Source organism: Lithobates pipiens, unplaced genomic scaffold, assembly GCF_037356315.1.
Source record: "Lithobates pipiens isolate NorthernLeopardFrog02 unplaced genomic scaffold, aLitPip1_a1.2 Scaffold_8, whole genome shotgun sequence".
NCBI lineage: Eukaryota > Metazoa > Chordata > Amphibia > Anura > Ranidae > Lithobates > Lithobates pipiens.
Genome location: NW_027507903.1, coordinates 680,481,718 through 680,622,087, shown reverse-complemented (window position 1 = coordinate 680,622,087; position 140,370 = coordinate 680,481,718). Strand labels below are relative to the sequence as shown.

Below are 140,370 nucleotides of genomic sequence, written 5' to 3'. Positions count from 1 at the left end.
ATGATGCCATTGAGACGAGGGAAGAGGCCACGTTGGCAGATGCTTTGCTAGTACCCTGAGCCTGGGTGAGAGAGGATGAGGAGGATGAAGAGGGCTTGGTCATCCACTCTACCAAGTCTTCAGCATGATGTGGCTCAACACGTCCAGCTGCCGAAAATAAGGACAAGCGTGTCCCATGGCCACGTGCTGATGACGATGCACCGTGTCCACGACCAGCACTGTTGTCTCTAGACACAGAGCCTGCTTGTTATCTTTTATTGGCTCGTGACTGTCTGCCTCTCCTTGCTGGCCTTCCAGACATAGTAATGGCCTGCAGGGAGATGGGAAAACCAGCAATTGGGTAGTGTATATTGTGCTGGAGGCACACAGCACCCATTAACTACTGCAGATGCCTGTATGAGAGAAAACCAGCAATAAAGGGTATATACAGGTGTATACTGTGCTGTGCTGGAGGCACACAACACCAACTAACTCCTGCAGATGGCTCTATTAGAGAACAACAGCAATAAAGGGTAGATACAGGTGTATACTGCTCTGGAGGCACACAACACCCACTAACTCCTACAGATGGCTCTATTAGAGAACAACAGCAATAAAGGGTAGATACAGGTGTATACTGCTCTGGAGGCACACAACACCCACTAACTCCTACAGATGGCTCTATTAGAGAACAACAGCAATAAAGGGTAGATACGGGTGTATGGTGGCTTCTGTTGGAGTGGTTCCCTATGCTCAGCAAGGCTGTTGCAAACAGAAATCTGTCTACTTGGAACAAGAAAATCCAAGCCTTACATTATCCAAGGTATCTGGCCCCAAAGGTACGCCAGAGTCTCAGTTGGAGGTTGGTAACCAAAAAATTTGCAGAAGAGAAGATCCTTCATACCGGTTACCTGGAAGGTAGTGACAACGGAGGCCAGCCTCTTGGGCTGAGGAGCAGTCCTGGAAGAGACCACTGACGAGGGCAAGGTCCGTGAAAACTGTGTCCAACATCCTAGAGATTCGGGTGGCACATCTGGCTCTAATAGCCTGGATGTTCAGGTTATAGGATTGTCCTGTCAGAATACAATCCGACAATACCACAGCAGTGGCTACATCAATCACCTAGGGGGTACCAGAAGTCACGCAGCCAGAGGGAGGTGAACCATGTTCTGACTTAGTTAGAGAAGCATGTATCTTGCCTATCTGCAGTCTTTATACCGGGATGTGAAGAATTGGAAGGTGGATTTCTTGAGCTGCCAACAATTGTTCAATTGTTTTCCCGGGAGAATATTCTCTACGTCCCAAAATTTTTCTGGCCATATGCCAGAAATGGGGTACTTCGGTCATAGATCTATTGACATCCAGTTTAACACAAAGTTGGACAACTTTGTGTTAAGTGCAACGGATCCACTCGCATACAGGATATGCGTTAGTATCCCCGCAGGTTCAGTTTTTACCGATTTATGGGTTCCCTCCCCAGTGCCGCTTCTACCAGGATCCTGTACCAGTACCTGCTTCTATGCAGGATCAAAAAGGGAACAAAAGCTGGTAATCCTAGTAGCTCTGGCATGACCCAGACGATCCTATTAGGTAAAGATTGTGAGGGTGGCATTAGGGGATCCATGGGACTCTTCCAAACCTACTTTTGCAGTATTCTATCCTGCCTTGCAAATGCTGAATTTAGAGGTTTGGCTGTGTATCAGTACCCCCGTAAGGGCTGCGGGTGTGGTTGTAGCAATCCGCCAATCACCCTGCTGCCAACCCCTCATCAATCACTCAGAAAAGACAATAATCAATCAGTTGCTCCGTTTTCTTGCCTTTTTTTTGTGGGATAAACTTGGAGATATACGAGGGATGTATGAGATGCCCATAAAGATTTCAAAAGGATCGGTTATCATCCATGGCCTTGGCCTTGTTTATGCATTTTCCCTGTAGAATCCTTACTGCAGACTATTGCCTCTTCTGTTATCTGACTGAAGATTTACTTCTCACGGCTTCCAGTTAAACAAGATGAATAATTCCCTCGTATTAGACTGATGTGGTATTTCGGCTACAAACAGAGAGCCAAAGGCCTATACCGCCTGTCTTCCATGGCTCAATGAACCAACAGCTCCAGTCTCTGGAAGTTGTTGCAAACATGAACTTGGTACATGATAAATGAGACTATTGCTCCAGCCTGTCCACTTCTGTTCATACTGTGCTCCCCGGCCACACAGTATGCTACGCTACTCTCTCCAGTACTTCTGCTTCTTAAACGTTACACTGGCCTTCTCCTTGTTTCAAAATCCTGTGTTCCCCGGACACAGAAATATGATAGTTGGTCTACTTCTGCCTCTTTACTCCTACTGCCTTCACTCGATCCTCTCTACAGTCAAGCACTGTGTTCTCCTGTCACAGAAACCTGATGCACTCCGCAGAGATGAAGATCCTCAACTTTAGCTTCTTCGCCACGGCTCCTCCATCCCTCCTCTGCGCACAGGGCACATCCCCACATGGGGATGCCCGGCATAGCACCTCAGCATGCCATGCTGTCTTTGCTGTGCTCCACAACTCCTCCCTGGAAGCATGCGACCCCTGCTTATATGGGAGGCCTGCCCCCTGCCAATGCAAATTAATGTCCAGCCTCCCTTCCAGAACAATTCCACTGAAAGCAGGAGAGGATCTCTGAGCCAGAGTGTAGGTGGCCACATCCCCCCACTATACTGACACTCCCATTCCCAGATCTAAACAACCAGGCCTAGAATGAAAAACACAGGCCTGGCTAAATTTACCTATATCTAGTCCTGCAACTAGAAAAATACTAATCTAGCACCTACCTAAAAGTACAGGGTGCTACAGCTATTAAGCCCACATTCTAAAATAATCGGGGGCTTGTAGGGTCAGTAGTAGGTACCCCGATTAATGCAGGAAAACCAGCCTGTAGGACCATTTATTATAGGGTCTGGAGGGCCTAGGTTCCTGGTGGAAACCAAGGATGGCACCCTCGGAAGTATGTCATAGGTAGAGTTCTTGCCTTCCTACAATTAGGAATGGAAATTAAGCTAGCCTTAAGTTCCATCAAGGGTCAAATCTCGGCCTTGTCAGTGTTTTTTTTTTTTTTTTTTTTACAAAGTCCGCTTGCTTGGCACTCTTTGATCTGGGCCTATATACAAGGGGTAAGATGTATAAATTACGCCAGTTAGGTCACCCTTCACCCCTCGGGATTTTGATCTGGTTTTGTCGGCGTTACAAAGACAACCCTAGAAACCAATGCACCTTATTCCCTTGTTTCTTCTGACAAGAAAATTGGTGTTCTTGATTGCGGCAACCTCCACAAGAGAGTTTTCAGAGTTTGCCAGCTTTCATTTGTAAAGAGCCATCCTTAAAGAGGAAGTAAACTCTCCCACTCTGATGCTTCTCTTCATTTAGTCCATTATAATAAGTAATTATCAGACTATAGCCACTGTAATCCAGCCCAAATCGCATATTACTTACTGTTTAAAGAAACTTTAAAAAACTTGTTTCCAGGGGTTAGGCAGCACCATCTTAAGTATTGATTTCTGAGTCCACAGTGGAGTGTATTTCCGCCCTTACATTGAGCACTTCCTGTACTGTTAACCAAGCCTCCTTCTCAATCCAACGTTTCAATGGCAACCCTGCTTCCCTGTTCATAGCAGACTTGTTTTATTTCATAGTATTTACTTGTGCCGATGTCTAATAATTCCCTTTGTCAGACTTATCAGCTTCAGCTGATAAGACTGCAGTAATGGCCAGGTTTACACTGCATGTCATGTCACATGGTCACGTTGTGTGTAGGAGGAAGCTCTGAATGAGTCTGACGTCTCCTGGGAGTTCAGTGTTGTGCTGTAGGAAGTCCTGATAACAGATAGATAAGACATAGTGAGTTTTCCCGTAAATCAGGGGAGATCTGGGCATGCTCAGTGACTTCATTCCAAAGAACAAAAAGGATTGCAACAATACTAAGCAAGTAAGAAGATACATACAAGCAGTGTTCATTAGGGGTTTTTATGCTGATTTACATGGGACAAAGTTGTGGGGGAGGGTTTACAACCACTTTAAGTATTCATAACAATAAGGTGATGTTGAGTCCTCACCCATCCTTTTTTGCCTAAGTTATCAAATTCCATCTGAATCAACATGTTCCCCTACGTTTTTTTTTTTTTTTTTTCCCCAGAATCTTGTTTCGTAGAAGGAAGGTTATTACATTCTCCTTCTAGTAGGCGCAGTTAAGGTCTATCTGAAGGGTTTAGATACAGAAAACTGATGCCCTGTTGGGCTGCCAGAAAGTCCTAGGAAAGGACAGGCAGCATTGGAATCAACTATTTCAAATGGATTCGGCAGGTTGTTATTCAGGCTTACGGTTGAAAAGAAGGGTTCCGCTTTTTCAAATTAGAGTGCACTCTACCAGGGCAGCAAGTGCATCACCAAGCCTCTATGACCCAGATTTGCAAGGCCACAACTTGGTCGTCAGTGCATACATTCACTAGATCTATCACTCTATCAGGTGGATGTAAGATGGCAAAAGGATACTGCCTTTGGGTGCAGCATCAGACGAAAAACAAACTCTGGACTGCCGCACTCTTCAGAAAACCACATCACAGCTCAACAAACACGGAAAAATTGCTGACGTGTCGCACTAGCTGTAGTGCTTAATCATGGGTGCAGTGTACTGCAGACAGCAGTATAGGTCCTCGCGTCTGATGTCGGCCTGCTTTTATTTGTGTCTCCCTCCCCTCAGAAGGCATTACTTTGGGACATCCCACATAGTAATTACTATGGCTGTTCTGTGTCCTGTGATGTACAATAAAAAATAGGATTTTTATAACAGCTTACCTGTAAAATGCTTTTCTTGGAGTACATCACGGGACACAGAGGTCCCTCCCCTCTTGTTGGGATACTTATTGCTTTGCTACAAAAACACTGAGGTACATATAGAAGGGGACTTCCTGTCTTTGATTACACCAGTGTGCATCACCTGAAGGTGGCCTATAACCCACATAGTAATTACTATGGCTGCTCTGTGTCCTGTGATGTACTCCAAGAAAATGATTTTACAGGTAAGCAGTTATAAAAATCCTATTTTGAACTGTTTAGGGCAGGGGTGTCCCAACTTTTTTCAAAGAGGGCCAGATTTGATGAAGTGAACATGCGCGAGGGCCGACCATTTTGCCTGACATTCTTTGAACCATTAAAATTCCGTCTAAGTGTGTTTGTTCGAGCACTAATACACTGCCCAACAAGAATTCTCCTGCCTTTGTGGCTGTGTGCGAGTAAAGAGATGAGCTCAGGCGTATTATTTGGATATACCGTATTTATTGGTGTAGAACACGCACCTTCACTTTAAGAGGGAAGTTTCAGGGAAAAAAAAATAATTTAAATTTTAAATAAAGAAGTGTGAAGCAAAATAAGGGTCAGTGCCCATCTGCAGACCCCCAATTGCCATGAATGCAAAACCCACCATTGCAAGAAATGCAGCCCCATCATTGCCAGGAATGCACTCACCATTACAATAAATGCAGCCCCATCATTGCCAGGAATGGACTCACCATTGCAAGAAATGCAGCCCCACCATTAGCCAGGAATGCCCTCACCATTGCAAGAAATGCAGCCCCACCATTAGCCAGGAATGCACTCAACATTGCAAGAAATGCAGCCCCACCATTAGCCAGGAATGCACTCAACATTGCAAGAAATGCAGCCCCACCATTAGCCAGGAATGCACTCAACATTGCAAGAAATGCAGCCCCACCATTGCCAGGAATGCACTCACCATTGCAAGAAATGCATGCCCACCATTGCCAGAAATGCACTCACCATTTAACATCAGTGCAGCCATGGAGGGGGCAGAGCGAGCGCCAAAGATATCCTACAGGAGAAACTCCTTTTTACACAGCGGCCTCCTTAAGTGAAAGTCCCGCCTCCTTTGAGCGACAGAACAGTCGTCCAATGGCAGCACCAGAGACGGGACTGCCTCTTACAGAGGCTGCTGTGTAAACAGGAAATACTCCTCCTGTGTGCACGGCGCTCATCCCGCCTCCTCCTTCGGAGGCAGCCAGACTATATATCTGTTGTGGCCCCCGGCACTGGGAGATTGTCGGGGGCCCCAAAAGATATACATGTTTAGATAACCAGGCGGGCCTGGTGTAGCAGCCATTGCAGGGCGGCCTTGACTTATTGGGCTTACCAGTTACCTTCTCTTGGCCTGCTCTTACATGTCTAGGGGTTCCCAGGGTTGATACCCAACGACTTGAACGCTGACACAGATGAAGTTCTTTAACAAAAGGTTTTATTTTGCAGTAGTAACATCCAATAGCACAGTCTCTTGTGGAAACAGAGGGCACAGGTGAAGAACTCAGGCACCTTGAACTGCAGGTCTAGCAAAGTCTCTACTTCCACCCAGAGAGTAGCCACTCGCAGCTGGGTACTTCAAGGCTGAACAGATCTCTAGCCAGAGATCATGGCAGTCAGCACGTTGACTCAAAACTTGAAACAATCCTATGAACGTGTACAAGTTGCAACTCAGGGTGAACAGGAATCTTTTCCTCAGTACCCGGAATGTTTCCAGTCTCCTCAATGGTACTGGAAAAGCGTGGATTCGTCAATGTCCTTCCCAACTCAGTAACCAGGCATTTTCCAGGATGCCACTTGCCGGCCCTCCTCCGAAGAGTCCTCCCCCGGTTACTTCCACGAGCTGTGGTGCCCCTCCAAGCCGAGAGCACACCCGCACACCTTGAATCCTCCCTCAGATACTGTGCCTTGGACCAGCAGGTTCCGAGACTCGGGAACAGACGGATCCCTACCCCAGACCAGACGGGTCAACCAGGGGCCACTGACAGGAACATGTTTCGGGATGTCGAACACCCCGTGACCGGGACCCCTCGCGGGAACTCCCCCGGTCCTGTAACCAGGACAGACCCCACGGGTCTCACAAACTCCTCTCCCTGAACACGTGGCCCACACCTCTTAAGTGCCCCTTCCCAGACTCCTCAGCGGGGCCCGGCACTCCCACCGATTAGATATCAGCCTTCTCGGAACCAAACATCCACCCAGACCTGGTTCTGGCCTGTCAAGTGCACCTCACCGTTCACATGACCAGGCAGAACTTCCAAACACAGCCCGGCCAGACTGGTGTTAGGCCAACCTATGTAATTAACCCTCAGAACCCCTACTGTTCTGAGGCAAAAACTAAATTTACATGCGTGTGATATTTTGTCCAAAATGTCATCCGCTACACTGGTTTAGGGAATTGAACCACTCCAGGAAGAGACAAAATTCCCAAGCACAGCACCGTCCATCTTTGCAAGTCCTAGCCCTCTGCACATAGGGAGTGTCTTATTATTGTCTGTGATGACCCAGCTCCTTCACAGCTCACTCTCCTACAGTAATGCAGCTGCTGGTGGGGGGGGGGGGGGATGATGAAAGAGAAACATTATAGATTATCACTTGAGTGACGGCTCTGAGTCTGTTGGGACTGCTGATATCACATCCAAGCTGGTGGCGGGGAGCAGAAGTTTCAGGGCTTTTGGATGGCTACACAAGAGAGGCTTGTACAGGTAAATCACATGAATATAATATGTTATATGGACATCATCTCTTACCTGAAGTGTCACCTCAGCACTGCATCTCCAGATCTCTCTCAACAGATTGCTGTGCTCTCTGGTGTCTCCCCTTATTGCACTGCAACAGAAAAGATAACAAATAAATAGAATGTTACTTTGTATCTCTCAGTCTCCCATCTGATCAATATTTATAAACAATGATACTTTGTATCTCTATCTCCTTTCTTTAAGAGGTGTTCTGGCCAAAAAAAATAAAACTAAATACAAGCAGCTACACATACTGCAGCCACTGGCTTTTATTAATAGGACACTTACCTGTCCTAGAGTCCCTCAATGTCGGCACCGCAGCTGATGTATATTTAACCACTTGCCGACCGCCGCACGCCGATGTACGTCGGCAGAATGGCACGGGCAGGCATAAGGGCTTACATGTACGTCCTTGCCTGCCCGCCTGCGGCGGTCGGTATTCGTTCGGGAGCGATCCCGGACGAGGGGACGGCCATTCATTCATGGCCACCCCCTCGCGATCGCTCCCGGCGAATGAAAATGTCCGGTGACATCACTTCCTCTCCTGTAATGTAAACACAGGAGAGGAAGTGATGTATTCTCTCCTCCGTGTCGGTAGTTTTCGTTCCGGCACCGAGGAGAGAGCATCGGTGAGTTGCACAAGCACTACACTACACAGTAGAACATGCCAGGCACACTCACACCCCCCCTTTACCCCCCGATCACCCCCCAATTACCCCTGCCCCCCCAGTCACAGTGACACCAATTGCTTTTTTTTTTTTTTTTTTTGCGCATTGGTGTCATTTGTGACTGTAATAACTGTTAGGGCAGTTAGGGTTAGCCCCCTTTAGTTCTAATGTGCCCCCCTAACCCCCCCAATAAAGGTTTAACCCCGTGATCACCCCCCGTCGCCAGTGTCACTAAGGCTGGGTTCACATTGCAGCGGTTTATGAGAACGAATGTGATTCGCACCGCACACCCGCCGCAAATTCGCACTGGACCCTTTTTTTGGCCCGCAGCAGAATCGGATCGCATGGGTGTTCACACCATGCGATCCGAGTTTGCAGATCGCACTGCGATATGCGAACTGATCTGGGGGTGTCATTAACATTTCACTGACACTCCCAGCAGTTCGCATAGGGCAGTGTGAACTGCCGCCGGGAGGCATGCGATGCGGGAACCCGCCGCGGATTCGTGGCGTTTCCGCATCGCTCCAGTGTGAACCCAGCCTAATAAGCGATAATTTTTCTGATCGCCGTATTAGTGTCACAGGTGACGCTAGTTAGGCAGGTAGGTATTTAGGTTCGCCGCAGCTTTTTATAGCGCCAGGGACCCCCATATACTACCGCATAAAGCCCCCTGATTGCCCCCTAGTTAACCCTTTCACCAGTGATCACCATATAACTGTTACAGGTGACGCTGGTTGGTTAGTTATTTTTTTATAGTTTCAGGGCACCCGCCATTTATTACCTAATAAAGGTTTAACCCCCTGATCACCCGGCGGGTGTCATTTGTGACTGTAATAACTGTTAGGGCAGTTAGGGTTAGCCCCCTTTAGTTCTAAGGTACCCCCCTAACCCCCCCAATAAAGGTTTAACCCCGTGATCACCCCCCGTCGCCAGTGTCACTAAGGCTGGGTTCACATTGCAGCGGTTTATGAGAACGGATGTGATTCGCACCGCACTGCAGTGAAAATCACATCCGATCTCTGTGCGATTCGAGTTCAGCCATACAGATAGTATGGCTGAATTCGTGTCGCACCCGCCGCACCCGCCGCAAACTCGCACGGGACCCTTTTTTTGGTCCGCAGCAGAATCGGATCGCATGGGTGTTCACACCATGCGATCCGAGTTTGCAGATCGCACTGCGATATGCGAACTGATCTGGGGGTGTCATTAACATTTCACTGACACTCCCAGCAGTTCGCATAGGGCAGTGTGAACTGCCGCCGGGAGGCATGCGATGCGGGAACCCGCCGCGGATTCGTGGCGTTCCCGCATCGCTCCAGTGTGAACCCAGCCTAATAAGCGATCGTTTTTCTGATCGCTGTATTAGTGTCACAGGTGACGCTAGTTAGGCAGGTAGGTATTTAGGTTCGCCGCAGCTTTTTATAGCGCCAGGGACCCCCATATACTACCGCATAAAGCCCCCTGATTGCCCCCTAGTTAACCCTTTCACCAGTGATCACCATATAACTGTTACAGGTGACGCTGGTTGGTTAGTTATTTTTTTTATAGTTTCAGGGCACCCGCCATTTATTACCTAGTCTCACTAGTGTACCCCTAAATTTAGGGGTGTCTACTTTCCAAAATGGGGTCATTTGGGGGGGGGTTGTGCCATCTTGGCATTTTATGGCCTTCAAAACTGTAACGCCCTTAGAAATCCTGAAGGCAGTGCTTGGTTTTCGGGGCCCCGTACGCGGCTAGGCTCCCAAAAAGTCCCACATATGTGGTATCCCCGTACTCAGGAGAAGCAGCAGAATTTATTTTGGGGTGTCATTTCACATATGCCCATGGCATGCGTGAGCAATATATCATTTAGTGACAACTTTGTGAAAAAAAAAAAAAAAAAGTTTGTAATTTTCCCGCAACTTGTGGCAAAATATAAAATATTCCATGGACTCAACATGCCTCTCAGCAAATAGCTTGGGGTGTCTACTTTCTAAAATGGGGTCATTTAGTGACAACATTGTGTCATTATTCAATCGCTTGAGGCAAAAAAATAAAATATTCAATGGGCTCAACATGCCACTTATCAATTTCCTCAGGGTGTCTACTTTCCAAAATGGGGTCATTTGGGGGGGTTTTGTACTGCCCTGCCATTTTAGCACCTCAAGAAATGAGATAGGCAGTCATAAACTAAAAGCTGCGTAAATTCCAGAAAACGTACCTTAGTTTGTAGATGTGACAACTTTTGCGCAAACCAATAAATATACAATTATTGACTTTTTTTTTACCAAAGACATGTGGCTGAATACATTTTGGCTTAAATGTATGACTAAAATTGAGTTTATTGGATTTTTCTAATAACAAAAAGTAGAAAATATCATTTTTTTTCTAAATTTGCGGTCTTTTTACGTTTATATCGCAAAAAATAAAAATCGCAGAGGCAATCAAATACCATCAAAAGAAAGCTCTATTTGTGGGAAGAAAAGGACGCAAATTTTGTTTGGGTACAACATTGCATGACCGCGCAATTACCAGTTAAAGCAGCGCAGTGTCAAAGTGTAAAAAGACCTCTGGTCATTTACCAACAAAATGGTCCGGTCTGAAAGTGGTTAACCAGCTACCACTTTGGCCCCATCGGTGGAACATGTTGCTTTTTCAGATCATATCATCTAGAGGTGTGGGCAGGGGCGTAACTATAGGGGGTGCAGCAGTCGCGACCGCAACTGGGCCCTGTGATGCAGGGGGCCCATGCAGCCCCCTCTACATATGGCCGGCAGCAGCATAGGCAGCTAGGGGTACCAGTGCACCATGCACATGGGTGGCTGGAGGTGGAGGGTGACTAGCAGAGCTCAATGCTCGACTGTCGCACTGGCTGCTCTTTAGTTGTGCATTCCCCACATGACCTGTGTCCTCGGCTGACTCCTCAGAGTACCCCTCTCCTGCTCCATGCATTGCCGCTCAGTCTGATGTCTGTTCTTCCCAGCCATACACTCAGCAATTTCCTCTAATGATAGTAATTAAGAAATGGTGTTGCGCTCCAGCTAAATAGATCTAATTAAACTAAGATAAACTAACATGTACTCAAGTACCAACCAAAAATAAAATAAAATAAAATGTGGAACTGTATGTTTAAATAAGCTCAGACAATGTGCATAAATTCCAAAGTGCAATACAACAGGTCAGATTGTGCACTTAACATAAAAAACTTGGTATAAGAGTTCTTCTATTGATGATAGTGAAATAGTGTTGGGTGCACACATATGTATAAATGATATGGCACAAAGAACAATATATAATAATAAAAAAAAAAAAAGTGTCGTTATACAAGTGCAATACAAATCAAAAAATGCACAAAATGCTAGTAGTCCATGTGCAGTGTACCATGTGTATGAACAAAATACTAATAGTCCATAAACAGTGAGATGTGTGTTTGAACAAAAGCTCCAAAAAAACATAAGGTGAACTACAGTTATACAAAAAGCATGTCCATTTGGTGGTAAAATATGTCCATTTAGTGATAAACAAAGCAGTATCCTGCGTGCTCCAAAAACAAGAGGTGAATTCCACCAGTGCTCCTATGCGTATTGTATCCTCACACTAGGTGCAGTAATTACCTTACCTTACTGCTGTAAGGTAAACAGCATTTCCAAAGTAACGCTTGTTGTCCAGTAATGCAGGTACAATAGGTGATGTGATCCTAGACTCTCATTCACCGTGGACACGTTGTAGCATGCAGGAAAAACAAGGGGAACACTCCAATGGTGAAGTACGTATTCACAATTTATTGGATATAAAACGAAGATATAGGTACTCACATTTAAAACAATAATAAAAAGCACAACTAAACGAACGCGTGTCACGCTCGTGCTTCCGGACGTCACTTCCGGTGTCCTTACGCGTATCGTCAAATGACTTCATCAGGGAAACTAAATGGACATGCTTTTTGTATAACTGTAGTTCACCTTATATTTTTTTTTTGTTTTTTTTGGAGCTTTTGTTCAAACACACATCTCACTGTTTATGGACTATTAGTATTTTGTTCATACACATGGTACACTGCACATGGACTACTAGCATTTTGTGCATTTTTTGATTTGTATTGCACTTGTATAACGACACTTTTTTTTTATTTTTTATTATATATTGTTCTTTGTGCCATATCATTTATACATATGTGTGCACCCAACACTATTTCACTATCATCAATAGAAGATCTCTTATACCAAGTTTTTTATGTTAAGTGCACAATCTGACCTGTTGTATTGCACTTTGGAATTTATGCACATTGTCTGAGCTTATTTAAACATACAGTTCCACATTTTATTTTATTTTATTTTTGTTTGGTTGGTACTTGAGTACATGTTAGTTTATCTTAGTTTAATTAGATCTATTTAGCTGGAGCGCAACACCATTTCTTAATTACTATCACTTAACTTGGGGAGGGTTTACACCCCTGCCGGTGTTTTGCTGCAACCACACTAGTTCTAGGACACATTGATAGGCGCGAGAATACTTTCACTCTCAATTTCCTCTAATGCCGCGTACACACGATCGGAAATGCCGCTAGCAAAAAAGCCGATGTGAGCTTTTGGTCGGATAACGTGACCGCGTGTATATGCTCCATCGGACTTTTGCTGGCGGTATTTCTGCCAGCAAAAGATTGAGAGCAGGTTCTCTATTTTTCGGTTGGAAAAAGTTCTGATTGGAATTTCCAATCGTCTGTACCAATTCCGAAGCGCAAAATTCCTACGCATGCTTGGAAACAATTCGACACATGCTCGGATGCATTGAACTTGCATTTTCTCTGCTCGTCGTAGTGTTGTACGTCACCCAACATTTTTCAGACGGAAATTCCGCTCGTGTGTACGCGGCATCACTTTCATCCAATGTCAAGCAGTATGGATGGTAAAAATTACAAAATTTAATCAAATGTGACCCCCTTCCCCCCCCCCCAAATATTTTTTTTTAGAACCATGGAATGATCTAACATGTTTGTAATGGGTCTCTTTGAGTTGAATTTACCAAAGAAACCCCGGAGGAATGACAATTTGCTGTATTAATGTAACTTGTATGGGGAACATTACAGCCAGGTGGACCCAGGAGCAGCGGGAGGATTTCCAACAAATGGGGGGGGGGGAATACAGGGTTATGTTTTCAGGGGCCCTCAAGCCTGTCTGAGGTACATCTGAGCTGATTAATTTACATAATGAACATTTACCAAAAATATACCCATTTTACAGCAAATCCTTTCTAAAAATTTATATATATATATATATATATATATATATATATATATATACACACATACATATACATACATATATACACACACACACACACAATGTAGACACACACACACACACACCTTTGCCTGTACCTAAATGAACATAACAGTGTTACAAATCTTTCCCAGAAGATATCAAGACTTCAGTCAAGTTTTACTGTCTAGGGCTCCCTTAAGGCCGGATTCACACTATTGTGAATTGGATGCGGAATCTCTGCATCCAATTGGCAATAGCAGGAGAATGCGACCAGCTCTCTATGGAGCCGGTTCACATATCTCCAATGCGGCTCCATTGCGAATTTGCACAGGAGCCTTGTGCGTCTTTTGGTCCATTTCAGAGTTTCAGGCTGAATTCGGACCAGAAACTATGAACCAGGACGTGCAGGACCCCTGCTGGGAGCCGCATCGGCATCCAGTGTGAGTCAAGCCTAAAAAGAGATTTCCCCTCACATCCTGTCCTGCTGACAACAGTTTCTCCAACAGGAAGTGAAGTAAAATCTCCAACAGGGACACGGTTTATAACTCTATTATAGAAACCTATTTATTTTCTGTGTTGCTGCCAAAGAGTTCCTCTCACTTTCTGTTTGGCAAAATGTTGTCACCGAGACAGGAAGTGAGAGAAAACCTCCAATGGAGTCACAGGTAGCAGTAAAATGTGACATGGGAGGAAATCCTTTCACACTCCATCCAGAACTAGAAAAAAAAGTTTTAGCTGGACATACACTTTATGCATATTTCCCAACTGTCCTTTATTTGGTGGGATTGGAACCAAGTCCCTCTGTTCCCATCTTCTTAGTTGACCCTCTTGTTGGTCTGAAGCGTAGACCTCTATATACACAATGTACTATTTACCTATCAAACATGTTATATAGCCGCCAAGTCACCACCACCATCCACCATCCACCATCCATCCATCATTCAATATCACACATCTCCTGACCAGCAGAGGTCCATCTATTGGAGATATTTCCAGGTTATATACAGATGGTGTACAGAGCTACAGAAATAACCAGATCCAACCTTCCAACCAAACCTCTAGCCGTGTCCCATCACTAACTACCCAATAGCAGTCCTAGTTCACCAGCTGCACAGTCCTAACACTTGTCATCTTCACAATACAAACTCTTCCCAGGATCACCAACCTCAGCTCCAGCAGATCCCTCCTGTCTGCTCCCCAGACTACAGAGCTCTGCCCGGGTGTCCCAGGTGACCCTAACCTGTCCAAAAGGGAGAGAGCAAAACCCGGAGTGTACAGAGGATCAAAGGGCTGGAAATGGGGAATAAAGGAGCCTGGGAGATGTGTAAATCCTGAACAGGACCTTCCCAGGCTCCCTGCCAGACCCTCTACAGAGCTCAAGAAAACAGACAAGTCAGTTGGGATGGGCTTGGGCACAGATTAGGAAATGTCTCACTGCCTGTGATTAGCCGTGTGCAGTATCGGTTTCCTGGCGGGATCGGGAACGTGGGATTTCAAACATGCCCAAGCCCATCTCTACCAGTCATTTATGTCCCATAAAAGCCTGAGGGCTCATTCACACCAGAACGCAGTGCAGGAAGCCAACGTTCCATGCGCGATTCCCACACCACACTCAGAACACACTGCACTTGTGATCTGCAGCAGGAGTCACTGTTACCTTAACAATACCCCAAACGCAGGTCATAAATGCAGTGTATTTGCCTTCACCGGATCATGGTACCATGAGATCCAGTTTCAGTGCATTTATTAATGAGACCACACCACTGTTTTTGGTGTGGTCTAATGTGATTCAGCCTATTCAAAATGAATGGGTTTCAACTTGCACCGCACTGAACTACATGTGAATTGTACAGGAACACACAAAGCATTTCTGTGCGATTCCTGGTGTGAACCGGCCCTGAAAGTGTTCCTTGAATTTGGATCCCTCTATGTATCTACAGTGCCTTGCAAAAGTATTCACCTCCCCTTGGCATTTTTCGTGTTTTGTTGCCTCACAACCTGGAATTAACATGGATTGTTTGAGGATTTGCATCATTTAATTTACAGAACATGCCCACAACTTTCTGATTACTAGCAGTTCAAGCTGCCTGAGCTTCTTCACAATTGCCATATGAGACTGTGTTTGTTGGATGTCACCCCTGCAAATAAAAACCTTTCTAAAGGACTTTTATGGTGTCAGCGTCCAAAGTTGTAGGGTACTAACCCCGGGAACCCCTAGACATGGAAGAACAAGCCAAGCGGAGGAAACCGTAAGCCCAAAGGTCAAGGCCGCCCCATCGAGGGTTATGGTAGCTACATACATATTTTTGGTAAAAGAAATCGCAATAAGCGATTATAGAGTTTACAAAATAGGGAATAGTTTTATGGCATTTTTATTAATATTTTTTTCTAGTAATGGTGGCAATCAGCGATTTTTATTGTGACTGCAACATTATGGCAGACACATCGGACATTTTTGGGACCATTGTCATATATACAGCAATCAGTGCTATACAAATGCACTGATTCCTGTGTAAATGACACTGGCAGTGAAGGGGTTAACCACTAGGTGGCAGTGTAGGGGTTAAGTGTGTCCTAGGGGTGTGTTGCTAACTGTAGGGGGCGTGGCTGTGTTGTACACATCACTGATCTCTGCTCCAATCACAGGGAGCAGAGATCAGTGACACTGTTGCTAGGCAGAACGGGGAGATGCTTGTTTACTTTAGCATCTCCTCGTTCTTCCTCCCCGTGAGATGATCGTGGGTATCCCCGCAGCGATCGAGTCCACGGGATCCACGATCATACTCACGGAGGTCCCGATCGGCGCACATGCGATGGCATGGCAGCAAATTTAAAGGGACATACCTGTACACCCTTTTGCCTGTCCGTGCCATTCTGCCGACGTATATGTGTATGCGCCGGTCAAGAAGCAGTTAATTGGGGAAGCACTTATATTTAAATCCTCTATAGGTTCAAATTAAAACAAACCTAAAGTGAATGCTGTGTATGACTGAGCAGACTGTGTAACTGTATGCTCTGTAATAAGTTTGTGATGCATATGAGAAATAGAAATGTATGAATTGTGATTATTACCTTTGTATGGGACCAAGACACATGTCCCCATAAGTGTTATAATATTTTTTTAGTAATGGTTTTGTTTTGAAGTTGCCTTTGAAAATGGCTGCAGCATATTCAAGTGGCCATGTGGCTGAGAGGGGGAAGGGTGACTATGCAGGTTTCTAGGCAAATAGCATGGGGAAGCTCTTTTGTATTGAGATGAAAAGATCAAGCATGCAACCATCACTGTTTGTATTTCTCTTGTTGTCTTGTTCTTGTGGAAACTGATGCCAGAGTTAAGTATATGACCCTTCTTTGGGAACAAGAGTGTAAGTTTTAATTCATGTTATTTTGTGTTTTATGTAGCCTAGGGCTAAATGTTCATTCTCAATTGTGTAGTCAGTTTTTGTGGAGAAAGTTTTGGTTTTCTAGTGAAGAAATCTCGATTTGTGCCGGTTTTGGGAGGGCCAGAAACTTCATTTCATGTTAATATCACCATGTGGTCCTATTGTCATCGGCCATTTTGCTATCTACCGTGTGGTCCGATTGTCGACGGCCATTTTGCTATCTACCGTGTGGTCCTATTGTCATCGCCCATTTTGCTATCTACCGTGTGGTCCGATTGTCGTCGGCCATTTCCTTGTAGTCACCATGTGGCCCAGCTTTCGTCTGCCATTTTCTTGTAGTCACCATGTGGCCGTGGCTTGGTTTTCATTTGTTGCAACTGCCATTTCGTGTGTGCTGTGTTTTGGGTGGAATTGCTCTGCTTTTGGGACAGGTTTCTAAGTTTAGTGTGAGTAGTACGTTTTGTTCTGTGTTAAAAAGGTGACTTTGGTTTGTAGAGGCGCCGTTTTGGTCTTGTTATATGGGAGAAACCGCATTTGAAGGATTTTATACTGTTTAGCCTGTAAATCATCTCAGAGTGGAAATTGCTCAGATTTTAGGGGTGAGACACCGGAAACTGAGAAACTGTTTTGTTTAAATGTTAAACTCACTGATTTAAATAGCTTTCTCACTGTTGGATTTCGAAGACACCGTTTTGTCATTGCAAATGGTGTAGGCACCATTTCCTTTTAAGTGAATTCAATCTTTTCAGGTTTAGCTATTTTTGTACTTTTCACATACTTTTCAGTAAAACTATTGCGTTTTTTTTGTATTGAATTTTGGTTTTAAGTGGAATCACTACTTTGCACTAAATTTCAATAGATAGTAAGACTAACTTTAACTGAGTTTTTGTACTTTTAGTGGTATGTATTTTTTTTTTTGAATTGTTTGAGCATTTTCTTTGAGTTTCTCAGAGGGCAATTCATGTCCCCGCACCCCCCCCCCCCCCCATTGTTTTGGGTTTTATCGCTTTAGCAGAGTTTTGTATTGTATAGCCTGCAGTAGTAAAGAAATGCTTTGGTTGACCTCCTTCAGTCATCTTTTTGCAGGAGTTTCAGTAGTCTGACTGCCTGGGGAGATATGGGAGTCGAGGGGGATTCCGTGGGATTCCCTCCCATTTGCAATATGGGGGGTTTATTCCACCCTTTCCTGGACAAAAGGTTTTTAAAATGGTTGAAGTCTCCTATATGATGTTAGCCATAGATTTTTTTTAATGTCTTGACTAGTAATGGACGAACTTCCGACGGGACGTTTCGTGAACGCGGACCGTGAACGCGGCCGATAGTTCACGAACCGGAACGTTCGCGGCGGGCCCCATTGACTTCAATGGGAGGCGAACTTCGCAAACCTATAGGTCAAATTTGCAGCCACAAAATAATTATTAGCTGTGCAAACATAGTCCCACCACATGGCCAATGGCATAACACATGTATGAGGTGAATCTGGGATCGACAACTACAAGCATTCTTTTTTTATATGGGAAATTGTTGTGACAATTCAGGACTGTGGAGCGCATGAAGGCAATGGAGGAGAGGGAAGGTCAGGGACCAGGGTAGGCAAAGAAGAGGGTGCAGGAGATGATCGCCAGCAGCATGACATACAGCAATAACACCTGAACCGTGATAGAGTCATCTGACAGCAGCACCGTGATACAGAGCACTGACATCAGCAGCGTGACATACAGCAATGACACCTGCACCGTGATAGAGTCATCTGACAACAGCACCGTGATAGAGAGCACTGTCATCAGCAGCGTGACATAAAGCACTCACACCAGCACCGTGATATACAGCACTGACAGCAGCACCGTGATAGAGAGCACTGACATCAGCACCGTGACATAAAGCACTCACACCAGCACCGTGATGTACAGCACTGACAGCAGCACCATGACAGAGAGCGCTGACATCAGCACCGTGATATAAAGCACTGACACCTGCACCGTAAGCAGCCCCAGAAGGAAGTCAGCACAGCACAGGGATGGTGGGAGCCCCTCATAATATGCACAGCAGAGGTACAGCCCCAGGAGGATGTCAGTACAGCACAGGGATGGCAGGAGCCCCTCATAATAAGCAGCCCCAGTAGAAATATGACACCGCTCAACCTCTTCAAAGAGGAGGGTACGGGCATATAGTACGGTGTGCTTTTTTTGGACAAGGAAGTGAGCCAAATGAAGAAAGAAGGTCTGTGTGTTTGATAAAAAAAAAATTGTTTATAGACATATACATGGTCTACTGGTCACATGTGTTGAATTCCTCCGAGATCCATGCCTCAATCATTTTTAGAAATGTGAGGTAGTTAACACTGTCGTGAGCTAGGCAAGTACGCTTATCGGTCACGATCCCCCCTGCTGCGCTGAACGTCCTTTCGGACAGGACACTGGATAAGGGGCAAGCCAACAGTTCCATTGCAAATTGGGCAAGCTCTGGCCAGAGGTCAAGCCTGCCCACCCAGTAGTCCAGGGGTTCATCACTCCTCAGAGCGTCCACATCGGCCGTTAACCCGATGTAGTCGTACACCTGACGGTCTAGGCGTTCCCTGATGCTGGATCCGGATGACACCTGTCGATGGGTCAGCTGAAAGAATGACCTCATATCCGAAGTCACCAACAGATCTTCAAACCGGACTCTTCTTGCAGGCGCTGTTGGATTGGTACCCGCAACTCCTTCTCTGGGAGTGGGAATTGCTCCTCTGCCAGCGCACGCAAAAGCAGAATGCAGCATTTCTCAAAGCAAGGCCTGGAAGTGCTGCATTCTGACAGCCCTCTGCGACGGTGGTAACATTTCCACCATTTTGTGTTTGTACCGGGGGTCTAAGTACGTTGCCACCCAGTACTGGTCCTTGACCCTTATGCTTTTTATACGGGGGTCCCTATTAAAACACTGGAGCATGAAGTCCCCCATTTGCACTAAAGTGGAAGCGGTGTGGTGGCCTGGCTCCTGCTCATCATCCAGGATAATGTCGTCCTCTTCATTCTCCTCTCCCCATCCACGCACAACAGGGATCCCAGAAAGGTTTAAAGCATGCTCTTCTTGCTCCTCCTCATCTGCCCCGGCACCATCCTCCTCTGACTCCTCTTCAGACTCCTGTTGTTGACTTGTCTCAGATAGAGTAGCCCCCCCTGGGAATTTATCCAGCATTGCGACTTCCTCATCTTCCCGCTCCTGCTCCTCCACAGCTTGATCAATGACACGACGCAATGCACGCTCCATAAAGAAGGCATAAGGTACCATGTCACTGATGGCGCCATGGCTGCGACTGACCAGTTTGGTGATCTCCTCAAATGGCCGCATAAGTCTGCATGCGTCGCGCATGAGCAGCCACTGGCGCGGTGAAAAAAAAACAGCTCCCCAGAACCTGTTCTGCCGCAGAATTCATACAGGTAGACGTTAACTGCACGTTTCTGCTGGAGCAGCCTATCAAGCATATAGAAGGTTGAGTTCCATCGCGTCGGGCAATCGCAAATAAGACGTCTGACCGGCAGATTGTGTCGCCGCTGAATGTCAGCAAGGCGAGCTATGGCCGTGTAAGATCATCTGAAATGGGCCGAGATTTTCCTTGCCTGCCGCAAAATGTCCTGGACCCCAGGGTATTTGACAACGAATCGCTGCACGACCAAGTTTAAGATGTGTGCCATGCATGGCATGTGCGTTATTTTGCCCTGTTTCAATGCGCTAAGCAGATTGGCACCATTGTCACACACCACTTTACCAACTGTCAAATTGAGTGGTGTTAGCCACTGATCTGCCTGTGAACGCAAAGCTGAAAGGAGTGCCAGGCCAGTGTGGCTCTTGGCTTCCAGGCACAACAGACGCAGCACGGCATGGCAATGTCTCACCTGGCATGTGGAATAGGTTCTGGGGAGCTTGGGCGGTGCATCGGAAGAGACGCTAGCAGCGGAAAAGGAGGAGTCAGCTGAGGAGGAGAGGGAGGAGGATGGAGTAGGAGGAGGAGGAGAAGAAGAGTCAGGCCTGCATGCAATCCGTGGCGGTAAAACCAAATCTACACAGGTGCCACGGGTTACATGCTTGACGGCCGTCAGAAGCTTCACCCAGTGGGCAGTAAAAGTGATATACCTTCCCTGCCCGTGTTTGCTAGACCACGTGTCTGTGGTCAGATGTATCTTGGCACCGACACTGTGTGCCAGAGATACATTCACTTGCCGCTGAGCATGGCCATATAGCTCTGGGATGCCCTTCTGTGAGAAATACTTCCTTCCTGGGACCTTCCATTGTGGTGTTCCAATGGCCACAAATTTGCGAAAGGCCGAGTCCACCAGTTTATATGGCAGTAGTTGGCGGGCTATCAGTTCTGACAAGCCAGCCATCAACCGTTGGGCAAGAGGGTTATCCGGCGTCATCATTTTTTTACGCTCGAACATTAGGCCCACGGAAGCCTGCCTTTTTGCAGAAAAACGTGAGCTTGGCGTGATGGAAGGTGGAGTGGAGGACAATTGTGAGGAGAGAGGAGAAGGAGAAGTAGAAGACGAGGCTGGACGGTGAGAGCCTGCAGTGTGGCTTTGTGTGTTCCGTTGCTCCCACGGGGCTCGGTGATGGCTGCCCATGTGCCTTCTTAAGGCGGTCGTCCCTAGGTGAGTGTTGGGCTTACCGCGACTAATGCGTTGACTGCAAAGATTGCAGATGGCAACGCTATTGTCAGCAGCGGACACGTTAAAAAAAGCCCACACTATGGAGCCATGTGCCGGTGTCCTGGGAGCGCGAGATGTGACCGTACATGGTTGATGACTTGCTCCTGATACATTTGCAGTCTGCTTTGTCCCTCCTGTGCAATCTAAGTTATTCCTGCTTCTCCTCCCTATCTGCTGGTCCATATCTCCCTCTGAACTCCCCTCCTCTTCCTCTCTTGTGGGCACCCACATGACATCACTAGACACGTCATCATCAACGTCACCTTCCCCACCACTATAAGTAGAGATATCGGAGTAGGCAGCAACACCGGGGACCAACCTCCTCCTTGGGCTGGTCTGGGTACTGTCGTCAGACTGCTGAGTAGCGGTTGTTGCTACCTCCTCTTCCTGATCCAATACCAAGAGTGGCTGCGCATCAGAAATGTCCTCTTGATATGGATCGGAAAATAATTCCTGTGACTCAAGCGGAAGGTATGTGGTGGTGGTGGTGGTGGTGTTGTTGGTGGTAGTGTCTTTGGGGGTGCACATAGCAGAGAGTGAAGAAGAGGGTGCAGATCGAGAGGATGAGGAGGGTGCAGAAGAGTAAGGCTGAGCGAGCCATTCAACCAAGTCTGGTGCGTCCTTTAAAGTAATTGAACGCACCTTCTGCAACTTCCCACTTTGGCTCAAGCCTGTTGCTCCTGCCCTACCCCTACCACCCCTGCGGAAGGGCCTGCCTCTTCCTCTGCCTGTCATTTTTTAAATGACCCTGTGACAAAGCTCTCAGTCCCTATACCGATGAAGGACTGCTGCAGTATAGGGCAGCGGTCAGCAATAGTGCACCTCAACCCTATGTATTGTGGACCGATACCAGTCCTTATAGAATAGCAGACTGTACCTCACTCAACCCTATGTACTGTAGCACCCTAGACAGACCAAGTTACCAGTCCTGATAAAGAGCTTTGTGGAACAAGTGAGTTGTGAATGATTAGCAGACTGCAGCAGAAGGGCAGCAGTCAAGTATAATATTCTTTCTATATTTGGAAGAAAGAATATTATACGTGTACAAGCCTATTACCATACCACTGATACCAGTCCTGAAAAGAACCTTTGTGGAACTAATAGTAACAGCTACTGTTTAAACTGACCCTCACTGCCTGACACACTGCTTCCTGCCTGTCCCTATATAAACTGGCAAAACAGAGGCTGCTGGAACAATAACTGGTTACTGGAATAGCACTTTTGTGGACCTGATAGTAACAGCTAATGATGATGACTAATCTGGCTGTCCCTACAGCAGCAGCACACACCGTCCTGTCCCTTTCTCTAAACTGACAAAAGACGCTCAGGCTGCTGCAACAATCAGTAGCACAGCAAACCTATATACACCTAACACCTATACCAGTCCTAAAAAGAACTTTTGTGTACCAAATAGCTAGCGATTTATCTCTCCCTGCTCCACACAGCAACCTCTCCCTATAGTGACAGAAGAAAGAATGTAAAATGGCTGCCGGATTGGGTGTATTTATAAGTTAGAGGGAATGTCCAAGTGTCCATGTGCTGTAATGTCTCAATTGGCTGTCCTGTACCCCATGATGGATGTGTCATCAGGTCAAAGTTCTTTTACACAGTAAAAACACGGAAGTCCGCCGGGCGAACTGCGCCAATAGTCCGCCGAACGGGCGGACCGCGAACAGCCGAAATTCGCTGCGAAACGACCGCCGGGCGAACTGTTCAGCCATCCCTAGTCTTGACAGACATAATATGAAGTTCAGGGGAGATGAAGCTAGGCTTCCCCTCCCCCTCCCTCTTCCTGCCCATTGATATGTAAATAAACCAGATGAGTTTTTAGAGCTGAGCAGACAACAGGAAGTTCTTTGCAGGTATGTAACAGGAAGTTCTTTACAAGATGTGATGTATCAACAGAGAGATGGTGGGAGGAGCTTTGGGGTCTTTTGAATCAAACATGTGGACAAAGGGACTTGTGTTTGGAAGGACAAAATCATTTTGGTTTTTAAATTTAATTCCAGTTGTTTTGTGAAGTTTTATACTGTAATACAGTTTTGGGTAGAGAGTAAACGTTGTTGTTGTAACATCTAGGTACAGATAGAAGCCATAATATTCTTTTGAATAGTGGAGGATTTCCGGTATGCGATTGTATTAGCATAAACGTGAGGAGTAGTTCTCTAGCAGCCCCGGTCAGGCCGTGTATAATAATCGGAATTTCGGGGGTCGGTTATAGTGATAAAGGCGCAAACAATAACCACTCTGAAAATAAAGTGCAGGGTTCTCTGGACGCAGAGTTCGCCAAAAAAGCGCTCAAAACTTATGGGCAATGGGCCATGGATGGGAAACCAGGCACCCTGTCAGACAACTGCATAGGAAATCTGGGTATGGGGCTAAGGCCATTAGACCCCTTAAAGATTGCCATGTATGGTCAGAGGGTACAGTAAGGTGTATTCCTTTGGAAGGTACTTTTGATGTCTGGAGGTACAAGACCCCATAATTAAAATACCTTGAATGTAGATCGGCTGTGGCTTCAGAAATCTGTAATGATGAGTGGGTTGATGGATGTGTAGTACACGCTTGTGTGTGTGATTAAATTCCCATGCAAGGTTTGGAGCTGCTCTTGTGTTTTTCCCATTGTATTGTTTTTCTATAGAGAGTCCCGGAGCAATAGGCTCAAAGACTTAAGAATAAGGACGGTATCAGAAAAGTACTTACCGAGGCCGAGATGCCGGGAGCGTTTCACCCTTGCGACTAAGTGCAGTTCGCCCCCTGGAGTTTATACAGGGAGCAAATGGCACAAAGAGGCACAGGCGACCCAGATGGCAGGGGAAGCCTGGCGTGAAGGTCTTGTAGAGGGGGGAATGCCCGGCTAGGGATCAAACACTGGCAGTCCCACCGGTGTGCATGTGCGTGCGCCTGAGCACCGAGTCACTAATGCGCATGCGCCGGAACGCCGTTCTGCCGCGCATGCGCGCAGGGACACGGCTGCGGCGCCTGGATGACCTGAATCCCTGACAGTGCCCCCTCCCCAGGGGTGGCCTCAGGACACCCTAACTGGACATCAACTCTGGATGAGCTTGGTGGAACGCCTGGACCAGGCGTGGGGCATGTAGATTCCTAGAGGGTTCCCAAAAGTTATTCTCTGCGGGATACCCCTTTCATTTAATCAGATACTGGAGTTGCCTGCCCACCTTCCTGCAACTCAGGATCTTCTCCACTTCAAACTCAGTTTCACCATCAATAAGAACTGGCAGAGGAGGTGGTTTTTCCCTGTCCGGAAAAGGGCTAGGCACAACAGGTTTCAGAAGGGATGCATGAAAGACCGGGTGTATTTTATAGGATTTGGGTAGATCAAGTTCAAAAGCCACGTGGTTAACCATCCTCTTGATTCTGAAAGGACCAATGAATTTAGGACATAATTCTCGTGACGGAACAGGCAATTTAAGGTTCGTGGACGACAGCCAGACCTCTTCATCAATTTTGAAAGCTGGATTTTCCTTCCTATCTTTATTGTAGTACTTGCTGTACCCATCCTGAGCCTTTTGCATAGTCTCCTGTATTCTTAGAAAGTTTGTCTGTACAGAAGCAATGCGGTCTTGCACCGCAGGAACGGAGACCTCAGGAAGAGATCCTGGAAGAAATGAAGCTGAAATTAGCCCAAAAGGGTGTTTGTTTGGTAGCAGTATGAATTGAGTTGTTATATGCGAATTCAGCATATGACAAAAGAGTGGACCAATCATCCTGGGACTCGGAGCAAAGGCAGCGGAGATATTGCTCTAAGGTTTGGTTGGTCCTCTCCGTCTGTCCGTTACTTTGAGGATGATATGCAGAAGAAAGACAAACTTTAATTTCCAAGGATTTACATAGCTCTCTCCAAAACTTAGAAGTGAACTAGACCCCTCTGTCCGAGGTGATGCTCTTGGGAACACCATGGAGTCTAATAACTTCCTTGAGAAAAACATCGGCAGTAGTTGAAGCTGAGGGAGTTCCCACCATGGGTATGAAATGTGCCATCTTGGAGAGTCGGTCAATGATGACAAGGATGGTAGTGTATCCCCTCGATGGGGGCAAGTCTACAATAAAATCCACGGAGACCTCTGCCCAAGGCCTTTCAGGAATAGACAAGGGTTTAAGCAGACCCCATGATTTGGCATTGGATCCTTTGCTGCGTTGGCATGAGATACAGGAAGAAACATACTCCCTACAATCCTGCTTCCAGCCTGGCCACCAAAAAGAATGGGAGATAAGTTCCCCAGTTTTCAGAGACCCGAAGTGACCGGCTAGCTTATGGTCATGAAAAGTCCTGAGGATCAGGGGCCTTACTTCAGATGGGACAAAGATTTTATTTCCAGCCCAGAGTAAGTCATCTCGTCTAACCAAAGACAGTTTTTCAGGGTTGGAATAGTGGTTGGAGGCTGCTTTGATGGTGGTTACGAGATCGGCCTGGGTAATTAGACAGAAGTTTTGTGGAGATAGGATAGTACAGGGTTCGGTCTCCTGGGTGGTCTCCTTAAACATCCGGGAGAGTGCATCCGCTTTACTGTTCTTTGAGCCGGGTCTATAGGCAATGTGAAAATTAAATCTAGAAAAGAAGAGGGCCCATCGGGCTTGCCTGTGTTTCAAATGTTTGGCCGTCCGAAGATATTCCAAATTCTTGTAATCGGTCCATATCATGACAGGATGAGTTGCCCCTTCCAGCAAATACCTCCACTCCTCAAGAGTGAATTTGATGGCTAGCAGTTCCCTATCGTCCACATCATAATTCCTCTCTGGAGGACTTAGTTTTAGGGAAGTGAAGGCTACTGGATGCAAGAGGGCCTTGGGCCCCTGTCTCTGGGAAAGAATGGCCCCGGTGGCTGTTTCGGAGGCATCCACTTCAAGTATGAAAGGCAAAGCAGGATCTGGATGCCGTAGGATTGGAGCAGACGAAAACAAGGACTTAAGCTTGAGGAAGGCTTTTTGGGCTTCCGGGGGCCAATGAAAACGACAGTTCTGTCCTGTCAGCTGGGTAATGAGGGCCACGATAGACGATAATCCGGCAATAAATCTCCGATAGAAGTTTAAGAAACCGATGAATCGTTGGACCCCTTTTTTGTCCACGGGAGCTGGTTATTCCTGGATGGCTTTGACCTTTTGGGGATCCATTGCGACCCCATTGGTGGAAAGGACGAACCCCAAAAACTGCACTGTTGTTTTCTCAAACTCGCATTTCTCTGCTTTAAGGTAAAGTTTGTGCTGTCTGAGGATTGCGAGAACCTGTTTAACGTGCACTCAATGGAGTTCCAGGGTAGTGGAAAAGATGAGGATGTTATCCACGTATACAACTAAGAAGTCGTCGAGATATTCCCAGAAAATGTTGTTTACCAGGTGTTGAAAGGTTGCTGGGGCATTACAAAGCCCAAAAGGCATCACCAAATACTCATAATGTCTGAATCTGGATCTGAAGGCGGTTTTCCATTCGTCTCCAGGCCCGGATCCGAATGAGATTGTAAGCCCCACGAAGATATAATTTAGAAAAGATTCGGGCAGATCGAAATTGCTGGAACAATTCTGGGATGAGCGGAAGCGGGTACCTGTTTTTTATGGTGATTTTGTTCAACTCTCTATAGTCAGTACAGGGTCTTAATGAACCATCCTTTTTTTCTACAAAGAAAATACCGGCTCCAACCAGTGAAGAGGATGGATGAATAAACCCCTTTTTCAGGATTTCGTCGATATATGCTTTGAGAGCTTTGAGTTCAGTTTCTGATAGCGGGAAGATACGCCCAAAGGGAATTTCAGAGCCGGGCAAGAGATCAATGGGACAATCGTAGGACCGGTGGGGTGGTAGATGGTCAGCCTGCTGTTTATCAAAGACGTCCCTGAACTCTAGGTAAGTAGGGGGCACATGTTTCAGATTGTCGAGTATAGGTGTCATCATGGAGCAAGAAGCTGGAGCAGGTCGGAAGCAGTGTTGGAAACAAAACTGTGATGGGAAGGAAACATCTTTGCTTTTCCAACAGATTTGTGGTTTGTGTGCCTGTAACCAGGGAAGTCCTAAGATGATAGGGAACATAGGAGAAGGGTTAATATCAAGGCGTAGGTACTCCTGGTGGCCGGAGTCTGTGTACAGGAAGATGGGTCTGGTTTGCTGCGTAACAAGTCCAGAGCGGGGAATGGAACCATCCACAAGGTGTACCTGGAAACTTTGAGTCTTAAGAACCAGTGGGATGTGTAGTCTGGTAACGAGTGAGGCATCTAGAAAGGAGCTACACGCTCCAGAATCAATTATGGCCGGCAGGCGAATTTCCTTTCCCATCAACTGCAGACAAACAAAGAGGGTGATCTAAGTTTGAGAAAAAAACAGAGACTTGATAGTTCATAATAAACTGAGAAGAGGGCTTACTGGGTCTCACAGGGCAAGCGCAGAGAAAATGTCCTGAGCCCCCACAGTAAAGGCACAGGTTGGCCTGTCGCCTGCGTAATCGTTCTTCTGGGGTGAGGGGAGCTCACAGTAGTCCTAGTTGCATGGGCTCAGCCTCAGAAGTGGAAGCAGGTGGAGCCGTGTATGAAGGATGGACAGCAACTGGTTTAGGCAACATCCAGCTGGGACGAGACGCCTGGACGTGTTCAGAGCGGCGTTCTCGCATGCGTCTGTCTAGTTTGGTGGCTGCTTGTATTAAGTCTTCTAAAGTAGTGGGAGTGTCCATCCGAACCAGCTCGTCCTTGAGGGCTTCCGACAATCCCTGACGGAACTGATATTTGAGGGCAGGTTCATTCCAGTCGGTATCGGCCAACCACTTTCAGAATTCCACAATATAATCTTCCACCGGCCTCTGCCCTTGGAATAGATTATGCAGGGTGGCTTCTGCTGTAGATACCCTTTGGGGATCATCATACAGTTGTGCCATACTTTCGAAAAAGGTATCCACAGAGTTTAGTATGGAACGCCTCTGTTCCATTAGACCATGGGCCCAGGCTTGTGGTTCTTCAGCCAGGAGAGAAATGATGAACCCGACTTTTACCACCTCAGAGGAGAAGGTTCTAGTCTGGAGAGCCAGGTACAGAGAGCAGGCATTCTTAAAAGCTCTGAATCTTTTGCAGTCGCCAGAGAACCGTTCCGGAGTAGGGACCCTGGGTTCTGGAGTGGCCATGATCACCATGGGGCTGGTAGAGGCTGCGGAGGGGGAGGCCCCACTGGAGGAAGCGGAAGTTGCGGTGACTGGCGTGGGCGGCCCGGTAAGCTGCTGGAGACGGCTGTCAATTTGAGTGTAGCCTGTTTGCAGTTTCTGAACCGCTTCGGTGAGAGCAGACACTTGTTGACAAAGGATTTCTAAAGGGGAACACGCTCCACCTGCCTCCGACATGGCTGGTTTGTACTATCAGAAAAGTACTTACCGAGGCCGAGATGCCGAGAGCAGTTCACCCTTGAGACTAAGCGTAGTTCTCCCCCTGGAGTTTATACAGGGAGCAAATGGCACAAAGAGGCACATGCGACCCAGATGGCAGGGGAAGCCTGGCGTGAAGGTCCAGTAGAAACGGATTCCTGATGTAGCAACTGGTTGATGGCTTGCAGAGGGCGGAATGCCCGGCTAGGGGTCAAACACTGGCAGTCCCAGATACAGGCACAGGTTCAGGTGAGTTGTCTTGGGGAGACACAAGCAAGTCCAAGTCACAGGCCGAGGGTCAGGGCAGGAGACGAGAGGCAAGTCCGGGTCACAAGCAGAGGGTCAAACACTGGAGAGAAGCGGAGTCCATATAACAAAGCCAAGGGTCAAATCCAGGAGAGAAGTAGCAGCGTCAAAGAACAATCTGGGTCACAACGGGCTTTTATAGGCGCCAGGGGGATGCTAAATGTGCGCCAATGTACACAGGCGTGCGCTGGTGCGCATGTACATGCACCTGAGCGCCAAACCGTGAATGCGCATGCACCAGAACACCGTTCCACGGCGCATGCGGGCAGGGACACGGCTGCCGCGCCTGGATGACTTGAATCCCTGACGGACGGCATGACAGTGCTGGACTGCACAGTCGCCGATTTAAGCAGGGTTAAGTTGGAGCTTTAAGAGAAGGGGAGTGGTCATAGGGGCTGGGCGGCACTCAGGCAAAAGAACCTAGGAGGAAGGGGGAAGTGACGTCAGTCTCATGCAGCGGAGGAATCGTTTCCCACCCAACTGGTATTTGTTAGAGTTGGTTTACAATGGGTTCCCAGGACAAGGCAGTCTTTTGGGTCACTGGAAGAGGAGAAGGAAAAGTACATGTATGGAACATGCAGTACCCATCCATTGGATGGGAGTGGTTTGTGTACTTCCGGGTTAAGAGGGGTTTAACCTGGAAGGGTAAAAAGGGTAGGTCACTGTTGACAGGTTGGGTACTGCCTCCGAGTCCGGGGTTTTCCGACTGGAGGCAAGAGTACAAAGTTCAAGTTAGTTGTCACAGTGACCAGTGGTTTGTGGTTTCCCCTAGTAATGACCCAGTTAAAAGGAGTTTGAATTGACGGTTGAAAAAGTTAAAAGAGTTATTTATTAAAACGTTATATTTTATTAACTACTTCCCACCCGGCCAATGCATATATACGGCCGGGTGGGAGCCGTCTACTCCTGATAGGACGTTCAGGAACGTCCTTCAGGAGTAGCGGGATCGCCCGCGCAGCGGCGCGATCCCGATGTGCTTGTGTCACCCGGACACGGCACATCTCAGATCGGCAGGAGGGCTCTGTGATTGGCCCTCCTGATCACATGACGGCCGTGTCCAATCACGGCCGTCATGTGATGTAAACAAACAGCCGGTTGCTAGGCAATCGGCTCTCCTCTCCTCACACGGAAGTCACCGCTGAGGAGAGGAGAGCAGAACGCTGCAGCCGGCTGATGATCAGTGAGTATGAGCTGCTTTTTACAGCTTTTTACTCACTGATCATCAGTGTAGTGTAAACACACAACACACCACACAGTACAAACACAGTCCCCACATATGTCCCCAAAACAAACATGTCCCCAAAACATACATGTCCCCAAATAATAAAAACACATGTCCCTAATAATAAAAACATGTCCCCCACATATGTCCCACTAAAATCACATGTCCCAATGATTATCTGCACACATATGTACGTGATCACCTGCACACATATGTACATGATCATTTGCGTACATATGTCCGTGATCACACAAACCAATTATTATACACTTAACAGAATTTTTTTTACCAAAAACATGTAGCAGAATACATTTTGGCTTAAATTTATGACGAAATTTGATTTTATTGGATTTCTTTTCAAATAGAAAAAAGAAAATATTGTTTTTTTTCCAAATTTCCGCTATTTTTGCGCTTATATCGCAAAAAAAAAAAAACGGAGTCGTGAATAAATAACACCAAAATAAAGCTCTATTTGTGCGAACAAAATGATAACAATTTCATTTGGGTAGAGTGTAGCATGACCGCGCAAATGTCACTGAAAGCGCTAGAGCGCTGAAAGCTGAAAATTGGGCTGGGAAGGAAGGGGGTGAAAGTGCCCTGTATTGTAGTGGTTAATAAAAGGCCAGCTGGCCATTTACTCCACACCTTGTCGAGTCTTTTGTTTATAGGGGCTGGGCCCAGGTAGTAGGATAAGGTTATCTGGGATCTGGGCTTAAGTCCTACATATGTCATGCTAAAGGAATGAAGGTAGCATTAGGTCTGGTTGTTTTTTTTTTTTAATTTTTGTTTTAGGAACTATGAAATATCTCCCCCACATTTGTATCTAAACGTTTGTCTCATGTTTTAGCATCCTCATTGTATGTAGTAACAGGAATATGTTTGAACCTACCGTGGCGGTCCTCCTACGTGTTGCGTCTGTTTTATTTTTGTAGAAACATGAAAGTAAGGGATTAGTTGTTGTCGTTTTTGAGGAATGTCAGTGACGATTTACCAACATACATTAATGTTGTATTGTTTACCATTCTTTGCAGGTTAAATTTGAAGTATAGAATAATACCTTTTGTTTATAAGTATCTTTTGAGGTCCAAGGAGTTTCTGAAAGCGTATGTACATAGAAAGCAGGCGTTTGTAGATAGCTGTACACATGCATAAATACACACGCCTAAGAAGGTAAAAGTATCATAGATTATTTCACTGGTTCATTGTTTTTTTTTTTTTTTTTCTGCACCATTCTAAGCCCTGCGTGTCTTCCTCCAGTTTGTAATGAGGAAGAAAATGGGGAGAATAATGGTAAGAATGACAATTTTCAAACCAATAATACTAACCGCTCTAATTCTAGCCAAGTTTGTGACCTAGTAGGATGACATGTTCCACCACTGTCTTTGTTTGACGGAATTTGAATCAGCAAGCAGCAGTCTGGTGAAGGAGGCTCCCATCCCAGATGTTAAGAACATTTTGGTTCCAGGTATTACACCCCAGATGGTAAGCCATACACAGGTTATACAGTGGCCACAGTCATTGAGTTAGGTTTGTTTCGAGGGCATCCAGAAACAGGGATATACTTTCCTCAGCAGCTGTTAACATTCTTAGCTGATGGGGTGGGTGCAGTCACTGTAACATGAACTTCAAAAGGTCCACCACAGGGTTTGTGAGTCCATTCTGGACCCTGACACACTAACCTAAGTATACTGTAGGTTAGTGTGGGGCTTGCATTTTTTGTACCCCACATTGCTTTTGTGACTAATTGTATACCTTGTGATCACTTGCTGTTTTTTATGTCATTTTTTATGACTTTTCAATAAACCTATTGGTTGCTCTCTGACCTGCACCATTTGGAGCCCCCTCTTTTTTCTTTCTTTTTTATAATTTACCATATCCTGGATATTATCTAAACGTGAGTGCCCGACTTCTTGGACTTTGGAGTTTTTGGAGACGCACTTTCCATATTATGAGTTCCAGCTGACCATGGAGTGACGACCCACCATCAGGAACACCAGGATTTACTCAAATGTACAACATCTGATTGAGACCAGTTAGGTCTTCAAGCGCTTACGACACACTGTCATATGACAGGTGTGTCCAACTTTTCTAGTAAGAGTAGATAACCCTTTCAGAAATTGTTACAACTACAGACAAGCTGTTTTTTTCCTGGTTTTTGATCTGTGTGGCCGTCCATACCATTGCTGGGAAGATTTTCATTGAAATTTCACCATCTAATATATGTGGATTAAAGATTAGGACAATTTTTACGATTCCTCCCGTATATATTGGGATTTATGTATCTCTGTTTTTTCAGTGTGTCTTTGAGCTTGATTTGCTGTTTTCCTTATCTCACCATAGCTTTTTTTTCACACTGTTTTATTCACAAGCGCTACACTATTTATGTATATTAAGTATACTGTGGTGAAGCACAAAGAGAAATGTTAAATTCTCAATAAAGCGTTGCCACCATCCCAATATTAATTGTAGAAGGACCTTAAAAAAAGGGACACAAGTCCCCCCGGTACAGTGGGACTTTAGAGGCCAACAAGCAATAACCTATATCATAAAAAATATTATTTATTTAGAAAAGTGCTTAAAAAGCATGTATAAAAACATGATGATAATATATACAAAACATTTTGTGCAAAACAAAAAAGGGGATTTACACATAATACATTCTTTAAGGATTCGAAAATTAATACAGTTTCCTCCATTAGCCCGACATGTTTCAGGAGAGTTTCCCTTCATAAGCCCACGTCGGAGATTTTTGCCAACCAAATCCGTCAGATTTTGTCCGTCGGATTTAGTCCGACGGATCTTGTCCGAAACTGTTGCATACACACGGTCGGGCCAAGTTGGTGAAAAATCCGATCTTTCAGAACGTGATGACGTAATTTCGTTACGATGGGACTACATTCAGGCTAGTAGCCAATAGCTTTGATGTAGGAATTTGATCTGAGCATGCGTGGCACTTTGTCCGATGAAAATGCTCTACAAATGATCGGATTAGGTCCGACCGGTCCAGTTGGTCGGGAAATATTTCCAACATGTTGGAAAATTGGGTCCGACGGAGATTCGGACGGAATCAGTCCGATGCAGACCACACACAGTCGTATTATCTGACGACACGGTCCGATAAGACGCATTCCGACGGATTCTCCAACCGTGTGTGTACTGGGCATAAGAGGCGTTTTTTAGGAGAGGATATAGATATATTCTGAAAAAAAAAGTAAGAACGGTCTAAACAAAAACATTTTTTCAAGGCAAAGTCAAAATTATAATATCTGAGCATATCCAATATACATACCAATATTGAATTGTATACATATTTCTTTATACAATTTAATATTGGCATGTATATTGGACATGCTCAGATATTATGATGTGGACTTTGCCTTGAAAAAATGTTTTTGTTAAGACTGTTCTTATGTCAGGCTAATGGAGGAAACTGTATTCATTTTTGAATCTCTAAAGAATGTATTATGTGTAAATCCCCTTTTTTGTTTTGCACACAATGTTTTGTATAGATTATCATCATATTTTTATACATGCTTTTTAAGCACTTTTCTAAAGAAATAATATTTTTATGATATAGGTTTTTGTTTGTTCGCCTCTAAAGTCCCACTGTACCGGGGAGGAACATGTGTCTAATTTTTTAGGGTCCTTCTACAATTGACACAATAACCGTTTTACATTCTTTCCAACCAGGTGACTGGGTCGTTGTAAAGAAGCTTGATGGACGAGACAACTGGATCCATGCCAGCCACTGCAACTACACCAAAGGATGAGGAGTATCTTTGCTTATTTATATTTTTTAGTTTAGTATATTTTGGCAAGGGAAACAAGGAAAAGCATCACAACTTATTGTTTAAAGTGTATTCTCCAACTAGCTAAGGAAGTGAACAGTACCAATTGTTGGGTCTACTCTGAATCTCCACCAAGCTTTAGTAGCCCAGCGATGACAGCGGTACATGATATATAGGATGTTCATATTGGTATGAGGAGTTTTGGCAAACTAGTAAAAAAAAACTCCAAACAGACACTTGTCAATAGAACTAACAATACATTTCTAGAGGGTAAAATTAGTTATAGTTTTAACAATAGCTCTGGTTCTTGCCAGTTTTGGTATCGGGACAACTAGGTAGCCCACAAGTGTGCTTCAACTTTAGCTTTGTATTTATGCGGGTCTACAGCTTAAAGGTAATTCCCACAATGCAAAAGTTCATGCGGTGAAACTCGTCCCAGCATCTAATGTCACAGGCGATCGTGAGGATCTGATGGTGCAAGAGAAGGTAGGAGTGGCAGGGACAGCTAGAAGGGAATTGTTCACCAACCCCGACCAGGTCTGGGCATGGTTTCCTGCTTGTACACGGTGGGGGCTTGAGCTTATGAAATGATTGAACAATTTCTCATCCATTGTGGATGGGATGTTCAATGTAACTATTGAAGCTACAAGGAGGACCCCACAGGAACAATGGAAGATCAAGACCTTTCTATTAAAATGTGGCCCATGATTATCTGTTGGCGTCCAAGGGGGGTTTCTGTGAATTCATAGGTAAAGATTGTTGTACTTCGATCAGGGATACTAGTGACAAAGTTCAGACCCATATGGATAAGGTTGAGATCCCTGCAAGACAAAGCCAGAGCTTTAGCTAGTGAAGGTTGAAGTCCTTTTAAGGGTCTGGGAATTGTATTTTTTTATTTTTCAGCAGATCATGGTTGAAGGAAGTAGGGGTATATATACTTATGTTGTTTTTGCTTCTATTCCTTCTATATGTTTTGATGAGGTGCTACTGTTACCTGATTGGACGAGTGAACAGAGCCTGAGCAGATGACCACAACTTCCTCTCTGAGATGAGACGCCCCGAAGTCCAGCCCACATACTAGACGCAGAGGATCCCCGACCGACCGGCGATTACTACAGCTCACCATATCGTGTCCTCCCTATAAGACATCCCTTCCGAAGAACAGAGTCTACAAGTCAAGCCGTGTTATGAACTCGTATGGACTGTAAGGGCTGATTTGTTTCCAGGTGTTATGCCGCGTACACACGACCAGACTTTTTAACAGCAAAGGTCAGACGGAACGAGTCCGTCGGACAATTCGATCGTGTGTGGGGCTCCATCGGACCTTTGCTTGCCAAAAATCCGGCGGACTTTAGAAATAGAGCATGTTTTAAATTTTTCCACCGGAACTCCGCCGGACCGAGAAATTCGTTCATGTATATGCTAGTCCGACGGACAAAAAAACCACACTAGGGCAGCTATTGGCTACTGGCTATGAACTTCCTTATCCTAGTCCGGTCGTACGTCATCACGTACGAATCCGTCGGACTTTGGTGTGATTGTGTGTGGCCAAGTCCGTTCATTCGGAAAGTCTGTCGGAACTCGGCCGAAAGTCCGTTGGAAAGACTGTGGGACCTAGTCCCTCGAAAAGTCCTGTCATGTGTACGCGGCATAAGAAGAAGATCAAGATTCAACGAGGAACACATCGGCGCATATAGCAAAGAGGAGGAACTGTTGTGGACATTTTTAATAATGTATGTTGTCAGATGTCCCCTAGTGTCAGTTTTGCTGTAAGACACTCATGCAAGCGTGTTCCCACATACAAACGTTGGTGGACCATTGGCTGTGGAAACTTTCACGGCAGATCAATTTGCTCTTTTAAGGATGTTTGTTCATGCCTTTACACTCCTAGTAAGCAGATCTGCATACATGGGAACCATAGCATAACCATACAAAATTATGGCCCACTGAGCCATGATAGAGTAAGTCATTGGTAGCAGTGGGAGTGTGCACATGATCATGTTCAGAGCCATGTAGTTAGTGTTCAAATTGTGAGACACTTTTGTCTCATGGGATGCTTGCCGCATGGCTCTGCACATGACCATCTGTACACATCACTACTGTAATTCTATTTGAATATATAAATGTGTGTAATTGGTTCTTTTGAAAGAATACAAGTGTCTGATTGGCTGATTCTGAAGCCACCACCTCCCTTTATTTATACTGTCAACATGAATAAACAAAGTTCAGTAGAGCATTCAATGGAGGATTCTGCTAAGCTCAACATGATACCAGCATCTGTGTCTGTGTTACTTGGAGACATACAAGCGCGCTTTCCCGACATTATATAAGAGAGCTGTCTTTGTGCTTTTAAGTGCAAATAAATTATTTGGTTATAAGGAGAAGCTTAACATTTTCTGTACAGGAGTTTTTATTTTTTGCTAATCAAACAAAAAAATGACAGAAAAATTTGAAAACAGTAATATTTTTTTTATATTTTATTATAACATTTTGCAAACAGGCAATCTTTCTCCTTCACTGATGAGCATTAATAGGCTGCACTGATGGGCACTGACAGGTACTTAGTAGGTGACACTGATAGGCATCACTGAAAAGTGACACTGATGATGAGACACTGACTGGCACTGATTGGCAGCACTGGTGGGCACGGATAGATGGCACTAAGGGGGAACTGATTAGCAGCACTGCAGCAGCACTGATTATCACTACTAATGGGCACTGATGGCTCTGAGGGGCACCGATGAGCAGCACTGTTGTGCACTGCACTAAGGGGCACAGATTAGCAGTAATGATGGGCACTGTTAGATGGCACTGAGGGGCACTGATTAGTTGTACTGGTGGGCACTGATTAGCAGCACTGGTGGGCACTGATAGATGGTACTGAGGGGCACTGATTAGCAGCACTGATGGGCACTAATAGATGGCACTTATGGGCACTGATTAGATGCACTGGTGGGCACTAAGGGGACTGATGTCCCTCTAACAGAATCTGGTTAGCGGCTTTCTTCATTTCTTAATGCTGACAGCGTGAAGAAACAAAATCTGTTGACCGGCTCCTGTTTACTTCCCTGATCAGCTGTCATTGGCTGACATCTGATCACATGGTAAAGGGCTCCCTGTGATTGGCCCTTTACTCGATCTTTTATCATCAAAATCCCAAGGTGGGTGGGCAGTGTGAGAACGGGAGGATGTACATGGGCGCCCTCCCGGCATTTTAAGACAGCGCTGTAGACATCTTTCGGCTATAGTGTGGGCACCAAGTGGTTAAATCTGCCCAGCAACAAACCCCCCCCCCCCCCCCAAAAGAATTCTTGAATAAAAAAACTAAAATCACGGTATAAAAAACAGCAGAAAGCACATCAGAAAGGCTGAAAAGCCCCCTGCATAGGTGTGAATGGAACCTTAGGCTGGGATGAGACTTGTGGGATGCGGGAACCAGTGCTGTGCGGGTTCCCTCATCACACCTCAATCACCGGACGGTCACACTGACATCTGAGAACCGCTGCGGGGGGGTCAATGGAAAGTTAATGACACCCCCAGATCGCTTCGCAGATCGCAGTGCAAACGCTGAAATGGTGCAGGAATCGGATTGTATAGATGTGACATATAAACATCTGACAGGGGCTCTAAACCTTCCCCTTCCTTATTATACTAAACATATCATTCTTATTTCAGTCTGTGTTCCTGTTGGAGAGTTCCCCTCATTTCCTGTCTAGATAAATGTTGTCACCGGGACAGGAAGTGAGGGGAAATCTCTGTAATGGAGCCCCGGAAGAAAAAAAAACCTGACAGGGGATCTAATCCTGACCCACTCTGCCTAAAAACAGTCTGGGCTCTCTGATCACATTTTTTTCTTCCAGTAATAAATCTCTAGATGACGTCTTCATAGATTTCCTCTCAGATTGTTCAATTTATTTCCATCTCTTTATAGTATAGATTGTATGGAGGAGGAGGGGGTGGGGCAGAGAGGAGACCCCATCCTATCCCATCACAGTGACCCCACCCCCCCTCTATGTCTGATCATGGCTGCCCCAACCCCATACAGAGGGACCACATGTTGGGGAGGGGCAGGAGGGGGAGGGGCATGGGGAGGAGATGGCTGATGTCACATACTGTGACAGAAGATAGATAAGATAAGAGAGATAGATTTCTCACTGACCAATAGGAACATGTTATTGTTACTCCAATAATTGTACAGATATTCTACCCAATCACAGCGATCAGTAAGAAATCTCACCTTTATTTATAGTAGAAAAACTTGCAGGAAGCCCCGCCCACTGCTATATACTATTGGATGAATATTAAATGAATTTCCCTCCTTCGTCTGACATCACCAGACTGTGGGCGGAGTTCTCACATCTCCCGCCTCCCCCCACATATCTTTATACAACCTCCCCCTACACATATCCCAGCATGGAGGGGCTCAGTGAAGGTGGTGGTGAAGGTGTGGAGGTGTCGGATCGGGTCACACAGATCATAAAAGGAGATACGCCCGGCCTCATAATCCAGATATATCCTGACTCTGTTACTGGAGAGATTGGTGGGTAAGAGGATCTCTTTACTGTCATGTATCACCGAATACTGATTAATAAAATTGTGCAATCCCCAGGACTTCTTATTATCTCCAATCCATGACTCCCCCCCTCTCCTCTCTATACTGGGGTAACACATCCCGACTCTCCACCAATCTGACCCCCCGACATCCACTTCCCAGTAATGTCTCCCTGAGGAGAAACTCCAACTGCTCAACACTTGAGAAGACAGGAATCTCTCTGGTGTTTCTGGATGATTCTGCTCTATATATGACCTGGATACAGTTTTCCTGTCATCTGATATCTGTAGATAATTACCAGCTGTGTTTCCATCCAGTAATATGTCTGCAGCTCCCTGTATATAGGAGTATACATTTACCTCTGTTATTATATCACATAAACCTGTGTGTAAGACCCCCGCCACACCCAGACCCCCTCCATCATGGAGGAGCTCCTCATGTCTCTCTCTGTCCTCATTATCTCCATCCTCAGTATCACACAAGTCACCTGTGTCTGATTCCTGTAAGACAGTCAGTGGATCCGTCACGTTACACAGCTCCTCAATGTGACGCAACTTCCTGGACAGCTCCTCCTTCTTTATTTCCAGATCCCGGATGAAATTCAATATGGAGCTAGAGACCTGCTCTGCCCTCCCGGAGATGTCCCTCAGGGCTCTCTTCTCCAGGTCTTCCAGACGTCTCCTGAGATTACACATGTGCAAATTGTTTAGTTCCAAATTAGTTTTTTAATGAATTTTGACAAATGTGTTAATTTCGAAATTTTCAAATTTTTCAATTTCCAAAATTTCAAATTCTGAATTTTCAAATTTCTGAGTTTCTTATTTTGAATTTCTGAATTTTGAATGTCCAAGTTTCCAATTTCCACATTTAAAATGTCAGAATTTAGAATTTTCTAATTTTAAATTTCCAAGTTTCGCATTTTGAATTTGCAAGTTTCAAATTTCTGAGATTCAAATTTTAAACAAAAGGAAAGTAACAATCTAATAATAATAAATTACAATAATAATAACAAAACCTTTGTATTATTTATTATTAATATGTTCCATTCCATTTGTTTAGATGTGGCATTCATTATTTCAGATAATTCATAACTTCAGATACATTTGTATTCGTTACATTCACTAACAGCCAAATTTAAAAGGAAATTCCAATACCTATAATTTAATAGTTAGTTATTATTTCAAATTTTACAGATTTTCTTGCTTCTTTTCATATTTGCAAATTTTTGGATTTTCACATTTTTGAAAATTCAGAAAAGAGAAGCACGGATTATGAATGCAATGATATAAGGAGTGCTGGACATGACAGTGTGGATGAGGGACACAGAGGGTTAAGCTTTATGGGTGGAGTTCAGGAAAAGGTTTGCAGGAAACAAGTTCAGTGTAGGGGAGGGGTCACATAAAAGGGAGAGGTGTGGCTTTAAGGAATCATTCGGAGCCCAGTGTGACACAGAGGAGGCAGTTTTTTCGCTGCTCCTCTGCTATGGCGGACCTCGAGGGACTCTTCGCGCGGCTGCGACGGGCGGCGGAGGTGCACGGTGCGGACTGGCTGCGGGAACGTGTGGGTGACCTGACGGACGGCGATGTGGACGGCGGCGGGACAGGTGAGGTTCCACTGCGCGCGCGGAGGTCTCGGCCTCCGGCGCGTTTTTCTCCTGGGCCTACTCCTCGGCCGCCTCGTGACTCCCGGAGCCCGGGGGTGGACCGATCGGTCCCCCCGGCAAAACGACAGGTTATCGGCTCCCCCCGGTCCGGGCGGTCGTTACGCCGCCGAACGGAGGGGGGCGGGGCTTCACGGCCGCATGCAAATGGCGCCGGGACCGCACGGGGCCCGGTGGAGGTGGGGGGGAGTGTGGATGGCTCTGGGTCGGCAGGCCAAGGGGGGGGGGTGCACGTGGCGGGGGATCTGCGGCAGGCTGGGTCTGGGGCCAGCATCCGCGCGGTGGGGGGGAGGGGGGCGCTCCGGGGGGGTCGCATGCCGGAGGGGGGGGAGGGTGGGTCGCAGAAGGCTGCCAAGGTGCCTGGCAGGGCTGGTTTTAGACGCAGGCATGCCGGGGGCGGCGGGGGGAGGAGGACATTGCCTGCAGTCCCGGATCGCAGGGACCGGATGGACCGCGCGGAGCACAGGGGGATTGCCGCGTCCCCGGTGCGCGTTGGAGAGGTCGGTTCGGAGAGCGAGCTGTCCCAGGAGGAGGAGGGGTCCTTTTCTACACCCGGACCGGTACCGGTCGCCGAGGCCCCTGGGGGCCCGGGTAAGTTGCGGGAGTCTACATTGCTGGCGGATGCCTTGCGGGATCTGATGGGGGTGGCGCAGGGGGGTGCGGTGCCCACGGGATCCCGGGATGTAGTGGGGGGGGTTGCGGCAGGTTCAGCGCAGGGGGCGGGGCCTGTGGCCCCGGGGGGGCCGTCAGGTCAGTTGCAGGAGCTGTTGGGGGGGCTGCAGGCCCTGGTTGGTAAGTTTGCTGGGGGCTCCGGGTCGCCTCAGGTGGCCCCCTGGATGGGTACTGTGGGGGGGGCCGGGGGGGCGGAGGTCATTCCTGCGCGGGATGCACCGCCTGCCGCGGTGTCGGGGAGCACGGATGCGGGGGCTGTGGGCCCGGGGGTCCCCCCGGTGCCCGCGGACCCGGGGGCGCGGTCTGACCTGGTTAGGATCGCGGATGCTGCCCGGTGCGAAGTCTATGTTTGTTTCGAAGGCCCATTGGGGGCGCATTTGAAGCAGGAGGTGCGGGACAAGATCGGCAAGGGTGAGTATGTGGAGATTTTCTCCTTGCTCCCCCTCGAGAAATTTAATTTGGACAGGGTTAAGCCGGACAGTTCCAAGAAGGACGACGAGGAAAAACGTAGGTATCGGCTGATCCCGCGCACATTTGCAAATTGGCTTCAGGCGTTCGCTATATTGGCTAGCGTGATAGGGGAAAAGAACCCCGAGCATTGCTCGGCGTTATTTTGTTACCTGGACGCGATTGGGGAGGCTCACCGAGTGTATGGAGGGCTGGCTTGGCTGCGCTATGATGAGCAGTTTCGTCAGCGTAAGGCAGTGCGGGCTGACCTGCGGTGGGATCACAAGGACATAAGCCTCTGGATGAGGCTTATGTCTGCTCCGCGGGCCCCCACTCCGTTTCTTCAGGGGGGGGCCGGGAGTGCGTCTTCCTCGGGACTGCCGGCCGGAAAGAAGTGGGGGGTGTGCTGGCCCTTTAATGAAGGGGCTTGTAAATTCGGAGGCGCGTGCCGCTTCAAGCATGAGTGCTCCGGGTGCGGCGGCACCCACCCCCTGTCTCGCTGTTTCAAAAAAGGTCAGCGTGCCAGTGCCGCCGGTCACAAAAGGGATGACGCCGGTGAACCTGGGAAGGATGCTTCCTTTCCTAAATAGGTATCCGGATGGTGCGGCGGCGCGTGGGTTAATTCTGGGTTTTCGGGACGGTTTTAGGATTCCCTGTTCTTTGGGAGGGGTGCCGCCGTTGGCCAGGAATTTGCGATCGGCTTTAGATCACCCGGGGGTTGTGGATGAAAAATTGGGTAAAGAGGTGGCGCTGGGCCAGATGGGTGGCCCTTTCGAAGTGCAGCCGTGGGGGGACCTGGTGGTCTCCCCGTTGGGTGTAGTTCCTAAGAAGGAGCCGGGGAAGTTTCGCTTGATTCATCACCTGTCTTTTCCGAAAGGGGGGTCGGTCAATGATTTCATTGACCCGGAGGCGTGTACGGTTTCCTACACTTCTTTTGACGCGGCGGTACGGTGGGTCAGGCGGTATGGTCGTGGGGCTCTCATGGCCAAGGCGGATGTGGAATCGGCGTTTCGCCTTCTGCCGGTCCACCCGGACAGCTTCCGGCTGTTGGGATGCCATTGGCGGGGCAAGTTTTATGTGGACTTGTGCCTGCCCATGGGTTGTTCCATTTCATGCGCCTATTTTGAAGCTTTTAGTTCATTCTTGGAATGGGTGGTGAGAGATGTTTCGGGCCTGGAGTCGGTCATCCACTATTTGGATGATTTTCTGTGCGTGGGCCCGCCTGCCTCCAGTGTGTGTGCGATTCTTCTGTCCACGTTGCAGCACATTGCGGGCAGGTTCGGGGTGCCGTTGGCGGGGGATAAGACGGAGGGCCCGGTGACGGAATTGAGTTTTCTGGGAATCGTGATTGATTCTGTGGCAATGGAGTGTCGATTGCCAGAGAATAAATTACGGGATCTGCAGGCGGAGTTGGCAGGCATGCAGGGCCGGCCGAAGGTTCAGCTTCGGGCCCTGCAGTCCCTGTTGGGCAAGCTGAATTTCGCTTGCCGGATCATCCCTATGGGCCGTGTGTTCTGCCGACGGCTGTCGGGGGCCACTGCCGGGGTAACCGCCCCTACCCACTTCGTGCGTTTGCGAAGGGAACACCGGGAGGACCTGCGGGCTTGGCATGAATTTTTGGAGTCGTATAATGGGCGGGCTATGTGGATGTCGGGGCCAGTGAGCAACTTCGATGTGGAGTTGGTTACTGACGCGGCTGGCTCAACGGGTTATGGGGCATTTTTCCGGGGTCGGTGGAGTGCGGAACCTTGGCCACGCTCATGGGAGGTTGCGGGGTTGTTGGGCAATTTGGTTTTGCTAGAATTGTTCCCGATAGTGGTGGCATTGGAGTTATGGGGGGCGGAGTTTCGTAATTTGAAGTTGCGCATCAATTGCGATAACATGGGGGTGGTCCAGGTCCTCAATCGGATGACTGCTTCTTCCCCCCCGGTCATCCGGCTGCTGCGACACCTGGTCTTTCGATGTTTGCGGCTCAATGTTTACGTTTATGCTGTGCACATACCTGGGGTGGAGAATTCTTTGGCTGACTCGCTCTCTCGTTTTCAGTGGGACAAGTTCCGGCAGCTGGCGCCGGGAGCGGAGGAGTCGGGGGCGCCATGCCCCGGGTGGATGTGGGAACTTCCCTTGGAATCGCCGCAGGTTGGTTAAAAAGGTCGTTGAGTGAGGCTACATGGTCCGCTTACTCTAGAGTGTGGGCGGAATGGTGGGCGTTCCTGCGGGAGGTTGGAGTGGCTGGTCGGGGCTCCGACCGGCGCTGGGTGGTATTGTACTGGGTTGCCCGGAACATTGAGACGGGCCTGTCTCCCGCATCTATTGAGCGGAAGCTGGCGGGGTTGGCCTTTTTGTTCAAACTGTGGGGGGAGCCGGACGGGACGAAGGATTTTTGGGTGAGGCAAACGTTGAAGGGGTACAGGAGGGATTGGAAGGGTAGGGATGCGCGCCGGCCGGTGTCATTTGACAATCTGGTGGCAATTTGTTCTCGGCTGGTGGACGTTTGCTCGTCTGCTTACGAGACCGTCCTGTTTACGGCAGCGTTTTCGCTGGCGTTTTATGGGGCTTTTAGGATTGGGGAGTTGGTGTGTCGCTCAAAACGGGTGGCTGGGGGTCTGTTGGATCAGGACGTGCAGGTGGTTGCGGATCGGGTGAGTATACGGTTGCGTAGGTCTAAGACTGATCAACGGGGCAAGGGAGTGGCGATTACGCTGCTCGCCCTGCCGGGCTCGGTAGTGTGCCCGGTGGCGGCGGTACGGGCTTTCCGGGCGGTGCGGCCTGGGAGGGCGGGCCCCTTTTTGGTGCACGAGGAGGGCTCTTTTCTATCCCGTTTTCAGTTTGTGTCGGTCTTTCGGCAATGCCTGAGGGCGGTGGGTTTGGATGAGCGGGACTACGCGTCCCACTCTTTTCGGATTGGGGCGGCCACGGAGGCGGCTCGATGTGGGCTGGAGGAGGCGGTGGTTCGCCGGATTGGTAGATGGGAGTCCCGGAGGTTCCGGTCCTATGTCCGGCCGCAGTTGCTACTGGGGTAAGGATGGTGCGGCTGGGGGTTGTTTGCTGTGGGATTTATGGGGGGGAGGACTGTGCTTGTAACATTCCTTTGGTTGTTGTGTTATTTCTCTTGTTTTCATTCCAGATGGAGGTTCTCAACGCCTCGTTTGGATCCTGGGGCATTCGTACGTCTGCTGGGGGGCCAGGAGAGGTGATTCTCTACCAGCAGGCAGGCAATTAGGTATCCCCAGGGAGGTAGCTAGGGTGATGTGGTTGGGTTTCCCGGGCATGAGGTGGGAGCGTGTCATGAGGGAGGTGGAGCGTTTCGCTTTGAGGGATAGGCCCCCGGATGTGCTGGTCGTTCATGCGGGGGGCAATGACCTGGGAGTTCGAAAAGTGAAGGACATTTTGGCGGATATCGAGGCTGATGTGTTGCGCATGCGAGTCCTTTTCCCGGGCACCATTTTGGTGTGGTCAGACATTGTGGCCAGAACGGTGTGGCGGGGGGCCAGGTCTTTAGCCAGCCTTGAGAAAACCAGGATTAGGGTTAATAAGGTTGTTGGGCGGTTTGTAGTGCAGAACGGGGGCATTGTGGTAAGACACAGGGAATTGGAGGTGAATGTAGGGCTTTATCTTAGGCGGGATGGCGTTCATCTATCGGATGTGGGGATTGACCTCTGGTCCTTTGGCTTACAGGAGGGCATACAGAAAGCTCTTCGGGTGTGGGGCGGCCCTCAAGGTTGAGGGGGTCACCCTTTCGGGCTGTGGCGGTGTGTTTTCTGGTGGTTTCTGACGGTAGACAGGTACTCAGAAGGGATCTGAGGGTGTGGGGGCTCATCTAACGATCGGCCCCTCTGGGTATTCCTGAACGTTGGAGGGAATACGGTTATGTTCACTGGCGGAAGTTGTCTCCGACCGGTCACAGGTGGAGGCCTTTGGGAAGTTGGTCAGGTGTACCGCAGTGATTGGGTATTGGCTTAAGTGTGGTCACCGTCAGAGATCACCAGAATGGGCAGTTAATGTTAATTTAAATGTGGTTTAATGTTAATAAAGTTATTTATATTTATATATTTATATATATATTTATATATTTATATATTTTCATATTTACAAGTTATTGGAGTAATTTTGAGTTATGTTTAATAAAGGCTGTTGTGGCCAGTTTACTCCAACCTATGGTGTGGTCTCGTTTCTAATAGATAAGGAATAGTATAAGGGGAACATTCAGACTACACTAGTCAAGAGAAGCACGGATTATGAATGCAATGATATAAGGAGTGCTGGACATGACAGTGTGGATGAGGGACACAGAGGGTTAAGCTTTATGGGTGGAGTTCAGGAAAAGGTTTGCAGGAAACAAGTTCAGTGTAGGGGAGGGGTCACATAAAAGGGAGAGGTGTGGCTTTAAGGAATCATTCGGAGCCCAGTGTGACACAGAGGAGGCAGTTTTTCCCACCCTCCCGCCCTATTGTTATGTGGTTGTTTTGTGGTGTTTTGTTGCTGGTCTTTTTCTTCTTTTGCAGGTTTCATCGGTTGTCACGGCAGCTGAAAGTTTTTCGTGTTGGCGGTGTGTTTTCTGGTGGTTTCTGACGGTAGACAGGTACTCAGAAGGGATCTGAGGGTGTGGGGGGCTCATCTAACGATCGGCCCCTCTGGGTATTCCTGAACGTTGGAGGGAATACGGTTATGTTCACTGGCGGAAGTTGTCTCCGACCGGTCACAGGTGGAGGCCTTTGGGAAGTTGGTCAGGTGTACCGCAGTGATTGGGTATTGGCTTAAGTGTGGTCACCGTCAGAGATCACCAGAATGGGCAGTTAATGTTAATTTAAATGTGGTTTAATGTTAATAAAGTTATTTATATTTATATATTTATATATATATTTATATATTTATATATTTTCATATTTACAAGTTATTGGAGTAATTTTGAGTTATGTTTAATAAAGGCTGTTGTGGCCAGTTTACTCCAACCTATGGTGTGGTCTCGTTTCTAATAGATAAGGAATAGTATAAGGGGAACATTCAGACTACACTAGTCATGGAAAATTTGGAAATTGTAAAAATTCTGAAATTCGGGAAATTCAAAATTCTAAATTCGGATTTTCAATTTCCGAATTTCAAATAAAAGGAAAAAAAGAATGAAGAGAAAACAAATTACCGTATATACTCGAGTATAGGCCGACCCGAATATAAGCCGAGGCCCCCAATTTACCCCCAAAAAACTGGAAAAAATTATTGACTCGTGTATAAGCCGAGGGTGAGACATGCCTGTCCATCCCTGTGTGTCCGTCCATCCCTGTGGGTCCATCCATCCCTGTGTGTGTGTCCATGCATCCGTGTGTGTGTGTGTGTGTGTCCATGCATCCGTGTGTGTGTGTGTGTGTGTGTGTGTGTGTCCATGCATCCGTGTGTGTGTGTGTGTGTGTGTGTGTGTGTGTGTGTGTGTGTGTGTGTGTGTGTGTCCGTGCAGCCTACCTGTGTCCAGCCTGCCTGTGTCCGTCCAGCCTGTGTCCGTCCAGCCTGCGTCCCGTCCAGCCTGCGTCCCGTCCAGCCTGCGTCCCGTCCCGGCCCGTCCCGTCCCGGCCCGGCCCGTCCCGTCCCGAGCCGAGCCTCCGTCCTTCAGCTCTTCGTCGGCGGCCATTCTAGGATTCAAAAGCCGCGCCTCCGTCGGTGATAGGCGGAACACTCAATTTCCCACTGACTGCTGTTCCGCCTATCGGATGTCCGTGATAGGCGGAACACTCAATTTCCCAGCAGCCTGTGTTCCGCCTATCACGGGCATCGTCTCATCCTCGTCCGTAGTACGAGGATGAGACGATGTCCGTGATAGGCGGAACACAGGCTGCTGGGAAATTCAGTGTTCCGCCTATCACAGGCGAAGGCGGAGGCGGAGGCGCGGCGTTTGAATGTTAGAATGGCCGCTGTCTGTCTGCTCGATACGCTGATCGAGCAGGCAGACAGCGATGACTCGAGTATAAGCCGAGGGGGGCACTTTCAGCCTCAAAAAAGAGGCTGAAAATCTCGGCTTATACTTGAGTATATACGGTAATTTTTTGTCAGTACACATGTCTACCTGAGGTCTCTAAACAGGGCAGTGACTCTCTCGGTGTCACCAGCGGCTTCTTCTTCTACTTTCCTCCTGTGTTCCTGCAGACTCTGGACTCTTTCCTCCGTCTCCTCTCTCTTTGTCAGAAGTTTCTGCAGAACATTCCTCAGTGTCTCCTTCTTCTTCTCAGAAGCCTCATCCAGTGACTCCATCTCATGTCCTTTATGTCCTCCAATCATACAACAAGAAATACAGATACAGGTCTCATCCTCAGTGCAGAAATACTTCAAAACTTCCTTATGGACGGAGCATTTCCTGCTCTCCATGGACAAGGTGGGGTCACATAAGACGTGTTCTGGGGACTTTTTATGGATTTTCAGGTGTTTATCACACAGAGAAACCTCACAGTGCAGACAGGATCTAACAGCAGGTACATGAGAGTCCACACAGTGAGTACAGAAGACCCCGGACTCCTCTTGATCTGGATGAGTAGACAGGAAAGTCTCTGCTATGTTACGTAGTGTTATGTTCCTGTGCAGTGCAGGCTGATCCGGAAACTTCTCTCTGCATTCAGGACAGGAATATCCTCCAGACCCCTCCTGTGTATCCAGCACACCATCAATACAGACCCAGCAGAAGTTGTGACCACATCTCAGGGTTACAGGATCGGTATAAATGTTCAGACAGACGGAACATTCCAACTCAGCTCTCAGATCACCAGACGCCATCGCTGACAGCAGAAGAGAAACTAAACTGAAAGTCTCTGACACCGGAGAGGAATGTGGATGGGGGAGGGGTGACGTCCTCCTACACAGGGTGAGGCTGGATGAATATTATAGGACACGGAGATCAGAGTACAGAAGGGAGGAGATTCGTTTTGCAGTAGTAATGAGAATTATACCTCCCAACATTAGAAGAGAGAAAGAGGGAAAGACGGATGTGGAGAAGACATGCGGAGCACTAAGTGCAATGACATGAAAAGGGGAGATGACTACATCATGATGAAAAGGAAATTGGTTATATAACCATCTGAAGATTTACCCCCCCTTCAGGGCCAGGCCATTTTTTGCGATACGACACTGCATTACTTTAACTGACAATTGCGCGGTCATGCAACACTGTACATACATTCAACATATATCAATTTTCCCACAAATAGAGCTTTCTTCTGCTGGTATTTGATCCCCACTGCATTTTTTTATGCTATTAAAAAAAATTATATTTTTTTCAGTTTTTGTTATAAAACATATCCAATGAAAACATTTTAAAAAATCAAATTTCTTCATCAATTTAGTCTAATATGTATTCTGCTACATGTTTTCGGTAAAAAAAAAATCCCAATAAGTGTGTATTGATTGGTTTGCAGAAACATTAAACATCTACAAACTATGGGATAGATCAGGGGCAGGCAACCCCCTGCACTGGTGCCGGTGACCTGTCGAATAATGCCTCTCATAGAAAAATGCATCCTATGCACTGCACATGCGCAGTACATCGCTTCACTTCAGCTGATATTCTGGTCATATGTATCGACTGGGCATGCTCAGTTCGATGCATTTTCCGATGAGAGACAAGCAACGGAGAGCGTGCAGAGAGAATCTAAATGTAAGATTCTGCCTCGCTCTCCACGCAGGCGAGCAATGTCATAGGAGCCGAAAACACTTGTTATTGGGCAGATTGTGGCGTGATCTTGCAGCGTGAATTTCTGGATGAGGACGGTGGTTGTTTCTGGATGTGGACGGTGGTTGTTTCTAGATGTGGACGGTGGTTGTTTCTGGATGTGGATGGTGGCTGTTTCTGGATGTGGACGGTGGTTGTTTCTGGATGTGGACGGTGGTTGTTTCTGGATGTGGACGGTGGTTGTTTCTGGATGTGGACGGTGGTTGTTTCTGGATGTGGACGGTGGTTGTTTCTAGATGTGGACGGTGGTTGTTTCTGGATGTGGATGGTGGCTGTTTCTGGATGTGGACGGTGGTTGTTTCTGGATGTGGACGGTGGTTGTTTCTGGATGTGGACGGTGGTTGTTTCTGGATGTGGACGGTGGTTGTTTCTGGATGTGGACGGTGGTTGTTTCTAGATGTGGACGGTGGTTGTTTCTAGATGTGGATGGTGGCTGTTTCTGGATGTGGACGGTGGTTGTTTCTAGATGTGGATGGTGGTTGTTTCTGGATGTGGACGGTGGTTGTTTCTGGATGTGGACGGTGGTTGTTTCTGGATGTGGACGGTGGTTGCTTTTGGCTGTATTTGGTCTTTTGCTAGATGGTGGAAGTTGCATATTGTTGTGAGTACAGTACATTTATACAACACTGTAAAGGAGCACTCTGCTGGGGGGACATATGATTTATGGAGGGGCTCCCCTGGGGGAAATATGATTTATGGAGGGTCTCTGCTGGGGGACATCTGATTTATGGAGGGGCTCTGCTGGGGGACATCTGATTTATTGAGGGGTTCCGCTGGGGAACATTTGGTTAGTGGAGGGGCTCTGCTGGGGGACATCTAATTTATGGAGGGGCTCTGCTGGGGGACATCTGAATTATAGAGGGGCTCTGCTGGGGGACATCTGAGTTATGGAGGGGCTCTGCTGGGGGACATCTGAGTTATGGAGGGGCTGCACTGGGGGACATCTAAATTATGGGGGGACTATGCTGGGAACACCTGATGTAAGGATGGACTTTGCTGGGAATGCCTGATGTAAAGTGGCACTGTGATTGGCACATATTGTTGTGGACATTAGAGAGCCCCTTAACATAAAATGTGCCCATCAGCATGCACTTTAATTTAGGTTAAGGGGCATGGTGATGGGCATTTTTTATGTTAAGGAATACGCTGACGGGCAGGACTACAATCTTTCAGAGTCATGGCACCGACTTGAGATTCATATCTCAGCCCAAAGAATACTTTAGTGGCTGGACCTCCTTGAATTTTAATTCAATACCCCTGCTATAGGCGATTCCTATATTCTGGGATATGGGGGTCTCGGGACAGAGCTCAGTATGCACATATAAAGATGATATCCTGGCTGTGTGCATGTATGGGACATATGCTGGACTCTGTGGACATCACAGTGTGGTAGATGTATGGAGGGTTCAGTATAATGCTGTGTACACACAGTCGGAATTTCCGACAAAAAATGTTCGATGGAACCTTGTTGTTGGAAATTCTGACCGTGTGTAGGCTCCATCAGACATTTTCCGTCGGAATTTCCGACACACAAAATTTGATATCTGGATCTCAAAATTTTCCAACAACAAAATCCGTTCTCGTAAATTCCAACCGTGTGTACAGAATTTTGACGTACAAAGTCCCATGCATGCTCTGAATCAAATACGTGACGGAAGTGCTCGGTCTTGTAAAAATAGCATTCGTATAGGAGATAGCACATTTGTCACGCTGAAAATATTTCAATCTTTTAATGCAGAGCATTCTCTTCTTCTTTATAATACTAGAATAATGAAGTTATTTTGCTGCTGATATTCATGCAGAGTTCTGAAAAAATGATTTCTTTATTATTTCTCGTGATCTCCTGAATAATATTACCGTATATACTCGAGTATAAGCCGAGATTTTCAGCCTCTTTTTTGAGGCTGAAAGTGCCCCCCTCGGCTTATACTCGAGTCATCGCTGTCTGCCCGCTCGATCAGCGTGTCGAGCAGACAGACAGCGGCCATTCTGATTCAAAAGCCGCGCCTCCGGCTCCGCCTTCGCCTGTGATAGGCGGAACACTGAATTTCCCAGCAGCCTGTGTTCCGCCTATCACGGGCATCCGCTCATCCTCGTACTACGGACGAGGATGATACGACGTCCGTGATAGGCGGAACACAGGCTGCTGGGAAATTCAGTGTTCCGCCTATCACAGGCGAAGGAGGAGGCGCGGCTTTTGAATTTTACAATGGCCGCCGACGAAGAGGGCACGGGACGGAGGCAAGGCAACGCACGGCACGGGACAGGACGGGACGGGACGGGACGGGACGAAGGCAAGGCACGACACGGGACGGAGGCTCGGGACAAAGGCTCGGGACACAGGTAGGCTGGACACACACACACACACACACACACACACACACACACACACACACACACACACACACGGATGGAGACACACACACACGGATGGATGGATGGATGGAGACACACACACACACAGGGATGGATGGATGGATGGATACACACACACACAGGGATGGATGGATGGATGGAGACACACACACACAGGGATGGATGGATGGATGGATGGAGACACACACACACAGGGATGGATGGATGGATGGATGGAGACACACACACACAGGGATGGATGGATGGATGGACACACACACACACAGGGATGGATGGACGGACACACAGGGATGGACGGACACACAGGGATGGACGGACACACAGGGATGGACGGACACACACACAGGGATGGACAGGCATGTCTCACCCTCGGCTTATACACGAGTCAATAAGTTTGCCAGTTTTTTTGGGGGTAAATTGGGGGCCTCGGCTTATATTCGGGTCGGCCTATACTCGAGTATATACGGTAGTTATTTTTTTCGTCAAATCTCCATAATAATGTTTTGTATTTATTTTTATAGTGATTTTTTTATTTATTTTTTTCAATCAAGATCTACTGTTTTATTTATTTTTTATAGTGATCTCAATTTTTTTTTGTCGTTTTGTGTGTCAAGTTACCACAACACCATTATTATCTTATCTAGTATTTTTTAACCTCAGTGAGGTTGGTTGGTGTCCCTTGTTAATTTGACATTGTATTTTTGAAATGTACCTGCCTACTCAGAAACAAACTGTCCTTTTTGATGTAAAACACATAGGCAAGTATTTTAACAAAAAAAATTGCCATTTATTATGGGTCATAACAAAACAAAGAGTAAGGCGATGCTGGATAAACTGATGAAATTTGTGAAGCCTTTGTACCCCAGGGCACACATCAAAACTAATTTACAGGTAAAATTGGTGGCCTGAGGAGTCCATATAATAGTGAGCACCATCCGGTCCAGGAGTCCAAGAGATCAGGAACAGCAGCAGATGACATATATGTCCCCAGGCTGTGGTCATACAACAGCCTGCATCTTTTCCAAGACCAGACTGAACCCAGGCCATCACACTCTTGTCTTCTTTAGATGCTTCCTTCCAGGCTGTGGCTCTGGTATTGAAGTTGTGGCAGGAGGTGGAGGACGATGGTCGACCTCATGGCTGCCACTTACCCCCACCACCTCCTGGCTGAGGCTTTCCTGTGTATGAAAAAGGGACATAGTTTTAGTTTTTTGGTCATCAGTCACACATAATTTTGCGCTCATGATGCAAATTGAATGTTAACAAATAGAAAAGACTATCATTCTGACCCCAGCATTTTTCATTCTTGTCCCAATCCTTTTTGGCCACTACTGTCTATTGATATGTAAACCACTTTTTTAAATCAGCAATTAGTGATCAGTAATAACATCTAGTTGGCATTGTTAATTTTACGACAAGAAATATGTTGAACACTCAAGCAGGGCTCCCCCACATCTGCCTGGGTGGAAGGCCCAGGTTGGACCTCGGAAGCCTATGCTGAGGTGGAAGGAAGCCTTGAAGGAAGAGTGGAGAGTGCTGGCCTGGGTTCCCTCTGGTCTGACAGAAAATGTAGTCCGTCATAGTACCACAGCCTGGGGACATAACGGCATCTGATGCTCCTGATCTCTGGGAATTCTGGACCTTCTTTCGCTCCCTAAGATAAGTGCTCTTTATGCCACCAATTTTGGCCTTCAAATAGGTGATGTCTGCCGTGGTGATCATCGGCTTCACAAATTCAAGCAGTTTCTCAAGCACTGCCTTCCTATTTCTTAGCTTATTAAAAAACAGATGGCTCACCTGCCACAGACAGGGCAGCTCCCTGAACATGTCAATGAATTTTGCTAGAAATTCACTATCATTGAATGGATCCATTTTCTCTGCAAGACACAACACAAGACAAACCCTAATGTCAGGCTTAATTCTCCTAATCTTGCCCCAATATAGGCATCAATCTAGAACAGGGGTCTCAAACTCAATTTACCTGGGGGCCGCTGGAGGTAGATTCTGGGTAAGGCTGGGCCGCATCAAGTTTTCCACAAAAAATGCGCTTACAAAATATCATTATTCAGATTCAAATGTCTTTATTAACAGTTCTTTAACATTTAACTTTTAGAACATGAATGGACATAAACTGTTTGAACATGGCTTTATCTGCCTACTTCTTGCTGCTAGAGATCTGACAGCGCTTACTCTTGCATAGCCGAGCCACATTTGGCGTAAGTGAGGAAGCAGTTGAGACCCTCAGCACAGCTTGAAGATGAGCATCAGTAATTCTAGACCTGTACTTTGACTTATTGAAGTTCAAGGTAGAGAAGAGCTTTTCGCACAAGTATGTGCTCCCAAAAAGACACATGGTCTGCTTGAACATTCGGGAAAGCTCAGGGAAGCTGGGGGGCAATTCTCTTAAAAATTGCCCAAGTTTGTCTGCTTTTCCACTCACATCCCTAAACTTGGCTTTGAGTTCAGAGTTACACTGCAGGTCAATGAGCTCTATTTGAAACACTGGAGGGGCATCTTGCACATCAAAGGAGAAGGGGTCTGCAAAAATTTGAAATGTGGCTCTGTGTCTCTTGAAGTCTGCAAATCTATGATCAAATTCCTCCTGTAGCCTCAAAATGACATCCACATACTCCTCATGACTGAATAGTGTGCCTGAATCAATGAGTGACTTGCATGCTGGGAAATGGCAAAGGTTTGTTTGAGAAAGCTGGTCTTTCCACAATATAAGTTTTGTAGAGAACGCTCTCACGCTGTCATAGGCAGCACTGACAAGTTGCCCCTGGCCTTGTAACCTCTTATTCAGTACATTAAGCTCATGTGTGATATCAACCAAAAAAGCTAAGTCCATGAGCCATTTTGGATCACTTAGCAAAGGAACAGAAGCCCCATCTTTCTCCATAAAAGCTTTCACTTCCGCTCTCAACTCAAAAAATCTCTTCAATACGTTTCCCCTGCTGAGCCAACGCACCTCGGTAAAGTAGAGCACATCCCCATATTCTGACTCTATTTCCTCTAAAAAAGCACGAAACATTCTGTGTTTTAAGCCCCTGGATCTGATTTGATTGATGCATTTCACAACGAAAGACATCACGTTGTCAAACTTCAGGCATTTGCTGCAAAGGGCCTGCTGATGAATAATGCAGTGCAGAGCAATGACCTCCTCTAAACCTTCCTCTTTCTTTTTTTTATTAACAAGTGCCACCAGTCCTTTTTTCCTCCCGATCATTGATGGCGCTCCATCAGTTGTTATTCCGACAAACTTCCTCCAAGGCAAACCAGCATTCTGAAAAGCATCACACAGCTGGTGAAATATCTCTTGGGCGGTGGTCTGGCCATGCATTGGAACTAGTGAGAGCAACTCCTCTGTGACTTCAAAATTGTCATCAACACCCCGGACATAGATTGCAAGCTGGGCAGTGTCGGTGATGTCTGTGGTCTCATCAAGAGCGACTGAGTATACACTGAAACATTTTATTTTCTCACACAGTTGATCATAAATGTCACTTGAAGGGTCAGAAATGCGCTCTGCCACGGTGTTGGAAGAAAGGCTGATGTTGCTAAACTGACCTTTCTTTTCTGGAGAGATAATACTTGCAGCCTGTAACATGCACTTTTTTATAAATTCCCCTTCTTTAAATGACTTTCCTGCTTTAGCAATCATCATACTAACTACGTAGCTGGCTTCGACTGCTGCATCATTCTCTTTGGTTGCTTTCTTAAAGAAATCTTGTTGCCTCAGCAGACATGTCTTAAGTTTAGCAACCTGGTTGGCTCTCTCATCTTCCTGGTACTTTGCATACTCCTCAGCATGTCTAGTTGTGTAATGACGCTTCAAATTGTATTCTTTGGGCACTGCAACTTTCTCTGTGCAAATAAGACAAGTTGGGATGCCCTTGTGCTCAATAAAGAAATATTGCTTTTCCCACTTTTCCTGAAATTGTCTGTGCTCATCATCAACCTTTCTCTTCACTGCAGGCTTTGAGCAAGACATATTTGGGGCTGCGTACCAAAAACTTAGGCCTATGGTGCCTTGAGATACCCACTTCAGCACAAGGTGCTCTGGATGAGCGGAAATAGAGTTTCCCAGTCCCCCTAGCTGCCTAGCATGACCTTCGGCAACATTAAAGAGGACCTGATTTTTACTCACAGGAGTAGCCATATACCTTTAGGGTGGGCACGCACCTGTCTGGTTTATAAAAATAGCACTCCTCCACTCTGCTGTGCCCCCCTGTATATTTCTTGCCCTGTATGCTAATACTGAGCATCAAGGAGGAAGAGACGCCGGGGTTTCTCAATGGGCGTCTCCTTCTCCATGTGCCTCAATCCAATCACAGTGAGAGTCACAGCCAGGAAGAAAAAAACTCCTTGTCTGTGACACTCTTTGATGTGATTGGATCACAACACAGCCAGGGAGAAGGAGACGCCCATTGAGAAACCCCTGCGTCTCCTCCTCCCATGCAGGGCCTCCAATGGCAGAACGTCCTGTCGCCTGAACGGGAAAGAGAAGAAAAAAAGTGAGGCGTGGAGAGCGTGACTGACAGGCTGGTACTTGCCTCTCCGTGTCCCTCCCATCGAAGAAGATGAAGTCGCCGCTCTGAACGCACTTGGTGCAGGTCAGCGTCCGGCGGTGTTACACAGCGGGCAGCGCTCCACCGCCACTTACTCCCCCTGGTGAGATGCCGAGGTACTGTACTTGGCGGTGGAGCGCTGCCCGCTGTGTAACACCGCCGGAGGCTGACCTGCACCAAGTGCGTTCAGAGCGGCGACTTCATCTTCTTCAAGTACCGGAGGGAAGGTGGCTAAGTGCTTTTCCAGGCGGGGGGCCGCAAAATATTGTCCCGCGGGCCGCAGTTGGCCCGCGGGCCGGGAGTTTGAGACCCCTGATCTAGAAGCAGTATAGGCCACTGATGAAGTTAAAATTGTACCTTCATTATTACGTTTGGCGCTTCAGCTACTCCTTCCTCCGCTCACAGATCGTACGTATGACGCACGAGTGTTAAACTTTATATACACTGTGCATGCGTGAAAAACTCTGTCTGCCCCTGATGTTCTTTCTAGTCTATTCCCCGCCCCTTGTCTTTCGGCGCAGTGGGAGAGCACATGGCGGAGAAAGAGCAAGTGCATGCAGATGCAGATGCAGCAGAAACGACAAAAGGCCGAAGCCACAAATGTCCCGGTCCCGGAGGAGATTTAAGGCCTCAAATATGTCCTTTATAGCGATGGAGGACATCTTGAAGAGGGCAGACTATGATGGGAAGCATGAACCTTACCCAAACCCAAATGTGAGAAAGGCCAAGATCATGACTAAAAGTCTGCACAGAAATTTTGGGGTAAACGATGGTCAGACCTGAAATTGAGGGAGCATGATCAGTACAGAAATATCAAGAGAGTTCTTCAAAAAAGTAAGTAGTTGTCATGTGTTCCTATTATTATTATTACTTGCATGCTGCTCCATGTGCTTTTCTTTACTGCTGTACAGTTTAAAATGGCAACTTTCAGGTTTGTGGGCACAGTAATTGTTCTTAGTAAACATTGTTTGTTCGCCCACTAATACAATGTTTTTGGCAGATGCAGGTTAACTACGTTTGCTCATGCCTATTTGTATTAAAAGAAGTTTGTTCTCTACATGGGTTTGTAACTAGAATGAAATGCAAACTTGATTTAGTGTAAGTAGAGGACACTTAGCAGCTGTTTACACATCTGGACGCAGGAACACTAGTGTGGGACACTAGAAAACCCTTTTTAGGGTGTCCCTCACAGGTGCTCCAGTGGATACTAGGGGTGTCTCCATGTGTGAAAATTGTACAAAAAAAGCTAAGTATTTCAGTTTTAGAAAGGGAAAAAAATGAATGTCTTTGGCTTGGAATTCTGCCAAAAAAAGACAATTGTACGACACTTCCAAACAATGTTTCATATTACTATTTCTGGCCTGAAACATCTGTGTGCTAAGTATACCTTTTTTTAATTCACATAGGGGAGAAAAGACTCGGGACACCTGAGGACACCAGGGTCCCCTCACCTCCTAAAGAAAAGGAAATCCCCACACCACAACCAGAAGATATGGAGGAAGGAGAGGTTTATGAAGTGGGCGAAATAGTGACCACAACAGGCGAGTGTCTGAGACCACAACTTCATAAATAGATGGATGCCTGCATATTTATAATACATGGTGTATTTTTTTAAATGTATTTTTAAGTGAGATGGATGTTGTGGAAGAAGAATCTCATTTCACAAGTGCAAGTGCCCAGATCCTCATCAGGGAGAGATCATGGTGTGCAATCGAATATCAAAGGAAGACATCAATGATGTGGAAAAAAAGACTCAAAAACATCATTGATGTTTTAGGCAGAATCTAAAATACCCCAAAATTCTTCTATTTTTTTGTATTTTTATTATTTTCACACATTTTAAATATTTTTTAGAAAGCCAAATTTTGAAGATGCACACAGTGTGTTAACATGTGCCATCTGCCATCACGGGATATCAAGGTACGCGTTTTGGTTGTGCAACCCCTTCCTCGCAACTAATGTAGATGAGAAGAACACCCCCAAAACACGTCCATTGATCCCCCATGATGGGAGCTAGGGATGAGCTTCGTGTTCGAGTCGAACATACGTTCGACTCGAACATCGGCTGTTCGTCCGTTCGGCGAAGTCCGAATATTTTGGTCCGTTCGCGCCAAATTCGTGTGGCGCTCATGGCCCACAATGCATTGCGATGGCGCAGTGCATTGCTGGCTCATGATTGGCCAAGCATGCACTGTGACCCCGCATGCTTGGCCAATCGCAGCGCCAGCAGCGCGGAGAGCCATGATTGGCCACAGGCAGGATGCCTGTGGCCAATCATAGCTCAGGCTGTGTAGTGCACGCCCCACACTATATAAGGCCACCAGCGCGGCGGCCTTGTGTAGTGTGTTGGCGTCTGAAGCAGTGGGTGTTCTGTGTACCTTCAACACAGTACACACCGATCGTTTTCGGACGATTTTCGATCTTGCTGTTGTGTAGTGGTTGTTGTCTGCGTGCCCTGACCGCAGTATACACCGCTATATTCACCTCACCTATATAGCTAGTGATCTATCTTTTATAATAGAGCTTGCAGTCAGTAGTGTTAGGAGCTAGTGCATGCTGTCTGCGTGCTCTGTACCCAGTACATACCGCTATATCCACCTACATAGCTCTTCTCTATTTGAGCCCACTTGCCATCTGCAGGAGTTATTGGAAGTTGTGTGTGCCTCTAGCACAGCACAGTATGCATCTGTATATACCCCTTTATCTCTGGTGTTCTATAATAAAGGCATCTGCAGGAGTTAGTGGGTGTTCTGTGTACCTTCAACACAGTACACACCGATCGTTTTCGGACGTTTTTCGATCTTGCTGTTGTGTAGTGGTTGTTGTCTGCGTGCCCTGACCGCAGTATACACCACTATATTCACCTCACCTATATAGCTAGTGATCTATCTTTTATAATAGAGCTTGCAGTCAGTAGTGTTAGGAGCTAGTGCGTGCTGTCTGCGTGCTCTGTACCCAGTACATACCGCTATATCCACCTACATAACTGTTCTCTATTTGAGCCCACTTGCCATCTGCAGGAGTTATTGGAAGTTGTGTGTGCCTCTAGCACAGCACAGTATACATCTGTATATACCCCTTTATCTCTGCTGTTCTATAATAAAGGCATATGCAGGAGTTAGTGGGTGTTGTGTGCCTCTAGCACAATATACACTACCCAACTGCTTTTTTACCCAACTCCCTTCAGGCCATTACCATGTCTGGAAGGCCAGCAAGGAGAGGCAGACAGGCGCGAGCCGATAAAAGAGGGCAAGCAGGCTCTGTGTCTAGAGACAACAGTGCTGGTCGTGGACGCGGTGCATTGTCATCAGCACGTGGCCCTGGGACACGCTTGTCCTTCTTTTCGGCAGCTGGACATGTTGAGCCGCAACATGCCAATGACTTGGTAGAGTGGATGACCAAGCCCTCTTCATCCTCCTCATCCTCTCTCACCCAGTCTCAGGGTACTAGCAAAGCAGCTGCCAACGCATCGTCTTCCCTCCTCTCAATGTCATCATCAGTGACTCCTTCCCTAGACCCACCACGTCCTCCTGAGGAGTCTCCTGAACTCTTTGAGCACAGTGTTGGGTACATGCTCCAGGAGGATGCCCAGTGTTTTGTGGGCTCTGATGATGACACTCAGCTAGAGGAAGGCAGTAGCGTGAGCGCAGAGAGAGGGGATGCTCAAGAAGGACAGCAATCTGGCAGTCATGTTCCACAAGCTGCAGCATACTGCCAGGTTTGCTACAGCGATGAAGATGGAGGGGATGATGAGGGCACTGACTCCACGTGGGTGCCTGGAAGGAGAGAGGAGAGAGGAGGAGGAGGAGGAGGCACATGTCCAACGAGGCAGGATGCCCTCCGGGGGCCAGCTTAGGGGCAGCACACCGACTGAATGACACCGCAGAGCTCCGCCTGTGCAGGGCGCTGCCTCTGCGCGTTATTCTAAAAGTTCTTTGGTGTGGGCCTTTTTTGAGACAAGTGCATCAGATCGCACCGCTGCTATTTGCAACATATGTCTCAAGCGTATCACGCGTGGCCAAAACATCAGCCGCTTGGGCACCACATGCTTGACCAGACATATGTTGACCTGCCATGCAGCTCGTTGGCAAGCGTACCTCAAAGACCCACACCAAAGAACAAAGCGGACCTCTCCTTGCTCCTCATCAGCTGGCATCTCCAACCCCACTAGACCTTCAGTCCTCTCTGAAACCTGCTCTGAGAGGAATGAAGGTGTAGAATTAGGTGTGTCACAGCCAAGTGCTTCCGGGAACTCTGCTAGCGGTACACCCACGTCCGATTATAGCAGGCAAATGTCCCTGCCCCAGCTGCTGGACCGGCGAAAGAAGTTCACTCCCAGCTATCCACATGCCCAGCGGTTGAATGCTAGCTTGGCTAAATTGCTAGCACTTCAACTGCTGCCTTTTCAGTTGGTAGACTCGGCCCCCTTCCGTGAGTATGTACAATGTGCGGTTCCTCAGTGGCAGGTCCCCAAACGCCACTTTTTCTCACGGAAGGCGATTCCGGTTCTCTACCGGTATGTGGAAGGCAATGTCCTTGCCTCGCTGGACAGGGCGGTCAGCGGTAAGGTGCATATTACCGCTGACTCATGGTCCAGCAGGCATGGACAGGGACGTTACCTGTCTTTCACGGCCCATTGGGTGACTCTTCTGGCAGCTGGGAAGGAAGCAGGACAAGGTGCAGTAGTGTTGGAGGTTGTTCCGCCACCACGCCTCCAAAATGCTACTATTGGTTGTGACACACCTCTCTCCTCCACCCCTCCTCTTCTTCTTCCTCCATGGCCTCTTCCAGTGCTCTGTCCTCAGAACCAGCGGTGCTTCGTAGGCGTTCCAGGGGCTACGCAAGTACGCAGGCAAAACGATGCCATGCCGTGCTTGCGCTGGTTTGTTTGGGGGACAGGAGCCACACTGGGGCGGATGTTTTGTCAGCTCTGCAGGGGCAGGCCGAGAGGTGGTTGACGCCACGCCAGCTTAAGCCAGGAATGGTGGTTTATGACAATGGCACCAACCTCCTCTCCGCCCTCCGACAGGGACAACTGACCCATGTGCCCTGTGTAGCTCACGTCCTTAACCTGGTGGTGCAGCAGTTCTTGGGCAGGTACCCCGGCTTACAGGATGTCCTGAAGCAGGCCAGGAAAGTCTGTGTGCATTTCCGCCGATCATTTAATGCCTGTGCTCGGTTGGCTGAGCTCCAAAAGGAGTTGAACCTGCCCAAGAACCGTCTTATATGTGACATGCCCACCAGGTGGAACTCAACGTTGGCCATGCTGCAGCGGCTGCACACGCAGCAGAGGGCCATCAATGAGTACCTGTGCGACTACGGCACCAGGACAGGGTCAAGGGAGCTCGGTTTTTTCTCACCACGCCAGTGGGGCATGATCAGGGATGCATGCACTGTCCTGTCACCATTTGAAGAGGCCACAAGGATGGTGAACAGTGACAGTGCATGCATCAGTGACACTGTACCTCTTGTCCACCTCTTGGAGCATACGCTGCGTGGAATAATGGACAGGGCACTTGAGGCAGAACAGAGGCAGGAAGAGGAGGACTTCCTTGCCTCTCAAGGCCCCCTTTATCCAGACAGTGTTCCTGCTGTGCCACCCATCACACAGGAAGAGGATGAGGAGGAGGAAGAGGAGGAGGATGATGATTGTGTCAGCATGGAGGTGGAGGCTGGCACTCAGCATCAGCAGCAGCAGTCTTGTAGGGATGATTTACAGTCCCAAGAAACACGTGGACTTGTATGTGGCTGGGAGGAGGTAGCTGTGGATCATGTTGTCCTTAGTGACCCAGAGGACTCCGGACCGAATGCCTCAGCTAACCTACGCTGCATGGCCTCCCTGATCCTGCAAAGCCTGCGGAAGGATCCTCGTATTCTTCGGATCAAGGAGAGGGACCATTACTGGCTGGCCACTCTCCTTGATCCACGGTACAAGGGTAAGGTTGCCGACCTTTTCTTGCCATCGCAGAGGGAGCAGAGGATGAGACATCTCCGGGAGGCCTTGCAGAAAGGTCTGTGCAACGCGTTCCCAGAGACTGGGAGGTTACAAACTCCTGGTCCTGGACAACGTGTTGCTGAGGCATTGGTCAGAAGGAGCGGTGGAGAAGGTGGCCGTCTGACCGATGCTTTCAGACAATTTTTTAGTCCGCAGCCCCAAGGAATGATCGGTTCCAGCACTCATCGCCAGCGTCTGATTTACATGGTGCAGGAATACCTAGGGGCAAGGTCAGACTTGGACACCTTTCCCACCGAAAATCCTCTGGCTTACTGGGTCTTGAGGATGGATCACTGGCCAGAGCTTGCACAGTATGCAATTGAGCTACTGGCCTGTCCTGCATCCAGCGTTCTTTCGGAACGCACCTTCAGTGCTGCTGGTGGCTTTGTTACCAATCACAGGGTGCGCCTGTCCACCGAATCAGTTGATCGACTGACCTTCATCAAGATGAATCAGTCTTGGATCACCCACAGCTACCAAGCACCTGAAGCTGATGTAACAGAATAATTTGTTTTGAAATATCACATCCCTTCAAGACTGCCTATGCTGATGCTGAGTGACTGTCCTGTTATGTTGATTGTCTATCCTCTTCCTCCTACGCTGATATGTTGGAAGAACATTTCTGGTTCTGGTTGATGCCATCAGCACAATTTTTCTGCCCCTGTTTAACAGGGGTGTTTAAGTACAATTTTTGATGCAATGCTTTGCAGCAGGGCTAATTCCTGCAATCAAACAAGAGTATATGGGAGAGGTTGCAGTGTGGTCGCACCAGCACCAGTGCCTAAGGCCCAATTTTTCTGCCCCTGTTTAACAGGGGCATTCAATTACAATTTTTGATGCAATTCTTTGCAGCAGGGCTAATTCCTGCAATAAAACTAGAGTATATGGAAGAGGTTGCAGTGTGGTGGCACCAGCACCAGTGCCTAAGGCCCAATTTTTCTGCCCCTGTTTAACAGGGGCGTTTAAGTACAATTTTTGATGCAATGCTTTGCAGCAGGGCTAATTCCTGCAATAAAACTAGAGTATATGGAAGAGGTTGCAGTGTGGTGGCAACAGCACCAGTGCCTAAGGCTCAATTTTTCTGCCCCTGTTTAACAGGGACATGTAATTACAATTCTTGATATAATATTTCACAGGAGGGCCCCTTCCTGTGCCCAGCCAGAGTAACGGTGAGGACTTATAGTGTTGTGGCACCAGCACCACAACCACCAAAGGTCAATTTTTCTACCACTGTTCAACAATGGCATGTAATTACAATTCTTGATATAATCGTTCACAGCAGGGCGCTTTTGAGGGCTTACAATGTTGTGGCAAAACCAACACCTTGTTCCGCCATTTCTGCAGAGCATATAGGGCAGGCCCCAACTTTCCAACTTACAAACATCTCCTACTTGCAAACGGAAGGAGACAACAGCAAGTGAGATGAAAAAAGATGGACGACAAAACAAATTATACAGGGGTGATAACCCTTCCCTATGTTTTCCAAAAAGCTTAAAAATAGTTTTTTTGACTGGAGCTACACTTTAAAAATGTACCAGTTGAAAATTACAAACAGATTCAACTTAACACAACAAACCTACACAGTCCCTGTCTTGTTTGCACCGCCTGTATACTGCTGTTCTGAGTATATAGGGCCTGGGGGCCACACGTATTTCCTTTTTTTAATATGGGTACAGGGTTCCCCTTAATATGCGTACAAGACCCAAATAGGCTGGTAATGGGCAGGGAGGGCTACCCATGCCATTTTTCTCAATGATTTTCAACCATATTGCAGGAACCAGATATAACATTAAAACCGCAAGCAGTTTTAAATGGTGTTATTTACGTTTAACGTCATTTTGTGCAGGGACTGTTCTAAACACGGGAAACACGTGGCACTTCACAGGCATACTACAGACACCCCCCAGGCACCATATTTAAAGGAATATTTCACTTTTTTTTTCACTTTAATCGTCATTAAAATCAGTGCTCCCGCCAAAACGGCCATTTTTAAAAACATTTTAGGCATTGACCCATGTCCCCTGAGGCAGGAGTCAGGTCCCCAAACTCTTTTTAGGACAGTATCTTGCATATTAGCCGCTAAAATTAGCACTTTTAATTTCGAACGTTCGAGTCCCATAGACTTCAATGGGGATCTAAAGTTCGTTCGAATTTGGGGTCCGTTCGAAAGTTCTGGTGCGAACCGAACCGGGGGGTGTTCGGCTCATCCCTAATGGGAGCTAGCACATGCTGGCATTAGGCATGGGATCAGGAGAGAAATCTACATTATGACTCTCAATTTGTGTGCATCTTTAAAATTTGGCTTTCACAGGGGTGACATCAGCCCATCTCATGAAGGCAAGATCAGCACAGTTTGGACATATCAATGTCTGGTATTGCCTTCACTTTGTCAAAGTTGAACTTTGTAAGTTCAAGAGAAGCACGGATAGGAATGCAATGATAAGGAGTGCTGGACATGACAGTGTGGATGAGGGACACAGGGGGTTAAGATTTATGGGTGGAGCTTAGAGGAAAGTTTGCACGAAGCAAGTTTAGTACAGGGGAGGGGTCATATAAAAGGGAGGGGTGGGGTTTAGAGGATCATTCGGATCCCAACGTGACACAGAGGAGGCAGTTTTTCGCTGCTCCTCTGCGATGGCCGACCTGGAGGGAATCTTCGCTCGACTGCGACGGGCGGCGGAGGTGCACGGAGCGGACTGGCTGCGGGACCGTGTGGGGGACCTGGCGGACGGCGCGGAGGGGATCAGCGGGACGGGTGAGCAACAGCTGCGCGCGCGGAGGTCTCGGCCCCCGGTGCGTTTTTCTCCTGGGCCTACGCCTCGGCCACCTCGTGATTCCCGGAGCCCGGGTGAGGACCGTTCGGTCCCCCCGGCAAAACGTCTGGTACTCGGCTCTCTCCCGGTCCGGGCGGTCGTTACATGGTGCTGGCTCTGGGCCTGGTCGGGGCCCGGTGGAGGGGGGGGGCGTGCGGAAGGCTTGGGGTCTGGCCTGCAGGGGGGGAGCACATGGCGGGTGACCCACGGCCTGGGGGCTCGGGGGCTAGGACCCGCGCGGTGGGGGGTTGGGGGGTGAATCGGGGGGGCCACATTTTTGAGGGGGGGGCAGGCGGGTCGCAGGGGACCGCCGCGGTGCCTGGCAGGGCCGGTTTCAGACGCCGGCATGCTTGGGGCGGTGGGGGGATGCGGACCTTGCCGGCTGTTCTGGATCGCAAGGCCCGGGAGGACCGCGCAGAGCACAGGGGGATGGCGGCGTCCCCGGTGCGCGCTGAGGAGCTCGGGTCCGACAGTGAGCTGTCCCTGGCTGAGTCCTGGGGTGGGGGCCGGGGGCTGCGACTGTGGTGGACGCCCTGACCGCGGTGGCGTCGGGGAGTGTGGACGCGGGGGCTGGGGGCTCAGGGGTTCCCCCGGTGGCCGCGGACCCGGGGGCGCGGTCCGATGTGGTTAGGCTCACGAATGCTGCCCGGTGCGAAGTCTATGTTTGCTTCGAGGGCCCGTTGGGGGCCCATTTGAAGCAGGAGGTGCGGGACAAGATCGGCAAGGGTGAGTATGTGGAGATTTTCTCTTTGCTCCCGCTCGAGAAGTTTAACTTGGATAGGGTCAAGCCGGACAGTTCCAAGAAGGACGACGAGGAGAAACGTAGGTATCGGCTGATCCCGCGCACATTTGCAAATTGGCTTCAGGCGTTCGCTATCTTGGCTAGCGTGATAGGAGAAAAGAACCCCGAGCGTTGCTCGGCGTTATTTTGTTATTTGGAGGCGAGAGGTGAGGCTTATCGGGTGTATGGGGGGTTGGCGTGGCTGCGCTATGACGAGCAGTTTCGTCAGCGTAAGGCAGTGCGGGCGGAACTGCGCTGGGATCACAAGGACATAAGCCTCTGGATGAGGCTTATGTCTGCGGCGCGGACGCCCACTCTGTTTCTTCGGGGGGGCGGGAGTGCATCGTCCTCGGGGCTGCCGGCCGGAAAGAAGTGGGGGGTGTGCTGGCCCTTTAATGAAGGGGCTTGTAAGTTCGGGAGCGTGTGCCGATTCAAACATGAGTGCTCCGGTTGCGGCGGCAACCACCCCCTGTCCTGCTGTTTCAAAAAGGGTAAGCGCGCCGGCGATGCCGGTCACAAAAGGGATGACGCCGGTGAACCTGGGAAGGATGCTTCCTTTCCTAAATAGGTATCCGGATGGTGAGGCGGCGCGGGGGTTGATTGCGGGCTTTCGGGAAGGTTTTAGGATTCCATGTTCTTTGGGGGAGGTTCCGCCGATAGCCCGGGAAATTGCGCTCTGCTTTGGATCACCCAGGGGTGGTCGATGATAAATTGGGTAAGGAGGTGGCGCTGGGCCGGATGGGCGGGCCTTTTGAAGTGCAGCCATGGGGAGACCTGATGGTGTCCCCGTTGGGTGTAGTTCCTAAGAAGGAGCCGGGGAAGTTTCGCTTGATTCATCATCTGTCTTTTCCGAAAGGGGGGTCGGTCAACGATTTCATTGACCCGGAGGCGTGTACGGTTTCCTACACGTCTTTTGATGCGGCGGTTCGGTGGGTCGGGCGGTATGGGCGCGGGGCTCTGATGGCCAAGGCGGATGTGGAATCGGCGTTCCGGCTTTTGCCGGTTCACCCGGACAGCTTCCGGCTGTTGGGGTGCCATTGGCGGGGCCAGTTCTATGTGGATATGTGCCTGCCCATGGGTTGTTCCATTTCCTGCGCCTATTTTGAAGCTTTTAGCTCATTTTTGGAATGGGTGGTGAGAGACATTTCGGGCCTGGAGTCGGTCATCCACTATTTGGACGACTTTCTGTGCGTGGGCCCGCCTGCCTCCAATGTGTGTGCGATTCTTCTGTCCACGTTGCAGCACATTGCGGGCAGGTTCGGGGTGCCGTTAGCGGGGGACAAGACGGAGGGCCCCGTTACGGAATTGAGCTTTTTGGGGATAGTGATTGATTCTCTGGCAATGGAGTGTCGATTGCCAGAGAATAAATTACGGGATCTGCAAGCAGAGTTGGCAGGGATGCAGGGCAGGCGGAAGGTTCAGCTTAGGGCCCTGCAGTCCCTGTTAGGCAAGCGGAATTTCGCTTGCCGGATCATCCCTATGGGCCATGTGTTCTGACTGGACCTAACCATTTTGTGCGTTTACGGAAGGAACACAGGGAGGACCTGCGGGCGTGGCATGAATTTTTGGCATCGTATAACGGGCGGGCCATGTGGATGTCGGGGCCAGTGAGCAATTTCGATGTGGAGTTGGTCACTGACGCGGCTGGGTCTGCGGGTTATCGGGCATTTTTTCGGGGCCGGTGGAGTGCCGAACCTTGGCCGCGCTCGTGGGAGGTTGCGGGGTTGTTGGGCAATTTGGTCCTGCTAGAACTATTCCCGGTGGTGTTGGCTTTGGAGCTGTGGGGGGAGAAGTTTCGTAATTTGAAGTTGCGCATCAATTGCCATAACATGGGGGTGGTTCAGGTCATCAATCGGATGACTGCTTCCTCGCCCCCGGTCATCCGGCTGCTACGGCAGCTGGTTTTTCGGTGTTTGCGGCTCAATGTTTACATTTATGCAGTGCACATACCTGGGGTGGAGAATTCATTGGCTGACTCGCTCTCTCGTTTTCAGTGGGACAAGTTCCGGCAGTTGGCGCCGGGAGCGGAGGAGTCGGGGGCGCCCTGCCCCGGGTGAATGTGGGAGCTGCCCTTGGAATCGCCACAGGTTGGTTAAAGAGGTCACTGAGTGAGGCTACATGGTCCGCCTATTCTAGGGTGTGGGCGGAATGGTGGGCATTACTGCGGGAGGTTGGCGTAGCTGGTCGGGGCTCCGAATAGCGATGGGTGGTCTTGTACTGGGTGGCCCGGAACATAGAGATGGGACTGTCGCCTGCGTCTGTTGAGCGGAAGCTGGCGGGGTTGGCCTTTTTGTTTAAGCTGTGGGGCGAGCCGGACGGGACTAAGGATTTTTGGGTGCGGCAAACTTTGAAGGGGTACAGGAAGGATCGGAAGGGTCGGGATGTGCGCCGGCCAGTGTCGTTTGACAATTTGGTGGCAATTTGTTCTCGGCTGGTGGAGGTTTGTGCTTCTGCTTACGAGACTGTTCTGTTTACGGCGGCTTTTTCGTTGGCGTTCTATGGGGCGTTTAGGATAGGGGAGTTGGTGTGTCGCTCGAAACGGGTGGCTGGGGGTTTGTTGGATCAGGATGTACAGGTGGTTGCTGATCGGGTGAGTATACGGTTGCGTAGGTCCAAGACTGACCAACGGGGCAAGGGTGTGGTCATTACGCTGCTAGCCCTGCCGGGCTCGGCTGTGTGCCCGGTGGCGGCGGTACGGGCTTTCCGGACGGTGCGGCCTTCGGGGTCGGGCCCCTTTTTGGTGCATGAGGAGGGCTCTTTTCTATCCAGGTTTCAGTTTGTGTCGGTTTTTCGTCGATGCCTGCAGGCGGTGGGTTTGGATGCTCGGGAATACGCGTCACATTCTTTCCGGATCGGGGCGGCCACGGAGGCTGCACGATGTGGGCTGGTGGAGGCGGTTGTTCGCCGGATTGGTAGGTGGGAGTCTAGGAGGTTCCACTCCTATATCAGGCCGCAGTTGATCCTGGGGTAGTTCGGGGTGCGGCTGGGAGTGTGGTTTGTTGTGGGGCTTTCTGGGGGGAGTACTGTGTTTGTGAGTATTACGTTGGTTGTTGTGTTATTTCTTTTGTTTCTATTCCAGATGGAGGTTCTCCACGCCTCGTTTGGATCCTGGGGCATTCGTACGTGTGCTGGGGGGCCAGGAGAGGAGATGCTTTACCAGCAGGCAGGCAATTGGGTATCCCCAGGCGGGAGGCTAGGGTGATGTGGTTGGGGTTCCCGGGTATGCGGTGGGAGCGTGTTATGAGGGAGGTGGAGCGCTTCGCGTTGAGAGACAGGCCCCCAGATGTGCTGGTTATTCACGCGGGGGGCAACGACCTGGGCGTTCGGAAGGTGAAGGATATTTTAGCGGACATTAAGGTGGACGTGTTGCGCCTGCGGGTCCTTTTCCCTGGCACCATTTTGGTTTGGTCAGACATTGTGGCCAGAACGGTGTGGCGGTGGGCTAGGTCTTTGGCCAGCATTGAGAAGACGAGGATAAGGGTGAATAAAGTAGTTGGGAGGTTTGTGGTGCAGAATGGGGGCATCGTGGTTCGACATCGGGAGTTGGAGGTGAACGTTGGTCTTTACCTTCGGAAGGATGGCGTTCACCTCTCAGACGTGGGTATCGACCTTTGGACGTTGGGTTTGCAGGAGGGGATACAAAAAGCTCTTCGGGTGTGGGGTGGCCCTCAAGGTTGAGGGGGTCACCCTTTCGGGCTGTGGCGGTGTGTTTTCTGGTGGTTTCTGACGGTAGACAGGTACTCAGAAGGGATCTGAGGGTGTGGGGGGCTCATCAAACGATCGGCCCCTCTGGGTATTCCTGAACGTTGGAAGGAATACGGTTATGTTCACTGGCGGAAGTTGTCTCCGACCGGTCACAGGTGGAGGCCTTTGGGAAGTTGGTCAGGTGTACCGCAGTGATTTGGTATTGGCTTAAGTGGGGTCACCGTCAGAGATCACCAGAATGGACAGGCAATGTTATTTAATGTGGTTAATGTTAATAAAGTTATTTATATTTATATATTTATATATATTTATATATATTTTAATATTTACAAGTTATTGGAGTGAATTTTTGAGTTATGTTTAATAAAGGCTGTTGTGGCCAGTTTACTCCAACCTATGGTGTGGTCTTGTTTCTAATAGGGGAAGGTATGGGTAATGTTTAATATAAGGGGAACATTCAGACTACACTAGTCATGGGTTGTGTATTATTTTATGGTTTTAAACATGCCTGTTTTCACAGAAAAAAAGGCTATTTGTATTGTCAAAAACAAAAATGTTATTACTAAATAATGTTGGTTTGTTAAAAAAAAAAATTCTAACACATATGTGAATGTGTACAGAGTAAAAAATGTTCTGCTCAACAATGTGTGGCTTCTTCTTTCAATGCTGAATATCATTTTTTGGACTAAGTTGGTGTTTACACTGAAATGGGGGTTATTTCGAAAGGCAAATCCACTTTGCACTACAGGTGCACTCTCAGTGCAGTTTCAAGTGTACTTTTGCATTGCACTTGGAGTGCAAAGTGGATTTTCCTTTAGTAAATAACACCCACAGTGCTAATTTGCCACAATCATGCCATTTTCGTGACTCACCAAAATTAATTCATGGTGCTGAAAATGATGTATATTTTTAACAGTAATTCATTACATACATTAACAAAAAAAACAAGGTGTGTGAGCAGCAGACCCACAACATAATAGTTCTCTAAAGAAGAGATTGTCACCTCATGTATGAAATAAATTACATTTGCACTATTGAAGAAAATGCCCACAAAAAAAAGACCATTGGATAACCTAGGAGACAGCTAAAAGAAACAAGCAGTAAATCAAAGGAAATCTTATTTCAGTTTAACTCAACAAATGTATTTTTAAAATGTTTATGAAAGATTTTCTGGCATATCAATGGCCCTTCTACCCGTAAAGTACTCCATATATTTGTTACAGACCTCGCAGGCACTTTGGGGGGGGGGGGGGGGCAAGCCAGGATGGCCAGCTTCAAGCACCTTCAGGGTTTGTTCGTTAAGTCCGGCCTCAGGCCAAACTGAGGCAACATAGTTCATTCAATTTCTCCTTAAATAGTTGTGGAGAAAGCAGCATGGAAGGATTATATGGTTAAGTTTATATTCTGCCATGTTGATTGCCGTAAGGAATAGGTGGAACCGGCTGGCCATTATCCCTAAAGCATTCTCAACCACTCTTCTGGCTCTTGCCAGCCGATAGTTAAAAACCCTCTGGTCCAGGGTAAGGGTCCTCATCGGGAATGGCCACATCAGGTGATCACCCAGCCCAAACGCTTCATCAACGACAAAGACAAATGGGAGTCCTTCCACGTTCTCTTCAGCAGGTGGCAATCCTAAGCCACCATTCTGGAGTCATGTGAAGAACTCTGTCTGGGCGATCACTATTAAACCCCTTGTAATTATAATATTATGACCTTGAGTTGGGGGGTGGTATGATGTGGATGTGTTTCCCTTCAATTGCCCTTTCACAGTTGGGAAAGTCCCATCACTGGGCAAAATTGGGAAGACATAGTCTGCCTTTCCTGTGGCGTTGAAACTGTGGAGTCAAAACAAGAAAAATGAACTTAGTAATTTTGCACATAAACATTACAAGCAGATTATACACAAACATTCTTGGTCAACATCAGTATAACATTTATTTTAAGGAGTATTGAAAGACAAAAATATAAGGTCCACTTGTCAGATTCATCACCCTCTCTGATGGCCCATTGTAAAACATTGAGGGGAGGGGGGTATGTTTTGGACAGGTAACCTTCCCCACTTCATTGAGAGCTGAATGCATAAATAATGTGTGTTACTTTGGCCAGCCCCTCCTTACTTACACTATTGGCAGCCCATTGGACAGGTAAGAAGTGTCAGGCCGCGTACACACGCGGGGACTGTTCGCTCAACTTTGTTCGTCAAACAGTTTCAACGGACAGTCCGCTCAAAATTAGCATGGACGGACATGGCCACACACGACGTACGAACAGTTTGCTGAAACCGTGCGCGATGACGTGAACGGCACGTACGACGGGACTAGAAAACGACGTCCTATACACTGCAATGCAACCTTCGGCGTATAAATTCTTTCTGAGCATGCGCGGAACTTTGTTTGACGAACAAGCCCACACACGAGCGGACTGTCCGCTGAAACACTGTTCAGCGGACAAAGTTGAGCGAACAGTCCCCGCGTGTGTACGCGGCCTCATGATACCAAAATATAAATACCCACTGTGTTCCGCTCCCAAAACACTGACTATGTGTGTGGCTCTAAACTGAAAGCTAAAACACTTGTCAGAGACTCCAGTAAACGGAAGCCCAATGCTTGATTTGTCTACCAAAAGTAATCCAACTTTATTTTACTTCTTTTTTATTTCTATTATTTTTATTTTTAAACTGCAAAACAATACAATGACAAGATATCAGTACACATAGAATAACTAGTCTAGAATAAATGACAGATGACACAACGGAAAGGCACTTACAGGTGATGACGCCTCAAGCCCCTTGGGAGAGAAACAGAAATGCGGCCTCCATGAAGAATGACAATCTAAAATGGTTGAAGAACTTCCTGAACCAAAGGTCACTTCCTGTCTGAGAAATTTACTTAACTAGAGATAAAGTGCTACAGACTTTGGCCACTAGATGGCAGTGGTAAATTACACATTCTATAAGTCATTATAACTACATTATCCTGTAAAGGCAACAGACACTGTACAAATTGATGCACTTTTTTACATTCTGCAATTACCTATCAAGATAATAGCAGAACAAAACGTTAAACAGTACCATTTGAAAGTATTCTGGCAGGCCCTTTCACTGCATGCTTTGAGGAATTCAAATACAAAAGAGGTAAGTATAGTGTGTATGGGTTTGGCAAAGTCAACAGATAGAGGATTGGTATCGGTTGACTTAGCAGTTCGGGGGGAAGGGATCCAAATAATTTTGTGACCCCAAAAAAAGCCTCTGGCACTCTGCATGAATTTAGGTACACAAATAATAATTGTACACTTTTTAGGGGGCATTTAGGGTAAAGCACTGCTATGGAGCTGACAAAATACATTGTTAAGTGACTAGTCTAGGTGTGTATGGGCCCAGGATAGCATGCTGGGGAGATTAGAGAAGGCAAATATGCAGGAAGGACAAAAAAAGGAAGTTTAAAAAAATTCAAGCATGCATGAGAACAAAGGGGACATTCACAGCATATTACAATCATGGTAATTAGGGAATGATAAAAGAAATACAATACATTAGTAAACATTAAATAGATAGTATGTGATGTTAAAGGATAAAACTTAACCTAATATAGTCTTTCTGCAGGACCTGAATTATGAGCAGAACAGGTCTCTGGAATAATGATCCCCAGAGCCTGGGGGGAGATGCCTGTCGAGAACTTGATGTTCTGCAGACTTCTCCCTGTCGCCAAGTACCACAAGGTGGCCACTAGCCTCTGCTCGGGAGTGATGGCTTTATGCATGTGGGGGACAGCAAAGCCAACAAACAGTGAAAAACGGGGTCCATCATCCAGAGATAATTCCTGAAATCATCAGGATTATCCTCACGGATCTCCCGCAACAAAGGCATATGAGATAATTGGTCACGCTGGAGTAACCAATTCTTCGTCTGTGAACTCTTCCCCGCCCTGTTCATGGACTGGGCTTGGGTCAAAGTAAGAACCCCAACACCAAGACCCTGCATAGCAGGAACTCTATGACGAGTACATACTCGCAACATGGCTTCAAAATGGTCGGCTGGTCAAAACGAATGAACAGAACACACTGGAAATCAGAAAGACCGGAGAAGAGCGAGCTGAAAAACAGAAACGTGTGGACAAGAATGCACTGAAAATCAGATACGTACTATAATAATACGCACTGAAAAACAAATGCAAACTGAATACACGCACTGAAAACTTGATACAAACCCACAAGCACAAACTGAAGAGCACTAATGATCTGAAAAGTACAAGTCTGAAAAGTGTGAACCGTCTCTCACCAAACTTCTACTAACACGAGATAAACATGAGATTGTCAGAAGGAGCCCAAAGGGTGGCGCACTTGGTATTGAACTTCCCTTTTATAGTGCCGTCATACGTGTTGTATGTCACCATGTTGTACGTTACTACTTTCTTGACGTTCGGAATGTCCGAAAAGATTTGTGTGACCCTGTGTATGCAAGACAAGTTTGAACGAACATCCGTCAGAAAAAAAAACATGGATTTTGTTGTCGGAATGTGTGATCGTGTGTACGCGACATAAGAGTACAGAGCTCTGCGCAATTCTATAGGGCATGTGTTGTATGTACAAAGGACTGTGTATAGCTCTGTGTGGTTTATTTTTATAGGGAACCCCCATGCAGATAATTATGTATAGACATATAGGGGACCCCATACAGATTATTATTTACACACATATATAGGGGCCCCCTCATATAGATCATTTATATATATATACACACACACACACACACACACACACACACACACACACGCGCGGCACTCCCCATACAGACCATTATGTATATATGCTCCCTCTGGCTCAGTATAATGGTAGACAGCAAGTGAGGGGCCATTAATTGTACAACTTTTCGTTTCAAGGAACTTCTACTTACACCAGTAATGGTTGGGACCCCCTTCACTGTCAAATGGTTGATGCACTTCATATCATTATTTATTCCTGAAATCACTCTATAAAATAGAGCCCTATGTGACAGGAGTCACTTTGGGCAGGGGGCCCTTGGAATCCAACTTACCTTGGAGAGGTAACCCCAATGGTGTATTCTGGTTCTGTGCTGCCCTGGGCAAGTCTAAAATTGGGCACCACCCCTTCCTGTTTAACCGCTTTACAATTGCTCTTTAGCAGTTTTACTGCTACGGGGAGTCCGCTGTATGCAGAATACTCGATTCTGCACTCCTGGGTGTCAGACGCGCTCTGCCGCAAGCTCATTCCGAATCGATCAGCGGGTCTCGCAGACCTGATGTTTGCTGGGATCCATTGATTGTTCGGTACTCTGACAGAATGGCAGTCTGCCTATGTAAACAAGGCAGACTGTCATTCCATGAGTACAGAAGACATGGATCCTGTGTTTCTGTGAAGCAGGAACAGAGATCCATGTCTTCATGCAGTGAAAGCACCTCCCTCACAGTTAGTAAACACTCCCATGGCACACATTTAACCCCCAGATGTTAACCCCTTCCCTGCTGGTGTCATTAGTGCAGTGAAAGTACATTTTTTTTTAGCACTGATCACTGTACTGGTGTCACTGGTCCCCAAGAAGTGTGAAGTTAGGTGTCCGATTTGTCTGCTGCAATGTTGCAGTTCTGCTATAAGTCACTAATCACTGCCATTACTAGTAAAAAAAATGTAACAAAAATGAGAGGGGGAAGAGACCCCCTAGCCCTGCCTGCAGTCCCTCCTGTGCCCCCCTGCTTGTGGGTAGGTGTGTGATGAACCTACCTCCTGCCCATCCTCATCCTCTGGGCCCTCAGTCAGCCTGTCTTCCTACTGATGACAAAGCGGGGAGCAGAGGGGAGGTTAGAGAAGGCATGCAGGCTCTGGGAGGTGCCAGGGATGCTGTGCCCGCTGATGCTCAGGTCAGGGTGGCAGTGGATGCCTTCTCCCTCCCGGTTATTGACAGCTTCGTGCTAGTGCTGCTCATCTTCCCCACAGACTCCAGGGCTGCCCGCTCACTATGTGAACACGCTGATTTGTCGATTTAGTTCTGTTTCCCTGCAGCCCGCCACTGGAACTCTCCATGACAAGAGCTCAACTTGGCCAATGCTTTGGGCCCCATGAGCACCAGGTGCAGAGAAGTAGGTTGAATCCTCCTCTGCTTTGAATGCTGGGTAAGGCCAGGGAGTCGCTGTTGTGATGTCACTGGTTGGTAGACGGCAAGCGGCTCTAGCAACTAGTGACCAGTCTCAGGTGGGGTGGAGCCAGCGCTACGGCAGCTCTATCTGCCCCTGTTGCCTGCATTGTTAGACTGCTCTGTGTCTGTTTCATTGTGGGACATAGCAAGGGGCGGCTTTTTTGTCATCACCCTAGCGGGTGGATGTGGCTTCTTTGCCGCCCCCACAAAGTGTCACCCTAGTTCTGGGCCTTGTTGGCCTAGGCCAGGATACAGCACTGGGTAAACCCCTTTTCCAGCTCCCTAGGCCCCTCCTATGTGTAAGTCACTCTGTGTCTATTAGGGGCGCAGGGCGACCAAAAGGCCCAGTCTGATCTGCACTAACCAGACTCATAGTACAACCACATCGGACTCAGCATTTCATTTTACTCCTGTTATCCCGGGTCTTATATGTGTGGTTTGTGTTGAAAGTTGGAGAGGCTCCTTCACTTGGGACAGTAATAGTTATCAACAATATCCGGTGAAATATATGAAGATAAATTGATTCCACCTATCAGGCTGCTGGAATATTGTAGGAGTGTCTCATAGACTGTTGCAGATAGTGTGAGGTGGGGTTTGTTATGTGTTTATTGTTAAGTGGCTGTATCCCATTGTTCAATCGTTTCTGTCTGCCTTGGGAGCAACCTATTATGTGATGTATATGTTTATGTGGATTGGCTTATGGGTTAATGAAATCACGGTCAGCTATTAGCATCCCTTCCTAAAGGCTGTCTGGGTGCTCAGTGACTGATTTCATTATTTGTTAAAAAGGTTGAGTATACCTGTGTGTCTTGTTGCTCAATATATTTTACCCCACCCTGTGTCATTATGCAAAGAAGTGGGATTGTCCCACAGTTTATATCTTTTTGTACCTGTGCTAAAGAAAACTTTGCTGGGCCATATATCTGAGAATTTACCAAATGTGTATATATATATATATACAGTGGTGTGAAAAAGTGTTTGCCCCCTTCCTCATTTCCTGTTCCTTTGCATGTTTGTCACACTTAAGTGTTTCGGAACATCAAACCAATTTAAACAATAGTCAAGGACATCACAAGTAAACACAAAATGCAATTTGTAAATGAAGGTGTTTATTATTAAAGGTGAAAAAAAATCCAAACCATCATGGCCCTGTGTGAAAAAGTGATTGCCCCCTAAACCTAATAACTGGTTGGGCCACCCTTAGCAGCAACAACTGCAACCAAGCGTTTGCGATAACGTGCAATGAGGCTTTTACAGCGTCCTGGAGGAATTTTGGCCCACTCATCTTTGCAGAATTGTCCTAATTCAGTTACATTAGAGGGGTTTTCGAGCATGAACGGCCTTTTTAAGGTCATACCACAACATCTCAATAGGATTCAGGTCAGGACTTTGGCTAGGCCACTCCAAAGTCTTCATTTTGTTTTTCTTCAGCCATTCGGTGGTGGACTTGCTGGTGTGTTTAGGATCATTGTCTTGCTGCAGAACCCAAGTTCGTTTCAGCTTGAGTACACGAACAGATGGTCGGACATTCTCCTTCAGGATCTCTTGGTAGACAGCAGAATTCATAGTTCCTTTTATCACGGCAAGTCTTCCAGGTCCTGAAGCAGCAAAACAGCCCCAGACCATCACACTACCACCACCATATTTTACTGTTGGTATAATGTTCTTTTTATGAAATGCAGTGTTCCTTCTACGCCAGATATACTTGGACACACACTTTCCAAAGAGTTCCACTTTTGTCTCATCGGTCCACAGAATGTTGTCCCAAAAGTCTTGGGGATCATCAAGATGTGTTGTGGAGAAATTGAGACGAGCTTTGATGTTCTTTTTGCTCAGCAGTGGTTTTCTCCTTGGAACTCTGCCATGCAGGCCATTTTTGCCCAGTCTTTTCCTGATGGTGGAGGCATGAACGCTGACCTTAACTGAGGCAAGTGAGGCCTGCAGTTCCTTGGACGTTGTTGTGGGGTCTTTTGTGACCTCTTGGATGAGTCGTCGCTGCGCTCTTGGGGTAATTTTGGGCGGCCGGCCACTCCTGGGAAGGTTCACCACTATTCCATGTCTTCGCCATTTGTGGATAATGGCTCTCACTGTGGTTCGCTGGATTCCCAAAGCTTTGGAAATGGCTTTATAACCCTTTCCAGACTGATAGATCTCAATTACTTTCTTTCTCAATTGTTCCTGAATTTCTTTGGGTCTCGGCATGATGTGTAGCTTTTAAGGATCTTCTGGTGGACCTTACTGTGTCAAGCAGCTCCTATTTAAGTGATGCCTTGATTGTGAACAGGTGTGGCAATAATCAGGCCTGGGTGTGGCTAGAGAAATTGAACTCAGGTGTGGACAACCACAGTTATAGTATGTTTTAACAAGGGGGGCAATCACTTTTTCACACAGGGCCATGATGGTTTGGATTTTTTTTCACCTTTAATAATAAACACCTTCATTTACAAATTGCATTTTGTGTTTACTTGTGTTGTCCTTGACTATTGTTTAAATTGGTTTGATGTTCCGAAACACTTAAGTGTGACAAACATGCAAAGGAACAGGAAATGAGGAAGGGGGCAAACACTTTTTCACACCACTGTATATATATATATATATATATATATATATATATATATATATATATATATATATATATATATACGAATGCCAGATTTGCCCCCCCCCCTCCCCCGGGCCCTGCATCATTGGATTTGATTGAGAGCATCGGGAGCCAATGGCTGCGCTGCTATCAATCTATCCAATCAGGACACGAGACACCAGCAAGAGCTGGTGTGCTAGTTTCTGTCATGCGAATTTCGCGGCTCAGGTAAGTATAAGGGGGGCTCGGGGGCGCTGCTGCAGTAAAGAAGGTTATTCACCTTAATGCATAGAATACATTAAGGTGAAAAACTGAGCTTATGTAGCGCCGGCTCCTGAAGAGCACACGCTATGTGTTTTTTTTTTTCTAGTTAAAATTCGTAAAGCCACAGTTGGGTTTTAGGGTCAATTATACCAAATTATGGTTTCAGTACCAGTCTAGCTGGATTGCACTGGGTTCTGCTTGGCCACAGGTGTCGCTGTCACCACTGGAAAGTGTGAGAACGCAGTTCAGCTAGGCGTATTGAGTGCCATTCTTTCTCGGAACCAGCCCAGTGGGAGTGTCATCTTGCTGTGCATTCTGGGAGAGTGTACTTAAGGTACTGAGATCACGTGCTTCTGGGTTCCGGTCCAGAAGATCTTTCTGTCTGCTTGGTCCTGATCCTCCTGATCAGCCCCCATGGCCCTCATGGCCTGGGGTGCGGTTCCATCCAATTCCAAGTCTCGGGGCTGGATAGCCCGAGGCAAAGTAACTGGGAGGAAGATTCAAAAGTGGTCCGGTGCCGTCTCAACTGTGGAGAGGCCCAGCAACTGGAGAAGCAACCAGGGGAGGACTCTTCGGGAGAAGGCCACGCATAAGGCTGGCTTCTCAGAAGGAGCCTGGAGGCTCAGTTGAAAGACACCAAGTGAATCTACACTCATGCGGTATCGCCGGACCGGCTGCGAGATACTGGTACCATATGATAGCTCTCTAAATTTACCTACGTCCCTCAGTTACATTCAGGTCCTTGGCAGAGACTTTGTTCAAGTGTTCTACATCCAAGTCTGTGGCAGGGACTTTGTTCAAGTGTTCTACATCCAAGTCTGTGGCAGAGACTTTGCTTTACTTAAACACTCTATTGGCTGCTAGGCCTAGTGAGAGGAGGTCTATCCAGTAGCTGTGAGAATCCAGTTGTGAGCGGTAATTCTCTGGATTTCTATAGTGAGAGACTTCCTAACCAATGAGCTTCTAACCCCAGCTTGTTCAATTAAGCTTTGGTAATAAAATCTAGAAGCTCATTGGTTTCTATGCAGAAGTGAGCCTGATTTTGAACTTTCCAGCTTTAGTAAATAAACCCCATTGTGTACTTAACCACTAGGCGTCCACACTATAGCTGAAAGATGGCTGCAGCACGGATGCCAATTGCCGGGAGGACGTCCCTGGATGTCCTCCTGTTTACTTCCGCAAAACACGGCCAGTGGAAAGTTCTGTGCTGTCAGTCACAGATCGCTGTAAATGGCCAATCACAGCGGCCGTTTACAGCGCGATCGGCGTGTCCAATGAGAGATGATCTCATATGTAAACATATGAGATCATCTCTCATCGCTGGCTCTCCCTCCTCATACAGAGACAGCGTGTGAGGAGGGAGAGATGAACAGCTGCAGCGGCCATGAGTAAAAAAAAAAAAAGGAAAATAAAGTGCCCGAAGTAAATGTCAGTGCCATCTGTCCCCACTGCCACCTGTCCCCAGTGCCACCTGTCAGTGCCATCTGTCCCCAGTGACACCTGTTGTCATTGCCATCTGTCCCCAGTGCCACCTGTCAGTGCCATCTTTCCCCAGTGACACCTGTTGTCATTGCCATCTGTCCCCAGTGCCACCTGTCAGTGCTATCTGTCCCCAGTGCCACCTGTCCATGCCATCTGTTCCCAGTGCCACGTATAAGTGTCATCTGTCATCAGTGCCACGTATAAGTGCCATCTGTCATCAGTGCAACATCAGTGCCACGTGTCATCAGTGCCACATAATGCCATCTGTCATCAGTGCCATATCAGTGTCACGTGTCATCAGTGCCAGATATTAGTGCCATCTGTCATCAGTGCCACGTATCATTGCCATCTGTCATCAGTGCCACTTGTCAGTGTCACGTGCCATCTGTTATCAGTGTCACGTGTCATCAATGCCACGTATCAGTGCCATCTGTCATTAGTGGCACGTGTCATCAGTGCCACATATTAGCACCATCTGTCATCAGTGCCACATATTAGTGCCATCTGTCATCAGTGCCACGTTGCCTAGAGGCGATTCAGTTCGCATTGTGCGCTATACAAGTATTTAATTCATTCATTCATTCATTCATTCATTCATTTATTCAGTGTCACGTGTCATTAGTGCCACGTATAAATGCCATCTATCATCAGTGCCACATATTAGTGCCATCTGTCATCAGTGGCACATGTCATCACTGCCAGGTATTAGTGGCATCTGTCCTCTGTGTCATCTGTCATTAGTGCCACGTCAGTGTCACGTGCCATTGTACTGGTGCTCCAGGGCCTTCAAAAGTGTAATAGGTAGTCAACAAGTTAGATGTGTAATTTATGCTCCTAGAACACGTGATGGTGCTCCCTGCATGTTGGGCCTCTCTGAGTGGCCAGGCTGTAGAAAAGTCCCACACATGTGGTATTGTAATACTCAGGAGGAGTAGCAGAATTTATTTTGGTGTATCATCTGTGGTATACACATGTCATGTGAGAGAAATAACCTATTACAATGACAATTTTGTGAAAAAAAATCTTCATTTTGCAAAGAATTGTGGGAAAAAATTACAACATCAAAAAGCTCACCATGCCTCTTACTAAATACCTTGGAATGTCTACTTTCAGAAAAGGGGTCATTTGGGGGGTATTTGTACTTTCCTGGCTTGTTTGGGCCTCAAGAAATGAGTTAGGCTACCAGTACATCAGATGTGATAAATTTTGTGTGATTCGCACCACAGCTTGTAGACTCTCTAACTTTCACAAAGACCAAATAATATCCACTAATTTGGGTTATTTTTACCAAAAATATGTAGCAGTATAAATTTTGGCCAAAATGTATGAAGACAAATAAAAAATTTGCAAAATTCTATCACAGAAACAAAGAAAAATGTGTTTTTTTTTCAAAATTTTCGGTCTTTTTTTCAATTTTCATTTTCATTTATAGCACAAAAAATAAAAACCCCAAAGGTGATCAAATACCACCAAAAGAAAGCTCTATTATTGCTCTCCCTCTATCGATCGTGGCGATACCTCACATGTGTGGTTTGAACACCGTTTTCATATGCGGAGCGCTACTCATGATTGTGTTCGCGTCTGCGTGCGAGCTCGTCGGGACAGGGAGCGTTTAAAATTTTTTCTTTTTTTTTCTTATTTATTTTACTTTTTTTATGGCTCCGGTAACACATAGTTTGTAGAGGTGATAACTTTTGGGCAAAACAATCAATATACGCTTATTGGGGTTTTTTTAACCAAAGAAATATGTAGCAGAATAAATATTTTTTTTTAACCGCACTAAAAATGCAGCAAGCAGGATTTAAAAAAAAATCCATGGACTCCCAACAGATCAGTGTAAATAGTTCTATAGGATTACATGGTAATACGTGTTTCTTCTGCTTTTTTTTTTTATCACAAAAGTGGAAGAAAGAGGGGTTAGTGTGAAAGCAGCCTAATTTTTATTTTTTTACTAGGAGCTTGGAAAGCATTGTTGATCAGGAGATCCCGGGTGCCATGCAGGACTCCTGCAGACTTGTCAGTGTATCTGTCCGTTCATGCCTCTTACGGGCAAGCTGCATTTGATGAGTACTGATAATGTTGCATTTGATGGGGGCTGGTGAGGCTGCATTTGATGGGGGCTGGTGAGGCTGCATTTGATGGGGGCTGGTGAGGCTGCATTTGATTGGCGCTGGTGAGACTGCATTTGATAGGAGCTGGGGAGGCTGCATTGATGGGGGCTGGTGAGGCTGCATTTGATGGGCGCTAGTGAGGCTGCATTTGATGGGCACTGGTGGGGCTGCATTGATGGCCGATAGTGAGGCTGCATTTGATGGGCACTGGTGAGGCTGCATTGATGGCCGCTGGAAGGCTGCATTGATGCAGGCTGGTGAGGCTGCATTTGATGGGAGCTGGTGAGGCTGAATTGATGAGCGCTGGTAGGCTGCATTTGATGGGCACTGGTGAAGCTGCATTTGATGGGCACTGGTAAGGCTGCATTGATGGGGGCTGGTGAGGGTGCATTGAAGGGAGCTGGTGAGGGTGCATTGAAGGGAGCTGGGGAGGGTGCATTTGATGGGCGCTGGTGAGGCTGCATTTGATGGGCACTTTATGAACACCAAATGAACACTTACAAACATTTTAGGCTACAGATGTTTGGGATGGAATCACAGCCGTGGCTGGCCATCCCCAGTTGTCAGAACTGCCACTTACCCTTGGGTCTGTTAGGACAGTTACGCCTTAGATGTTCCCTTGCCTTGGGCTACCCAGCCCCGAGGCATTAAAGTCGGGTGAATCCGCACCCCGGGCCATAGCCTTCCTGGGGGCTGGTCAGGAGGCCGAGGACCATGTAATCAGCACAGCATACTGGACCGGAACCCCGAACCACGTGACCTCTGCATCTTAAATACTCTCTCCCAGAGGGCACAGCGGGAGGGCCACTCCCACTGACCTGACTCCGAGAGAGAGTAAATGAAACGCCCAACCAGTCCATAGTTCCACGCCTGCCACCAGAGACAGCGCCCCCCTGTGGCCAGGCTCAACATCTCACAGCCCAGTCAGACTGACACAGAAGTCAAATTTAGGCAAATAGACCCAAACCAAACTGTAGTTTGGGTAAAGCTAAATTTTGAAAACACATAGTGTGTGCTCTTCAGGAGCCTGCCCCTACAGCTAGAAAACCTAAACTTGTTACATCTGTAACAGACCCAAGGGTAAGTGGCAGTTCAGACGATCTAACAACTTCAATTGTGGGGATGGCCAGCCACGGCTATGATTCCGTCCCAAACATCTGTAGCCTAAAATGTTTGTAAGTGTTCATTTGGTGTCTCAAATGTGTAGTTTTGTGGGAAGAAGTTTTGGTTTTATAGCAGGGAAGTCTGTTCGTCCTGGTTTTGGCAGGATCAACAACTGCATTCAATTTAATTCCAGTTGTTTTGTGAAGTTTTATACTGTAATACAATTTTGGGTAGAGAGTAAATGGGAGGCATACACAATATTGTTGTAACATATAGATACAGAGAGAAGCCACATTGTTCGACTGTGCCTTCAGAAATCAGTAATGATGAGTGGGTTTATGGATGTGTATCTAGCACTACCCCAGAAGGAGCTGCTGGTTAGATTTGGGATTACCGTTACCTTCTGTTCTCCTCATTACACGTCTAGGGGTGTCCCGTGGTAGCCCAGTAACTCAAGAGACTGACAACAGATCCACTTGAATGGATTTTATGTGCAGACAATGAACAGTCTCATAAATTGGGATCAGAGGGTTGGGAAGGAAGTTCAGGTACTCTTATGCCGCGTACACACGATCAAACAAGAGGGTGGAAAAGTCCGGCAAACTCAAGTCCGCCGGACAATCCCCCCCACGTGTAGCCTCCGGCATACTTTTTTGACCCGAAAGTACAGCGGACTTAGAAAGTAGTTTTACACTCCAATCTTACCGTCAGACTCGCATTTCAGTGGACAATCCGGTCGTGTGTATGCCAGTCCGCCGTACTTTTGAAATGAACGGACTTTTCCCGCCCGGAGAAAAGTCCGCTCATTTCGAGCGGGTCTCCAGGTAGGCGGGGCCCGCGAAGGATACGTCGCTGGCCCCGCCGCCTGGTATGGACTTAAAGGGGAACCCCAGGTCCACATCAGACCCTTGTCCGAGCACGCTACCCGGCCGGCCAGGAATGGGGGGGCGAGCGAGCACCCCCCCCTCCTGAGCCATACCAGGCCGCGTGCCCTCAACATGGGGGGTGCCTTGGGGAAGGGGGGGCCATGCGGCTCCCCCACCCCAAAGCACCTTGTCCCCATGTTGATGAGGACAAGGGCCTCTTCCGACAACCCTGGCCGTTGGTTGTCGGGGGTCTGCGGGCGGGGGGCTTATCGGAATCCGGGAGCCCCCTTTAATAAGGGGGCCCCTGGATACCGGCCCCCCACCCTATGTGAATGAGTATGGGGTACAATGTACCCCTACCCATTCACCTGTAAAATAAAGTACAAAAAAAAACACAACACACAAGGGTTAAAATAGTTTATTGCACAGCTCCGGGGGTCTTCCATCTTCGGGGGGTCTTCTCGCCGGACTCCTCCGCTATCTTCTTGTAGCTCTTTTACTAGCGGAGGAGCCCGGCTTTCTTCCTCGCCGCCGCCCTTCTTCCGACTTCGGGGGTCTTGTCACCCTCTTCGGTTCTTCTGCCGGGCCACCGCGCCTTCTTCTAGCTCTTTTACAGGCGGTGGCCCGGTCTTCTGCCGCCGTCGCTGCCACCTTCCGTTCTTCTGTCCTTCTCTTCTTCTTCTTCTTCTTCAGATGTTGCCTCGCCGAGTCCTCCGCTCACAATGACGGGGACCGGGCACGCGCGACTTATATAGGGACAAGGGGCGGGGTCTTCGGTTGATGTCACAAGCCCCCCGCCCGCAGACCCCGACAACCCTGGCCGTTGGTTGTCGGGGTCTGCGGGCGGGGGGCTTGTGACATCAACCGAAGACCCCGCCCCTTGTCCCTATATAAGTCGCGCGTGCCCGGTCCCCGTCATTGTGAGCGGAGGACTCGGCGAGGCAACATCTGAAGAAGAAGAAAGAGGCCCTTGTCCTCATCAACATGGGGACAAGGTGCTTTGGGGTGGGGGGGGTCGCGCCCCTCCTTCCCCAAGGCACTCCCCCATGTTGAGGGCACGGGCCTGGTACGGTTCAGGAGGGTGGGGGGCGCTCGCTCGTCCCCACCCCCTTTCCTGAACGGCCGGGTAGCGTGCTCGGATAAGGGTCTGATGTGGCCCTGGGGGGACCCCCACGCCGATTTTTCGGCGTAGGGTTTCCCCTTTAAGTCCATACCAGGTGACGGGGCCAGCGACGCCTCCTTCACTGGCCCCGGCTACCTGGAGACGCGCTCAAAATGAGCGAACTTTCCTCCGCGTGTGTGGGCGAGTCCGTTCATTTCAAAAGTACGGCGGATAGTCCGGCGGACTTAGTACGCGTATTAGTCCGCTGAAAAAGTGTCGTGTGTGGGCAAGTAGCTCGTTCGGAAAGCCCGGCGGACAGTCTGGCGGGAAGTCCGCCAGACTAAGACCGCCGGATAGTCCGCTACGTGTGTACGCGGCATAACACAAACTTCAAAAGGTCCACAACAGGGTTCACGAGTCCCTCCTGGACCCTGACACAATAACCAGTTTACATTCTTTCCAACCAGGTGACTGGGTCATTGTAAAGAAGCTTGAGGGACGAGACCACGCCAGCCACTGCAAGAAGCTGCTCAACCACACCAAAGAATGAGGCGTATCTTTGTTTATTTATATTTTCTGTTTAGTATATTTTAGCAAGGGTAACGATGAAAAGCATCCCAACTTATTGTTTAAATTGTATTCTCTAACTAGCTAAGAAAGCAACTGAATCTCCACCGAGCTTTAGTACCCCAGTGATGACAGCGGTACATGATGTATATAAATATCTATATCATTGTTTATATTGGTATGAGGAGTTTTGACAAACTAGTAAAGACTCCAAACAGACACTTGTCAATAGAATTTAATGATACATTCCTAGAGGGTAAAATTAGTTATAGTTTTAACATTAGCTCTGGCTTTAACCCTTCCCTCACAAAACCAGTATGAGTATCGGGACAACTAGGTAGCCCACAAGTGTGCTTTAACTTTAGTTTTGGTAGAGGGGATAACTTTGTAGGGTCCATCACCTGTAAGGAAGGTATAACAGTTAATCTAACCAATGAACCCCCGGCCTTTTTAATAACACCAATAGATCAGATTACATCTGTTGGAAGGAAGGGTGTGAAGTTCAGACCGAGGGAGCCATCCCCCAATCTATCCTGTTACTACTCAATACACATAACCATCAAAGTGATTCCCCCTTTGTGACTCTAAAGCCCCATACACACTATCAGACTTTCTGCTGATTTTTTCCTTCAGATTTATCAAAACCATGTAGTAGAAGGGCCCTGCCTGATTGCATACACATTGAAACTCCTAAGGTTTGACCTCATATTATATGGTTTTGGTAAATCTGAAGGAAAAAATCAGCAGAAAATCTGATAGTGTGTATGGGGCTTTACTGGCCCCTACTACTTCTTATGCGGTACCTCAGCTTATAAGGTAATTCCCTCTAATGCAAGAGGTTCATACGTCCTGGTGAAACTAGTCCCAGCATCTTACATTGCGGATGATCGGGAGAATCTGATGGTGCAAGAAAAGGTGAGAACAGCAGGAAAAGCTAGAAGGGAATTGTTCATCAACTCCGACCAGGCCTGGGCATGGTCTCCTGCTTGGACGGGGTGGGGGATTGAACTTATGAAACGATTGAACAATTTCTCATCCATTGTGGATGGGATATTCAATGAAACCATAGAGGCTGTAAGGGAAATCTCACAGGAACAACGGCAGATCAAGACCCTTCTCTTACAGGATAAGATGGCCTTTGATTATCTGTTAGCATCTAAGGGGGTTTCTGTGAATTCATAGGTAAAGATTGTTGTACCTGGATTGAGGATACCAGTGACAAAGTTCAGGCCCATATGGATAAGGTTAGATCCCTGCAAGGCAGAGCCAGAGCTATAGCTAGTGAAGGTTGGAATCCTTTTAAGGGTTTGGGAAACTTTGGGGATTTTTTTTATTTTCCATTGGATTGTGGTTTAAGGAAGTAGGGGTGTATATACTCATGTCATTTTTGTTTCTATTCCTTCTATATGTCGTGATGAGGTGCTCCTGTTGCCTGATTGGACGTGTGACCAGAGCCCGAGCAGATGACCACATCTTCCTCGATGAGATAAGGCGCCCCGAAGCCCAACCCACGTACCAGACACAGAGGATCCCATAGCGACTGGCGATTACTACAGCTCACCATGTCATGTCCTCCTTATAAGTCACCCCTCCTGAAGAACAGAGTCTACATGTCAAGCCATGTTTCCTTTTTTATAAACCCATATGGACTGTAAGGACCGATTCATTTCCAGGTGTAAGAAGATCAAGATTCATTGAGGGACACATGGGATCATATGACAAACAGGATGAACTGTTGTGGAAATTTTATGCTAGGATGTGTGTTTTATGGATTGTCATCTGTCTCCCTGTGTCTGATTTAATCGAGGAGTGCTCTAGCAGAGCACACTTGGGTTGAATCGGGGACCAGCAGTAAAAACCGTCAGTATGAAAACCTTATGGGATTTGAGACGTGTGTGTGTGTGCTGAGGCGGCTCTAGGCTTTGTGAGGCCTTAGGCAAAACTTAGACATGAGGCCCCACTCACGACCATAATGGAAAAAAATAAGTCAATCGATAAAAAATAAAGGTGTGCCCCCGCTTCCCTCCTCTGCTCTCAAGCTGACTGCTGTGGGGGGATCTTCAGGATAGAGTACAGGAAAAGGGGCTGGTAAACCTACCTTTTCTAAAAGAACACAGTGAGTGATTGGAACTGATCACTCACTGTGTTCATTCATAGCATACTATGCTTTAATTTATGAATTAACAGGAGCCTCTGTCTCCTGTTCATTCATCTGCAGTGCAGCTGACGCTATAGAGAAAGGAACTGGGGAATGTGTTTCCTCATTTCCTTTCTCTGTCTCAAAAGTGAGACTTCAGGGTTCTGTTTAGACCCCTGATATCTCACCAAAGAAACCAAAAACTTTCACCAAAAGACGCAAAAAAATAAATAAAAAGATTGTATAAAAAATAAAACTGTAAAGAATATAAAAAAAACTAAACTAAAATTTTCTAATCAAACTAAAAAGCCATGCCCATCATTTATCCACACTCACTGTTTTTTCTGTATGCCACGGGTCACCATCTCCCTAGTAGGGGCCCCTACTGTACAGTGGCGGTAAATTTGAGTAGGAGAGGAAAGTGGAGGGTATGACGGTGGGTAATATGTACATGAGAGGGGTGCGGAGTCTATGGAGGCAAGTAGTATGTAGAGGAGAGGAATGTGGAGTGTATGGTGGGTAGTATGTACATGAGAAGGGTGCGGAGTGTATGGGGGTGGGTAGTTTGTACATGAGAGGGGTGCGGAGTGTATGGTGGGTAGTATGTAGATGAGAGGGGTGCGGAGTGTATGGTGGAGGTAGTATGTAGATGAGAGGGGTGCGGAATGTATGGTGGGGGCAGTATGTAGATGAGAGGGGTGCGGAGTGTATGGTGGGGGTAGTATGTAGATGAGAAGGGTGCGGGGTGTATGGTGGGGGTAGTATGTAGATAAGAGGGGTGCGGGGTGTATGATGGGGGTAGTATGTAGATGAGAGGGGTGCGGAGTGTATGGTGGGGGTAGTATGTAGATGAGAGGGGTGCGGAGTGTATGGTGGGGGTAGTATGTAGATGAGAGGGGTGCGGAGTGTATGGTGGGGGTAGTATGTAGATGAGAGGGGTGCGGAGTGTATGGTGGGGGTAGTATGTAGATGAGAGGGGAGCGGAGTGTATGGGGGGGTAGTATGTAGATGAGAGGGGTGCGGAGTGTATGGTGGGGGTAGTATGTAGATGAGAGGGGAGCGGAGTGTATGGTGGGGGTAGTATGTAGATGAGAGGGGTGCGGAGTGTATGGTGGGGGTAGTATGTAGATGAGAGGGGTGCGGAGTGTATGGTGGGGGTAGTATGTAGATGAGAGGGGTGCGGAGTGTATGGTGGGGGTAGTATGTAGATGAGAGGGGTGCGGAGTGTATGGTGGGGGTAGTATGTAGATGAGAGGGGTGCGGAGTGTATGGTGGGGGTAGTATGTAGATGAGAGGGGAGCGGAGTGTATGGGGGGGTAGTATGTAGATGAGAGGGGTGCGGAGTGTATGGTGGGGGTAGTATGTAGATGAGAGGGGAGCGGAGTGTATGGTGGGGGTAGTATGTAGATGAGAGGGGTGCGGAGTGTATGGTGGGGGTAGTATGTAGATGAGAGGGGTGCGGAGTGTATGGTGGGGTAATATGTAGATGAGAGGGGTGCGGGGTGTATGGTGGGGGTAGTATGTAGATGAGAGGGGAGCGGAGTGTATGGTGGGGGTAGTATGTAGATGAGAGGGGTGCGGAGTGTATGGTGGGGGTAGTATGTAGATGAGAGGGGTGCGGAGTGTATGGTGGGGGTAGTATGTAGATGAGAGGGGTGTGGAGTGTATGGTGGGGGTAGTATGTAGATGAGAGGGGTGCGGAGTGTATGGTGGGTAGTATGTACATGAGAAGGGTGCGGAGTGTATGGGGGTGGGTAGTTTGTACATGAGAGGGGTGCGGAGTGTATGGTGGGTAGTATGTAGATGAGAGGGGTGCGGAGTGTATGGTGGGGGTAGTATGTAGATGAGAGGGGTGCGGAGTGTATGGTGGGGGTAGTATGTAGATGAGAGGGGTGCGGAGTGTATGGTGGGGGTAGTATGTAGATGAGAGGGGTGCGGAGTGTATGGTGGGGGTAGTATGTAGATGAGAGGGGTGCGGAGTGTATGGTGGGGGTAGTATGTAGATGAGAGGGGTGCAGAGTGTATGGTGGGGGTAGTATGTAGATGAGAGGGGAGCCGGGTGTATGGTGGGGGTAGTATGTAGATGAGAGGGGTGCGGAGTGTATGGTGGGGGTAGTATGTAGATGAGAGGGGTGCAGAGTGTATGGTGGGGGTAGTATGTAGATGAGAGCGGTGCGGAGTGTATGGTGGGGGTAGTATGTAGATGAGAGGGGTGCGGAGTGTATGGTGGGGGTAGTATGTAGATGAGAGGGGTGCGGAGTGTATGGTGGGGGTAGTATGTAGATGAGAGGGGTGCGGAGTGTATGGTGGGGGTAGTATGTAGATGAGAGGGGTGTGAAGTGTATGGTGGGGGTAGTATGTAGATGAGAGGGGTGCGGAGTGTATGGTGGGGGTAGTATGTAGATGAGAGGGGTGCGGAGTTTATGGTGGGGGTAGTATGTAGATGAGAGGGGTGTGGAGTGTATGGTGGGGGTAGTATGTAGATGAGAGGGGTGTGGAGTGTATGGTGGGGGTAGTATGTAGATGAGAGGGGTGTGGAGTGTATGGTGGGGATAGTATCAAATACACCACTGATGCACTAGTGACCAGTGGAAGTTAATTAACCCCTTTGCACTGCATTAGTGGCAACAGTATCAGTTAATTAACACTGATACTGTTGCCACTAATGCAGCACAAAGGGGTTAATTAACTAACACTGGTCGTTAATGTATAGTAATGCATTAACCCCCTCCATGCTGCATATTACAAATACCATCTGCAAACTTACTTTCACTCTTGCATGGGGCTTTATTGGCTCCTCGCAGGTCTGTGCAGCCACAATCTCCTCTGCCTTTTCATCCCGCCTCCCGGCCTGTGAATGAAGGACATCACACCGGGCGGGACTAGGAAGCTCCTGTCGGGTGGAGATCACTCCGCCTGACAGAGCAGTAAATGCGTCGGATGGACGGACCCATAGAATACTCGCACCGCTCTGCTGCAGATTTAACACAGTGCAGCGGTGGCCGGCAGGTGTCACGGCCGTCTGCAGGCAGCGGTGCAGAGCAAGCACCATTTTTACGAGGCCCCCCGGCCCAGTCCGCCCCACCTCCTGACGGTTTCAGCAGTGGCCGTCAGCTCCGCCTCCTCTACAATTCCTCTGCACTCTGCAGCAGCTGTATACTAAAGATGGTGAGGCTTTACCATCCCGGCCCGCTCACCCTGCCAGCTTGGAGACACTGGCCGGGCACATTCCTTCATTCTTCCAAAGGCACATCAGGCAAATTAGGCGGTCGCGAGGCCCCCGGGAGCACGGGGCCTTAGGCAACCGCCTTTTTTGCCTAATTAGAGAGCCGCCTCTGTGTGTGTGTGTTTGGGGGCGTTTGCTGGTTTTTAGGTATCAAAATGCGATGCACTGGGCTTCTTGCCTTCAAATGTATATGCACATTAGAGAAGCGAAGTCCTCATAACGAGAGAAACCTATTATATCTCTCTTGTGGACTTCGCTATCCCCTTATGGATACATATCTGTTTTTATAAGAGGACTAAGGATGAGCCGAACACCCCCTGTTCGGTTCGCACCAGAACCTGCGAACAGACCTAAACTTCGTGTGAACTTTAGAACCCTATTAAAGTCTATGGGACTCGAACGTTCACAATCTTAAGTGCTAATTTTAAAGGGTAATATGCAGGTTACTGTCCTAAAAAGTGTTTGGGGACCTGGGTCCTGCCCCAGGGGACATGGATCAAAGCAAAAAAAAGTTTTAAAAACTGAAATTTTTTCAGGAGCAGTGATTTTAATAATGATTAAAGTGGAACAATAAAAGTTTAATACTCCTTTAAATTTCATACCTGGGGGGTGTCTATAGTATGCCTGTGAAGGGGTGCATGTTTCCAGTGCTTAGAACTGTCCCTGCACAAAGTGTCATTTCACAAGGAAAAAAAGTCTTTTAAAATCACTTTCCATTGTCGGCTCCCGTAATACAGAGAACACTCAATGAGTGTTCGCTGTATTAGCCGACAATTCCTTCATTGATTAAAAAAAAAAAGCGTGGGGGTTCAATTCAATTACCAGGCCCTTCAGGTCTGGTATGAATATTAAGGGAACCCCGCATCAAATTTTTAAAAAAAATTGACGTGGGGGTCCCCCTAAAAATACATACCAGACCCTTTATCCGAGCACGCAACCTTTTTTTTTGCATTGATCCGTGTCCCCTGGGGCAGGACCCGGGTCCCCAAACACTTTTTAGGACAGTAACTTGCATATTAGCCTTTAAAATTAGCACTTTAGATTTCTCCCATAGACTTGTACAGGGTGTTCCGGCTTTTCGAATTTGCCGCAAACATCCCAAATTGTTGACTGTTCGCTGAACAGGCCAACAGGCAATGTTCGAGTCTAACATGAGTTTGACTCGAACTCAAAGCTCATCCTTAAAGGAGGACATTGATATCTGCCTTGCCAGTTTACTTGTTTACTACTACAGCAGTAGCAATGTCCCCTCAGATTGTCTGAAGCCTGTAAGAACAAGTAGAATGATCTTACTAGATATTGTCAATGAGGGAGAATTGGCTGAAATGTATTAGAGACACAAAGTACAGGTAATGATATTACTACAAGAATTAGGAGACCACACATGACACAGCAGAGCAACATTGACCAGCCGAAGGACAATTTTAATGAGCAAAGTGTCCTGACAATGCCGTCTCCTCCCTTCTTCCAAGAACATAGGACTCCTCGTTTGTGCCATCAAAGCTTTATTTAACACACGTGTGAGAACAATACAATAAGGACATTGTTCTGATTGTTACATTGAAGGCATAAGACAAGTGAATCAGCATAGGTAATGAGATACATCCCAGATTGGGAGGACACAGAATACATTATGAAATGACCAATAAGAGATATAATATACATTTACTTCAGAAATAAACAGTTACTCATCCCTTGTCTGCAGTTTTAGCATACAATGACACATTTTTATGTTTTTATCAATGACTATAAATGTGCAAAAATTAAACTTTATCCTGGAAATTGAAGGAAGTTAGAAAATCTCATCGTATCACGAGTTGTACAATGAAGAAAAACTAATGTGTTGTTAAGCTGCAAGCAAGTATACAGATACACCTTTTCATTAAATACATGTAACATGGCAGAAGAAGACAAGATGACAGATAAACGTCTCTCATAAAATTAGGACAAATGCCTTGCGAGTCTATAAATCCAACTCAAAGGCCAGGACTAAATGTACTAGAGACAAAGGGGGTTATTTACGAGAGGCAAATCCACTTTGCACTACAAGTGCAAAGTGCACTTGAAATTGCTCTGAAAGTGCACTTGGAAGTGCAGTTGCTGTAAATCTGAGGGGCAGATCTGAAATGAGGGGAAGCTCTGCTGATTTTATCATCCAATCATGTGCAAGCTAAAATGCTGTTTTTTTTTTTTTTCTTGCATGTCCCCTTCGGATCTACAATGACTGCACTTCCAAGTGCACTTTCAGAGCAATTTCAAGTGCACTTTCACTTGTAGTTTGCACTTGTAGTGCAAAGTGGAATTGCCTTTAGCAAATAACCCCCAAAGAGTCTATAAATCCAACACAAAGGCTAGGACTAAATGTACTAGAGACAAAGGGGGTTATTTACTAAAGGAAAATCCACTTTGCACTATTTTAGCTTGCACATGTTTGGATGATAAAATCAGCAGAGCTTACACTCATTTCAGATCTACCCCTTAGATCTAGAGCGACTACACTTGAAAGTGCACTTGCAGTGCAAAATGGATTTGCCTTTTGTAAATAACCCCCAAAGAGTCTATAAATCCAACACAAAGGCTAGGACTAAATGTGCTAGAGACAAAGTGTCTATAAAGCCCATACAAAGGCTAGGACTAAACGTACTAGAGACAAAGCATCTATAAATCCCACACAAAGGCAAGGACTAAACGTACTAGAGACAAAGAGCACAGGAAAAACTTCAGGAGAGAACCTATAACTTTATATCACATCTCCATCACCCTCCACCATAATATAATAAAACATCACTTTACATTACAATGTAGACTCAGCATTATGTGATAGAGCCAAGATAACATACGACAAGCCAGGGAGAGTCCCAGCTAATGGTCTGCTATTATCATAACAGGAGAATGGGAAGACTCATTCCTGATCTTGTTTTCTGCCAGAGATTTCCCAGAATTCTGTCCTGTATGAAGGAGACATGTATTTCCAAGACAGAAAACTGCTGACATTGATAGAAAGTGAGGAATAAAATAACCGTCATCGATTATTATTATCATGAAGGTGAACTTACTCTGTAATACAAATAATAATAGAAAAAAAAATCTGTATGAATTATTATTAAATCAGCAACATTTCCAGGAACAAAACTCTAAATCCCAGGACTGTTCCTGGAATCCAGACACACCTGGCAGTTATCATTGTGTCAGTTCATGAATGATATTTATTATAATTGAAGGGCATCTGTCATGAAAGAATCTCGGGGGCCAACAATGCTAAACTCTACTTTTGAGAATGCTAGTTCCCTGACTACATCTAAAATTATTTTGGCTTTGATGCAGACTCAGTCTGACTCAGAACATGCATAGAGATAAGGAATTAATGCTCTCCTGGGGGATTACCTTGCGGGTGCGCTCCCGAGTCCAGCATTCAACGTCCATAGAGGTCGAATGCAGGACTAGGCCCCGCCACTCGGATTTGATTGACAGCAGCGGGAGCCAATGGCTGCGCTGCTATCAATATATTCAATTTAGAGCCTAGAACCCAGGGCAGAGAAACAGTGTCTCCCCGTGGGTCAAGTTCTAGGGCTCAGGTAAGTAAAATGGGGTGCTGGGGGGACGGTCACTGCCAGGCTTTTTTTAACCTTAATGCATAGGATGCATTAAGGTGAAAAAACACATAGGTTTACACCCTCTTTAAAGCTGTATTAAATCTAGAATTTTATATTGGAGATACCGACACACCACCAAGTGGTGCTTTAGTTTTCAGTTTTTTCCCTATATTTTCCCCTGGTGAGCCTGCCAGTAACACACTTCCTGTCTTAGGGTGGCTCCTCTATCTATGGAGGGCAAGTGCAGACCCCCTTGGACAGCAGCCTTGTCTGGAGAGGGGGGTGTTGGATGGACTAGTAGAATTAGATGGACTTTACATAAGTGACTGATAAATTAAAGCCAAACTTTAGAAGCACTTTTTATTCAGTTACAGCAACATTTTTGTCTCCGTTTGGGAAAAAGGTTTTATACTAATGAATAAAAGCTGATCATTGTAAACATCCGTCAGTTGTACTTGGTTTGTCCCAACCCTCTAACTGCCATTTTTGATGGACAGATTGGTCTGTTAAAGCAGGTTGAGAAATAACAGCAGAACCAACAGATAAAAGAACTACAGGGGACTCAGAAAAGCAAAGACTGCTGTGTTCATGTAAGTGAGAGACGCCATCATATGTGTAATTTCTTATTTTAAATTTAGTACCAATTTATATGTTCTTACATTACACACAGCCAGAAGGAGGTCTGAAATGGCAGTCTCATACTTCTCTCAGGAGTCAGTTAATAAAAACCCTCCGACATTCGGACCGTGTGTACTGGAGTCGTTCCAGGAGAAGCTGGCCATTTGGCTGGCTTCTGTTGGACACACATGCTGGAAAACCAGCAGCTGACCAGCTTCCGATAAGTTCCCTTAGCCAATGACTGAGAGCTCTGATCTGAGTGTTCTGGCGGGGGGACCGTTCCCCTGTCCGAACACGACAGCTCAGAGGGGGAGATCGCTGTACTTACTTTGGATAATTAGTACAGTGGCTCCAACCGGAGTTGTCAGAAAAAACCTCATAGTGTGTACCAGGTTTAAGCCTATCCCACCACCCTTCCATGATATGTCACCAGACTGTTCTCACATCTCCCACCTCCTCCCACGTATCTTTATATAACCTCTCCATACACCTATCCCAGCATGGAGGGGCTCAGTGAAGGTGGTGGTGAAGGTGTGGAGGTGTCGGATCGGGTCACACAGATCATAAAAGGAGATCTGCCCGGCCTCATAATCCAGATATATCCTGACTCTGTTACTGGGGGGATTGGGGGGTAAGAGGATCTTCTTATTACTGTCATGTATCACACAATACTGATTATCAGTTCTGTCCAAACCCCAGGACTTGATATTATTTCCAATCAGTGACTGATCTCCTCTCCTTTCTATACTGGGGTAACACATCCCGACTCTCCATATATCTGATCCCCCGACATCCACTTCCCAGTAATGTCTCCCTGAGGAGAAACTCTGACTGCTCAACACCTGAGACCAATTCTGGAATCTCTCTGGTGTTTTGAGGGGATATTGGTTTCTATGTGACCTGTATACAGTTTTCCTGTCATCTGATATCTGTAGATAATTATGAGCTGTGTTTCCATCCAGTAATATGTCTGCATCTCCCTGTATGGGGAAGTATACATTTACCTCTGTTATTATATCAGATAAACCTGTGTGTAAGACCCCCGCCACATCCAGACCCCCTCCATCATGGAGGAGCTCCTCATGTCTCTCTCTGTCCTCATTATCTCCATCCTCAGTATCACACAAGTCACCTGTGTCTGATTCCTGTAAGACAGTCAGTGGATCCGTCACGTTACACAGCTCCTCAATGTGACGCAACTTCCTGGACAGCTCCTCCTTCTTTATTTCCAGATCCCGGATGGAGATGGAGATCCGCTCTGCCCTCCCGGAGATGTCCCTCAGGACTCTCTTCTCCAGGTCTTCCAGACGTCTCCTGAGATCTCTAAACAGGGCAGTGACTCTCTCGGTGTCACCAGCGGCTTCTTCTTCTACTTTCCTCCTGTGTTCCTGCAGACTCTGGACTCTTTCCTCCGTCTCCTCTCTCTTTGTCAGAAGTTTCTGCAGAATATTCCTCAGTATCGCCTTCTTCTTCTCAGAAGCCTCATCCAGTGACTCCATCTCATGTCCTTTATGTCCCCCAATCACATAACAAGAAATACAGATACAGGTCTCATCCTCAGTGCAGTAATACTCCAGGATCTTCTTATGGACGGAGCATTTCCTGCTCTCCATGGACAAGGTGGGGTCACATAAGACGTGTTCTGGGGACTTTTTGTGGACTCTCAGGTGTTTATCACACAGAGAAACCTCACAGTGCAGACAGGATCTAACAGCAGGTACAGGAGAGTCCACACAGTGAGTACAGAAGACCCCGGACTCCTCTTGATCTTGATGAGCAGACAGGAAAGTCTCTGCTATGTTACGTAGTGTTATGTTCCTCTGCAGTGCAGGCCGATCCGGAAACTTCTCTCTGCATTCAGGACAGGAATATCCTCCAGACCCCTCCTGTGTATCCAGCACACCATCAATACAGACCCGGCAGAAGTTGTGACCACATCTCAGGGTTACAGGATCCGTATAAATGTTCAGACAGACGGAACATTCCAACTCAGCTCTCAGATCACCAGACGCCATCGCTGACAGCAGAAGAGAAACGAAACGGAAAGCCCCTGGAAATAGAAATACAGCTGAACCCGTTGTAACTTGTTTGCACAGGGCGAGGCTGAGCTCAGCTCTCTGTTTACTTATTCAGTAACGTTTCAATGTCACAAGACATGCCCTATTTTTGTTTAGATTCATAAAATTGTATTTAAAAGAAAATAAATACTTTTTTCGTTCTATTTCTTAGTTTGGATTGGCCATAAATTCCATGAATAAGTAATTCCATAGTAGAATATCAGCCGGTCACACTTTGTCCCACATTATAGTGACTTAAGGCCCGTACGCATAATGCAAAATACGTACATAAAATTGTGGTACAACGACCGGTCCTCCGGAAATCTTACCGTTAGTGTGGTCCTTTCAACAGTTGATTCAGACTTTTCGTCCGAAAAAATCCTGATGTGCAGACTATTTAATTTTTGTCGTACGTCAAGAGAACGTCCGATTTTCGGATAGTCAGTACAGAAATCGTCACACCAAAATCGAAACTACAAACATGCATGATTGGAAACCAAAGAGCGACCCAGAAGAATTTGAGCGTGTAAACTACCAATCGAAATCAAGAAAGAACATTCGTCTTACTGCAAATGAAATTTAAGAAATCCAGCACATTATCATCTTTTATTGAATGTGATAATAAAGAAGTTGCTGCTGGTGATGCTGATGTCTTTACCAAAACGGACGTAACCACTTGCTGACTGGCTCACGCCGATATACGTCAGCAAAGTGGCACCGCTGCGCAAAAACCCTGCAGGGGTGTGTGAGCCACCAGAGGGCACACGTGCAGCGTTAAGCCCATGTAGTGGACCCTCATGCGACGCGATCGCCATCGGCCAGGTGTGATCACATGCATGAGCGCCAGCACAGGGATTTGTGTGTGTAAACGCACAAATACCTGTGCTGTCAGAGGAGAGGAGACATGTTCTTTGTTCTTAGTAAATAGGAACAACGATATGTATCCTCTCTTACTCAGTCCAATCCCCATACAGTTAGACCACACTGAGGGAACACACATTTAACCCCTTGATCGCCCCCTAGTGTTAACCCCTTCCCTGCCAGTGACATTTAAACAGTAATCAGTGCATTTTTATAGCACTGATCACTGTATAAATGTCAATGGTCCTAAAAATGTGTCAAAAGTGTCTGATCTATCCGCGCAATATTGCAATCCTGATAAAAATTGCAGATCACCGCCATTATTAGTAAAAAAATAAAAATAAAAATAAAATAATAAAAATATAGCATAAATCTTTCCCATAGTTTGCAGACGCTATAACTTTTGCTATAATTTTGCACAAACCAATCAATAAACGCTTATTGTGCTTTTTTTTTACCAAGAAAAAGTTAGGTAAGTATTGTGCTTAACAATTTTTTTTTTATTGGACTAAAAATTTTAATAAACTTCCAGATCCTCTGTCAGAAATTAAATCATATTTTACAGTAACAAAAAGTGCATTCCATGCTCAAAATTCAAAAAAATACACATAATAGAAAACATAAAAAGAACAAATCCTAAGTGAATATAAATTATAAGTGGGAATAACGACAGTCTTGAGGCTGGGTGGGGATCACGTGGCTGAGATTACCACTGAGTAGAATGCTGCTGTGGTGGCTGTGGAGGTGGAGGCTGGTAGTCTGACAGGTGGGTGTTTTCGGTCATTTGCTCTTTGATCCCCTTGTTGAGCACCTGGAGTATGATGGCCTCACACTTGTGCCGTTGATCTTCCGCCATCTGGTGCAATTAGTTTGCGGTCAGGAATCCAAAAAAATCGGCCTCATCGGGATTAGGTTGGAGGGCTGTAGAGGCGTGGGTTAAAAAGGAAGTAGCAGCATCCTGCAGGTTCTTGCTTTTCCTGGTTCTTTTGGCCGCAGGACATGGGGCGTAGCATAAGGGGTTGCAGGGGTCACAATTGCAACCCCACCCCTAGCTCCAAGGCTCCTTGTCATATTATAATATCCTCCACAAAGTCCAGCTCCGATCTGCCCTAGGGCCCCACAGCCACGCTCCAATACTGGGCTTCCACTTTGCCTTCCACAGTCCACACCTCTCTGTTTTCATTGGCTGAGGAGAAGCTGAATGGAGAGGAGCACAAGGTGAGAACAGCCCAGGATGGGGAGTTGTAGCGGTCAGGGGTATAGGAGACCGCAATGCAGGTTTCAAGTACGGAACAGCAGACAAGGAGGCTGAAACAAAGACCGGCTTTATTAAACAGTAAGATATAATGGCCGGAGGAGGAGGATAACAGTATTAACAATTCACAGTAGTTTACAGTAAGGCTAACTGGAATGTGGTACACAAAATGGCTTTCCCGCCAACACATGCACAGTGATACAGGCTACCCTCTTCTAATATGTCCTGCCTGATTCCCGCTTATCGGGACACGTTTCTACAACGTACTATCTCAGTAGGGACTGTACTATTCCCTATCACAATCCAGCACCGGTGCTCACTCACAGTTTGTTAGACAGCTGGAGGGTCCCCTTGTCTTGGCCTCCTTCATGAGGCAGGTGAAGTCCAGTTCCTAGTGCTGCAGCTTGCCCGTCTGGGACGGATGGATGAACACAGATGCGGCCCAAAATCACCACAGCTCTCTCTCTCTGCCCGAGGTGCCCGATCTTTAGCTGGATACTGCGACTCTTTATCCACACAAAGTCTCCCTCTCCTCAGGGCAGACTTGACTTTTCCTCAGCTCCGCACAGGAATTCCTCAGCTGCCCACACACTCCTCACAGTTCTCTCCCACTGCCACTTCCTGTTTCCTCTCCTCTGAAGGGTGGGCAGCAACAGTGACATCTTGTGGCTAAACTGGAAATAGCAGGCTGTATATATTATAGATGGAACACAGTGCAATATAGTTCAGTAATCCTAGGGGCTGACCCCTACATGCCTCCCCGCTTAAAGGTGGCCGTCCTCGGCCTTGCTATATAGTCCATGGGGAAGAAAAGGGTTAAATCAATCTTTAACGGCAGCACAACATTGTTCATAATACATACAGTTAGACCAAATAAACTGATCAGCATTGTACCTGTTTGGTGGAACCCCTGCAGTAGACCTACTAGATCTCCGAAGGTCTTGTCTTTCTGTTAGGACTTGTCCTTCCTCCCTTGGAGCTGGTACTGGTTCTATAACAGGGGCTTCATCACGTGCAGAGTCAGGAACAATCCACCAGTCTTCAATATTATTCCCATCGGAAATGACAAATTCTGAGGAAGGGGCAGGGAGTGGTGTCCTCTGTGCAGGTATCCGATCTTCTGACCGACATGGCCGTAGCATATTCCTATGTAGAACCCTTGAAGCCGACTCCCCATTCTCAACACGAACTTCGTAAACTGGACCATTGGGATACACTCTCTTGATCACTTTGTACGGCTGTACCTCCCAACGCTCACTCAACTTGCCTCTGGGCCGTTTCTCTCGAACCAGCACCCGGTCTCCAGGTTGCAACGGAATCTCTTGGATGGGAGGACGGTCAGTATAAGTCTTTTCTTGCAATCTCTGGCCTACTAACCGGCAGATGGTCTGGAGTCGCTTGCGGTGTTCTTTCACCCATGAGGTGGTTGATCGCTCTATCACATCTTCTGGCTGTTCCAAATTCAATTCGACAATTTCTCGTCCGGCTCTACCGAACAGTAGCATGTATGGGGTATAGCCGGTGGTAGTGTGGACACGATTATTGTAGGCCCAGACTAATTCAGGCAGATAGTCTGGCCAGTGTGTCTTTTTGTCCTCCTCTAAGGTCCTCAGCATCTGAAGCAAAGTCCGATTAAAGCGCTCACAGGCCCCATTCCCTTGGGGATGATATGGAGTTGTCCTGGATTTTCCAATGCCATACAGTCGGTGTAACTCCTCCATCACTTTCCCTTGAAAGCATGCTCCTTGATCTGAGTGAATCCGTTTCGGGCATCCATAGACCCGGATGAAATCTTGACAGATGGCCCGAGCTGCAGACTCAGCCGTCTGGTCCCGAGTTGGAGTGACCACTGCAAACTTGGAGAAGTGGTCAATCATGACCAGGCAGTATTGTGGGCCTCTGGCTGACTGTCCCACGAGGAGATAATCTATCAGCAATACCTCCAGCGGTTCCTTGGTCTGTATGGGCTGTATGGGTGCCCTCTGCTCTGTGCTTTTAGTAAGCTCACACACTCTACACTGTCGGCAGACTTCTTCAACTACGACCTCCAGTCGTGGACAATACACATAACGCTGCAGCCACTGGTAAGTTTTGACTGGCCCGAAATGAGCTCCAAATTCATGAGCTTCCCTGGCTATCTCTAGTGCCAGACTCCTTGGTATGACAACCTGCCATCTTGCCTCCAGATCGGCAGGCTGCTGCCACTTGCGGTATAGAACAGCTCCATGAACCTCTAGTCTGTCCCATTGATGTAGAATTGACTTCATCTCAGCATCAAGATCAGCCCTTTCCTCTCTGTCTGGTTTTCTTTGCCGAGCCACCCAACCTTTTATCTGTCGCAGTCCAATGTCTTCATCTTGTATTCGCCCCCATTCCTCATTAGTTCTTGCTAATGCCTTAGGCAGGGACCGGGCCTCCCCGCTTGTCTGTGCTGCGACTGCTGGAGGTGTAAACTTGCGGAAGTCTGGAATTTCATCCTCTTCCTTTTGTTCATCAAGCTCTCCCAATGGAGTTTCAAAAGTAACCCTCGACAGACCATCAGCATTGGTATTCTCTGTAGCAGAGCGATAGCGAATTGAGAAGTCATACTTTGCAAGGCGAGCTGCCCAACGTTGCTCCAGGGCTCCCAGTCTAGCAGTATCCAGATGGGCCAGGGGATTGTTATCAGTCCGTACAAAGATTTTAGCCCCTGTAAGGTAACCGGCAAACTTCTCTGTCATGGCCCACACCAGGGCAAGGAGCTCTAGCCGGAAGGAACTATAGTTATGAGGGTTTCGCTCCGTATCCCGCAGGGACCTACTGGCATAGGCAATCACTCTTTCGTGTCCGTCCTGCATCTGTGACAACACTGCCCCGAGTCCGTAGAGACTACCGTCAGTAGATAAGAAGAATGGTTTGTCAAAATCAGCATAAGCCAAGATGGGGGCCGATGTCAGAGCCTCTTTCAAGGTCAGGAAGGCCTCCTCTTGCTTCTGTCCCCAGGGAACACTTTGACTCTTGGATTGCCCAGCAGTTCCTCTCAAAATCTCATTCAGAGGGCCCGCTATCTTTGCATAGTCTTTGATGAACCGCCGGTAGTAACCAGTCAGACCAAGGAAGGCCTTCAACTCACGCAGCGTTCTAGGCTCCGGCCATTGTTGAATGGCAGCCACTTTATTTTGGGATGGCAGCACCCCGTCTTTGGACACCGTATGGCCTAAGTACTCGATCTCCTTCTTGAAGAGATGACACTTCTTTGGCTTTATCTTCAGGCCATGGGCCCGCAGTCGCTCAAGTACCTGTCCTAATCGGGCCAAGTGTTCTTCAAAAGTAGCAGAGTACACTATAATATCATCCAAGTATATCAGGGTAGCTTCAAAATTTAGATCTCCCAGACATTTTTCCATCAGCCTCTGAAAGGTTCCTGGGGCATTAGACAGCCCAAATGGCATCCTATTAAATTCAAACAGACCCATGGGAAGTATGAATGCTGTCTTTTCCTTGTCTTGTTCAGCCACCGGTACCTGCCAGTATCCACTTGCTAAATCCAAGGTGGAGAAGTATTTAGCCCGCCCTAGGGCTGTTAGGGACTCTTCGATGCGAGGCAGAGGATATGAGTCCCGCACTGTGCACGCATTCAATCTCCGGTAATCCACACAAAATCGAATGGTGCCATCCTTCTTCTTGACAAGCACCACTGGGGCTGCCCAGGGACTTTGACTACCCCGAACCACTCCTGAATCGATCATCTGTTTCAGCAATGTCTTCACCTCTTGATACAACTTGGGTGGAATCTGTCGATATCTCTCTCGGCTTGGGGGAGTGTCCCCCGTCGGTATCTCATGTGTGATAGCATCTGTGCAACCAAAGTCATTGGCATTGCGGGCAAACGCAGCTTGATTCTCCCACAGCATGGTTTCAACTGCTCGTAAATGATCCGGACTTAGAGCTTTCACATCTATCTCCATTTGTTCCAAGATGACTGTCCCATTCCATTCTGGGGTCGGTGCCTCTGCAGGCTTTGCAGTAACTGCCAAGGTCCAAGCAGAATTGCCTATCGGAGCTAGAGTCACTTCTCCCTGACTCAGCACTTCTCCCCGATGTAGGTACACGCGAGCCAGTTCCACTCCTGGCACCAGAGAGACTTCCCGTTGTCCAACGTTTACAGCTCTTATGGGTACTCGTCCATTTTGGACTACTGCCAGTGTCCGGGCCACTAGGACATCCTGACCTAACTCTCCCAGGCCTGCAGGCTCAATGATCACCTCCATACCTTCAAGGTTGCGGGAGGTTCCCACGGGCAAAGTCAGTATAGTCTCCCGATCAGGAGGGAGGGTAAGGGTAGCCCTTCCCGGCACTCGAATATTTCCTACAGACTGATGTACTGGGACACTCTTCTGTGTCCCACAAAACCGGATTAACCGTTGAAATGCCTTTTGCGTTGGTTTGTGTGGAGTGACATTCTTCCAATAGCCCGGCCCCCTTTTAGTGAACATAATTTGATCCAACTCTCGCAGGATATTCATGCCCATTATCACCGGTACATCTTCTTTGAAGGTTTCAGGGACCAGCAGGATACCTTTTTTTCCAACTTCCTGTCCACACAGACGTACATTCATCCATACGACACCTGTGACAGGGATTTGTTGCTGGTTAGCTGCTGTGACCCGGATCAATGTCCCCTGTTCTGGCTTGCCCAGTGCTTGAAAGTAACGATTGAAATATGACTCAGGCATGGTCGTTACCTGTGATCCGGTGTCCACTAAACAGTTGACTGGAATGCCTTCAAACTCGGCTCTTATGGTGGGACATCCTGCAACCAGGTGTTCGGAGCTGTGCTGAGTGGCCTGACACTCTACCTCCCCCGCAGTGCGCCTCATTACTGCGGGGGCCTGAAGTTTAACGCCGGCTCTGGGCGTCTAGGCAGGTCCCTCCGGCATTCTCTAGCGAAGTGTCCTTTTTCTCCACACCGCCAGCACTGAGCCTCTCTGCGTTGTTCTCTCTGTCTGTGTGCGGGAGGCGCCCGTAGGCCTGGACTGGCCGAGCTCACTGGAGGATATTGAGGGACTCGGTAGGTGGGAATACGTGGGTAAGGATGCTCTGGTGCAGGAACCATCGAGGCAGTCTGATAAGGTTGTTGTTGCCCCAGATATGCAACCTCAGGGGGGTAGCTCAAATCCATCCGTCTCTCTATTTGCGTCAACTTCTCATGCATGAGACCCAGGGAGCTTTGTAGGTCCTGCACCACTCTAACCAGGACCTCTTCATTCTTCGCAACCCCGAGGGAGGCGGTCTGGGTCCGTATCACTCCAGAGGCATAAATTTCTTCTTTACTTCGCTCCACGGCCTCAGCCAATATTTGCCGAAAATTCAGTGTAGGGTCCACTCTGACTCGTTCCCGTAGGGCTTGTCTCAGGTGAGAGCTGTAGAGTCCCAGGATCAATTGTTCCCTCAGTATCCGGTCTGCGGATCCCATGGCGGTTATCCCGTCTGCCTCTTTTTTCTGTATCTCAGCCAGTACTTCCTGTAGAGCCGTTGCATATTGTGAGACCCCTTCATTTTCCTGCTGTACCCGGTAGAAGAACTTTGCCCGGAGGTGGCCCGCACTAGCTGTTTCACCGTATATTTCTTCTAGAAAGCGCACAATCTCTTTCAAGGTACTGCGCGTAGCTTCCGGTTGTAAGCAAACAGTTTTCCGCGCTTCACCCTCCAGGGCAGCCAAAGCAATTTCCACCTGTAGCTCTGGGCTGACATTGTAAATTCTAGCAACGCTCTGTAATCTCGTCACCCAGTCTGACAGTGACATGTTCTGGCCATCAAATTTTGGCAACAAGTTAAAAAGCATGCCCATAGGGAGGGTCCTTGTAGGGGTTCCACCATTACCTAAGGCATTCACATCAACATCAGGTACGTTGCCTTCAGCCGCCTCCATCTCTGTAACCGTACCCTGCTCGCAGCGCCACTTGTAGCGGTCAGGGGTATAGGAGACCGCAATGCAGGTTTCAAGTACGGAACAGCAGACAAGGAGGCTGAAACAAAGACCGGCTTTATTAAACAGTAAGATATAATGGCCGGAGGAGGAGGATAACAGTATTAACAATTCACAGTAGTTTACAGTAAGGCTAACTGGAATGTGGTACACAAAATGGCTTTCCCGCCAACACATGCACAGTGATACAGGCTACCCTCTTCTAATATGTCCTGCCTGATTCCCGCTTATCGGGACACGTTTCTACAACGTACTATCTCAGTAGGGACTGTACTATTCCCTATCACAATCCAGCACCGGTGCTCACTCACAGTTTGTTAGACAGCTGGAGGGTCCCCTTGTCTTGGCCTCCTTCATGAGGCAGGTGAAGTCCAGTTCCTAGTGCTGCAGCTTGCCCGTCTGGGACGGATGGATGAACACAGATGCGGCCCAAAATCACCACAGCTCTCTCTCTCTGCCCGAGGTGCCCGATCTTTAGCTGGATACTGCGACTCTTTATCCACACAAAGTCTCCCTCTCCTCAGGGCAGACTTGACTTTTCCTCAGCTCCGCACAGGAATTCCTCAGCTGCCCACACACTCCTCACAGTTCTCTCCCACTGCCACTTCCTGTTTCCTCTCCTCTGAAGGGTGGGCAGCAACAGTGACATCTTGTGGCTAAACTGGAAATAGCAGGCTGTATATATTATAGATGGAACACAGTGCAATATAGTTCAGTAATCCTAGGGGCTGACCCCTACAGAGTTGTCTGTGCTGTGTGCTGGCAACATGGAATGGTAACCGAGCTCAGCGAGGTAAGAGAAGGAGAGTGCCGTCCAGTAGCCACAAAGGGACGGAAGTTACTGGTGAGGTAAGACACTGTTCAGTGTCTCCTAGTCACCAGCTGGGATTCTTTGTACCCCCCACCCAGAGATGTCTGCTTACCCCACTTCCTTGACAACTGGGAAAAAGACACACACCTCTGGGAGGTGACATCCTGACAACACTGACTAGGAAAACCTTCAGATATTGCTAAAGCAAATCCCTTAACATTTTCTGAGGGGCTGCAGGCTCCAGATTTTGTGTCACATGGCTTTGCCCCTCCAGATCCAAGTTGCATCCCCCCCCAAGCCTCCTGACCACCCCCTCCATCCTGGATGCTATGCCCGGCTGCTGAGCTCCTTTCCCATTACAGCACTCTATACTGCTCCTCCTCCGCAGGACGGAAATCACATTCCTTTACAAACATCTTCACAAGGTGTATCTGCCAACTGAAACTACACTGCCGTTCTGGCCAGAGAATTTTTGCAGGTCAGAATGACAACATAAAAGCCAGATACACCCTGTGCAGGCTGGCAGACTGTGTGTAAAGGAATGTGATTCCAGCCCTGTGTAGTGTGGGGGTGGAGCTGTATACAGTGCTGGGATGTCAAGTGACCTGCCAGGGGTCACTGTCCTTTGATTCTTCAGCTGTGATCCCTGTCCTCCGATTCTCCAGCGGCGATCCCCGTCCTCAGATTCTCCAGCGGCGATCCCCGTCCTTCGATTCTCCAGCGGCGATCCCCGTCCTCCGATTCTCCAGCGGTGATCCCTGTCCTCCGATTCTCCAGCGGTGATCCCTGTCCTCTGATGTAAGCAGGAACTCTGGGAACTCAAAACTCTTAAGCCACTTTGAGTATTTTGGCATGCGGTGGATGTATCTGCACGAACAGTGGAAGTGGTGGGTGGTAGTGGGGGTGGGCCCATGTCAACATTTGCATTGGGGCCCACAAGCTTCAAGCTACGCCTCTGCCGCAGGAGGTAGTGTGGGGATTACCGACACAGTTTTCCAGATTGCTCCTCCACATTGACACTTTACTGCGTATGAAAATGGGACATTATTAGAATTCTTTTAGAGTATTTGGTCATCAATAAAACAATACTTTTTTCCTAGGTGTTGCAAATTGAATGTGTATAATAGAAAAGATTATCATTCTGGCCACAGCATTTTTATTTGCCCTTAAAATCAGTTATTTGACTACTGTGTTTTGAGACAGAAACTACTTTGTTAAGTTTGAAATATTGGCTCAATGTTTAGTTATCATTGTATTTTTTGGAGATAATATGTTCTTCGGTGCTATACCTGTGTCAAGGTTGGGTCCTCCACATCTTCTTCTTGGGATTCAGGACATAGGCCCTCATCAGAAGTGAAAGGCAGGGTGAACAGAGATGGCCTGGGGTCACACTGCTCTTCCAGTCTTGGTACATACATATCGTCTGCTGCTGCTCCTGATATCTCAGAATGCCTAATTTTATTAATCTCTCTTTTGAAGGTACTGCGTAGATTAGCAATTCTTCCACGCACATACCTTCTGTCCGCATTGGGGCAAAAGGGTTTACATAACTCCGCAAGTTTCTCCAATACATTCTGTCTTTTTTGTTTATTGGAGTAATCTTTACCTTTTACACTCCACAAGTTTGGCAACTGCCTGTATTGGTCAATGAAATGTGTCAGGAAATCCGGGGAGGTGAACTTGTCAGTCATGACGCCTGCAAGACACAACACAAGACAAATCATAATGCAAGCCCCTCTGGCTTTCCCATAAGCTGTCTCCAACATAGGCCACAGTATACAGTATATTGCACTAAACATCTATGTAGGCCCCAATATAAGCAGTATAGTCCACTAAACCTCTATGTAGGCCCCAACATAAGTAGGTTAGTCCACTAAACATCTATGTAGGCCCCAATATAAGCAGAATAGTCCCCTAAACATCTATGTAGGCCCCAATCTAAGCAGGATAGTCCACTAAACATCTATGTAGGCCTCAATATAAGCAGAATAGTCCCCTAAACCTCTATGTAGGCCCCAATCTAAGCAGGTTAGTCCACTAGTCCATCGGATCACGTTCAAGACCCTTTGCCTCACCCACAAATGCGTGCATAGAGAAGCTCCGCAATACCTAATGGAGAAAATAAATCATTACACACCAAACCGCAGTCTTCGATCAGCCAACAAAAACCTCCTCCTCGTGCCCAAAGCCCGGTATAAATCCAAGGGTGATCGGAGATTCGCTGTCCAAGGGCCTCAGCTATGGAATGCTCTACCAATCAACATCCACCTGGAAGAAAATCACCTGGCTTTTAGGAAAAAACTCAAGACCTTCCTCTTTTAGCAGATGATCAAAGCTTGCCACAGCGCCTAGAGGCGATTCAGTTCGCATTGTGTGCTATATAAGTATTTCATTCATTCATTCATTCACTAAACATCGATGTAGGCCTCAATATAAGCAGGTTAGTCCACTAAACATCTATGTAGGCCTCAATATAAGCAGGTTAGTCCACTAAACATCTATGTAGGCCCCAATCTAAGCAGGTTAGTCCACTAAACACCTATGTCCCAAAAAAAAAAAATAGTACCTTTGTTTTCAGGTTTCGTGCATTGCTGATCGATTGGTCTTCCACTCACAGATCTTTCAGATGGCCTTTCATCTTACGATTGCGCGGCTTTATACACTGTGCATGCGTCAAACTCTGCCCCCAGGTGCATGAGGACACAGGGGTGTGAACAGCTAGAATATAGTCCTGCATGCAACACACAGACACGCTACTCAACGGAACATTTGTGATAAATATGGTGGATTCGGCCAGTTCCAGCCAGCACCGTGGTGGAGGAGCTAGGAAAAGAGCTAAAGCCACACATATGAGTAAGGGCAAGATGGTGGAGATTAGGGACAAGCCGAACACCCCCCGGTTCGATTCACACCAGAACCTGCGAACGGCCCAAAAGTTTGCGCAAACTTTAGAACCCCGTTAAAAAGTCTATGGGACTCAAACGTTCAAAATCAAGAGTGCTAATTTTAAAGGCTAATATGCAAGATATTGTCCTAAAAAGGGTTTGGGAACTCGGGTCCTGTCCCAGGGGACATGTATCAATACAAAAAAAGTTTTATAAAACTGACGTTTTTTCAGGAGCAGTGATTTTAATGATGCTTAAAGTAAAAAAAAAGTGAAATATTCCTTTAAATATCGTACCTGGGGGGTGTCTATAGTATGCCTGTAAAATGGCATGTGTTTCCTGTGCTTAGAACAGTCCCTGCACACAATGACATTTTTAAAGGAATAAAAGTCATTTAAAACTACTTGCGGTTTTAATGTAATGTCTGGTCCCAGCAATATGGATGAAAATCAGTGAGCCAATCGGCATGGGTACACCCCCCCCCCTCAAGTCCATTACCAGGCCCTTTGCGTCTTGTAAGGATATTAAGGGGAACCCCGCACCCAAATAAAAAAAAAAGCCCTATATACTCTGAACAGCAGTATATAGGCGATGCAAACAAGACAGGGACTGTAGGTTTGTTGTTAAGTAGAATCTGTTTGTAATTTTGAACTGGCAAATTTTTAAAGTGTAGCTGCAGCCAAAAAATCTATTTTTAAGCTTTTTGGAAAACATAGGGAAGGGTTATCACCCCTGTAAAATTTTGTTTGTGGTCTGTGCACCTCTTGTGAAGATTTCACCTCACTTTCTGTCCCAATGACAAATGTTGAAAGTAGGGACCTGCCCTATATACTCTGCAGAAATTTTGGCCTTAGGTGTTGGTGTTGCCACAACACTGTAAGCCCTCACAGTTACTCTTGATGGGTGCTGGACCAGGCCCTGCTGTGAAATATTATATCAAGAATTGTAATTACATGCACCCGTTGAACAGGGGCAGAAAAATTGGACCTTTGGTTGTGGTATTGCCACAACACTGTAAGCCCTCACAGTTACTCTTGGTGGGCGCAGGAATGGGCCCTGCTGTGAAATATTAGATCAAGAATTGTAATTACATGTCCCTGTTGAACAGGGGCAAAAAAATTGGGCCTTAGGCACTGGTGCTGGTGCCACAACATTGCAACCCCTCACAGATACTCTAGTTGCAGCACAGGAATGAGCCTTGCTGCAAAGTATTGCTTCAAAAATTGTAATTACATGCCCCGTTAATCAGGGGCTAAAAAATTGGGCCTTAGCCACCGGTGGCGCCGCCCAGAACCAAAAATGTTCTTACAAGCCATCAGCATGATCATTGAGGAGGAAGAGGATAGTCACTCAGCATAACAGGATAGTCACTCAGCATCAGCATAGGCAGTCTTAAAGGGATCTGACATTTAAAAAAAAAATATTCGGTTACATCAGCATCAGGTGCTTGGTAGCTGGTGGTGATCCAAGACTGATTCATCTTTATGAAGGTCAGTCGATCAACCAAGTCAGTGGACAGGCGCACCCTGTGATCAGTTACAAAGCCTCCAGCAGCACTGAATGTGCATTCCAAAAGAATGCTGGATGCAGGACAGGCCAGTAGCTCAATTGCATACTGTGCAAGCTCTGGCCAGTGATCCATCCTCAAGACCCAGTAACCCAGAGGATTTTCGGTGGGAAAGGTGTCCAAGTCTGATCTTGCCCCTAGGTATTCCTGCACCATGTAAATCAGACGCTGGCGATGGTTGCTGGAAATGATCATACTTTGGTGCTGCGGACTAAAAAATTGTCTGAATGCATTGGTCAGACAGCCACCTTCTCCACCGCTCCTTCTGTGACTGACTCAGCCTCAGCAACACGTTGTCCAGGACTAGTGATGGACGAACGTTTCGCCCGGCGGTCGTTTCGCGGCGAATTTCCGACTTTCGCCGTCCGCGGGTTCGAACGCCTTTTTCCGTCGTTCGCCCCGGCGGACTTACGTGTTTAATGTATACAAGAACTTTAACCTTTCGTGACACGTTTATCATGTGTTACAGGACAACCAATTGAGACATGACAGCTCATGGACACTTGGACATTCCCCCTAACCTATAAATACACCCGATCCGGTGGCCATTTTACATTCTTTCTTCTGTCACTGTAGGGAAAGGATCCTGTGTGGAGTAGGGACAGAGAAAACGCTAGCTATTTGGTACACAAAAGTTCTTTTCAGGACTGGTATAGGTGTTAGGTCAGCAGCCTGAGTTTCTTTTGTCAGTTTAGATAAAGGGACAGAGCGCTGTATGCTGCTATTTTAGGGACAGCTCAGCCAGATTAGTCTTTCTTCATCATCATCATCATCATCATCATTAGCTGTTACTATCAGGTCCACAAAAGAGCTATTCCAGCTAATCGTTCCAGCCTACTCTTTTTTGCCAATTTGTATAGGGACAGGCAGGAAGCAGTGTGTCAGGCAGTGAGGATAATTTTAAAGACTTGCTGTTACTATTAGTTCCACAAAGGTTCTTTTCAGGACTGGTATCAGTGGTACGGTAATAGGCTTGTACACGTATAATATTCTTTCTTCCAAATATAGAAAGAATATTATACTTGACTGCTGCCCTTCTGCTGCAGTCTGCTAATCATTCACAACTCACTTGTTCCACAAAGCTCTTTATCAGGACTGGTAACTTGGTCTGTCTAGGGTGCTACGGTACATAGGCTTGGGTGCGGTACAGTCTGCTGTTCTGTAAGGACCGCTATCGGTCCACAATACATAGGGTTGCCGTGCACTACTGCTGACCGCTGCCCTATACTGCAGCAGTCCTTCAGCGGTATAGGGACTGACGCACAGTCTGCTAAACACTAATACACAACCTGCTTGGTCCACAAAAGTTCTTATAAGGACTGGTAACTTGGTATAGGGTGCTACGGTACATAGGCCTGAGTGCGTTACAGTCTGCTGTTCTGTAAGGACCGCTATCGGTCCACAATACATAGGGTTGACGTGCACTACTGCTGACCGCTGCCCTATACTGCAGCAGTCCTTCAGCGGTATAGGGACTGACGCACAGTCTGCTAAACACTAACACACAACCTGCTTGGTCCACAAAAGTTTTTATAAGGACTGGTAACTTGGTATAGGGTGCTACGGTACATAGGCCTGAGTGCAGTACAGTCTGCTGTTCTGTAAGGACTGCTATCGGTCCACAATACATAGGGTTGCCGTGCACTACTGCTGACCGCTGCCCTATACTGCAGCAGTCCTTCAGCGGTATAGGGACTGACGCACAGTCTGCTAAACACTAATACACAACCTGCTTGGTCCACAAAAGTTCTTATAAGGACTGGTAACTTGGTATAGGGTGCTACGGTACATAGGCCTGAGTGCGTTACAGTCTGCTGTTCTGTAAGGACCGCTATCGGTCCACAATACATAGGGTTGACGTGCACTACTGCTGACCGCTGCCCTATACTGCAGCAGTCCTTCAGCGGTATAGGGACTGACGCACAGTCTGCTAAACACTAATACACAACCTGCTTGGTCCACAAAAGTTCTTATAAGGACTGGTAACTTGGTATAGGGTGCTACGGTACATAGGCCTGAGTGCGTTACAGTCTGCTGTTCTGTAAGGACCGCTATCGGTCCACAATACATAGGGTTGACGTGCACTACTGCTGACCGCTGCCCTATACTGCAGCAGTCCTTCAGCGGTATAGGGACTGACGCACAGTCTGCTAAACACTAACACACAACCTGCTTGGTCCACAAAAGTTTTTATAAGGACTGGTAACTTGGTATAGGGTGCTACGGTACATAGGCCTGAGTGCAGTACAGTCTGCTGTTCTGTAAGGACTGCTATCGGTCCACAATACATAGGGTTGACGTGCACTACTGCTGACCGCTGCCCTATACTGCAGCAGTCCTTCAGCAGTATAGGGACTGACGCACAGTCTGCTAAACACTAACACACAACCTGCTTGGTCCACAAAAGTTTTTATAAGGACTGGTAACTTGGTATAGGGTGCTACGGTACATAGGCCTGAGTGCAGTACAGTCTGCTGTTCTGTAAGGACTGCTATCGGTCCACAATACATAGGGTTGACGTGCACTACTGCTGACCGCTGCCCTATACTGCAGCAGTCCTTCAGCGGTATAGGGACTGACGCACAGTCTGCTAAACACTAACACACAACCTGCTTGGTCCACAAAAGTTTTTATAAGGACTGGTAACTTGGTATAGGGTGCTACGGTACATAGGCCTGAGTGCAGTACAGTCTGCTGTTCTGTAAGGACCGCTATCGGTCCACAATACATAGGGTTGCCGTGCACTACTGCTGACCGCTGCCCTATACTGCAGCAGTCCTTCATTGGTATAGGGACTGACGTACAGTCTGCTAATCACTAACACACAACCTGCTTGGTCCACAAAAGTTCTTATAAGGACTGGTAACTTGGTATAGGGTGCTACGGTACATAGGCCTGAGTGCGTTACAGTCTGCTGTTCTGTAAGGACCGCTATCGGTCCACAATACATAGGGTTGCCGTGCACTACTGCTGACCGCTGCCCTATACTGCAGCAGTCCTTCAGCGGTATAGGGACTGACGCACAGTCTGCTAAACACTAACACACAACCTGCTTGGTCCACAAAAGTTTTTATAAGGACTGGTAACTTGGTATAGGGTGCTACGGTACATAGGCCTGAGTGCAGTACAGTCTGCTGTTCTGTAAGGACCGCTATCGGTCCACAATACATAGGGTTGACGTGCACTACTGCTGACCGCTGCCCTATACTGCAGCAGTCCTTCAGCGGTATAGGGACTAAGAGTTTTGTCACAGGGTGATTTAAAAAATGACAGGCAGAGGAAGAGGCAGGCCCTTCCGCAGGGGTGGTAGGGGTAGGGCAGGAGCAACAGCCTTGAGCCAAAGTGGGAAGTTGCAGAAGGTGCGTTCAATTACTTTAAAGGACGCACCAGACTTGGTTGAGTGGCTCACTCAGCCTTATTCTTCTGCACCCTCCTCATCCTCTCGATCTGCACCCTCTTCTTCACTCTCTGCTATGTGCACCCCCAAAGACACTACCACCAACAACACCACCACCACCACATACCTTCCGCTTGAGTGCAAATGGGGGCCTTCATGCTCCAGTGTTTTAATAGGGACCCCCGTATAAAAAGCATGAGGGTCAAGGACCAGTACTGGGTGGCAACGTACTTAGATCCCCGGTACAAACACAAAATGGCGGAAATGTTACCGCCGTCGCAGAGGGCTGTCAGAATGCAGCACTTCCAGGCCTTGCTTCGAGAAATGCTGCATTCTGCTTTTGCGTGCGCTGGCAGAGGAGCAATTCCCACTCCCAGAGAAGGATTTGCGGGTACCAATCCAACAGCGCCTGCAAGAAGAGGCCGGTTTGAAGATGTGTTGGTGACTTCGGATATGAGGTCATTCTTTCAGCCGACCCATCGACAGGTGTCATCCGGATCCAGCATCAGGGAACGCCTAGACCGTCAGGTGTCCGACTACATTGGGTTAACGGCCGATGTGGACGCTCTGAGGAGTGATGAACCCCTAGACTACTGGGTGGGCAGGCTTGACCTCTGGCCAGAGCTTGCCCAATTTGCAATCGAACTGTTGGCTTGCCCCTCATCCAGTGTCCTGTCCGAAAGGACGTTCAGCGCAGCAGGGGGGATTGTGACCGATAAGCGTACTCGCCTAGCTCACGACAGTGTTAACTACCTCACATTTCTAAAAATGAATGAGGCATGGATCTCGGAGGAATTCAACACATGTGATCAGTAGACCATGTATATGTCTATAAACAATTTTTGGAATCAAGCACACAGACCTTCTTAATTCATTTGGCTCACTTCCCTGACCCAAAAAAGCACACCGTACTATATGCCCCTACCCTCCTCTTTGAAGAGGTTGAGCGGTGTCATATTTCTACTGGGGCTGCTTATTATGAGGGGTTCCCACCATCCCTGTGCTGTGCTGACTTCCTCCTGGGGGTTCTTATTATGAGGGGCTCCCACCATCCCTGTGCTGTGCTGACTTCCTCCTGGGGGTTCTTATTATGAGGGGATCACACCATCCCTGTGCTGTGCTGACTTCCTCCTGGGGCTGCTTACGGTGCTGCTGTCAGCGCTGTATGTCACGGAGCTGCTGTCAGCGCTGTATGTCACGGAGCTGCTGTCAGCGCTGTATGTCACGGAGCTGCTGTCAGCGCTGTATGTCACGGAGCTGCTGTCAGCGCTGTATGTCACGGAGCTGCTGTCAGCGCTGTATGTCACGGAGCTGCTGTCAGCGCTGTATGTCACGGAGCTGCTGTCAGCGCTGTATGTCACGGAGCTGCTGTCAGCGCTGTATGTCACGGTGCTGCTGTCAGCGCTGTATGTCACGGAGCTGCTGTCAGCGCTGTATGTCACGGAGCTGCTGTCAGTGCTGTATGTCACGGAGCTGCTGTCAGCGCTGTATGTCACGGAGCTGCTGTCAGCGCTGTATGTCACGGAGCTGCTGTCAGCGCTGTATGTCACGGAGCTGCTGTCAGTGCTGTATGTCACGGAGCTGCTGTCAGCGCTGTATGTCACGGAGCTGCTGTCAGCGCTGTATGTCACGGAGCTGCTGTCAGCGCTGTATGTCACGGTGCTGCTGTCAGCGCTGTATGTCACGGAGCTGCTGTCAGCGCTGTATGTCACGGAGCTGCTGTCAGCGCTGTATGTCACGGAGCTGCTGTCAGCGCTGTATGTCACGGAGCTGCTGTCAGCGCTGTATGTCACGGAGCTGCTGTCAGCGCTGTATGTCACGGTGCTGATGTCAGTGCTCTGTATTACGGTGCTGCTGTCAGTGCTCTGTATCTCCTGCACCCTCTTGTTTGCCTACCCTGGTCCCTGACCTTCCCTCTCCTCCATTGCCTTCATTAGCTCCATAGTCCTGAATTGTCAGAACAATTTCCCAAATAAAAAAAAAATGCTTGTAGTTATCGATCCCAAATTCACCTCATACATGTATTATGCTATTGTCCAGGTGGTGGGACTACGTGCTACCCCCTAATAATTACCCCGTGGCCGCAAATTCGACCTAAAGGTTTGCGAAATTCGCCTCCCATTGAAGTCAATGGAGCCCGCGGCGAACGGTCGTTTTCGCGAACGTTTGTGTCCGTTCGCGTTTCGCGTTCGCGAAACGTCCCGTCGGAAGTTCGTCCATCACTATCCAGGACCAGGAATTTGTAACCTCCCAGTCTCTGGGAACAGCCCCACGAAGATGTTTCATTCTCTGCTCCCTCTGTGACGGTAAGATAAGGTCCTCAACCTTACCCTTGTAATGTGGATCAAGGAGGGTTGCCAGACAGTAATAATCCCTCTCCTTGATCCGATGAATACGAGGATCCTTCTGTAGGTTTGCAGGATCAGGGAGGCCATGCAGCGTAGGTTAGCTGAGGCATTTGGTCCGGAGTCCTCTGGGTCACTAAGGATGACATGATCCGCAGTCACCTCCTCCCAGCCACGTACAAGTCCATGGGTTTCTTGGGACTGTAAATGATCCCTTAAAGACTGCAGCTGATGCTGAGTGCTAGGCTCCACCTCCATGCTGACACAATCCTCCTCCTCCTCCTCCTCGTCCTCTTCCTGTGTGATCGGTGGGCCAGCAGGAACACTGTCTGGATAAAGGGGGCCTTGAGAGGTAAGGAAGTCCTCCTCTTCCTGCCTCAAGTGCCCTGTCCATTATTCCACGCAGCGTATGCTCCAACAGGTGGACAAGAGGTACAGTGTCACTGATGCATGCAGGGTGTCACTGCTCACCATCCTCATGGCCTCCTCAAATGGTGGCAGGACAGTGCATGCATCCCTGATCATGGTCCACTGGCGTGGGGAAAAAAAACAAGCTCATCTGACCCTGTCCTGGTGCCATAATCACACAGGTACTCATTGTTGGCCCTCTGCTGCATGTGCAGCCGCTGCAGTATGGCCAACGTTGAGTTCCACCTGGTGGTCATGTCACAGATTAGGCGGTTCTTGGGCAGGTTAAATTCCTTTTGGAGGTCAGCCAGCCAAGCACTGGCATTATATGACCAGCGTAAATTCACACACTTTCCTGGCCTGCCTCAGGACATCCTGTAAGCTCGGGTAACTGCCCAAGAACTGCTGTACCACAAACTTAAGAATGTGAGTCAAACAGGGCACTTGGGTCAGTTGTCCCTGTCGGAGGGCGGAGAGTAGGTTGGTGCCATTGTCGCAAACCACCATTCCTGGCTGAAGCTGGTGTTGCGTCAACCGCCTCTCAGCCTGCCCCTGCAGAGCTGACAGAATCTCTGCCCAAGTGTAGCTCCTGGCCCCCAAACACACCAGCGCAAGCACCGCATGGCATCTTTTTGCCTGCATACTTGCGTAGCCCCTTGAATTCCGATGGAGCACCGCTGGTTCCGAGGACAAAGCACAGGAAGAGGCCATGGAGGAAGAGGAAGAGGAAGGGGTGGAGGAGAGAGGTGTGTCAGAATCACCAGTAGTAGAATTTTGGAGGCGTGGTGGCGGAACAACCTCCAACACTACTGCACCTTGTCCTGCATCCTTCCCAGCTGCCAGCAGAGTCACCCAATGTGCCGTGAAAGATAGGCAACGTCTCTTTCCATGCCTGCTGGACCATGAGTTAGTAGTAATATGCACCTTACCACTGACTGCCCTGTCCAGTGAGGCCAAGATATTGCCTTCCACATGCAGGTAGAGAGACGGAAATGCCTTCCGTGAGAAAAAGTGGCATTTGGGAACCTGCCACTAAGGAACCGCACATTCTACAAACTCACAGAAGGGGGCAGAGTCTACCAACTGAAAAGGCAGCAGTTGAAGTGCTAGCAATTTAGCCAAGCTAGCATTCAACCACTGGGCATGTGGATGGCTTGGAGTGAACTTCTTTCGGCGGTGCAGCAGCTGGGGCAGGGAAATTTGCCTGGTAGAATTGGACATTGGTGTACCGATAGCAGATTGCCTGCAAGGACTTGGCTGTGACACACCTAATTCTACACCTTCATTCCTCTCAGTGCAGGTTTCAGAGAGGAGAGGTCCGCTTTGTCCTTTGGTTTGGGTCTTTTAGGTAGGCTTGCCAACGAACTGCATGGTAGGTCGACATATGTCTGGTCAAGCATGTGGTGCCCAAGTGGCTGATGTTTTGGCCACGCAAGATACGCTTGAGACATATGTTGCAAATAGCAGCGGTGCGATCTGATGCACTGGTCTCAAAAAAGGCCCACACCAAAGAACTTTTAGAATAACGTGCAGAGGCAGCGCCCTGCACAGGCGGAGCTCTGCGGTGTGATTCAGTCGGTGTGCTGCCTCTAAGCTGGCTCCCGGAGGGCATCCTGCCTCGTTGGACATGTGCCTCCTCCTCCTCCTCCTCCTCCTCTCTCCTACCAGGCACCCACGTGGAGTCAGTGACCTCATCATCCCCTCCCTCCTCATCACTGGAACATACCTGGCAGTATGCTGCAGCTGGGAGAACATGACTGCCAGATTGCTGTCCTTCTTGGGCACCCCCTCTCTCTGGGCTCACGTTACGGCCTTCCTCTAGCTGGGTACCATCATCAGAGCCTTCAAAACGCTGGGCATCCTCCTGGAGCATATACCCAACACTGTGGTCAAACAGTTCGGGGGACTCCTCAGGAGGACATGGTGGAGCTAGGGAAGGAGTGACTGATGCCATTGAGCCGAGGGAAGAGGCCGCGTTGGCAGCTTCTTTGCCAGACAAAGTACCCTGAGCCTGAGTGAGAGAGGATGAGGAGGATGAGGAAGGCTTGGTCATCCACTCTACCAAGTCTTCGGCATGTTGCGGCTCAACGCGGCCAGCTGCGGAAAAAAGGACAAGCGTGTCCCACGGCCACGTTCTGATGAGGATGCACCATGTCCATGACCAGCACTGTTGCCTCTAGACACAGAGCCTGCTTGCCCTCTTTTATTGGCTCGTGACTGTCTGCCTCTCCTTGTTGGCCTTCCAGACATACTAATGGCCTGCAGGGAGATGTAGCTGTACAAAGCTGGGATCTATATATACACTGATTATACTGCAGCTAGCAGAATCAACTGTCTGCCTGTAGTATTAGTATGAGAACACCAGCAATTGTCTTCAGTTAGCTTTAGTTGCACACTGTGCAGAGGACACAGTACACTAACTGAAAATTCTGCAGCTCCCTGCCTGTATTTGTATGAGAACACCGGCAATTGTATTCAGGTAAGCTTTAGGTGCACACTGTGCAAAGGACACTAAAAGAAAATACTGCAGCTCCCTGCCTTTATTTGTATGAGAACCCTGGCAATTGTATTTCAGGTAAGCTTTAGGTGCACACTGTGCAAAGGACACTAAAACAAAATACTGCAGCTCCCTGCCTGTATTTGTATGAGAACACCGGCAATTGTATTCAGGTAAGCTTTAGGTGCACACTGTGCAAAGGACACAGTACACTAAGTGAAAATACTGCAGTCCCCTGCCTGTCAGTATATTATGAAGAGAATAACAGGAATGGATCTAAACTGAATACAGTGTATAAATATATATGTACAACACACCTGGGATGCATATATATCCTCTACACATTGTAACTGAAGCTAACTGACTCACCTGCTTGCTCTAACTCAAATTAAATGACACGGTTTCTCTCTCTCTCTCTCTCTCTCTTTAACCACTGCCGCAACACACTACACAAGGCCGCCACGCAGGCGGCCTTATATAGTGTGGGGCGTGTACTAACCCCCCTCAGACATAATTGGCCAAAGCCACCCTGGCTTTGGTCAATTATGGCTCTCTGTTTTTTCTGCTGTGATTGGCCAAAGCATACGGGTCATAGTACATGCTTGACCAATCAGCAGCCAGCAATGCACTGTGATGCCTCAGTGAATTATGGGCCATGACGCGCCACTCGAATTTGGTGCGAACAGCCCATAATGTTCAGAATTCGGCGAACGGCCGAACAGACGACGTTCGAGTTGAGCATGGATTTGACTCAAACTCGACGCTCTTCCCTACAAGAGACTGTGTAGCTACCAAACTCACTGAACCGCCGGGGAGAGGTATTGTATGCCTCTGGCTTATTGATTTGCTGAAGCAACACCATTCAAGAGACTTTATTACAGTAACAAAGTACAGCCAGCAAACTGGGTTTATTCAGAGTGATCCCTTTTTGTCTTACTGGAAGTGATGAGACAGGAATCTAACAGTTTTGCAGCAAAGGATTTGTACAAGAGGAGTTCAAGGTAGTGATACTTTGTAGGAGTCAGTGGAGAGGAGGAGGAGTAATAGTCTGCAGTGGAGATATGCAAGATAAGAGACTGTAAATGTTAGAAGTGCATCATTTTCAGACTTGGCTGACTGTCAATCTTAGAGCCGATGTATGAACTCCAGAAATATTATATTAATTCATGTTGAATTCCAACATCCTCCAATTCCAATTCTCTGCTGGACTTCAAATTAGCGAGGGAAATACTCGGAATAAGCAGAGAGAGAGAGCTGACAATGGGAATTTTAATGGTGTATGTTTGAGCAGAGGGTTACATGTGATGTGAGGATCTGCCATGCATCTATAGATGCTTGTATAGTGGGTCCCGTGGGAAGGTATTGGCGTGGAAGAAAAGGGCTGGACATGAGGAAATCGTAAAGGTTCCCACCTGGAATCTGCTGTTGTTCAAGAGTCGCCAATAAGGTAGTCGGAGTGTTGAACCATCCCTTTAATTGAGCTAGAATAGAGGCTGTGTAATAGTCTTTAATATGCGTGTGGCCCACTCCTCCCGCCTTTCTGCGTTTTATAATTCTACTGAATGCACAGCGTGCCTTTTTCCCCACCCATAAAAATTTGTTGATGGTAGATTGTACTGAAGAGAAAAAAGGAGTTAGGGACAGGGATAGGCAATGTTTTAAATATGTATATTAATTGTGGAAGGATTTGCATTTTAAAAGACAGTCTACCCAACCAAGATAATTAGAATTTTGTTAATTTTTCTAATTCGGTGTGAAGTGGCATTAAGAGTGGTGTGTTGTTTTCTTTAACCAGTTTGGATATATTAGAGGTGAGTGTTATACCCAAATAAGATATACCTTTCTCTTTTCATGTATATGGAAACTTCTTGCTTAGATCTTGTTTGGTTTGGTTGGGGATTCCTAAGCCTAGAATATACAATTTGGTCTCATTAACCTTATAGTAAGACACTGAGGTAAATAGCTGTAAAACATGGTGAACCAAAGCCAGAGAAGGATCAATGTTAGTGAGCATTAGGAGCATATTGTCTGCAAAGAGACTGATGGTGTGCATTGCGTTTTTGGTCCCGAATCCACTTATCCAGGGGTGAGAGTGAATGTACACGGCCAGAGGCTCCATTAGCAGGTTAAAGATGAGCGGGGAGAGTAGACTCCCTTGACAGGTCCCGGTAGTTAAGTTAAATGGGGTGGAAAGCATTCATGAGATATACAACTGAGCCGATAGGGTAGTATAAAGTGCCATGATAGCTGAGTGTATTCGACCCTCAAGCCCAAACTTGGTTAGCACCTTTGCCAGGTATTTCCAGTGAATTCTATTGAACGCTTTATCTGCATTCAAAGCTAGGAGCACAGAAGGCGTTCTCATTTTGTTAGCCAAATATATGACATTGATTAGCCATCTCATGGCATCTGTGGTTTGGTAAACCCAGATTGGTCCAGGTGTATTAGAGATGGGAATAGATTCGCCAACCTGTTAGCCAGAAGCTTAGGATAAAGTTTTAGATTGTTGTTCAAGAATGAGATGGGTCTGAAGTTTTGTGGTATATTGAGGTCCTTCCCTGGCTTTGGTAATGCCACTATCAATGCTTTGAGCATTTCCGGTGGGAAAGAGGAGGAGGAGACAGCATTGTTATAAATTTCTGCTAAGTGTGGGGCTAGTACCAATTTAAATGTTTTATAGTATTTTTTTATAGTATTCCCCCTTAAAGCCAGCAGGCCCCGGTGACTTGTTGGGAAGGGAGTCAATGGTTTTGCAACTTCTGCTTCTGAAAAGGGGGAATTTAGATCTTCTAGTTGAGCTTCTGTTAAGTAAGGGAGTTTAATCTTATCAAGGAAATCTGATATCGTGGATTTTGTGGGTTGGATCGTGGCTGAGTCTTCTCTTGTTATAGAGAGAACTATAATAGCAGCTGAATGCATCCGCTATATCCTGTGGGTGGTGTAACTTTCCTTGAGTTTTGGGATGAAGTATATATGGAATTTTTGTTTTGTGTCTCTGCCTTTTGAGACGATTGGCTAAAAGTCTCCTTGCCTTGTTGCGACTTACATAATAGGACATTTTAAGATGTTTTTCAAAGTTATCGAGTAGAGTCTGGCGTAATTTATACCTAAGCTGCGTTAATTGCTCTAGAAGCCCAAAATTTGGTTTTGGGCTTCTAGAGTGTGGATTTTAGAGATGACATCTTGTGTATGCTGTCTCCTCTGTATCTTAGACCTTGCTCCCAATTTTATTAAAACCCCTCTCATATATGCCTTATGGGTGTTCCATACAACCAGAGGATCTGACACAGAATTAACATTGCAAGAGGAAAAATCAGTTCGATCTTTCTGTAGGGCATTTTTGGAGGGATCAGCCGGAAAAGCCTCGGGTTGGACCACCAAACGAAGTTAGTATTAACATTTGGCAAATCATCAACCGAAAGCGTCACCGAAGTGTGATCCGACCAGGTGATGGTGTTGATCTTTAAAGCTGTGATTTTAGGTATCAGCCATTTATCTGTGAGGAAGTGATCCAACCTCGTGTAGATTCTGTGACTTGTCAAGAAAAAAAAAAAGGAGTAGTCTTTTTCCGTGCCATGGAGGCAGCTCCACGCGTCATATGGTTCATAAGTATGCAGTATTGATTGAAGCAAGTGGTGGTGTCTATTTGAACAGGACGTAGAGTCCATTTGTGGATCAGGAGTGAGATTGAAATCTCCGCAAACCAGGAGAAAGCCTGACTGACCTTTTTGAAATCCTGGCGTAAAAAAGCGCAGTTGGTGCTTGTTGGGTGCATATATATTGACTACCGTATAAGTAGTACAGTTAAATGTCGTATATGAGGATGATATGGTGTCCTAGAGGATCTTCTATTACTTTGTGCATTGCAAATGCAACCGTGTCTTTAATATCAGTTAATACCCCTCTCTTTTTGGCTGAGGTATTTGCTGTAAAAACATTGGGAAATTTGCATTTGGGCATCATTTGGCTATAGAAATGGGTCTCTTGGGCGCAGAGAATATCACAATTCTGTTAGGTTGCCTCCTTCCACAATGATTTCCTCTTTGCTGGGTGGTTGAGTCTCTTGGCATTAATGGTTAAAAAGGTGATTGTCATGGTGAAATGAGCATAGGTGGTAGCATGTGCAGGGATGTGTGTGAAACACTTACATCAGGTGGTGAGGGTTCCCAAATCACTGTGGATGAGATATCAACTTCAAGTTGCATCCAATTAAGTAGGCACTCCTTCTTTTGGCTCCAAGTAGACAGGAAAGTAACTGCGTAACTAGCTGCGAAAAAAAGTGTTAAACGGGTTGGTGAACATAGAGTGAGAAAAAAATAAAATAACAAGGGTCCACAAAAAACAGTTGTAGGTCATGGTGACCTGGGTGTAGCTAATAGCCACTCAAACTTGTGGGGGAGAAACCAAATAAAAATTAGAGTCTAGCTTAGCTGGATGTCTCCAGAGCAGGGACAAAACATTTAGGTTGTAGTCTGCCCTTTGTACATATTAACGTTGAGAGGGAGCATTCTTAAAGTTGACCAGATTCCAGTCTTCCATAGGGCGGCCAGGATTGTGGTTGATGTTCCTCTGTGGAAGGTCGTCTGGGATGATGTGTCATGTTTTCAGCAGATCTAGGCCTTTTGTGAGGGAGTCTACTGTCTGTTCTTTGCCATCTTTGGTGATGATTAGTTTGGTTGGGAACCCCCATCAATAGGTAATCTTGTAAATGGTGTTAAGGCGCCTCCTTTTTTGTAGAGTAACGTGGGACAGGTCAGTGAAGAATTGCAACTCTTTGTATTACTCAGGGAGGAGGTCTTTGTTGCATGCAGCAGACATTAGACGTTCTTTCATGTGAAAGAAATGCAGGCGGGATAAGAGGGTTTTGGCAATCTATGAATTCTGTCCACTGTAACATCCAGTTATGCAAGGTCAGGCAGATGGAAGTGAACACCCGAGCAACATAATTGCACCGTTTTGACTGCTGGATAGATTTGGGGACCCCCTTATCTTTAGATTGTTCCTCCTGGAACGATCCTCAATGTCTGTGATCTTGGCCCCAACTGCCTCCATCCTGGGTGGCATGTGCATCGATGAGACTGTTAAGTGTGGAAGCATACTTCCCCATCTTTGTTTCCACATGATCCATCCTTGCTGACACTATTTCTTTCCCAAACTGATTAACACATGCCATCATGTCACTGTAGAGTGAACTTCTAAGGCAGGGGTCTCAAACTGGTGGCCCTCCAGCTGTTGCCAAACTACAAGTCCCATCATGCCTCTGCCTGTGGGAGTCATTCTTGTAATGGTCAGCCTTGCAATGCCTCATGGGACTTGTAGTTTTGCAACAGCTGGAGGGCTGCAAGTTTGAGACCCTTGTTCTAAGGTATACTAGCATATCCTTGAGAGTGGTGTCTAATACTGGCTTATTGCTCGTGGGGAAGTGATCTATTGAGCCAGGGAGCTCCCTGGTGTCATCCCCAGAGTCTAGGTCAGGGATATGCAATTAGCGGACCTCCAGCTGTTGCAGAACTACACGTCCCATGAGGCATAGGAAGACTCTCACAGCCACAAGCATGACAGCCAGAGGCAGAGGCATGATGGGACTTGTAGTTTTGCAACAGCTGGAGGTCCACTAATTGCCTATCCTTGGTCTAGGCCCACGCTCACCTCCTGTGCAGGATCTGTGCCATCCAGCCTGAATCTGGCCTTTTGGGGGCTCCCAGAGGCAGATGTAGATTGAGGGGAGTGTTGATTACTCGGCGGTGTGTTCCTTTTAGGGGGATTATTCGTTTTTCTGCATTTTCTGGGGTGTGCTGGCTGCGGATAGTATCGGAGGACTGGCACCATCTTACTTCTGCCCCAGTGTGAAATAGGCTGTCAGCCTCTGTGGCTTCTGGTGCCCCTTCTTAGTTTGTCATGTCGGCTGGCTTCCGTGGGGTGTAGTTGCCGATGCGGGGTGTCCAGATCCTAACTGTGTGGGCTGCTATGTGCCGCTGTATCCCTGATGAGACGAGAGCTCCATTCTCATGCGGCCATCATGGTCCTCGGCAAGCTCCGCCCCTCAGTATCGTATATACTTTTGATTGATTTGTTTATGAGCTTGATTATTTATAGGTTCGAGACACAGGATACCATTCGTGGTCATCATCATTATATTTGTTTGTTTTTCCGTACTATTAACTAAACTTCCTTTTCCAACGTTGTGCCATGGGCATTATATGTGGGTATGATAAGAAGTCCAGTAACATTATGCAAGGGTCCCGCTCAAAATTAGCATGAATACCATCCTCTAGTTTTTAATAGTGATTTCCCAAGATATTTATATTATACTATGATAACATCACTTAGATTTTTCATCCAAGTGACCATTATTTTGCAGGAGGGATTCATGCACAGTGCACATAATTTTTTAGTGCAGTTTACATTTTTGTATTTATGTATATACAGTGGTGTGAAAAAGTGTTTGCCCCCTTCCTCATTTCCTGTTCCTTTGCATGTTTGTCACACTTAAGTGTTTCGGAACATCAAACCAATTTAAACAATAGTCAAGGACAACACAAGTAAACACAAAATGCAAATGGTAAATGAAGGTGTTTATTATTAAAGGTGAAAAAAATCCAAACCATCATGGCCCTGTGTGAAAAAGTGATTGCCCCCTAAACCTAATAACTGGTTGGGCCACCCTTAGCAGCAACAACTGCAACCAAGCGTTTGCGATAACGTGCAATGAGGCTTTTACAGCGTCCTGGAGGAATTTTGGCCCACTCATCTTTGCAGAATTGTCCTAATTCAGTTACATTAGAGGGTTTTCGAGCATGAACGGCCTTTTTAAGGTCATACCACAACATCTCAATAGGATTCAGGTCAGGACTTTGGCTAGGTCACTCCAAAGTCTTCATTTTGTTTTTCTTCAGCCATTCGGTGGTGGACTTGCTGGTGTGTTTAGGATCATTGTCCTGCTGCAGAACCCAAGTTCGTTTCAGCTTGAGTACACGAACTGATGGTCGGACATTCTCCTTCAGGATCTCTTGGTAGACAGCAGAATTCATAGTTCCTTTTATCACGGCAAGTCTTCCAGGTCCTGAAGCAGCAAAACAGCCCCAGACCATCACACTACCACCACCATATTTTACTGTTGGTATAATGTTCTTTTTATGAAATGCAGTGTTCCTTCTACGCCAGATATACTTGGACACACACCTTCCAAAGAGTTCCACTTTTGTCTCATCGGTCCACAGAATGTTGTCCCAAAAGTCTTGGGGATCATCAAGATGTGTTGTGGAGAAATTGAGACGAGCTTTGATGTTCTTTTTGCTCAGCAGTGGTTTTCTCCTTGGAACTCTGCCATGCAGGCCATTTTTGCCCAGTCTTTTCCTGATGGTGGAGGCATGAACGCTGACCTTAACTGAGGCGAGTGAGGCCTGCAGTTCCTTGGACATTGTTGTGGGGTCTTTTGTGACCTCTTGGATGAGTCGTCGCTGCGCTCTTGGGGTAATTTTGGGCGGCCGGCCACTCCTGGGAAGGTTCACCACTGTTCCATGTCTTTGCCATTTGTGGATAATGGCTCTCACTGTGGTTCGCTGGATTCCCAAACCTTTGGAAATGGCTTTATAACCCTTTCCAGACTGATAGATCTCAATTACTTTCTTTCTCAATTGTTCCTGAATTTCTTTGGTCTCAGCATGATGTGTAGCTTTTAAGGATCTTCTGGTGGACCTTACTGTGTCAAGCAGCTCCTATTTAAGTGATCCCTTGATTGTGAACAGGTGTGGCAATAATCAGGCCTGGGTGTGGCTAGAGAAATTGAACTCAGGTGTGGACAACCACAGTTATAGTATGTTTTAACAAGGGGGGCAATCACTTTTTCACACAGGGCCATGATGGTTTGGATTTTTTTTCACCTTTAATAATAAACACCTTCATTTACAAATTGCATTTTGTGTTTACTTGTGTTGTCCTTGACTATTGTTTAAATTGGTTTGATGTTCCGAAACACTTAAGTGTAACAAACATGCAAAGGAACAGGAAATGAGGAAGGGGGCAAACACTTTTTCACACCACTGTAGCTATACACCATATTTTATGCGATGGGTTTAACCACTTGAGGTCCGGGCCATAGCCAAATGATGGCTACAGCACGGACCTCAATTTCCGAGAGGCCGTCATAGGACGTCCGCCCCTGTTCGCAAGCCCTGCAGGGCATGCGGGGAGCGTGCGGTGATCACCGAGTCACTGAGTCTCGGCTGATCACTGATCCTAGTAAGGGGCTAGTCCCAGCCAATGACAGCTGATCACATGATGGAAACAAAAGCTCAGTGATCGTTTTCTTTTCTCCTCACGCTGACAGTGCGAGGAGAGAAAAAAAAAGGCCAATCACCGGCTTATGTTAAAGGAACATCTGTCCCAAAGAGGAAGGAGGCACATCTGTCTCCTCTGTGCCATTCAGTACCCCCCATCAGTGCCACCTGTCATTGTCACCTGCCAGGGCCCAGCAGTACCACCCATCAATGCCCATGAGTGCCACCTATCAATGCCCACCAGTGGTGCCAATCAGTGCCACCTAGCAGTGCTGCCTATCACTGCCCCCATCAGTGCCCATAACTGCCACCTCATCAGCGTACATCAATGAAGGAGAAAAATTACCTTTTTTCAAAATTTTATAACAAAATAAAAAATATATATATATATATCGTTTTTTAATTTGGTCTTTCAATTTTTTTAACAAAATATTAAAAAAATTAAAATATCGCCAAAAGAAAGCTCTATTTGAGGGGGTAAAAAAAATGATAAAAATTTAATTTGCTAACAGTGTTGCATGACCGCACAATTGTCATTCAAAGTGTGACAGCGCTGAAAGCTGAAAATTGGTCTGGAATAGGGATGAGCTTCGTGTTCGAGTCGAACCGTTCGGCGAATTCCGAACATTATGGGCCAAATTCGTGTGACGCTCACGGCCCACAATGCACTGTGATGGCGCAGTGCATTGGTGGCTCACGATTGGCCAAGCATGCACTGTGACCCCGCATGCTTGGCCAATCACAGCGCCGGCAGCGAGGAGAGCCATGATTGGCCACAGGCAGGATGCCTGTGGCCAATCATAACTCAGGCTGTGTAGTACACACCCCGCACTATATAAGGCCGCCAGCGCGGCGGCCTTGTGTAGTGTGTTGGCATCTGTAGCAGTTAGTGGGTGTTCTGTGTACCTTCAACACAGTATACACCTATCGTTATTGGTCGATTTTCCGTTCTTGCTCTTCTGTAGTGGTTGTTGTCTGTATGCCCTGACCGCAGTATACACCACTATATTCACCTATATAGCTAGCGATATATCTATCTTTTATAATAGAGCTTGCAGTCAGTGTTAGGAGATTGTGCGTGTTGTCTGCTTGCTCTGAACGCAGTATACACAGCTATATCCACCTACATAGCTAAATATCTTGCTCGTTTTAAATAGAGCTTTCAGTCAGTGTTAGGAGATTGTGCGTGCTGTCTGCATGCTCTGAAAAAGACGGACGGCAAAACAAATTATGCAGGGGTGATAACCCTTCCCTATGTTTTCCAAAAAGCTTAAAAATAGTTTTTTTGACTGGAGCTACACTTTAAAAATGTACCAGTTGAAAATGACAAACAGATTCAACTTAACACAACAAATCTACACAGTCCCTGTCTTGTTTGCACCGCCTGTATACTGCTGTTCTGAGTATATAGGGCCTGGGGGCCACACGCATTTCCTTTTTTTAATATGGGTACGGGGTTCCCCTTAATATGCGTACAAGACCCAAAAGGGGCTGGTAATGGGCAGGGAGGGCTACCCATGCCATTTTTCTCAATGATTTTCAACCATATTGCAGAAACCAGATATAACATTAAAACCGCAAGCAGTTTTAAATGGTGTTATTTCCGTTTAATGTCATTTTGTGCAGGGACTGTTCTAAACACGGGAAACACGTGGCACTTCACAGGCATACTACAGACACCCCCCAGGAACCATATTTAAAGGAATATTTCACTTTTTTTTTCACTTTAATCATCATTAAAATCAGTGCTCCCGCCAAAATGGCCATTTTTAAAAGTTTTTTTGCATTGACCCATGTCCCCTGGGGCAGGAGCCAGGTCCCCAAACCCTTTTTAGGACAGTATCTTGCATATTAGCCATTAAAATTAGCACTTTTAATTTCGAACGTTCGAGTCCCATAGACTTCAATGGGGTTCTAACGTTCGTACGAAATTGGGGTCCGTTCGAAAGTTCTGGTGTGAACCGAACCGGTGGGGTGTTCGGCTCATCCCTAGTCTGGAATAAAAAGGTTTTTAGTACTTCATTACACTTTATTTTACATCACTATATTTTCCCTTGTCACATACATATGCATTTTAGATTTTCTTTATGGGCACATCAATTATTCACAGTTGTTTTGTGTTACATACAATGTGTGTAGATTTCAGGTGACCAATCAAGTTTAATTGGCCGATTAACCAATTAAAGTTAAATTTTCTAATCACATGGTACACAATGAAAAAAGTATTTATACTGTGTTAATTTCTGTGAATAGTAGCTATGACTAAGCACTACATCGAAGCGTGAAACGCGTTAGATCCTGTCTGTTCCTGCTATGGCTTGTATTTTTTAGTGAGGTTGTCCAGATCTTCTTCCTGGTTTTGATTGATTATTTATATGTTTGTTCTTTGTAGACATTGGTGCATATAATGACTGTGGAAATATTCTCCTGCAGAAGAGGTCATACCGCGAAACATGTCGAGTCCGAACTGACCTGGACGACATTCTGATTCCTTTCTGGATGGATGCACATCCTACTGCTCAGTTCCTATTCAGGGAACCAATTTATATGCATTATATACCCCCCGTCTTTTTAGGACCTTTTTAATCATGTCTTTTTTTCAAAAATTTCTATTTTTCTATATAAATGTGTATGCAAGTCCTTACCGTACCATGAAAGTCCACAGTTGCCTCAGATCTTTTTTTGTTTTTCCTAAATCTATAGGACGGCGGTACATTATTCTAGTTCAATACACACACACACACACACACACACACACACACACACACACACGGGGACATATCATTATAAGGTAGAGCGGATTATATAAAGTACATGATGTGGGTTAACAAACCCTTTAAACTTGTCCAAAACAAAGCTCATAATTTCTCCTCCCCCACGTGCCTCTTCCCCTGACTTCTCCATCAAAACCAATGGCTCGACTATCAACCCGTCCCCACATGCCAAGGTTCTAGGTGTAGTTCTGGACTCCAAGCTCTCCTTTTGGCCCCACATCCAATCGCTGTCCAAAACTTGCCTCCGTAACATCTCCAAAAAATGCCCCTTTCTAACCAATGACACCACACCAAAGCTTCTAATCCACTCCCTGGTCATCTCTCGCCCCGACTCCTCATTGGCTTACCTTTACTTAAGATATCCCCCGTTCAATCCACCACGAAGGCGGCCGCCAGACTCATCCACCTTAAATTCAAAATACTGACAACAACTTACAAAGCCGCACACAACTCTGCCCCCCAGCTACATCACTAACCTCGTATCAAAATACCAACCAAACCGCACTCTTCCTTCCTCCCAAGACCTCCAGATCTCTAGTTCCCTTGTCACCTCCTCCCATGCTCGCCTCCGGGACTTCTCCTGAGCCTCTCCCATCCTCTGGAACACCCTGCCCCAATCTGTCCACTTTCAGATGATCCCTGAAAACTCAGCTGCCCCACCTAACAACTGGACATTTAGTTTCTCCATCAGCCCATCCCCCACAGTTATTAACTTTTGTATCTCTTGACCCTGCCTTCTAGATTGTAAGTTTTAAGGAGCAGGGCTCTCTGATTCCTCCTCTATTACACTGTAATTGTAATGCCTGCCTTCATGTTGTAAAACGTTGTGTAAACTATCGGTTCTGTATAAACCCAGAATAATAATAGTAATAATTTCATAAAGAATCTTTATTTCACATTAACATTTCATTTCATTTCCTAATCCTCCCCCATCACCAGGACACATCTAGTGATAATAATATACCTTCACATGATACATTATATTAGGATCCATTATTAAAGAGATCCCATAGAATTCTATTGGTGATCCATTCTATGGGGACACATTATATTGGGGACACATTCCAGTTCTAGTAATCATACATTATTATAGTGATATCATTATATTAGTGATAAATCCCATTATTTCTTTCATTAGTAAATCTCGGGATCATTTCTTCATATATTTCCTCTGAGATTTTCATCTCTTTCTATTTCTATTTCTTCACACAATAAAATATTCAAATAATCAATAGAATAATCTAATTGTAAATGGATTAATAATAAGGAATGAGACCGTCTACACATTATAATTTTATAGCTAAGAATAGATATGTTCTTAAAGGTCCAGTACGCTTCTATCTGTACTTTCCACATTGGGTCCCTCGGCAGCCATTTCTCTACTATGACATCACAGCTCAGACACAGACAATAAGTCATATTACACTCTGTGCTCTCTCTCAGCTCCGGCACTCTATACAATTCTTCACCGTCCCATCTCACTATACACAGTGCTCATGTACTGGGAGGAGCCATTAGAATGAATGCCCCGCCCCCTTCTGTAGGTGACCCAAGAGCCGTACACACCCACTTATACTTTCCTCTGTTGTTCCTCCATCAAAGTCCTCACTAAGTCCCCAGTTTCCCGGGTATTGAGGGATCATGTGACCTTCTCCCAGTATGCAGTGTTCAGGCCTGAGCAGCCAATCACAGGACTTACATACCGTCACATGATGGAGGGATGACCTCATCAATCCTGTGTAAGCTCTGACATATCCCACCATTTATCTTACATGGGTCAGGACTCAGGGATCTGACATGGATTGATAAGGAAGCTATGAAAGTGGATAGTGGTCAGAAAATACAGACTTATTATAATTTGAAACCCAATAATAGAGTGACACAAAGGGTCCCTTAGTAATGGGACATACTTGGGGACCCAGGCAGTGGTAGGACAAGACAAAAATGGCCAACATGTGCCCCCCATGAACTGTGAACTACTTCAGCACCATAGATTGCAGGTCCCGCCCATTTCTGTGCCCCCTCCTGATGAAGCCCCCCAAGGGCTTCTCTTTTGCAAAACCCTTAGCTTGGCTCCGTCCCCCCAGACCTTTAAAAGTATCTGGGGCCCCTAGACAATGTTATCTTACCCAGTATTCCTGACAATGTGACCTATTTATGGGGCTCCGGCTTTCCTCAGATACTTAGAAAGATAAAGTGACAGGTGAACCCCGTGTTCTCCTCTCTCCCTCCCCCCCCCCATACATCTCATCTTATTCAGTGCAGAGTGTGAGACCCAGAGCAACCAACAAGAGGGTGTGACTGCAGGCAGCACTGTGATGTATATTACTGATCAGCATGTTCCCCCGCTCTCACCCTCTTCCCCTTCCCGTCTATTCTACATATTACCAGACTAATTGGTGGTGACTGGTGCTCCACTGGTGGGGGGGCAGCAGAAAGACCTGGCCACAGACATCCCCTACATCATTCCAGCCCACCACCCCACACTAACCCCCCCGTCACTCCAGCCCTCCGCCGCTCACCATAACTACACCCCTCACCTTCCCCCGGTTGCCAGCTTGCCCTCTCGCCAGCCAGGACCCCCCCATTGTCAGCCCTGCACTTACCCCATGGAGTTCATGGCTGCGGCGGCTTCCCCCCTCTGTCTCCTCCGTGTCCCGGCCATCGCTTCTCCTCCCAGCCAAATGGGTCTTAAGACTCCCGGCCAATGGAGTCTCAAGATCTGTTCCCTGATTGGCCAGGGGGAGAATCGGGAAGACAATAGTGAATATTCATTTGCTAATGTCACACAACTGGGTTGGCTCAGGGCACAGTGCTCTGTCCCTTGAGCCCACCCTTTTTTTTAAGCCAATTAGAGCCTCTAATCACGTGCATCTAAAAAAAAAAAAAAAGTGTTGAAATCCAAGCGTCCGGCATCCTGCATAGAGATTAGGGGGCCAGATACAAGGATGCGGGGCGGCGCCCATGTTCTCTGGTGGGGAAGATGAGGAGGGCGAGACCAGAGAATACTCTGCACAGCAACATACATCTCAGTGCTGCTTAAACTGACACCACCAACACTACCGACTCCACCCACACCACGGACACTGACACCACTAACACCAACACTACCGACACTGACACCACTAACACCAACACTACCGACACTGACAGCAACAACGACAGCAACGACGACAGCAACGACGACAGCAACGACGACAGCAACGACGACAGCAACGACGACAGCAACGACGACAGCAACGACGACAGCAACGACGACAGCAACAACGACAGCAACAACGACAGCAACAACGACAGCAACAACGACAGCAAAGGGCAAATTGCGGTAAAAAAACCTGTGGAGAGCACAGCAGACATGCTGAAAAGCAACCTGCATAGGTGTGAATGGAGCCTTATGCCCCGTACACACGGTCAGATTTTCCAACAACAAATGTTCAATGGAAGCTTGTTGTCGGAAATTCCGACCGTGTGTAGGCTCCATCGGACATTTTCCATCGGAATTTCCATCACACAAAATTTGAGATCTGGATCTCAAATTTTCCGACAACAAAATCCATTCTGGTAAATTCCGATCACATGTACACAATTCCGATTCACAAATTTCCACGCATGCTCTGAATTAAGCAGAAGGGCCGCACTGGCTATACTTAATTTTTCTCTGTTCGTCGTAGGTCACCGCGTTCTTGATGTTCGGAATTTCTAACAAGCTTTGTGTGACAGTGTGTATGCAAGACAAGTTTGAGCCAACATCAGTTGGAAAAAAAAATCCATGCATTTTGTTGTCGGAATGTCCGAGCGTGTGTACAGGGCATTAGGCTGGGATGAGACTTGTGGGATGCGGGAACCAGTGCGATTCCTGTGCGGGTTCCCTCATCACACCTCAATCACCGGACGGTCACACTGACATCTGAGAACCGCTGCGGGGGGGGGGGGGGGGGGGGGGTCAATGGAAAGTTAATGACACTCCCAGATCACTTCGCAGATCGCAGTGCAAACGCTGAAATGGTGCAGGAATCGGATTGTATAGATGTGACACCCAATGTGATCCGATTCCAGTGAGGACCAAAAAAAGGGTCCGGCACCATTCTGGTGTGAATGTGATTTCAGTCACACAGTTTGTACGGCTGAATTCACATCACACAGACATGACATGTGATCTGCACAGCAATGTGATCCCAGCCTAAGAGAGATTTCCTCTCACTTCCTGTCCTGGTGACACCAATACAAGGAGGGAGAGAAATCTGTACAGGGACACAGACATATAAACATCTGACAGGGGCTCTAATCCTTCCCCTTCCTTATTATACTAAACATATCATTCTTATTTCAGTCTGTGTTCCTGTTGGAGAGTTCCCTTCATTTCCTGTCTAGATAAATGTTGTCACCGGGACAGGATGTGAGGTGAAATCTCTGTCATGGAACCCCCGGATAGAAGAAAAAAACCTGACAGGGGGATCTAATCCTGACCCACTCTGCCTAAAAAACAGTCTGGGCTCTCTGATCACATTTTTTTCTTCCAGTAATAAATCTCTAGATGACGTCTTCATAGATTTCCTCTCAGATTGTTCCATTTATTTCCATCTCTTTGCAGTATAAATTGTATGGAGGGGGAGGGGCAGAGAGGAGAGGTGACCCCACCCCCTCTCTATGTCTGATCATGGCTGCCCCTCCACACACGGAGGGACCCCATGTGGGGAGGGGGAGGAGATGACGGATGTCAAATACTGTAACAAAACACAGAAAGTATTAGGATAGATACATTTCTCACTGACCAATAGGAACAGGTTATTGTTACTCCAATAATTGGACAGATATTCTACCCAATCACAGCGATCAGTAATAAATCTCACATTTATTTAGGAGTAGAAAAACTTGTGGGAAGCCCCTCCCACTGCTCTATACTATTGGATGAATATTAAATGAATTCCACTCTTTCGACTGACATCACCAGTCTGTGGGCGGAGTTCACATCTCCCACCTCCCCCCACAGATCTTTATACAACCTCCCCATACACCTATCACAGCATGGAGGGGCTCAGTGAAGGTGGTGGTGAAGGTGTGAATGTGTCGGATCGGGTCACACAGATCATAAAAGGAGATTCGCCCGGCCTCATAATCCAGATATATCCTGACTCTGTTACTGGAGGGATTGGTGGGTAAGAGGGTCCCATCAGTGTCATGCATCACCGTATACTGATCATCAAACCTGTCCAATCCCCAGGACTTATTATTATATCCAATCCATGACTCCTCGTCGCTCCTCTCTATACTGGGGTAACACATCCCGACTCTCCATTCATCTGCCCCCCCGACATCCACTTCCCAGTAATGTCTCCCTGAGGAGAAACTCTGACTGCTCAACACGTGAGAATTCTGGAATCTCTCTGGTGTTTCTGGGTAATTCTGGTTTCTATGTGACTCGGATACAGTTTTCCTGTCATCTGATATCTGTAGATAATTATCAGCTGTGTTTCCATCCAGTAATATGTCTGCAGCTCCCTGGGTATACAATACATTTATCTCTGTTATTATATCAGATAAACCTGTGTGTAAGACCCCCGCCACATCCAGACCCCCTCCATCATGGAGGAGTTCCTCATGTCTCTCTCTGTCCTCATTATCTCCATCCTCAGTATCACACAAGTCACCTGTGTCTGATTCCTGTAAGACAGTCAGTGGATCCGTCACGTTACACAGCTCCTCAATGTGACGCAACTTCCTGGACAGCTCCTCCTTCTTTATTTCCAGATCCCGGATGGAGATGGAGATCCGCTCTGCCCTCCCGGAGATGTCCCTCAGGACTCTCTTCTCCAGGTCTTCCAGACGTCTCCTGAGATCTCTAAACAGGGCAGTGACTCTCTCGGTGTCACCAGCGGCTTCTTCTTCTACTTTCCTCCGGTGTTCCTGCAGACTCTGGACTCTTTCCTCCGTCTTCTCTCTCTTTGTCAGAAGTTTCTGCAGAACGTTCCTCAGAGTCTTCTTCTTCTTCTCAGAAGCCTCATCCAATGACTCCACCTCATGTCCTTTATGTTCTCCAATCAGACAGCAGGACACACAGACATATGAATGATCTTTAGTGCAGAAATACTTCAAAACCTCCTTATGGAGGGAGCATTTCCTGCTCTCCATGGACAAGGTGGGGTCACATAAGACGTGTTCTGGGGACTTTTTGTGGACTTTCAGGTGTTTATCACACAGAGAAACCTCACAGTGAAGACAGGATCTAACAGCAGGTACAGGAAAGTCCACACAGTAAGTACAGAAGACCCCGGACTCCTCCTGATTTTGCTGAGCAGACAGGAAAGTCTCTGCTATATTACATAGTGTTATGTTCCTGTGCAGTGCAGGACGACTCCTGGACCTTTTTCTGCATACAGGACAGAAATATCCCCCAGACCCCTCCTGTGTATCCAGCACATGATCAATACAGACCCGGCAGAAGTTGTGACCACATCTCAGCATTACAGGATCGGTATAAATGTTCAGACAGACGGCACACTCCAGCTCAGCTCTCAGATCACCAGACGCCATCGCCATTAGAGTGGAATTGGAGCTCATCTCTTGAATTGTTCCATGGACCTTTGGATATTGCTGTAAATTACAAAAACGTATTATTCATGGTTGACTGTTCTTACAGGACATAAATAAGATAAACATAACATTCTTCTACAGTAAGGCTGGTGACATTTTCAGAGCCCCATGTTGCACCGACTCATCACTGTACTATGCAACTGCTTAACCAATATAAAGTAAACCTGTTCTGGGTCATTTAGTGCAAATTAACAGATAAACCTAACTTTTGCTCTCTCTATTACACATGTACTTTACTTTTGCTCCTCTGTCATTAGGTATGGTCTTCAGGAACAAAGAAAGGAAACACTTGCATAGGGCTGAGGTCTCTGCCTCCACCTCACGATAGTGATAAGTAGGCGTGGACTGGCCATAGGGCAGACCGGACACTTGCCCAGGTGGGCCGGGGACACCCGCTCCGTGGCCTGTTGATGGTCAGGCCGCACAGCAGGAGGCAAGCGGTGATCGCGGCCTGGACAGGGTTAATGCAGGCCGCCGCTCGCCTACTACTATGCGGCCATGCCTGTGTCATCGCCGGCGGAACTATGACTGAGGTTAGTGGCTGCGCTGTGTGTCTCGCTCACACAGCTCAGCCTCGTGCAGGATGGACCGGACCAGAAGGTAAGTAGTAAGCAAGTCTGTAAAACAGGTAAGAGAAGTGTAGAAACAGGTCGAGGGTCAAACACAAGTAATCAGTCCAGAAGCCAGCAAGGCTGAGTGCAGAGGATAATCCAGAGGCAGGCCGAGGGTCAAACACAGGTATCAGTCCGGGAGCCAGCAAGGCTAAGAGCAGGAAGTCCGTTAAACAAGCCCGGGGTCAGGTCAGGAGAGAATCAGTGTAGTCTTCAGGCAATCCGGGTCACAACAGGAAGTGGTAAACAGGAACAGGAAGCAGAGGAACACAGGTGAGCTGAGACAAACCAGCAACTTGTCTGTCTGCTAAGGCTCCTTTTATAGGCTGGTCAGGGAATTCACGTTATGCGTGTGCTTGTGCGTACTCGTGTGTGCTGCTCAGTAGGGCCGTGAATGTGCGTGCGCCGGAGCGCCGATCCATGGCGAATTTGTGTGTGTCTTTGCTCAGGGAGATGGATCCCCCCAAGCTCACCCCCCCCCCCCCCAAGGGGCGGCCTCCGGATGACCAAGCTGGCCATCAACTCCGGATGTTCCCGATGAAAAGCTCGAATCAATCTTGGAGCATGAAGGTTACCGAAAGGTTCCCAGGAGTTGTCTTCCAATGGGTACAACTTTCCCTTTTACTAGGTACTGAAGTTGTCTGCCCATCTTCCTGCAGCCAAGTATGCTTCAAAATTCGTCCTCCCCATCACAACTGGAGGCGGGGGGAGGCTCCTCTCTTCTGGGAAATGGACTAGGGACCACTGGTTTTAAGAGATACGTGAAAGACAGGATGTATTCTGTATGATCTGGGTAAGTCTAACTCGAAGGCCACAGGATTCACCATTCTCTTGATTGTGAATGGGCCTATGAACCTAGGACCTAACTTGCGTGAAGCACAGGGTAGTTTGAGGTGAGTAGAGGCTAGCCAGACCTTCTCGCCAATTACAAAAGCTGGATTCTCCTTTCTCTTTTTGTCGTAGTACTTCCTGTAGTCATCTTGAGCTCTTTGCATGGTTTCTTGTATCTTTTGAAAATTTGATTGGAGACTATCCGATCCTGAACAGCAGGGACTGATGTTTCAGGGATGGAGTTGGGGAGGAAGGAGGGATGGAATCCAAAATTTGACCAAAACGGTGTTTGGTTAGTAGCCGTGTGTACAGAATTGTTGTATGCAAATTCTGCATAAGACAGGAGGGAGGACCAGTCATCCTGGGAGCCGGAATAGAAACAGCGGAGATATTGTTCTAAAGATTGATTTGTCCTTTCTGTCTGACCGTTGCTCTGAGGGTGGTATGCGGATGAGACACAGACCTTGATTTCCAGGGCCTTACAGAGTTCTTTCCAGAATTTAGAGGTAAACTGAGCACCCCTATCTGAGACAGTACTGTTAGGTAATCCGTGGAGTCTGACTATTTCCTTAATAAAAAAGGTATTGGCAGTATCCAAGGCAGAGGGAGTACCAATCATGGACAAGAAGTGGGCCATTTTTGAAAGACGGTCAACCACGACCAGGATGGTGGTGAACCCTTCTGAGGGTGGCAGGTCCACAATAAAGTCCATAGAGACGTCTACCCATGGCCGTTCAGGGATAGGTAGGGGTCTCAGTAATCCCCAAGGTTTGGTTTTAAATCCTTTGTTGCGTTGGCACGGAATACATGAGGAGATACATTTCTGACAGTCCCACCTCCAAGCAGGCCACCAGAAGGAACGGGAAATTAATTCTGACGTCTTCCGTACTCCGAAGTGGCCGGCCAACTTGTGGTCATGAAAAGTCTTTAAGATTGCTGGCCTTACTTCCTGAGGGACAAATCTTATCCCGTGCCCAAAGTAGATCATTGCGTTTCTCCAAGGAAGACACTACGGGATCGGTACAGTGGCTTGAGGCTGTTTTAATGGTGGTTGCCAGGTCGATTTGTGCAAGGAGGAGGAAATTTTGCGGTGACAGAATGGTGCTGGGCTCTGTAAACTGGGGGGGATTCAGGGAACATCCGGGAGAGTGCATCCGCTTTGCCATTCCTGGACCCGGGACGGTAGGAAAGGTGGAAGTTGAACCTAGAAAAAAAGAGTGCCCAACGGGCTTGTCGTGGTCTTAAGCGCTTGGCTGTTCTGAGATATTCTAGGTTCTTGTGGTCTGTAAAAATTGTAATAGGATGAGATGCGCCCTCTAAGATACCTCTATTCTTCTAAGGCAAACTTAATGGCCAATAGCTCTCGGCCACTGACATCATAATTATTTTCTGGAGGATTTAGCTTTCGGGAGGCAAAAGCTACTGGATGCAAAGGGCCTTGGGGCCCAGTCTTTGTGAAAGAATGGCTCCAGTGGAGGTTTCAGAAGCGTCAACTTCCAACACGAATGGCAAAAGTGGGTCTGAATGTTGTAGAATGGGTGCTGAAGTGAACAAAGATTTTAGTTTAATGAAGGTTTCTTGGGACCACTGGAAGCGCCCATGTTGACGGGTCAGCTGAGCAATCGAAGAAACAATGGATGAGAAGCCGACAATGAATCTTCGATAGAAGTTAGCAAAGCCAATGAATCTTTGCACAGCTTTTTTGTCCCCTGGAGCGGGCCAATCAAGAATCGCCTTGACCTTTTGGGGGTCCATGGCGATCCCCTCAGTGGAAATGATGAATGAGAAATTGGACAATGGTCTTCTCGAATTCGCATTTTTCTGCCTTAAGGTATAGTTTATGTTCCCTAAGAATGGCAAGGACCTTTCTTGCATGGTCTCGGTGTAGTTCAATGGTGGCAGAAAGAATGTCGTCTAAATATACGACTACAAAGTCGTCAAGGTA

General features: G+C 47.4%; 3 protein-coding genes across 3 annotated transcripts; 1 reads left to right on the top strand and 2 right to left on the bottom strand.

Annotated features, from left to right (window-relative positions):
* Positions 1–36,590: 36,590 nt before the first annotated feature.
* Positions 36,591–97,323, bottom strand: LOC143962534 (uncharacterized). The gene is made up of 3 exons (XM_077471806.1): positions 95,732–97,323; positions 47,599–48,395; positions 36,591–39,445 (listed from the first exon to the last, which is right to left on the bottom strand). The coding sequence occupies exons 1-3, from the start codon at positions 97,301–97,303 to the stop codon at positions 38,566–38,568; spliced, it is 3,249 nt and encodes a 1,082-aa protein (XP_077327932.1). The 5' UTR covers positions 97,304–97,323; the 3' UTR covers positions 36,591–38,565.
* Positions 42,507–45,532, top strand: LOC143962088 (uncharacterized). The gene is made up of 2 exons (XM_077471415.1): positions 42,507–43,682; positions 44,671–45,532. Exons 1-2 carry the CDS (start codon positions 42,525–42,527, stop codon positions 44,764–44,766), a joined length of 1,254 nt encoding a protein of 417 aa, XP_077327541.1. The 5' UTR covers positions 42,507–42,524; the 3' UTR covers positions 44,767–45,532.
* A 38,034-nt stretch (positions 97,324–135,357) lies between the features above and the next one.
* Positions 135,358–136,965, bottom strand: LOC143964323 (E3 ubiquitin-protein ligase TRIM39-like). Its single transcript, XM_077474023.1, has one exon. The coding sequence runs from the start codon at positions 136,948–136,950 to the stop codon at positions 135,358–135,360; it is 1,593 nt and encodes a 530-aa protein (XP_077330149.1). The 5' UTR covers positions 136,951–136,965.
* Positions 136,966–140,370: the final 3,405 nt, after the last annotated feature.

Excerpts from the sequence above, each read along its gene's own strand:
- LOC143962088 (XM_077471415.1), top strand. The coding sequence starts at position 42,525 with ATGGCCAAGGCGGATGTGGAATCGGCGTTTCGCCTTCTGCCGGTCCAC. Across the intron at positions 43,683-44,670 it reads TTCCCTTGGAATCGCCGCAG|ATGGAGGTTCTCAACGCCTC; the intron begins GTTGGTTAAAAA and ends TTTTCATTCCAG.
- LOC143962534 (XM_077471806.1), bottom strand. The coding sequence starts at position 97,303 with ATGGCGTCTGGTGATCTGAGAGCTGAGTTGGAATGTTCCGTCTGTCTG. Across the intron at positions 48,396-95,731 it reads GTGGGAGGAGGTGGGAGATG|AGCCTCACCCTGTGTAGGAG; the intron begins TGAGAACAGTCT and ends TAATATTCATCC. Across the intron at positions 39,446-47,598 it reads GCCCTGTTTAGAGACCTCAG|GAGACGTCTGGAAGACCTGG; the intron begins GTAGACATGTGT and ends GTGTAATCTCAG.
- LOC143964323 (XM_077474023.1), bottom strand. The coding sequence starts at position 136,950 with ATGAGCTCCAATTCCACTCTAATGGCGATGGCGTCTGGTGATCTGAGA.